We start from the raw sequence: 144,179 nt of genomic DNA, 5'->3' as shown, positions 1-144,179 counted from the left end.
AAAGACCACGGAGGCGGTCTGTAGGACTTGTAATAACACTGTAGTGATGATGAGGGCCTGGTCCGAGTCCATTCATTAGCACACTGTATTCATGTGCATATATTTCTCTTGGCGGAGATAAAGGAGGAAACCTGTTCTTGTTTTACAGACAACTTGATTTGTCTTTCAACCACATTCGGACAATTGAAGGTTTGGAGGGTCTCACAAGAGTGACGAAACTGTTTCTGGTGCAGAACAAGATACAGACGGTTGAGAACATCGAGCATCTGGTCAATGTGGAGATGCTGGAACTAGGTGCTAACAGAATCAGGGTAGGTGATAACAGAATCAGGGTAGGTGCTAACAGAATCAGGGTAGGTGATAACAGATTCAGGGTAGGTGATAACAGAATCAGGGTAGGTGATAACAGAATCAGGGTAGGTGCTAACAGAATCAGGGTAGGTGATAACACAATCAGGGTAGGTGATAACAGAATCAGGGTAGGTGATAACAGAATCAGAGTAGGTGATAACAGAATCAGGGTAGGTGATAACAGAATCAGGGTAGGTGATAACTGAATCAGGGTAGGTGATAACAGAATCAGGGTAGGTGATAACAGAATCAGGGTAGGTGATAACACAATCAGGGTAGGCGCTAACACAATCAGGGTAGGTGCTACCACAATCAGGGTAGGTGCTACCACAATCAGGGTACTTTATAACAGAATCAAGGTAGGTGCTAACAGAATCAGGGTAGTTGATAACAAAAACAAGGTAGGTGCTAACAGAATCAGGGTAGTTGATAACAAAAACAAGGTAGGTGCTCAGAGAATCAGGGTAGTTGATAGCAAAAACAAGGTAGGTGCTAACAGAATCAGGGTAGTTGATAACAAAAACTAGGTAGGTGCTAAAGAATCAGGGTAGGAGCTGCTGATGTTAGCTGAGTCACAAACCTGGAAAATAGCGTGAGCATGCTGGTTATGGAAAGCACAACAGAAGGTGTAATTGAGAAAAGATAGGGATAGATTGTTTTATGATTTTGTTCTTTCAATTTGTTTACAGAAAATACAGGGTATTGACAAGCTGACCAGACTGAGCAGCCTGTTCCTTGGGAAGAATAAAATCACAACATTGTCCGGGCTTGACACCCTGGTCAACCTCACTTGTCTCAGTATACAGGTAAAAACATTATTGTGTAATTTCTTTAAAAAATTGAAGTGGGAGACATTTTTTGTGAAACAATTTGTCCATCTATTGATGGATGTGCTTCACATGAAGCATAATTGTTTTGTATGTCCGTTGATTACCTTGTCGCCTCACTTGTTGACTGACTTGTCACCTCTCTTGTAGACTGACCCATTTACCTGCCTTGTTGACTGACTTGTTGACTGACTTGTGTGACTGACTTCATTGATTGTCTCATTGCCTGTCTTGTTTGCTGACCCATTATCTGCCTTGTGGACTGACCCATTGCCTGCCTTGTTGACTGACCAATTAATATGCCTTGTTGACTGACCCATTGCCTACCTTGTTGACTGACCCATTGACTGACTTGTTGACAGACTCGTTGATTGACTACCTACCTTGTTGACTGCTTTGTTGACAGGCTCATTGCCTGTCTTGTTGATGGGCTCATTTCCTACCTTGTTGACTGACCCATTGTGTACCTTGTTGACAGACCCATTGTGTACCTTGTTGACAGACCCATTGTGTACCTTGTTGACTGACCCATACCCTACCGTGTTGACTGACCCATTGCCTACCCTGTTGACTGACCCATTGCCTACCCTGTTGACTGACCCATTGCCAACCTTGTAGACTGACTTGTTGACTGACCCATTGCCTACCATGTTGACTGACTTGTGGCCTGCCTTGTTGACTGACCCATTGCCTGCCTGTCCCCCAGGACAACCGCCTAGTGACGATACAGGGGCTGGAGTGTCTAGTCAACCTCGAGGAGCTGTACATGAGCCACAATGGCATTGAGAAGATCCAGGGACTTGACAAGAATGTGAGTACAGGGCTATACCGCACTAAAATTGTTGCCACCTGTACACGTTCAACTTGGAGTGGACGCAAACTATTTACATAATGAGTCCTTTGGGATGCACAAAAGTATGACTGATTGAATAAATAAATTTAGGAAAACTCTAGATTGCATGTTTCATATTACACTCTCTCTGTTCACTGTCAATGTTCACTCTCAGTGTTCACCCTCCTTGTTCACTCTCAGTGTTCACTATCAGTGTTCACTCTGTGTTCAATGTCAATGTTCATTCTCAGCGTTCACTGTCAATGTTCACGCTCCTTGTTCACCCTCCTTGTTCACTCTCAGTGTTCACTCTCTGTGTTCACTCTCAATGTTCACTCTCCATGTTCACTCTCAGTGTTCACTCTCCATGTTCACTCTCCATGTTCACTCTCTGTGTTCACTCTCCGTGTTCACCCTCAGTGTTCACTCTCAATGTTCACTCTCCATGTTCACTCCATGTTCACTCTCAGTGTTCACTCTCCATGTTCACTCTGTGTTCACCCTAAATGTTCACTCTCCATGTTCACTCTCCATGTTCACTCCATGTTCACCCTCAATGTTCACCCTCAATGTTCACTCTCAATGTTCACTCCATGTTCACTCTCCATGTTCACTCTCAATGTTCGCTCTCAGTGTTCACTCTGTGTTCACCCTCAATGTTCACTCTCAATGTTCACTCTCAGTGTTCACTCTCAGTGTTCACTCTCCATGTTCACTCTCAGTGTTCACTCTCTGTGTTCACACTCAATGTTCACACTCAATGTTCACTCCATGTTCACTCTCCATGTTCACTCTCAATGTTCACTCCATGTTCACTTTCCATGTTCACTTTCAATGTTCACTCTCCATGTTCACTCTCAGTGTTCACTCTCCATGTTCACTCTCAGTGTTCACTCTCCATGTTCACTCTCCATGTTCACTCTCAGTGTTCACTCTCTGTGTTCACTCTCAATGTTCACTCTCAGTGTTCACTCTCCATGTTCACTCTCAGTGTTCACTCCATGTTCACTCAGTGTTCACTCTCAATTTTCACTCTGTGTTCACTCTCCATGTTCACTCTCAGTGTTCACTCTCTGTGTTCACTCTCAGTGTTCACTCTCCATGTTCACTCTCAGTGTTCACTCTCCATGTTCACTCTCAGTGTTCACTCTCCATGTTCACTCTCAGTGTTCACTCTCAGTGTTCACTCTCCATGTTCACTTTCCATGTTCACTCTCAGTGTTCACTCTCAGTGTTCACTCTCTGTGTTCACTCTCAGTGTTCACTCTCCATGTTCACTCTCAGTGTTCACTCTCCATGTTCACTCTCAGTGTTCACTCTTAGTGTTCACTCTCCATGTTCACTCTCAGTGTTCACTCTCCATGTTCACTCTCCATGTTCACTCTCAGTGTTCACTCTCCATGTTCACTCTCAGTGTTCACTGTCAATGGTCACTCTCCATGTTCAGGGTTGATTGTCTTGAAATTCACGTCTATAATAGGCTAAAGGCTTCAGAGCATGTACAATGATATCATATGAGTGAAATCTTTGGGAAAAAAAGCGAAATGTCCCACATGTCGTCACCCTGAGACTGTTGTGGTCATGCTATGGATGCAAGCTATTTAGTTGGTAGAGTTCTGGAGTGGAAGTCAGATAGACCCATGTAAGTCTCTGAGTAGCACACAACCACATATTGCACTTGACATATTTGTTGCAGATTAATGATTTCTGTGTGTATGTGTTTCAGTTGAGGTTGACAACTCTGGATCTTGCAGAAAATAAAATTAAGAAGATTGAAAATATTGCACATCTCACAGAACTTCAAGAATTTTGGGTAATATTTCCGATGTTTTACTGCTGATAAACACTGCTCATCAAAGGGATAAGACACCACTATGTATAACAACTTGTACTTCTCAACACATTAATGATCAAAAATTGGATGTGTAAATAACATGTGTATATCCTGAGGTACCCTATTTTCGAACAGTTAAGAGGGTATTGCTGATATTTCCAAGGATGAGTGATTCAAAACTCAAATTCTGCTTTATATCAGTGGGTGATGTCTTCAACTATAGAATTCAGTTACATTCCGAAAAAAAAAACTCCTCGATATAAGGAGTGACCTTCATTGCCTTGTCTGTAAACTTCCACTGCACTCGAGTGACGTCACCCATTGTCGAACACCTGATTGGTTGCGTACTTTAAATGAAGAGACAGGCTTTGGTGCACAGTTCTCAATATAATTCTCACAGGTCGACATTAAAACTAAAAAAGTAATTGATAGTTTGAATCCTATTCACAAAATATGAATATTTGTCACATTATTGTGTTCACACTATTTTACTCTTCCTTTTCATCATGACACAGGCACCAAAACTCTGAATGACGACGTAATTTTCTGACAGATGTTCAGTTCTTCACAACTCAATGTTGACAGGCCAAACACATGCATTCTCAAGTCGGCAGCTTTGAAGACGTCACACCTCTCCCTATTATGTGTGTGCCTCCGTGGTCTTGTGGTAGAGCGTCCGCCCGGAGAGCGGAAGGTCCAGGGTTCGATCCCTGGCCACGTCATACATAAAGACGTTAAAAGATTGTACTTGTTGTTACCCTGTCTGGCGCTCGGCATTAAGGGGCTAAAACAAGGACTGGTCGGCTCGGAGTCAGTATACTGTGTCTGAGTGGGGTATTCATGTTAAACTGCGGCATGGTATCTCAGTGAGCTAGCACTATAAATCGGCATCAGTCCGGACTAGTACAAGCAGCCACACACACACATACACGTGCATGCACGTCGCTATATAAGTGCAATAATCTTGGACGCGACGTTAAACCCATTTTCACCTCACCTCACCCTATTATGTGACAAATCAGTATCAAACAAGGCTGTTCGAAAATACTTGGCGATATATATTTCAGTTCAATAACACTACATACAAATGTGTATTTCAATTATGAAAGTGCGAACAAATGTGACGATAACTATGTATTTTAGTTAAGTGGCAGTGTCGAGTGTATTTCAGTTAAGTGACAGTGTCATCTGTATTCCAGTTCAATGACAACCAGGTGTCTACCTGGGACAATGTGGATGCTCTCATCCCCCTCAAGAACCTGGAGACAGTCTACCTGGAGAGGAACCCTCTCTGGTACGATCCGTCCGACAACAAGAAGGTGGACGTCAACTACCGAAGAAAGATCAAACTGGCGTTGCCCTGGATTAAGCAGATAGACGCAACTCTTTCTCGATGATGATCTGTAGTAGTTAGCGAATTCTCTGTCCAGTTCATCAAGAGTGCTTGGAGTTTGTAATTAAGTAAAATTGACAAAATACAACACTTTTTAAAAATGTGTTATATTACACAAATATCTTTGTTAATGCTATGAAATCCCATACTTTGTATTAATGAATTCATGTGCTTTTTCAACGTATTAAGTGCTGAGGTAGATACTAGAACCTACTTCTTTAACTAGCCTAAGCTTATGACTATGTCTTTACAGTATGAAAATAATAACTTATGGTATAAAGGAAATCTCTATCTTATAGGACAGGTTTTCATGATATTCAGGAGGAGCGTCTTATAGATAGGCACTTGACAGATCACATAGAGAATATCTACGTGTGTAACTTTGATATCTTTTTATGTTACTATTATAGGGTGTATATGTGGAGCTCTGTCCAACATGTTGTCCTGAGCTTCTCTGTAGTAGATCTCTGTCCAACATGTTGTCCTGAGGTTCTCTGTAGTAGATCTCTGTCCAACATGTTGTCCTGAGGTTCTCTGTAGTAGATCCAGGGGTATATGTGGAGCTTTGTCCAACATGTTGTCCTGAGGTTCTCTGTAGTAGATCTCTGTCCAACATGTTGTCCTGAGGTTCTGTAGTAGATCCAGGGGTATATGTGGAGCTGTGTCCAACATGTTGTCCTGAGGTTCTCTGTAGTAGATCCAGGGGTATATGTGGAGCTGTGTCCAACATGTTGTCCTGAGGTTCTCTGTAGTAGATCCAGGGGTATATGTGGAGCTGTGTCCAACATGTTGTCCTGAGCTTCTCTGTAGTAGATCCAGGGGTATATGTAGACTCTGTCCAACATGTTGTCCTGAGGTTCTCTGTAGTAGATCCAGGGGTATATGTAGACTCTGTCCAACATGTTGTCCTGAGGTTCTCTGTAGTAGATCCAGGGGTATATGTAGACTCTGTCCAACATGTTGTCCTGAGCTTCTCTGTAGTAGATCCAGGGGTATATGTGGAGCTGTGTCCAACATGTTGTCCTGAGGTTCTCTGTAGTAGATCCAGGGGTATATGTAGACTCTGTCCAACATGTTGTCCTGAGCTTCTCTGTAGTAGATCCAGGGGTATATGTAGACTCTGTCCAACATGTTGTCCTGAGCTTCTCTGTAGTAGATCTCTGTCCAACATGTTGTCCTGAGGTTCTCTGTAGTAGATCCAGGGGTATATGTGGAGCTGTGTCCAACATGTTGTCCTGAGGTTCTCTGTAGTAGATCCAGGGGTATATGTAGACTCTGTCCAACATGTTGTCCTGAGCTTCTCTGTAGTAGATCCAGGGGTATATGTAGACTCTGTCCAACATGTTGTCCTGAGCTTCTCTGTAGTAGATCTCTGTCCAACATGTTGTCCTGAGGTTCTCTGTAGTAGATCCAGGGGTATATGTGGAGCTTTGTCCAACATGTTGTCCTGAGGTTCTCTGTAGTAGATCTCTGTCCAACATGTTGTCCTGAGGTTCTGTAGTAGATCCAGGGGTATATGTGGAGCTGTGTCCAACATGTCCATATCCTTTGATAGTGAAAAGCGTTATTTGTACCTATACTGATTCATGTCGACACCATTCCACTGCAGGAAAACATGGCTAGATCTCCTAGGGACAGTTAATAATTGTTTGTTATGTTTTTAGTTTGTTAGTAACTAAACCTTGTCTGACATTTTGTTTTCGCCCTACTCAGCCTATGAAATATTGAAGGATAAAAAGCAACAGAGCTGATAGATTACTGTAGCTTTGTGTAGACTTTGGAATATCAAATACTGAAGCAATGTCATTTTTACTAAAGCCTTTTATCAACTACAGTTGTTGTTGGTTTGTTAAATTACCAAAGTTTACAACTGGATGTCTTACATTTGCAACAATAACTTGTGACAATGTTAAAGCACCTGATCGGGTGTGCACTGATTCACTGCTATTTGTAATTGCCACAACTGAGGTCAACTGTACTGCATATCATCTTCCTGAGGCAAGGGAATTAATTGACTATAAAAGTCCGGTTTCCAACCTTGCCGAACTAGGCTGGTTTATAGAGTTATACTTTGGCTGGACTAACAAGGCTATGCGTAGTCCAATCAAATTAACTGAACAAAATCGACATCCGGTTCGTAAACTGCAATGCAGATTTCGGTCGAATGCAGGATTTGCAAAGCATGTATACCACCAACAGATATTTTCCAAATCTTTTCATGTTTTTAATCAAGTTGCTCACATGATTTGATGCACTTCATGAAGTAAGACCCATCTTATCATAATATAGATTTTAATTATCGATCAGATCGCTTGAGTGGGCACCGCGATTTTGTTTGAAGCGAATGCTAGTGATATTAGAGGTGGAATCTGACTGGTCAATAGGAGGGACATAGCCGGGACATAACTCATAATAGCCACTGGTGGCACTTCGATTAAGCTCAGGAATTCCCGCCAAGTTCAGCAAGGGTGTTAACTGGACTTTCACAGTCAAATAACTCCCTTGCCTCAGGAAGATGACTGTACATACAATAATGACATACAAGTTGTTGGATTCACAGCTGTTCATGGCTCACCACATGCAAGTTTACATGTCCAGTTTGTAGATCAAAAGCAAATATTGCTCTTAATTCACTCTTGGGAGAAATGTAGGTTTTCTACAGTCGTGTCAATTTGTTGAAGATTTTTTTATTTACGTGATGATATGCAGATCTTTGTGTTTGCCATTTTCTGTGTTTCATCACACCATGTACAGCTTGACATTATTTTGTATTTGTTTACAATATCACTATTATTTATTATAGATCCCTGAACATGTTGAAAATAAACATGAACTGTACTCACCAGGAATGTGTTGGCGACTTTGGTTTCATGTAAGGCCGCAGTCAAAAACTACTCAATACTTTCAATACGAGCCCTTAGGCCTCAGACTTTTAAAAAAAATTTACAGCCCCGCCACCCCTACTGAAAGCAGCCGATCTAATAAATAAATTAAACATAAATTATATTATTTTTTTTAGGTCCCGCTAGTTATATAGACCCTCTCCAATACAAACTGTTATATGTAAATTATGGGTCTATATTACTATCAGTGATTCAAGAAGCAACCAATGCTTGCCGTAAAAGGCGACTATGCTTGTCGTAAGAGGCGACTGACGAGATCGGGTGGTCAGGCTCGCTGATTTGGTTGATGCATGTCATCGATCCCAATTGCATGGATCGATGCTCATGATGTCAATCACTGGATTGTCTGGTCCAGGCTTGATTATTTACAGACACGCCGTCATATAGATGGAATATTGCTGAGCATGGCGTTACACAACAAACCTCGCAGAGAACATAATTTATGTTCTCACGCTCTGACTGAAAAATTGTTCTCCCCCCAAGACTATAAAATGGTCACTCCCTTGCCCATTGGAATCCTGCACCATACATCATCTTACTATGAAGGTCGTGTTGAGTAAACTGGCAGATATTGAACACGAGGTCAAGTAATTCGGATACCCTGGAATACTGTAATCATTTGTCATTAAACACGATGCAACATCATGCATGGTATTACGTTTTGTCATTAAGCTAAGTCTTTAGACAATGACTACTTATGCTTAAGGGGCAGTGGGGTAGCCTAGTAGCTAGAGTTCATTTGTCATGCCGAAAGCCCAGGTTTGATCCCCCACATGGGTACAATGTGTGAAACCCATATCTATGTTCTACAAGGTCTAAAATTCAATTGGTTTAATGATTCAGACAGACACAAGTGTTTGCGTTCACAGATAATGTTGCGTAGTATATACAAGCCCTGAATTATAGACAGTAGTGCCTCGAAGATGGACCTTGACGACCATCAGTCGGTGGATGTATTGACAGAAGTACCTCAAGATGGACCTTGACGACCATCAGTTGATGGAAGTATTGACAGAAGTGCCTTAAGATGGACCTTGACGACCATCAGTCGGTGGATGTATTGACAGAAGTGCCTCAAGATGGACCTTGACGACCATCAGTCGGTGGATGTATTGACAGAAGTGCCTCAAGATGGACCTTGACGACCATCAGTCGGTGGATGTATTGACAGAAGTGCCTCAAGATGGACCTTGACGACCATCAGTTGATGGAAGTATTGACAGTAGTGCCTCAAGATGGACCCTGACGACCATCAGTTGATGGAAGTATTGACAGTGGAGCCTCAGAAGATGGACCTTGACGACCAATCAGTTGATGGAAGTATTGAGAGTGGAGCCTCAGAAGATGGACCTTGACGACCAATCGGTCGATGGAAGTATTGACAGTAGTGCCTCGAAGATGGACCTTGACGACCAATCAGTCGATGGAAGTATTGACAGTAGTGCCTCAGAAGATGGACCCTGACGACCATCAGTTGATGGAAGTATTGACAGAAGATGTACCTTGACGACCAATCAGTTGATGGAAGTATTGACAGTAGTGCCTTGGAAGATGTACCTTGACGACCAATCAGCATGGAAGTATTGACAAAAGACAAATTGTTGAAATATCACCGCTGCATTTATTTCAGTTCAGTCACAAATAACTCCCTCACGGTTCCTTTTCCCATGACAAGCTTGAAAGGACAAACAACCCAAGAGATGATGTATACTACTCAAAAGAAGTTAAAGAGCACCTGATTTGTTCATACTGCCATAGTTAATCTGTCATAGCTGGTGGATATTGCAACACACAGCTATCCAGATTCCAACTGGGGGTGTTCTTTTACATGTTTTTAGTAGTGGATATAGTTAAAAGGTACACTTCATTCCCAATACAAAAATATTTTATATACATACTTACAGCATGGCAGTCAACTACTTGGTTCATGACCTAGGGATCTATTGGAGTGAGTGAGTATGGTTTTATGCCGCTTTTAGCAATATTCCAGCAATATCACGGCCGGGGGGACACCAATAATGGGCTTCACACATTGTACCCATGTCGGGAATCGAACCTGGGTCTTCGGCGTGACAAGCGAACGCTTTGACCACTAGGCTACCCGACCGACCCGGGATCTACTGGAAATAAGGGTTTGAAGTGGCAGAGGTTTAGGAACAGATACATGCCTCCTCATCCGTCTTTCCCATTTCCAACGTGAACATTGACAGACAAAAGAATGAAATATAGAGAGGCCAAAAAGTTAAACACATCTTTATTTTCATATACCCCAAACTTCCATGTATCTTTCAGAAACATCACATGACATGCATCTCAGTTTAATAAAAAAAAACGCTGAAACATTGCTGCACGAGGACTGTTTCTTCAGTCATATATCAGATCAGGCAAAAAAGCACTTACAGGAGTAGTTCAAGAAATTAGAACTGGGCAAGATTTTTAGAAAAGCCTACTTCACATGGAAATATACAAGACAAACCGTGCTTATCCTTTATCCAGCTCTATATAGAGAATTCCTAATTTTCTTCAGCAACCAGTGTGAGTTGGGTTTAACGCCGCTTTCAACAGTATTCCAGTTATATCACGGCGTGTCGGCTTAATGTTGGTTAGGTTGGTTAGGTTGGTTTGTTGTTTTACGCCGCACTCAGCAATATTCCAGCTATATGACAGCAGTCTGTAAATAATCGAGTCTGGACCAGACAATCCATTCATTGATATCATGAGCATCAATCCACACAATTGGGATCGATGACATGCTTCAACCAAGTCAGCAAGCCTGACCACCCGATCCCGTTAGTCGCCTCTTACGAAAAGCAAAGTCGCCTTTTACAGCAAGTATGGGTTGCTGAGAACCTATTCTACCCCGGATCTTAGAAACATGTAGAGAAGTATGTACGTTAAGAAGAGATGTTTCCAATGTGAACCAATTAATGACAAAACAAACAACCAGTCAAGGGGTACCACAGTATATCTTTGTTCTTATCACGATATGCTGCACGTGATTTCAAAACTTACACCAGTTTATTGTTATTTTCTTTTGTTACCCTTTTGTTCGTTAGTCTAGAAAATTCTGGACTGGGAACAATGTTGCCAATCCGATAGTCTGTCTTACAGACCCTGATACAAATATATATCAAATACAGCCCATGCAAGTCTATAATGTTTGGCAAGTCTAGATCACTGCTCCTTTTTATTATATTTTTATTAAGATAACTGAACAACTGTTTTTTTTATGTACGATATGTTCATTTCAGAGACTAGATTTTAGTCTACCAATCCGATCGTCTGACTGAAATTTTGGGGAATTTCATACACGGACTACACATGCTCAAACTGTGCCCAAAGATCAGTTGAGTCATCAAGCCTGAACATCATTATCTTGGCATTATCTTCAGCAGATCTTAGTGTTATTATATGACTTTTATTAGCCTACTAGACCAGACAGACTTTTACTAGACTTGGGCTTCGGACTAAAGCCACATACTGCATGCTGGGCATGAGAATCAAACACCAGCTGTGCTCCAAGACAGATATATCAAGCGTATCAAGATCAAGTTGCGAGAACAGTTAGTGAATTAAAGACAAACCCCATGTGTTCCTGTCAACTACACAACTACTACTGTTCTGTTACATTCTCTGGTGAATCTTGATAATCCTGTTAATTAAATGATTCCCATTCCTCTCCTTCAATGACAATGTTCTCTTAACAGCTTGGCGTGATTGGCAATACTCCCATTGCTTCATAAAGAAATTACTATTTTCAAATGGACCATGGTGCCATTGTATGAAGCGATCTTAGCGCTAAGGTGGTCGTCACTCCCATACCTTACCACAGACATACGACAGTCGTAGCGCTAAGGTGGTCGTCACTCCCATACCTTACCATAGACTTACGACAGTCGTAGCACTAAGGTGGTCGTCACTCCCATACCTTACCATAGACTTACGACAGTCGTAGCACTAAGGTGGTCGTCACTCCCATACCTTACCATAGACTTACGACAGTCGTAGCGCTAAGGTGGTCGTCACTCCCACACCTTACCATAGACTTACGACAGTCGTAGCGCTAAGGTGGTCGTCACTCCCACACCTTACCATAGACTTACGACAGTCGTAGCGCTAAGGTGGTTGTCACTCCCACACCTTACCATAGACTTACGACAGTCGTAGCGCTAAGGTGGTCGTCACTCCCACACCTTACCATAGACTTACGACAGTCGTAGCGCTAAGGTGGTTGTCACTCCCATACCTTACCATAGACTTACGACAGTCGTAGCGCTAAGGTGGTTGTCACTCCCACACCTTACCAAAGACTTACGACAGTCGTAGCGCTAAGGTGGTCCTCACTCCCATACCTTACCATAGACTTACGACAGTCGTAGCGCTAAGGTGGTCGTCACTACCACACCTTACCATAGACTTACGACAGTCGTAGCGCTAAGGTGGTCGTCACTCCCACACCTTACCATAGACATATGACAGTCGTAGCGCTAAGGTGGTCGTCACTCCCACACCTTACCATAGACTTACGACAGTCGTAGCGCTAAGGTGGTCGTCACTCCCATACCTTACCACAGACTTACGACAGTCGTAGCGCTAAAGTGGTCGTCACTCCCATACCTTACCACAGACTTACGACAGTCGTAGCGCTAAGGTGGTCGTCACTCCCATACCTTACCACAGACTTACGACAGTCGTAGCGCTAAGGTGGTCGTCACTCCCATACCTAACCATAGAATTACAACAGTAGTAGCGCTAAGGTTGTTTTGTACAATGGCACCCCTCAATGCTATATACATGATATACAGGATGATGTCAAAATAAATCTCTTTATTTACAAATATTCACAGAAAATAACCATTCAGCATGAACACGAGATTATTATTCAGTACTTTCATCAGTTTGCAAAATGGAATCAGTAAATGAAATGTCAAGATTACAGACTTGGAGTTTCAAGGTCATGCAAGGTCAGCCATAAACTCCTCCCCCATCAGCAGACATGATGGACTGAAACACCCTCATTACAAACCCTTCTCCTTGGCAAAATACGGTTGACACCATAACATAACGTGACTCTAGTCTGATATTACTTTGCACAAGAGCAGTATTTCATGATCAGACTGTGTGCTTACAGGAATAGGCAACTTATTTTTAAAATATCCAAATTTTAAAAAAATATTAATTTACTGATTAATTTCACATTTTAGCATTAAAATGTCATGGCTGTGTCAGCCAGCGCTGGTTATAAACATTATATAAAACCATGTTCCTTAGCTCCTGGACAATCATATATATATATACACACAGCACTAGACCGTTGGGCAGGAACACCTTTCTTCGTATTTCCTGGTGAACAGACATAAACGCCAATATGAAAATAATGACAATCTTTGAAAATATTTTAACAGTTAAAGGAGAAATAAAAAAGAGTGAGCGAGTGAGTGAGTTTGGTTTTACGCCGCTTTTAGCAATATTCCAGCAATATCACGGCAGGGGACACCAGAAATGGGCTTCACACATTGTACCCATGTCGGGAATCGAACCCGGATCTTCGGCGTGACGAGCGAACGCTTTAACCACTAGGCTACCCGACCGCCCCAAATAAAAAAGAAAAAAGGAATTTGTTTTTTGGAAACATGATTATAATATCACTAATAATGCTGTCATCAACTTACACAAAAGTCCTTGTATTGGTGAAATTGGTAACATGAAACAATTAAATCAGTAAACCAAGTTGTTAAGTTAAGAGCAATAACAAAAATTTCAGTATCCCACACGTTGATACAAAAAGTCTAGTGTGTGACAATCTTATCAGAAAGGTGTTTCAAGATTTTACAAACTAGACATACATGCATATATCTGCATTAAGTAAATATTTAGTCAGGAAAATGTAAACACCTCTTTATAAGGTTTTTAAAAAAATAAAAATTGGTTCTCAAGCAATGACTTTTGAAAAAATAGTATGGGCGGGCAGTGTCATTTTTTTTTATGCTTGTTCAAACAAGTATGTACCCAAATAAACAGTTGTGTACCATCAACCTGGGAAAGGGCCTCCCTACATAAACAAGCATGTCCTCATTAACATAACACGAGATGTGCAGTTAAGTAACTGCATGCTATATTGGATTGCATTGTTTTTAAGTATTAGGATTTTAATATATTTCTGAAAATAGAAATAAAATATTTAAAAAAAGAAACATGCGACCGACTTTATGATGCTGCGCCTGAGAACGAAGATTTATTTTTTTTAGCCTCACATGAATAAAATTCTCAATACAGTCATGTTTCTGTAACATTTTTAATATGTTGTCTTGTTTTTGACCCTCGGAAGGAAGGTAATTCCGTGCAATCAGAATTACTTCCCTTTATTGCTGTAACAAAGCATATATGACTCACAGACTGTGATAAATCTTGCGTTAGTTACAATATGTTGCCTTGATGGATTACTTTCTACCATATTACTTTGTGGGTTTCTACAAGACTGCAGATGGCAAACAGTGGAAGTCGGATTCCATAATGGCTCAACAATGCAACAATGAAACAAGTGCTTCCTGACCCTCAATTGTTCAATAAAAGAAGGTAACAAGATGTGGTGAAAGGGAGACAACTCTCCACCCTAACAACAGTATTCATCATAAATACATTTATCCATAAAAAAGCATCCTTTGTGACATTTTTCTAATTTGTGTCTGCCGACACATTTCAAAATGTCAGCCGATGAAATACTGAAAATAGGCACACAGTCTGTCAATCATTCGTCTAAACATGCCTTCACACAGGCATAGTGAGTGAGTGAGTGAGTTGGGTTTAACGCCGCTTTTAACAGTATTCCAGTCATATCACGGCATGTCAGCTTAATGTGGGAGGAAAGCCCGAAGTGATGCAGGTCTCAGATGTTACCACTTCGGTGAAACCCACGAGCACGGATATGGTGCTGACAAACCTAGAAACAATCTCATCGAACCGGGATTCGAACCCACAATCATAGGTTTCTGGCATGCCCAAGGGATGCAACTCTGTACAGCAAATCACGGCGCCTTAGCTGACTGGGCCACCCATGCCCCCGGGTATTGTAAGAACACTAAATGCTGAGTGGGGACAAAAGGGACCAAGGTTTCCAATGTGTTCACCAGTTTGCTGAGAGTTATCTCCCCTCAGTTTGCCGAGAGTTATCTCCCTTCAGTTTGCCGAGAGTTATCTCCCTTCAGGAAATACCTTGACTGCTGCATCAGTTCTCCTGATCAGCAAACACAAACTTGTAGACGTTTGATGCTGGTTAACTATAAACCCTAGTACCATAATCCCAAAGTCTGTTGTCTAGTTTAATAAAACATGATAATACAGACAGCAAGTCCACAATAAATAATGCCGACATCAGCTGATCACTCCCATTCTGTGGTCCCCGGGGGTTTGGGCGTCAGGTCGTACATGACGCGGGAGATCCCGGGCACTGTGAGTATAGACGTCACCATGTCCTCCACAACCTGCCGGAGAAGAAACATGAAGGTCAGCTAATCAGTTACATCGGAACAGGAAATCATGTGACCCACACACAAGCTGAATTTGAGTGAGTGAGTGAGTGAGTGAGGTTGGGTTTAACGCTTTTAACGTCATTCCAGTGAGTGAGTGAGTGAGTGTGTGAGTGAGGTTGGTTTTAACGCTTTTAACATTATTCCAGTGAGTGAATGAGGTCGGGTTTAATGCTTTTAACATTATTCCAGTGAGTGAATGAGGTCGGGTTTAGCGCTTTTAACATTATTCCAGTGAGTGAGTGAGTGAGCGAGCAAGCGAGCGAGTGGAGTTTAACGCTTTTAACATTATTCCAGTCATATCACGGCTTGTCAGCTTCACGTAGGAGGAAAGACCACGTGATGCAAGTCTAAGATGTTTACCACTTTGATGAATCCCTCGATCACAGGTGTGGCGCTTAAAAACCTAGAAACATAATCAGGGCAGACTGGGATTCAACCCCCCAGATTCGGGTTCTGGTGTGCCCAAGGGGAGCAACTCTGCACAGTGAATTGTGGCACCTTCGACAACTGGGCCACCCACAGCCCACAGTTTGAAACAGAATCTAAGTTAACGAAGGGGTAGTGCTTTTGTGCATTATTCACAGCAGCAGAGTTCATGTATTAGTCGCGAGGGACAAAAATCTGCACAGCATATTCAAGCACCAATGAACTAACTCCCCATGACATCCATACCCTCAACATGGCATAGCTAGTCCGTTTCACTTTACTTGGAAGCAAGCAGACAAGAAGGCTTGAAATATTCAGTGTTCCTGTTTACCCGTAATTACAAGTTGTTTACCGGCAAAATTAGGCTTGGACCGGTAATTCATGTGACCGTCAGTCCCTGTGGACCGGCAAATAAAGTACCTTATAAATGTTTCTTGTTGAACAAAACATTGGCGATAATCTGTAAAGTAGTCTTGAACCAAAGTGAAATATCCCAGGGAAAAAGAGAAAATTGTGATAGAACTTTGTGTGAATCACGTGTAAATCTCACTCAGTTACTTCAGAGATAGCATCATTGATTTTGTCAGCCATGAACGTACTCAGCACTGAAGATGTTGAAAGAATTGAAACAAGGTACAAGGTGGGACTGAGTGAGTGACTTGGTTTAACGCCACTTTTAACATTATTCCTGTTATATCACGGCGTGTCAGCTTAATGTGGGAGGAAAGCCTGAAGTGATGCAGGTCTTGGACGTTTACCACTTCGGTGAAACCCACGAGCACGGGTATGGTGCTGACAAACCTAGAAACATAATCGGGGCAAACCGGGATTCAAACCCACAATTATAGGTTTCTGGCGTGTCCAAGGGACGCAACTCTGCACAGCAAATCGCAGCGCCTTAGACGACTGGGCCACCCGTGCCCCCAAAAGGTGGGACTGACAAAATTTAGGGAGGGGCTGGTAATTTTTCAAGTGAGTGAGTATGGTTATCATATTAGTCACCCAAACAAGAAGACCCTCACCTTTGTTGTCAGCTGTTTTCCAGGTGTGGCTGGGACCCCTGTCATGAAATCATTTGTAACAAATGTCCGTATGACAACAGATCGCTGACACGAGGGGTGGTGTGAGGTGGGGTCCCTGTCGAAGTGCAGGGGGGTGATTATAACTGGCATCTGGCTGATCGTCCCCGTTTCCCCCGCGTCGTGAAGGGTCTTGGTTGCTAGGTGATCTACTTGTCGTAATGTACTCAAAACACCCTCGGATAAAAATGTCGGGGTGACATCTTCAATTGGGTGTTTGACGGATTCTCCAAAGGTATATACAACTCTGGAATTTAAGAAGTCATCTTAGTATTCAAGGCATTGATTAATCTCATACAGTTGTAGCGTGAGGTGAGATGAAATAGGAAATTCAAGATGCATGAGTGTGTGTCTCTGCTTGGAACAGTCCGAACTAATCCCAGTTTGATAGTACTAGCCAACTATACCATGCCTCAGTTTTAACATGGATACACCACTTAGACTTTGTAGACTCAAAGCCAACCTTCCCTTGTTTTATCCCCTGTTCAGCTGTCAGCTTATATCATCTTAGCAAGGATCAGCTATTAATACTGTGGCAGATTCGTGGTATTATCTTAGTAAGGAACACCTCTTAATACTGTTGCAGATTCGTGGTACCATCTTAGCAAGGCTCACCTATCAATACTGTTGCAGATTCGTTGTATCATCTTAGCAAGGCTCACCTATTAATACTGTGGCAGATTCGTGGTATCATCTTAGCAAGGCTCACCTATTAATACTGTGGCAGATTCGTGGTACCATCTTAGCAAGGCTCACCTATTAATACTGTGGCAGATTCGTGGTACCATCTTAGCAAGGCTCACCTATTAATACTGTGGCAGATTCGTGGTATCATCTTAGCAAGGCTCACCTATTAATACTGTGGCAGATTCGTGGTATCATCTTAGCAAGGCTCATCAAGTCCCCCCAATCCGGCCGCGTGTCCGAGGAAATGGCTGCCACGTAACTGTACGTCCGACTGTCTCCCTGCAGGAAATGTATTCATGAACATGAAAAGACAGATATCTCGATGAACGAAATTCATTCATAAATAGACGGCTATTCATGATAATCACACTAATGTGTTCATTAATATTTAAATGTCCCACTGTAAATGTTCATTAAAAGTCAAACTCACTATTAACGAATGTATTAATTGGAAGTATTCTGGTCCTGAAGATAATTCCCGACTCATAAGTACCCGACTGCGCATAAGAAGTGAGCGGGTCACGTGAGACTAGTTTCTTGTTTTATACCAGTCATCAATATTGCAGTCAGATGACAGCAGTCTGCAGGTCATACAGACTTGGGCGGACAAACCTGGGAACAGGTGAGGTGCGTGTGCGTGTGCGTGTGCGTGCGCCTGCTTGTACTAGTCCGGACTGATGTCGATTTATAGTTCTAGCTCACTGAGATACCATGCTGCAGTTTAACATGAATACCCCACTCAGACACAGTATACTGACTCCGAGCCGACCAGTCCTTGTTTTAGCCCCTTAATGCCGAGCGCCAGACATGGTAACAACAAGTACCATCTTTTAACGTCTTTTGGTATGGCGCGGTCGGGGATCAAACCCCGGACCTTCCGCTCTACCCAGGGAACAGGGACAAGCCAACAATGTCACTAAGCCTGACCACCTGATTGAAAGTAGTCGCCTCTGATGGCAAACAATAGAGAGACCTATTCCATTGTCAGTACTTCATAACTTGCCCACACCATGTTCCTCCATCCTCCATGAATGCTAAGTCAAATGAGACCTATTCCTGGCGTGAACTTTACGCAAACCCTACTGTTGCCTGATCCGACGCATTTTGAAGGAGAAATATTGACGATACAATCTGAACACTCATTGATCAGGGCATATGCTGATTTCAATAGCTGATTCGTTGGTTAAAAATGGTGACAACATATCTTATCTTATACTTGGGTGATCATGGAGGGACGTAGTGTTACAAACCTGTAGAGTATTGACAATGGACCTATTCTAACCCTGGTCCCACCGAGGTGAGGTGAGGTGAGGTGAGGTGAGGTGAGGTGATGTGATGTGTTACCTGTACTCCGACAGTCTTGATGGGCAAGAGAGTGGCTGTCAGCTGGGCTTTGGCCGTGATGACCTCGAGGCGGTCCTGCTCATGCTGAACCATGCAGTTCTTCACCTTGTTCAGGAGGGAGTGGGGCTGCACACACAACAACATTTGTATTATTATCATATTGGTACTTGTTTGTTTGTTTCTTTGTTAAACACTGCACTTAGCAGCTTTCTGGCCCTAAGGCCGTGGCCTGTGAGAGAGAGAGTGAGTGAGTGAGTGAGTGAGTGGTTGAGTGAGTGAGTGGTTGAGTGAGTGAGTGGTTGAGTGGTTGAGTGAGTGGTTGACTGAGTGGTTGACTGAGTGGTTGAGTGGTTGAGTGAGTGAGTGGTTGAGTGAGTGGTTGAGTGAGTGAGTGGTTGAGTGAGTGACTGAGTGGTTGAGTGAGTGACTGAGTGAGTGGTTGACTGAGTGAGTGAGTGAGTGAGTGGTTGACTGAGTGGTTGACTGAGTGAGTGAGTGGTTGAGTGAGTGAGTGGTTGAGTGAGTGGTTGAGAGCTTGAGTGAGCGATCGAGTGAGCGAGTGTGCGAGCATGGTCTTACACCACTTTTAGCAATATTCCAGGAATATCATGTCAGGGGACACCAGAAATAGGCTTCACACATTGTGCCCATGTAGAGAACCAGTGTGACAAGCAAAAGTTTTAACCATGAGACTACCCCGCCCCTCAACAGTGGGATGTCACACCAGTACAGCATCAGTCTCACGTAGCGATATTTCAGTCATAATACAACATGTCTTGTTTGTTTGTTTCTTTGTTAAACACTGCACTTAGCAACTTTCTGGCCCTAAGGCCGTGGCCTGTGAGTGGTTGAGTGAGTTAGTGGTTGAGTGAGTGAGTGGTTGAGTGAGTGAGTGGTTGAGTGAGTGAGTGATTGAGTGAGTGACTGAGTGGTTGACTGAGTGAGTGACTGAGTGGTTGACTGAGTGAGGGAGTGGTTGACTGAGTGAGTGGTTGACTGAGTGAGTGAGTGGTTGACTGAGTGAGTGAGTGGTTGACTGAGTGGTTGACTGAGTGACTGAGTGAGTGAGTGACTGAGTGAGTGAGTGGTTGATTGAGTGAGTGCTTGAGTGAGTGAGTGGTTGAGTGAGTGGTTGAGAGCTTGAGTGAGCGATCGAGTGAGCGAGTGTGCGAGCATGGTCTTACACCACTTTTAGCAATATTCCAGGAATATCATGTCAGGGGACACCAGAAATAGGCTTCACACATTGTGCCCATGTAGGGAACCAGTGTGACAAGCAAAAGTTTTAACCATGAGACTACCCTGCCCCTCAACATAGGGATGTCACACCAGTACAGCATCAGTCTCACGTAGCGATATTTCAGTCATAATACAACATGTCTTGTTTGTTTGTTGTTTAATGCCTCACTCAGCAATAGGCCTATTCCAGCTATTTAACAACGGCCTGTAAATAATCAGACCAGGTGATCCAGAGACAGATATTGTGAGAAACAATCCCTGTGTTCGGGGAATGATGACTCCCTATCAACCACCGAGCCTCACCACCCACGCTATCAAATCTCCTCTTACGACCAGCATATAACCCCAAATCCCCAGGGGTGAGACATGATAAGTGTAACGATACTTAATATGTGATCTTGATATGCAGAGTAAGAAATTGGCCCCAATGGAAGTGTTAAATCAATAAAGTAAGAAGAAAATGAAAATAACTTGTAAAATGACAGGGATTGATAATTAGCAGTGAGTTTGCAAAAGACAAATGGCATTGGGGCGTTGTCGAGGGTTACTCTGATCACACTATTACCAAATTTGTAAAAGACGTTTGGGACGAAAATCAGGTCAATGTCCAAGAACCCATCTGTAACATCATCCACACTAAAGTGTCATTTATGGTTCATTGTAGCCAGTGGTAGAAACTAACAGTTTCAGTCCATTAGTCCTTATAATGATAACATATAGCGAAAACCCTAAAAATGGCAAATTTCTACTAGTCCTTATGATACCTTCACTATTGGGCAGTTTTCAAGGACTACAGGACCAGTGCCAAATTCTAACGCTATTGTAACATCATGCTGCCTTATTGAATTGATGCAATCTTCACTCACTGTCTTCAGTGCAGTGGCAAAGTCCACGATGATCTTCAGCAGGATGTTGGTTTCAGCGAAGTCCTTCTCCATGTAGGGCTCGTCGGCACATATAACTCGGATGGCTAGCCCTGGTCCTGGAACATCACAAAAGTATTAGTGAGGATGTTTTCACACAGTGGTTAGCAAGATTGAAGTAAGATTCCAGCAAGTGCATGCCAGAAATGTACTTCACTCGTTTCATCTCCGCAAAGGGTAGTAAAACAACAAGATAGATAGTTTGTTTGTTTGTTTGTTGTTTACGCCGCACTCAGCAACCTTCCAGCTATATGACAGTGGTCTGTAAATAATCGAGTCTGGACCAGACAATCCAGTGATTGACATCATGAGCATTGATTCACGCAATTGGGATACGATGACATGTATCAACCAAGTCAGCGAGCCCGACCAGGTGGATCCTGCAACAATATAGTATTCATTACTTCAATCTCATTAAAATCAGATCCTAGTTCTCGCTATCGCTAAACAGAGATCTGAGGACATCCCATTAGGGTCACGTCAGAACGACCTTTCTTCCAACCAATCAGGGCGTCGCTTACCAGATCATGAAAGTGACAGTCGGAATGTGTTTCCTAATCATGAAACCTCAAAAACATCAACACAGGGTATTCCGAACGACAGTTACGACCCGTACGACTCATTCGTCAAAATTATCGTCTATCTCTTGCTTCGGTGGGATTAACATTTGAACGGAGGAGGCATTAAACAGTATGTGGGAAGCACTGCTTTACAATCCCAGCCATATATTAGGCATTCCGGAATGTTCGTTTGTTCAGTTTTCAAAATTTTAATCGAGAACTGTGTCAACATATTTTTCAAACGTAATCTGAAATGGAAGTCGCCAGGATGAAACAACGGGTGTTAAGTTTGTTAAAATGCATGCAGCAGTGATCACATGACAGCCTGACTCACCGGGAAACGGATGTCTGTTGACGAGTTCATCTGGCAATCCAAGGTCTCGACCAATATTTCGCACCTCGTCTTTGTGAAAATCTTTTAAAGGCTCCACTACTCTACCCTGAAATACAACACAAGACACTCACTGATCATGGAGCCATTGTCACACAGCAGACAGCAGTATGGGTGTGGGTGGGGCAGGAGTGGAGGGAGTGGGGGTGGGGTGGGGGTTACACCAAGCATACAAACAGGATATCAAGCACAGTCTTCAGCATGACTCAGTCAATCATGGATGGTGGACACTGTACCTTTTTGGCATGACGATCAATCACATATAAACAGTGGGCTTACCTACGCTACTCAGTCTTAGACCTAGGATACAGATCGGTTCCGTTGAGGAGATATACATCAAAAGAAATCACCTGCATCACTTATTGGCTTGTTGTTTAATGCTTAACACCACATCCAGCAGTATTCCAGCTATATGATAGTGGCCTGTAAACAAGCCTGGACCAGACAATCCAGCGATTGATCACACTGACATCAAGAGCAATCTCCCAAGTCACGTACAACATCATGTAGTCAACAAGTCTCAAGGTCTGATCAACCCAAACCATTTTTGTCTCCTCTGTAGACTCGCATCAGTTGTTGGGGACCTATTCTCTCCCATTGGCAGCGAGGCCCTAGGCATCATTCATGTACAAAGACGATAATAGGTACCTGTTTCCGGAGTTGGCGGACTAGATCAGTATCATTGTGGTGTGTCTTGATAGCATCAGCTTTTCCACTTGCCAGCTCGGAGGCACTCTCAATCAGGTCTGGACGTAAGGTGCCTGAACAAACGACCAGGGGTTAAATAGGATTCCAAACTTGGTGCCCTTGGTAGGTAAATTGACATGAAAAAAAGGAATTATTTCAATTCTTATTTTCTGGACCTGTTTATCAACGAGATACAAGTCACCTCTGCAATGCCAAACGTTAGTTCACATTATAATTAAATAACTTGGAAACTTTTACAGACATATGCTGCAGTCTTACAGCCAGAAAATGGCTTCTGAACAGGATTTCATAATTCCCTGAAACACATACCTTACAATGCCATTAGCATGTTCACGTTTTGGAGTGAGTGAGTGAGTTGGGTTTAACGCCGCTTTTAACAGTATTACAGTTATATCGTGGTGTGTCAGCTTAATGTGGGAGGAAAGCCCGAATTGATGCAGGTCTCAGATGTTTACCACTCCGGTGAAACCCACGAGAACGGGTATGGTGCTGACAAACCTAGAAACATAATCGGGGTGAACCGAGATTCGAACCAACAATCATAGGTTTCTGGCGCGCCCAAGGGACGCAACTCTGCACAGCAAATCGCTGCGCTTTAGACGACTGGGCCACCTGTGCCCCCGTTTAGGTGTGGAGTGAGTGAGTGAGTGAGTGCGTATGGTTTTACGCCGCTTTTAGCAATATTCCAGCAATATCACGGCGGGGGACACCAGAAATGGGCTTCACACATTGTACCCATGTCGGGAATCGAACCCAGGTCTTCGCCGTGACGAGCGAACGCTTTAACCACTAGGCTACCCGACCGCCCCCGTTCAGGTGTGGACGATCAGTTAGGAGCTCTCCCAGCAGTAAACACAATGTGGGCACTTGTTTAGAAAACAGATAAAACACCAAAGAGAAGAATCAATTCTGTGCAAACAAGGACACTGTTAGTAACCTATATATGTGATGTTATTGGACACAGCTAAACAATCTTCCTAAAAAATCACAAAAACAGTTTACCTTGTCCCAAAAACACTTCTTCCGGTTTTAGTTTTAGCTCCTCTATCACCTCGTTAGCTACCTGAAGAATAAAAGGTAAGATTGTTTGTATGTTTGTTGTTTAACACCATACTCAGCAATAGTCCAGCTATATGACGGCGGTCTCTAAATAATCGAGTCTGGACCAGACAATCCAGTGATTAATATCATGAGCATCGATCCACGCAATTGGGATCGATGACATGCATCAAACAAATCAGGGAGCCTGACCACCCGATCCCGTTAGTCGCCTTTTACGACAAGCATAGTCGCCTTTTACGGCAATAGTCCAGCTATATGACGGCGGTCTCTAAATAATCGAGTCTGGGCCAGACAATCCAGTGATTGACATCGTGAGCATCGATCCAAACAATTGGGATAAGATGACATGCATCAGCCAAGTCAGCGAGCCTGACCACCAGATCCCGTTAGTCCCCTCTTTTGACAAGCTAATCGTATATTACGGCAAGCATTTGGAACAGGTCACCCAAACGCAACCAACATTTATGAACGTGGTAACTGATCCCCAAAACAGGGCACCCACACACAACTAACATCTACAAACGTTAGGACTGTTACGATTCACTCGCGCATTCGGTGAATCAAACTGTATCCATTCATGAATTGAATTTATTTATTCGTGGCCACTAGAATGGAATATTTATGAACATGCAATCATGTGCATTTACATAGATTTCTTCAAAAGACAACACTCTAATACTATTTAATTAGACAGTATTGTGGTCACTGGTCATTGTCGCATTTGAGTAGATGCTAGCACCTGGATAAGTGCAGTATAGTAATTTATAATCTATTAATAATTAACAAACCATGTCAAATATTTTGTATTTATCATATAATGGGTAGGTTTCTCGGCAGGATAAAGCCGATGGATAAAACCGATATCCGTTCAGGTCATATGCGGATAGAGATGCAAATATCAAAGGTAAAGTAGGGACTACTTTCAGTGTTTATAAACAAAAATGGCGTCGCCCTTGTCATTCGCCAATCGAGTCAGAATTAACCATCGGGAATCTAGGTAAACTACAGAGATAATTGCTATCATTATCAAAAGAACTGTCTAATGTACTTAAAATCAGTGTCTAACTGTGACGTCGCTAAGGCATCAACTGCTGACTTGTTATTGTATTCTTGAATTAATATTCGTATTCGTTTCCCAATATTCGTGATACAAATTGTATTTGCCTCAAAGCTTATTCGTTGCAGCCCTAATGAACGTGGTAACTGATCTACCTGGAACAGGCCACCACACACAACCAACCTTCATAAAGGTATCTCCAATGATTTTTCGCTTCTCTTCGGGGTTGGTGGTGGTGTTTAGGGTGTTTGTCCGGCGCTTCCGGGAGTTGCAGTTATATTTGTCGATCGGCACTGAGGTAGTTCCATTATAAAATGTGTGTGCAGAGTGAACCACTGACGAAAAGCAAACATGCAGAGAATAACGTATTAGGCTGAAAATATAAAACAATAACTTCTCAAGTACATTAGCATCACATTTTGTTTGTTTGTTTCTTGTTTAACGCCGCACTCAGCAATATTTCAGCTATATGACAGCAGTCTGCAAATGATAAGAATCTGGTACAGACAATCCAGTGATTGACATCATGAGCATCGATCCACTCAATTGGGATGAGATGACATGCATCAACCAAGTCAGCAAGCCTGACCACCCGATCCTGTTAGTCGCCTCTTACGACAAGCATGGGTTGCTGAAGGCCTATTCTACCCCCAGATCTTCACGCGTCCATTAGCATAACAGTGTGGGCAGGCAGTGATGGTTTCATCACTCCAGTTATGCCTCCCTTGACTATCTCTAAAGTTCGAAATGAACAGTGAATATTTTGCAGAAAAATCACTAAATAATAGCTTAAAACACAATCACAAAAGTGAACACACGTTGCATGAAGAAAACCTTAACCAAAAATTTGAAAATTTCAAATTTACAAAAATCACTAAAACCTTATTAAACATGTTAAATGTTAAATGCTAAAAACTGCTAAACAATACAAAAGATATGATCTTCAGCTGATCATGTTGTGTAGGACCAAAAACCAAATGAACCATGCATCATTTACAGATGCAGAAAAAAATGATACATGATGTTTGATTTGGACAAAATAGCTTCAGTAACCATGGTAACTGTCACATGGTAACTGTCACATTGATTCTCCAGCATCAATACAAGCCAACTTTGGAAAACTAAAACATTACCAAGGTATAATAATAACCTGATTTGAGAAATATCTATTCCACATATGGACATGTTTACAAAATTTTGAAGTCAGCCTGAATTGTATATCGGCCAGTAAGTCCCGATAAATCTCAGCAGTTTGTTTCAGAATCTCATATACATTGCACCTCACAGTAACCCCTCTTACCTCGAACTTTGAGGCCCATGCCACTCAGAGACTCTTCGACTTGACGACTTTCGTGTTTGCGCATGAATCCGTTGTCGATGTGTACAGCGATGACCTGGTCGTCCTTCAGGGCCTTGTGGAGCAGGGCGGCACACACGGTGGAGTCCACTCCCCCGCTCAGCAGCATCTACACATGGCAGGGGTGCAGCTTTAAACAGTGCTTCAATTATCAAGTCTTTGATAGGCAATTAGAAGTTGGGAGAACATGAATACATGACACGTTTTTATGGAAAGCAACTTCTTTTATTCATTGTATGACGTTTCAGAGCAACCTCTTGCTCCTTCATCAGGTGATCGCCTAGTGAGTGCATAGAGTACTACATATATATAATAGCAACCTCTTTTAGTCTTTGTATGAAGTTTCAGAGTTACTCACATATAAAGTACTCCAAAATTGAGTGAGTATGGTTTTACGGCGCTTTTAGCAATATTCCAGCAATATTACAACGGGGGACACCAGAAATGGAATGAAATGACAGACTCCCATAACTGCTCTTGATGCCCTGTAGGCACAATAAATATCATTGTGCTTCCCAAGGGATGCTTGGGGCACAGGTGGCCCAGTCGTCTAAGGTGCCGCAATTCGCTGTGCAGAGTTGCGTCCCTTGGGCACGCCAGAAAACTATGATTGTGGGTTCGAATCCCGGTTCGCCCCAATTATGTTTCTAGGTTTGTCAGCACCATACTTGGCTTGTGGGTTTCACTGAAGTGGTAAATGTCTGAGACTTTAATCACTTCGGACTTTCCTCCCACATTAAACTAACACGCCGTGATATAACTGGAATACTGTTAAAAGCAATGTTAAACCCAACTAACTCATTCACTCCGGAGGGATGCATTTTATTATACTTTTGTGCGTTTTATTCTAGGTTTGTGCATATGGGATGCACATTTGTTCCGTAGCATAGAGAACTGCAGCATCTTAGACAGGGCCGTCTGTACCACCACACAGGGAACAACATACAATACAGAATGGACGCAAACAATATCCCTTGCAGGCAAAGGTTGGTTGTTTGTTGTTTAACCCCGAACACCGCAATATTCCAGCTTTATGACAACGGTCTGTAAATAATCAAGTCTGGACCAGACAATCCTGTGATTGAAAACATGAGCATCGATCCACGCAAATGGGATACGATGACATGCATCCACCATGTCAGCGAGCCTGACCACATGGTCCCTTTAGTCGATTCTTACAACAAGCATAGTCACCTTTTACAGCAAGCAGGGCTGCTGAAGACCTATTCTAACCCAGATCTTCACGGGTCACAAGCAAAAGTGTATGGATGGTATTGAAATCTTGAACTTATTAACTGAAGCATATACATTACATTCATGTAACATTTCTGTTCTGGTAAGAAATACAATCAATGCACATCACGTCAGATCTTTTTTATATGTACCAGGGTAAGCAATTCCACTACATCTAAATTCCAGGATAAATTCTTGGTCCCTCTTATTTATGAAGCCATTCAACCAACATTAATTTGTTTTACCAAGAGTGTCATCATCTAAAGGACATTTTATGAAATATATATTCTTTGCGGGCAATGATAAGATTGTTTTGGTCCCTCGGACATTTTACTCACCAGGACTTTGTGTTCTCCCACTGTTTCCTTGATGTAGTCGACACAGGCCTTCTCCCGGCACTTCATGGTGAAGGCTCCGTGGCACTCCACCACATTAAACAGGAAGTTACGCAACATCTGTCGGCCATTTTCTGTCAGGTCAACTTCAGGATGGAACTGGACTCCATACAGCTTCATTTTCTCGTTGGCGATACCTTCAAGAGTGAGTGGGTGAGTTTGGTTTATTGCTACTTTGAACAGTTTTTCAGTTATATTTCGGGGTAGATTTAACAACAAATTTGTATGTATCCAGCAGTGCTTGCTCCTTTTAAAAGATATTGGCCCTTCTACAAACTGGCCTACAACAAAACTTCTCACCCATAAAAGTTTGTTTTTTTCGTGCACTCCTCCATTTGCCTCATTTCATGGTGATTAACGAGTAAATAAAGAAGTTGTTGTACACAACATTACAAAATGGTGGCTGGTTGTCATTTTACCGAGATGAACATACACAGAGAACAGGTAAAATGTTGACTTTCCACTTTACGTTTCGGCAAGCCCTTTGTAATTTTAACTGGCCACGGGCCAATCAACCCCTGAGTCTCCTGTGGTATTTGCATCCAGGAACCCACTAAATTTCAAAATGTTATTGTTTTTACACACGTAATTCAAACACTGAAGTGTAACCTGACTCACCGGCAATGACGCTGCCAGACCGGGCAATAACTTGAAAGCCTTCCGCTGTCTCAGTGAGGCTGTCTCCGTGGGTCAGAAGCACTGACTGCTGCTTCTCCAGGCCCCTGCAAACACATGGACATCAACGACATGAACACCAGCCACATGGATGTCAACAACATCATCCACATGGACATCGACATGAACATCAGGCACATGGACGTCAACAACATGAACACCAGCAACATCAACCACGTCGACATCGACAACATGACTGAGTGAGTGAGTGAGTGAGTTTGGTTTTACATCGCTTTTAGCAATATTCCAGCAATATCACAGCAGGGGACACCAGAAATGGGCTTCACACATTGTACCCATGTCGGGAATCAACCCGGGTCTTCGGCGTGACGAGCGAACGCTTTAACCACTAGGCTACCCGACCGCCCCTCGACAACATGAACACCAGCAACATCAGCTACATGGACATCAACAACATAACACCAGGAACACCAGTCAACAACATAACACAAGGAACATCAGCTACATGGATGTCAACAACACCAGCCACATGAACGTCATCCACATGAACGTCAACAACATCGGCTTCATGGACATCAACAACATGGACATCAAAATCATCAACATGGACATCAACACAGCTACATGAACGTCAACAACATCAGCTACATGGACATCAACAATACCAGCCACATGGACGTCAAAATCATCAACATGGACATCAACAACGTCATCCACATGAATGTCAACATCATCCACATGAACGTCAACAACATCAGCTACATGGACATCAACATCATCCACATGTACATCAACGTCATCCACATCAACCGTTAACGTCATCCACATGAACGTCAACAACATCATCAACATGGACATCAACAATATCATCCACATGTACATCAACGTCATCCACATCAACCGGTAACGTCATGCACATGAACGTCAACAACATCATCAACATGGACATCAACAATATCATCCACATGGACATAAACAAAGTCATCCACAAGAAGGTAACAACATCATCCACATGAACGTCAACAATGTCATTCACATGAACGTCAACAACATCATCAACATCAACAACGTCATCCACAAGAACGTCAACAATGTCATCCACATGAACGTCAACAACATCAGCTACATGGACATCAACAACGTCATCCACGGACACCCTGGACCCACCCTCAGAGCCATGGTTTCAACACTTACTTGAACAAAGGGCACTTTGTTTCAACTGTGATATCAAACTGTCCATCCTCACGAAGATCTGTTTTGGTAACCTTTCCCTTGAATTCCTTATTCAGCATCTGAAACAATTCATCACATTATAATCCAGCTAAACAGGCACATAGTTGGTTCACCTGTGCGAGGAGTAAATACAGTCCATGTTAACACTTTACAGGGTAACTATCAGCTGTATGTACAGTGACTGCGAGGAGTAAATACAGTCCATGTTAACACTTTACAGGGTAACTATCAGCTGTATGTACAGTGACTGCGAGGAGTAAATACAGTCCATGTTAACACTTTACAGGGTAACTATCAGCTGTATGTACAGTGACTGCGAGGAGTAAATACAGTCCATGTTAACACTTTACAGGGTAACTATCAGCTGTATGTACAGTGACTGCGAGGAGTAAATACAGTCCATGTTAACACTTTACAGGGTAACTATCAGCTGTATGTACAGTGACTGCGAGGAGTAATTACAGTCCATGTTAACACTTTACAGGGTAACTATCAGCTGTATGTACAGTGACTGCGAGGAGTAAATACAGTCCATGTTAACACTTTACAGGGTAACTATCAGCTGTATGTACAGTAACTGCGAGGAGTAAATACAGTCCATGTTAACGCTTTACAGGGTAACTATCAGCTGTATGTACAGTAACTGCGAGGAGTAAATACAGTCCATGTTAACGCTTTACAGGGTAACTATCAGCTGTATGTACAGTGACTGCGAGGAGTAAATACAGTCCATGTTAACGCTTTACAGGGTAACTATCAGCTGTATGTACAGTGACTGCGAGGAGTAAATACAGTCCATGTTAACACTTTACAGGGTAACTATCAGCTGTATGTACTTTTGACTGCGAGGAGTAAATACAGTCCATGTTAACACTTTACAGGGTAACTATCAGCTGTATGTACAGTGACTGCGAGGAGTAAATACAGTCCATGTTAACACTTTACAGGGTAACTATCAGCTGTATGTACAGTAACTGCGAGGAGTAAATACAGTCCATGTTAACACTTTACAGGGTAACTATCAGCTGTATGTACAGTGACTGCGAGGAGTAAATACAGTCCATGTTAACGCTTTACAGGGTAACTATCAGCTGTATGTACAGTGACTGCGAGGAGTAAATACAGTCCATGTTAACACTTTACAGGGTAACTATCAGCTGTATGTACAGTGACTGCGAGGAGTAAATACAGTCCATGTTAATGCTTTACAGGGTAACTATCAGCTGTATGTACAGTGACTGCGAGGAGTAAATACAGTCCATGTTAACGCTTTACAGGGTAACTATCAGCTGTATGTACAGTGACTGCGAGGAGTAAATACAGTCCATGTTAACACTTTACAGGGTAACTATCAGCTGTATGTACAGTGACTGCGAGGAGTAAATACAGTCCATGTTAACGCTTTACAGGGTAACTATCAGCTGTATGTACAGTGACTGCGAGGAGTAAATACAGTCCATGTTAACGCTTTACAGGGTAACTATCAGCTGTATGTACAGTGACTGCGAGGAGTAAATACAGTCCATGTTAACGCTTTACAGGGTAACTATCAGCTGTATGTACAGTAACTGCGAGGAGTAAATACAGTCCATGTTAACACTTTACAGGGTAACTATCAGCTGTATGTACAGTAACTGCGAGGAGTAAATACAGTCCATGTTAACACTTTACAGGGTAACTATCAGCTGTATGTACAGTGACTGCGAGGAGTAAATACAGTCCATGTTAACACTTTACAGGGTAACTATCAGCTGTATGTACAGTGACTGCGAGGAGTAAATACAGTCCATGTTAACACTTTACAGGGTAACTATCAGCTGTATGTACAGTGACTGCGAGGAGTAAATACAGTCCATGTTAACACTTTACAGGGTAACTATCAGCTGTATGTACAGTAACTGTATCAAAGTATCGTCACCTGTAGGCCATAGCAGATGCCCAGCACTGGCAGACCAGCATGGAAGATGTCAGGATCGTACCGAGGGGCGTCGTCATCATTCACAGAATTCGGTCCACCAGATATTATGATGGCTCTGAAAAACAACAATCAGGATGCATCAGAAGTTGAAGAATCAGCACAAACCAAGAACTTGCAGGGTCTTGCCAAAAAACTCCCAAACTCCACAATTGACAAATATATAACATTGGTTATAAATATAACTACATGAATTGGGAAATTTAGAATTCCAAATTGGGAATTTGTACTGCAATTGGCACCAGACCTGGGGCTGAATATCAGCCTCTGAGCAGGCATAAATAAATCCCTGATAGATGACCTGTTAGTGATAGTTTTAATGGCGTTTTTTGCAATATTCTCGCCACATCACTGCAAGGAACAAAAGTAGGTTCTACACATGGTAACCATGTGGGGAAGTGAACCCAGGTTTTTGGTGTGACGAGGGAACACTCAAACACTTGGGTACCCTGCAACCAGTGTTATTTGGGGGCCCCAAGTTTATTACTAAGAATAAAAACATCTCATGTTTATATTTGACATAGTCTGCATTGAAATATTTCATAAATAATATTTATCCATTTTTGTCATGTTTGTCAGGGTTCCATAATATTTATAAAGACTCCCAGACAATGTAAGTACACCTTGTATATCATCACCAGAACAACTTCTACTCACTTGTAGCCCTTTTCTTTAATGGAGAATGCTGGAGTATCCAGGGGAAGAATGTCAGATTCTACGTTCAACTCCCGAACTTTTCTGTCGATCACCTGGAACAAAGGTTTGATCTTCATGAAATTTATTTTTTTATGATGCAATTTTCAAGCTACAGTAAACTTTGGTTAAAACGAACTAAACATGCCAAAGGAAACACTGATTTTAGTTCGCAATAACAGGGTTTCAGATGGCCGTCGTTCACCGGTCATAGACCGATAAAATTTCTATTTGACCGATGGTTTGTTTAAGTTGTTGGACTTTTGACCGATAGAAATGCTAAGCAAGCCGTCACACGTGTCATAATTTCATGATTAAATAGTAGGGATTATTCCACTCAGGGTATCGATTTTAATGCCCGATGAAATGCTCTCATAAAGTTTAGTGCCAATCGAGAGAATGTACAGTACACATATTGTCCTGTTTTCGATCCGAGCTTTCAGCATCATATACAGTGAGTGTTCTCTCGCTATTGCGCCCGTCAAACATAGCGCTTACTCGGTTATAGCGGGCGGTAAAGCATGGTCCCAAAATTTACTTATGTTTATAATAAACTCAAGTTTTCCAATGACACGTTGTTTTCCCCCCATCTCAAAAAAACATAATCAACTGATCACCGCGATCACGTAACACCGGAAATACCAGTCAACAAATCCGAACTGAAGTACGCAATTTAATCCTATTATTATAATATCTGGTTATAAAAAGGTGTTCATTGTTTATCTGGACTTATGTTTGCAATATATCTTATAGATTTTATTAAAAAATTTATTCAATAATTATAATAATTTTGGCGAAATCGTATGCGAAGTGATCGGTAGATCGCACAACTCACCGTTATTTACAGCAACAACGGTCAGATTACCGCTATTGACGCCTTGAAACGAACTTTATTTGCAAGAGAATGGATACACATATCATAAATGCCATACCTTGACTCATTTAAAGTCATATTTGAGGCAATTTGACTATTAAATGTCAACATAACACTTTCGCAATTGAAATACATGTAGCGCGGGAAGTCCCTTCGGTGACTGGTCAATTTGTTTAATACGTAAATAATTAGATCTAACAATGTGAAATCTCCGCAAAAACGCTGAAAATCGCGTTTTTTAAAACAGTGGTCCTCGAAAAGAGTCATCTTCCTCGTAAAAATATAATCAAAGATTAAAAAAAATACTCCGAAAATATCGTGTTTCCGGAGAACCGTCGCGGATTGTCCTGTTTTCGATCAGAACTTTCAGCATCAATTATGCCTTTATTATTATTCATGACACAATACTATTATCGTCGGATCATAGGTTTTCGGACATCATACGTTTTCAATCACGAATACTTGCACCATAACGGTAGGTGTCACACAGAAATTATAAATACTCAGATGATGGCTTGATTCTAAGATAAAGTTGTCCTTTATGAATAAGTGAATGAGAAGTTTTACACTTACAGTTGTTCATGTGATCAGCGAGAAAACTATGACTGTTTCTTCAGTGTCCGAAAAACCCATAACCCTGGATATGTGTTGAAATAATGTCATGTTTGCAATGTTTTTTTCAACAAAAGGTAAGTAAGTACAAGGCTATTTAAAAAAAATATATATTTCAACATGGGGAAAGGTCAGACATTGCACGCTTGTGACAGTTGTCCTTGTGTCTGGGGGATGGGGGATGAAGTTGATGGCAGTATTGCTCCCAGACCCGACGGGTAGCCGGGTGTGCGGAAGCTATGCCCGATTTTTTAAAAGTACTGATTTAACTTCGAAATTTTACTGCATCCGGAATCTTTGTTTAAGTGATTTGTTGACTTTTGCCACTGACTTATAACATTTCTTGGGTCCAAGTCATTGACCTGTATACAGCTTTTTGTGTCAAAATCACTGAATAATCGTAGTTCGTTATATCCAGGATTCCATACAAAGTGTCCTTGGACGGCAATTTGGGAAACAATCCTTATTTTGCTCAAATTGGTCAGTGAAATACAGGTCACTTCTATAAAGCCATTACATTAGTTATTCCTACAGAACATTAACTGGTAAATTTGTAATTACAATCTGGGAGTTTTACCGACATTTGCAAACAAGGGGCCATATACCAGCCTCTGAGCAAGTTGGTTGGTTGGTTGGTTGGTTGTTTAACGCCGCACTCAGCAATATTCCAGCTATATGACGGCGGTCTGTAAATAATCGACTCTGGACCAGACAATCCAGTGATTAATATCATGAGCATTGATCCACGCAATTGGGATCCTGACCACCCGATCCCGTTAGTCGCCTTTTACGACAAGCATAGTCACCTTTTACGGCAAATATGGGTTGCTTAAGACCTATTCTACCCCGGAATCTTCACAGGTCCTCTGAGCAAGTCTAGATAAATGCCTGGTAATGTTGTCTCTTATGACTAGCATAGGTTGCTTATGATCTGGAATCACCACAGGACCCTTATGAAATAATTAAATGGGTGAGGATCATGCTATAATATTACACTGTCCAGCCATAGTGGAGTGGTTTGCACTGCTTGCACCAATTGTTGTAACCTGTTATCAACTATGTCCAGATCTTGGACACACTGGACACTTTAATACAAAATGTCTGTCAAACAGTCTCACTTTCCCATACTGTGCTCCTGCATCCAGAATGGCAATCTTCTCCGAAAGATGCACGTCTCCGTTCACATGATTTGCAGTGGACCCATTCATTGTGATGTCTGAAAATACAGCAGATACTTTTAATAGAGTTGAACTAATATTTTAGTCCAGCAGCGTAAGACATTGTCACTGGGCCTCTGGACCAAGACTGGAAGGACCACTTATTTTCTCCCAAAACAAAGTTATGATAACCCCTTGCCCCAAATGAGGGTGCTGAACAAAACAGTCCTGTTCATAATTAGAGAAATCGGTCATTTAAACTGGTTGTTTTCAAAACAGCCACAAAAATGGGAAAACGGACATAAACCCATTGCCAAACCAGCCACAAAAAAGTCATAATGGCCACTGTTAAAAAGTCAAAATAATAAATGAATTTAACAATAAATGACAGCGTTAGAAATTGGCACTCGTCCTGTAGTCCTTGCCTAAATGCTCAATAGTGAAGGTATCATAACGACTCGAAGAAATTTTCCATTTTAAAGGGTTTTGTTAGATGTTATCATAATAAGAACTAGTGGACTAAAACTGTTAGTTTCTACCACCGAACGAAATATCCAATGTGAGCAGGATGTGTACAGAGCACATGTTAGATATTATCACAATGTAATCTCTTCCAGTAGAGTTGATGTGTTGTTTTAAAGGGCCTTGTTCACAAAATGAACATATTTTTCTTGTACTTCTAAAACATGAAAAGTATTCACCAAGTAGATCTAGTTTTATAGCCAAAACAAAAATATTTTCACAAATAAATTCTCTGCGTGGACGCTGACCTTGTTGACACATGGCTGATACATACATTTAATTAAGGAAATTGTGACAGACGATCAGAAAATGTTGCAGTAAAGTATGGTGACTCTCGTACCACAAAAATAGGTTATTAGTCTAAAAATACCACGAAAACAGGTGACCTTCGGAACACTTCATTGCCGATATCAGGTAATTTTTTCGTTTTCATTAATTAAGCAAAAGAAGCTATCAAATGCTTCCTTCATCTGAAATGTTCATGTTAAGAAAGTAGTAAATGCTTGCGAAGGCGATGTGAGAGCGCTGTCATCAATCATCTTGTTGACACTTAATCTGTTTAGATTTGTCGCACGTTGTTTATTTTACAAGTTCGCAAATCGGTCCTGACAGTTACGGAAACGGATAACTGCCCGATCAGCAAGATACATTTACCCAAGGCGTACGTGCAAACGTCGACGTACGACTTGGATCTTCGACTGTGGTCAAGCAATCCACAAAATCAAAACTCACCTGTGATTTCGCCCTCTCTTTCCTTCGAGGACATGCAAGTGAAAATTTCGCGGAAAAGACACATGAAGCCTATTGCGCATGTCCGCCGGGTCGGGGAATTCCGCAAGGTTCCGGTTATTGTTATATGCTACTTTCCTCAGACAGATTAGACATAACAGTTTCCTAGGATAAAAATGGAAACGCCTTTTGATGCCTTTTCAAACAAATGCAGTGCAAGGTATTTTGAAAGTAGTTTCTGTCACTTTTGAAATTATTGTTATTTATTAGTGAGGCTTATTTTACACATATGACACGGAGAGCCGAAAATCTGAACAATATTGGGTGAGTTAGGTTTAACGTACGCTCCTCTGAAAAGCTGAATGTGGGAGGAAAGCCCGAAGTGATGCAGGTATCAGACGTTTACCACGGGAACGTTGCTGACAAACGTACAAATATAATCGGGGAGAAGCGGGACTCGAACTTTCAATCATAGGTTTCTGGCGTGCCCAAGGGACGCAACTCTGCACAGCTAATTGCGGTGCCTTAGACGACTGGGCCACCCGTTCCTCAATAATGGACAGTATTTTGATAAACAATGACATCTTTTATAAGCTTTTATGTTTTTCAAGTGCTAAAAAAATATATATTTACCAAGACCGTTAAGTAAAAACTGTTCCCGGCAAACCACTGGTCGATATGTGAAGTCCGGTGATCCACAATCAGTCGTCACAGTTAACGGAGAGACTGTGGTCGCCCAACAGTGCAATAAACCAGTCTCACTTAGGTTCTGAAGACGACCAATACCCCTAAAGATCCGGGGTAGAATAGATCTTCACCAACCCATGCTTGCTGTAAAAGGCGACTATGTTTGTCATAAGAGGCGGCTAACGGGATCAGGTGGTGAGGCTCGCTGACTTGGTTGATGCATGTCATCGTATCCCAATTGTGTGGACCGATGCTCATGATGTCAATCACTGGATTGTCTGGTCCCGACTCGATTATTTACCGACTAGCGTCCTATAGCTGGAACATTGCTGGGTGGCGTTAAACGACAAATTTAAGGCGACCAGACAAGCCCAACTCGTCGTCCCAGCAATATGTGGGTTTAAGTCATTCTGGTCGCGGGCAAACTAATGTTTTGTCTGTCAAACTAAGAAATAACGATTTCCCTAACTATACGCAGAAAATGTGTGTTTTCCATTTCTAATTAAAATGTCTCGCCTGAAAGGCACACATGTAACAAATGTTATTTTGGGGATAATTAGTTTCTTGGTAAAGTCTGTTTGTTTGTTTATTGGCAACATTCCAGCTATATGACAGTGGTCTTTATATAATTAGATCTGGACCAGACAATCCAGTGATTGATATCATGAGCATCGATCTTCGCAATTGGGATATGATGACATGCATTAACCAAGTCAGTAGCCTAATCACCCGATCCCGTTAGTCGCCTCTTACGACAAGCATAATCGCCTTTTACGGCAAGCATGGGTTGCTGAAGATCTATTCTACCCCTATCTTCGCAGGTCTCTTGGTAAAGTACAAATTCTTGTACTTTTTCACACAGTTACTTTAAAAAAATGTGTGTGACTAGGTCAGGAGAACATACTGTTTAACTGTAACTGAGATTAATGTATAGTCAGTCCCCCAAGAAAGTTATAGTCATAAGACTCAGAGCTCCAGATAAGCTTTTGGTGTTGTGGGTATTTTACCCATGCATTTTTAAATCACTGCGTATCAGCTATTCTATCTGGGTATTCAAATTTCTGTTACCCACTAGTTTTTACACATGTGGGTATTTAAGTTAAATATTTAAAAACACTATTCATCTAGTCCCTGCAAACTGGTGTTGTGTGGGTTCGAGAGCTTTATAGGACTCAAAAATACCACGATACTTCCACAAGAAAGTGTGATGGCAAATGATCATGATGTAACTGTCATCGTGGAGTTTGGCAAGGTTGACGGAATGCCCGTTTATAATTTCAAAATAAGTTGCTGATTTGCCAATCGAATACGCAGGGTTACTTCACAATATTATATATATATAGAATGGAGATATAACACACTAGAAAATCAAAGATCAGGCTAAAATGGCACCAATATTGCCTGGCCAAAATCGTCAAAAAAGAAGTACATAAAATCATGCAATACTTACCTCACATTTCGAAACTTTATTATAGCAGACGCACAACATACAAAATACCATTTGGTCAGGTCCTGGTTCCGTTTCGTCAGGCAGCATCTCTTTAAACGAATTTTGTGCTTTTTGTATGGGTGGATTCCGTGGAGTGCTAATGCTGGAATATTGTTGGCATTGCTAACTCAATCTCGTCAACAGACGGTATATATTTTGATAGATATGTAAGGATATAATAGTTGTAAGGATATCATGATTTTGAGAATTTTGTAACCGAATTCCTCCCAAAATCAAATATTAATACACCTAGACATAATTAAGTACTTTCCTTATACTATATATATCATATGTTACAATGATAATTGAAAAACAAATTTGTTGCTATGGTCTTCGTATGACGGCTGTAGCAACGGTCGCCATCTTGGTTGTCACTTTTCCATTTCCTGTTCTGCAAATGTTGACAGAAGCAAAGGAGAAGATAATCTGAATTAAGCCTGGTCTCATATCTTCTGACAGTGGAACTGACAGGTGGGTCATTAATAAGATAGACATGACATGTGTAAGTGTTCGATCTCGGCAACCGTTAATTCGGATTTCGTTGGAAACGGGCACCTGCTAAACGTTAAACAATGTTGCTAGCGGATCTTTAAGTATTTTACGTTTAAGAAAGGATCCTTTATCCTCTTGTGCGATCTAAGCTTCAAGAATCTATTAGCTAAGTTTTAAAAATGTGTTCTGTTCGGCTGACACATAAGCTAAGAGAATAATATGACATGAGAGTGTAAAATTTATAAATTCACAAACTCGTTATTACCAATTAAAATACCGTTACGTCAATGAAATAAGGAATAAGTTATCAAAAATGTCTTTAAGGCCTCCAATTTTTTATTTTTCGTGTCACAGGCCCACCGAACCAACTTAAAAGCAGCCAGTCACGAAATAAATTAAACAAAATAATATTTATTTTTATTATGTCTCCCATGGTACTGTATATCCCCATATACTCTTATACAATGAAACATGTTATATATAAATTCCATGTCTTCATCACTATCAGTGATTCAAGGAGCAAGATGGCAGTTTTAACTCCACTGCAGAATGGCTTTCATATAAATGAATAAATGATTGACATAGCTATTTGTTTTTATTCATTTCGACAGACCTTGGGTGGAAAAGCTGGAATAAATTAAACATAATAATATTTATTTTTATTATGTCTCCCATGGTACTGTATATCCCCTTATACTCTTGTACAATATAACATGTTATATATAAATTCCATCTCTTCATCACTATTAGACTAAAATCTAGTCTCTGAAATGAACATATCGTACATAAAAAAAACAGTTGTTCAGTTATCTTAATAAAAACATAATAAAAAAGAGCCCAGTGACTCTCTTCATTTTCCTGACACTGCAGTGATCTAGACTTGCCAAACATTATAGACTTGCATGGGCTGTATTTGATATATATTTGTATCAGGGTCTGTAAGACAGACTACATCACTATCAGTGATTCAAGAAGCCAGGTAGCAGTTTTAACTCCACTGCAAAGTGGCTTTCATATAAATGAATAAATGATTGACATAGCTTTTGTTTTATTCATTTCGACCGACCTTGGGTGGAAAAACTGGAATAAATCCTTAAAACATAAAATTAAAAAGGCGTGGCCTAAAAGAAAAATGTTAGAATGAGACTAAGCAGGTAATACAGAAAATCCACCCAAAATTAGTTATGTTTTTATTCATAATCGGTTGCAAATTTCTTGCAAGAAAAACATTCTGTCATGAATTAGAAAATGATTGTTTGATGTAATTGATAAAAAAAAGCTTTCATGATAGAAAACAGATGAGTCATCAAAATAAATAAAATATAAAATGAAAGTTGACCAACCAACTCATTTTTTTATATTAACCTAATTGATTACATGTGGCTGAAGCACTTAAGTTGAGGTTGGTTGGTTGGTTTGTTGTTTAACGCCGCACTCAGCAATATTCCAGCTATATGACGGCGGTCTGTAAATAATCTAGTCTGGACCAGACAATCCAGTGATTAATGTCATGAGCATCGATCCACGCAATTGGGATATGATGACATGCATCAACCAAGTCAGCGAGCCTGACCACCCGATCCCGTTAGTCGCCTTTTACGACAAGCATAGTCGCCTTTTACGGCAAGCATGGGTTGCTGAAGACCTATTCTACCCCGAAATCTTCAAGGGTCCTTAAGTTGAGGAATCAGTTTCCATGAAAGAAATATGGGTCATGCCTACAAAGAAGTTCATGAATGTTTCATGTTTCATGGACGAGGATGAATAACTGCCTTGAAATCCTGCAAAAGTTATATAAATTTCAGTGAACAAGGTTTTTGTAGACATAGAGATAGATTTGAGGAGACATTAATTGCAACCACACAATCTAATACCGTATTTGACGTAATAAGCGCCCAGGTCGCTCTCAAAATTAGAAATAGGGAGCTTTTAGTAAAATATTATTTTGGTGAAAAAAACAGAGTTGAAAGATAAATTTCATGGTTTATGCTGACAGCCTGAAATGTTAATGTACGACATATATTTCTTCCAGAATTTAATTGCCAATAATAAAGGGTGCATATATCACTAGAGTGCGTATTATACGAAAATAGGGGAAGGAAGCGATGCGTATTATATGCAAATGGGGGTCGGAAGGGGTGCTAATTGGGATTTTTCACTAGCCAATATATCAGCAAATCTTGCCGTAGGCGCTTATTACGTCGAATACAGTACATATTATTTCACCTGTAAGAAATGTAAATTACAGGAAATATCATTTTAATTTTGGTAACTCATTAACACAATTGCATTAGTAAGAGCGTATTAAAGGTTTTCTACCATTTTTCAGAATTATTTAAGTACATGTAGTATTCTCTCTCCCCACCCACCCACATTTGAAAATAATTTAATAAAATTATGAGCCGCAATCATCCCCAAAATATGTTTTTTATACATTTTGTTTTTATTACATACTGTATGTAGGGTCGACCACTTATCGTAGTGTTTACTTCATGCTAAGCATTCAATGTTAACCCCAAGGCACTCCCCCCTACTCACACACAGTTAACCCCAAGGCACTCCCCCTACTCACACACAGTTAACCCCAAGGCACTCCCCCCTACTCACACACAGTTAACCCCAAGGCACTCCCCCCTACTCACACACAGTTAACCCCAAGGCACTCCCCCCTACTCACACACAGTTAACCCCAAGGCACTCCCCCCTACTCACACACAGTTAACCCCAAGGCACTCCCCGCTACTCACACACAGTTAACCCCAAGGCACTCCCCGCTACTCACACACAGTTAACCCCAAGGCACTCCCCCCTACTCACACACAGACACCTGTATTTAATCGTGGCCTCCTCTGAACAGTGACATGAACAACCATCAACCAGTCAATCATCTGTCAGCTTTATTGTGTTTGTTGTTTAACACACTCTCAGCGACATTCCAGCTATATGACTGTGGTCTGTATATAATTAGATCTGGACCAGACAATCCAGTGATTGACATCATGAGCATCGATCTTCGCAATTGGGATATGAGGACATGCATCAACCAAGTCAGCGAGCCTGACCACCCGATCCTGTTAGTCGCCTTTAGGGCAAGCATGGGTTGCTGATGACCTATTCTAGATAACCCGGGTCTTCTCGGGGATGTTCAATTGTAGTGTGTTTGGAGTATCAAGGATGATTATTTTGGTGCTTTGTCTCACAGATACATCAACATGGCCGACTTGGGAACTGACATGATTACTAAACGTCCTCGGACTGCGCGGGACCAGTACACAGTCCTGACAGAAACACAGATCAAAAATATAAAACAGGTAAGTAAAATATCACTTCATTATAGCATAGTGAGTGAGTTGGGTTTAACGCCACTTTTAACAGTATTCCAGTTACATCACGGCGTGTCAGCGTAATGTGGGAGGAAAGCCCGAAATGATGCAGGTCTCAGAAGTTTACCACTTCGGTGAAACCCATGAGCACGTGTATGGTGCTGACAAATCTAGAAACATAATCGGGGCAAACCAGGATTTGGACCCACATTCATAGGTTTCTGGCGTGCCCAAGGCACATAACTCTGCACAGCGAATCATGGAGCCTTAGTCTACTGGGCCACCCGTACTATTATATCATAGTAATTTTACTTCACATTTTCATTTAGTGCCATGGTTTCAGGTTAAAGTGACAGGAAAGATGAGCAGTAGAAGAACTCAAACATGACATGTACTAAAAGATTTGTGTACAGGACTGTTCATTCAACAATGTATGTCCCTCTCTCACACATTTAATGAGAGGGAACAGTCAGTTAGAAAAACTTGTCCCCCAATCCTGTTCACTTCTTGTGAATATATATGCATTAACAACTGTGTAGTTTATGGGTGCAAGTTAAAATTTGCAATGTTTTGACTTATAAAATAACATTTTCAGAACCCAACAGCATTTTTCCACACTAACAAAGCATCGGATCAACACACCCGAAACTGGGACCCCAACAAGCGGTATGTGATTGACAGGACGGCCACCAGCACCAACCAGCATCTGTACCGGGGGATGAGCCTGTCCCACCCCGTGTGTTGGATCGGGGAGAAGTACAACCGCTTCCCCCCTGCAGACCACAACACCGCACGTCTGGGGGCGTCACTACGGTGGGGGCCGGAGAAAACGGGTAAATATTACTAGCACAAACAGGAGAGATGAGAATGGCCTGGACTTTTTTGAAAACAGGAAATTTAGTTTGATTAAAACAGACCGACGTTTCTACCGTGAAGATCTCCTGCCTGGAGTACAGCATTCAACCAGTCACATGACTTGAACCCGTTGATCTGGTTCACCTTTCATTTAGAAAATGTTTTTTTTAAAAACATTTTTGACCTGAATGGCTGCAGAATTATGGCGTTTGAATTGAAATTTTCAATATAATATTGTGAAATGTTTAGTTATCATTGGAGGTGTGCTGTGTTACTGACCCAAGTCAAGTATTTGTGTTTGCCCTGGATCTTTGCCCTGGTTTGATTCCTCACGTGAAATCGGCATAAAACCAAACTATAAAACAAGTTAGAGAGTCTGCATTACTTGACATCGCCGCATCACTTTGGGATTTCCTCAAACATCTAGCTGACAAGCCGCAATGTTATTGTAATACTGTTCAATGCAACGTTAAACCCTACTCACTCACTCACTCACTCACTCACTCACTCAACCACTCAACCACTCAACCACTCAACCACTCACTCAACCACTCACTCAACCACTCTCACTCACTCACTCAACCACTCACTCGCTCGCTCGCGCGACTTCATGCTTTCTGCTCCCCATCAAGTTGACATGCTGTGATATACTGTAAATCTTGAAAAAACATGAGCGTGAATGTCTCCAAAATGACTATCAACAATAAGACGGCCTCACTGCACACTTTGGATAGCGGAAATACCAACTTGAATATATACACAAACAATGTCAATTAAAGAATAGGAATTATACAATAGGCATCCGGTGAGTTATCACTGCTGGGGCCAAGAGTTCTTCCCACTCGTGTCAAAGTAGGCATCATTGACCACTCCAGTCAGTGAACTGTTGTTGGTTCAATTATTTTATTGCCTTTGAACTTCCTTAATGCCTGTCAGCAGAATAAACATATAAACTGTGTGTTGTTTTTAGGGAAACACTGTTTATTGTTATTACGGAAGTGCTTTACACAGTGCTAATAAGCAGTGCTATTTGTGTTTGATTGGATTAAGGTAAGGATATGTATCATTCCACTGGGGATGGGGTGGGGGAGTCGAGTTGATTTTGAGTCACATTTTTGGCCTGGGGTCAACAGTCGTATTAATTTCGAGACGCATTAATTTCCACGTTAAACGTTAAATTCAACACAATTTTTAGACAGCTATGTGTGCATGGATGCAATATAATATATCTGCATGGCCATAACAGCTGCTGTGACAACATTAGTCAGGCCAGGCCAGGTGGTAATATAATAAATGTACAACATGTATGGCCAATAATGTTACACACTTTAACTGAAGTGTACAAAATTGAGGGATAAAAGTCACATTGTTCTTCATGGTTTAGAATTTTATTCAAGTTAAGATAGTTCATTTTGTCGTATTATATTACTCCTAATTCATGTTGGTTTGTAGGAGGATACATTTTTAGTATTATATGAGAAATTGTTGCTAGAGTAGAAAATACAGATTCATATTATCCTTACTGCTTTTCAGTATTTTACTTTTCCCCAGTTGCTAGACTCATCATAAGAGTATTCAGTTGTTTGTTTGTTTGTTTGTTTGTTGTTTAACGCCGCACTCAGCAATATTCCAGCTATATGACGGCCGTCTGTAAATAATCGAGTCTGGACCAGACAATCCAGTGATTGACATTATGAGCATCGATCCGCGCAATTGGGATCGATGACATGCATTAACCAAGTCAGCGAGCCTGACCACCCGATGCCGTTAGTCGCCTTTTACGGCAAGCATAGTCGCCTTTTACGGCAAGCAGGGGTTGCTGAAGACCTATTCTACCCCGGAATCTTCACGGATAGCATTTTAAGTAAAAGTGCTTTTTCTTTCTTTCTTTTTGTTCTTTTTTCTCTCATCCTTTTACAAGCTAGGTGGTTTAGTTGTGGTCATCTTCCTGAGGCAAGTGAGTTAACTGACTTTAAAAGTCCAGTTTCCACCCTTGCCGAACTAGGCTGGAATTCCTGGGCTCGATCGTAGCGCCACCAGTGGCTATTATGAGTTATGTCCTTTCTATGCCTCTCCTATTGACCAATCAGATTCAACCTCTCGTATCACTTGCATTTGCTTCAAACAAAACGGTGGCGCCAGTCAAGACGACTTGATCGATAATCAAGATCTATATTGTGATAAAACGAGTCTTACATCGCGAAGTGCATCAAATTACGTGAGCACCTTGATTAAAAACATGAAAAGATTTAGAAAATATCTTTTGACAACGAGTTAGCGGTGCACATGCTTTGCAAATCCTGCAGTCGACCGAAATCTGCATGACACTTTCTGAACCGGATTGTGATTTCGGTGCGCGATTTTGATTGGACTATGCATAGACTCGTTAGTCCAGCCATAATGTAACTCCATAATACCAGCCTAGTTCGGCAAGGGTGGAAACTGGACTTTTATAGTCAGTTAACTCACCTGCAATCGTACAACTGTATGGGAAACATGGTTGTTTATTTTTTCATGGCTATCATTTCAGTAAACCTACACAAACCCCTGGATCCATTCCCGTCGTTCTCTCGATCTCAAATTATCTGCCCTTGACCTTCATGATCAAATATGATCCGCTGCTACTCAGTCTAACGGACCAATCTGAATGCGAGTTGCGAACCAGCCCAAAGTTTGGTTGACGATATCAAGAACATGGCGGCCAGTTCCAGTGACAATGAGACCCATGAAGATCCGGGGTAGAATAGGTCTTCAGCAACCCATGTTTGACGTAAAAGTTCTAACCCAGAATCCCCAGACACAGTTATTTACAGGCTGATGTCATTTAATTATGTTGAAACCATCATGTTAAAATTATGTTCAGCTGATTACATGTCCAGGTAATTATTCAAATATATTTCCAGGGTCAAGGACGTTTTCACATTTTGATGGTGAGAACTCGCAGCGCTTTGTGAAGATAGATATGTACAAGCGTCCCCCAACAAACCAGCCAGGCCAAGTCATCATGAGTCACGGGCGACCGGGGGATGGGTACTACTCACAACGAAACCCAAGTAAGAGCATCAGGGTGAAAAATACTGAACAATTAGTGTGAGGGATTCTTAATATATTGAGGGATATTTACTAAAATTGTATCTCAGTCTTTGAATAATAAATAAATCCCCCCAAATATTTTTTATCACTGATAGGGGGCACGGGTGGTCCAGTCATCTAAGGCGCCACGATTTGCTGTGCAGAGTTGCGTCCCTTGGGCACGCCAGAAACCTATGATTGTGGGTTCGAATCCTGGTTAGCCACAATTATGTTTCTAGGTTTGTCAGCACCATACCCGTGCTCGTGGGTTTCACCGAAGTGGTAAACGTCTGAGACCTGCATCACTTCGGGCTTTCCTCCCTGATAACTGGAATACTCTTAAAAGCGGCGTTAAACCAAACTCACTCACTCACTATTATCCCTAATCTTTTTGTTAAACATATAGAGAATCTCACCATCAAGTGTTTTGATATAAAATATATCAACATGAGTCAATAAAAGTTTAAAAGTTAGAGCTTGACGAGGAGTTTTAGACTTGTGTCAACCAGTGTTGACATATGTGATGTCCAAAGACATGAGATGAGGTGAGATTCTATTTTTCATCCAAATTATTGTTCCAACTTTTTCGTTTTTAAACAGTTAAAGCCATGTCTTGACTGTAAAAACTACAGCTGACCAGCTTCAGTGGCTTCTGTCGTCATGGTAACATCATATAGCACCATCACAGGGGTCTGTAAAGCATTGTGATGCACATTGATTGTAGTGATATCTCCTAGGAGAATCTCCTGTGGAAGCTAGCTTGGGATGATAATAATTTAATTCTTTTAAACCAATGTTTGAAACTATTAAAATGGAAAGTGGAAATCCTAGTTTTTCAGTTGTTTACCTGCATTCAAAAACTGAAGTGGGTGAGTGTTGTTTTACGCCGCTTTTAGCAATATTCCAGCAATATCACAGCGGGGGACACCAGAAATGGGCTTCACACATTGTACCCATGTCGGGAATCGAACCCGGGTCTTAGGCGTGACAAGCAAACGCTTTAACCACTAGACTACCAGACCACCCTAAAGACTGAAGACTTATTTGGCATGTACAATAACTGCATGATACTTTAGACTTCACGTGACCTCTGCCACCTTCCCACTACTCTTGTGTACGTCACATGCACGGCCGGATGGGGGATGGGGGGGTGTAACCCCCTTATTGAAGCACACTAAAAACTGATGCTTGTTAAAATTTGATAGGTGACACTAGTCTATACTTAAAGAGGGGCGGTCAGGTAGCCTAGTGGTTCAAGCGTTAGCTAGTCAAGCCGAAGATCCGGGTTCGATTCCCGACATGGGTTCAATGTGTGAAGCCCATTTCTGGTGTCCCCCGCCGTGATATTGCTGGAAAATTGCTAAAAGCGGCATAAAACCATAGTCACTCACTATACTTAAATAATGCATAACAACACAATAACTGATTTGATGATATATTTTCAACAAAATTACACAATTACTGAATACAAATTGCCAAATTTTAAAATGCAGCACTCCTTCCTTGTACGATGATGGTAAACTTTGTGTTGCAGACATGACCACATGGTTTGGAGCCAGTTTTCCGTTGAACCACAACGTCATTCTTGAGGACATTCAGCCGAAAACATACGCGGACTACGAGATGATTCGCCAGCACAAACAGGCTCACATTTCTCGCAGGATAAACCAGTGGCCGGACTTCTCCGAATACACAGACAAATTTGCCCTGTCAACGAAAACAGAACCAAAGATCACCTCGTAAGATTTTATTTCCTGTTTGCCTGGTCGGAACGAGTAATTAGGTCAGCTGTTTCCTTCCTAAAGTCTGTATTTAACCACATGGTGGAGGTGACAGGAAGGGTGCTAGTGTTGTATCCATGTTGGGATTTGAACACAAACTTAGGCCAGATGAGCCAGCACTTGAACCATCATGCTACCCCCACCAATCTATTGGAGGCTTTTCCCTTCTATGTTGCACAACCAGACACCAAAGGGTGAATTTTTTTGTTTGTTTGATGTTTAACACCGCACTCAGATTACTAATGATTGATGTAGATAAATATATTTATATTTGATAATCTAATGTGTCACACATTATTACTTGGCAATGAAAAGTTGCCTGAAGCTCCAAACTAGCAGAAGATGAATGTAGGTCAGTGAGGTGTCTGACTGAATATCTTGTTTTGCCATGGTCAGCAGTATTACAGCTGTATCTTGGCAGCCGGTTATGATTAAGTCAGGCTTAACACATCAGTGGTTGACAGAGGGAGCAGGACTCACTGTCAGCCAAGTCACGTATTGTAACCATCTAATCGGCATGCGTCACCACTTGTCCCTTTGGTAACCTGCAAAAAGACTCGACTGCGAAAATTCGACAAACCAATCTGAATGCTTATATGACTTCAAGTTCCTCGGTTAAAGAATCCCTTAGGAATAATGTTAATTTTACATATGTCTTGCATCTTAAAATATACCCAAGATACATTTAAATGTGTTCAATCATACCGTATAATACTTACTAAGTCCCTATGTGTTTCAATAGCATCTGGAATATAAATGACATATGGGGGAAATATATGAGAATTATTACGCAATGAGATGACAATTGTTCAAGCTATGCCTGTTAGCGCTTAGACAGAACCCAGTCGCAAAAATGGCCATGAGAGGGGCACGAGTCGCTATTCGGCTTGTCCCGGAATAACACGAGTTGGTCACGAATGGAGCCACTGGTTTTTGAGATTTGATATGGGGAAAGATATTTGGTGTAAGTTATTTAAATTATGTGTAATTCATTTTTCAGATTGGAGCAAAGAAAGAGATATGTTTTACAAGCATGAGAGGGTAGTTCAACATTAACAGAGACCAAAGCTGTCCACTAGCATTACGGAACCACCGTCTAGATGTGGCAGATTGTGTAGGCCCCGAGATATTACCCATACACCAGTGTCTTCATTCTTGGTAGAGTAGAGTGAAAATATGACTGCAAAGGCCTTCTGGGCCCACTTGTACAAAGCGATCTTAGCGCTACGACTATCGTAAGCCTATGTTAAAGTATGGGAGTTACGATCATCTTAGCGCTACGATCGTTTTGTGCAAGTGGGCCCAGCTGATCTTGTGTGGCTAGAACATTTTACTGCCTCAATGTCTCAATCTATTTGTATGACCGTTTCCGGTAACTGTAGCTGGTTTAGATTTTGGAGGTCAAAGCTGTTTGTATTACTAAGCTGTTTAAGGTTCTTAAGGCCTCATGCTTGACTTCTTGAATTATCAGATTTCCATCCAAACCCACCTGATGATATTCTGAAGGTTGGGCATATTTTTTGAAATATTGACGACAGTCAAGACTGATTTCTATGACTTGATAAAGGCCAATGGCGCCAACAATGAAATATTGTTTGGTGGGAATTTTTCAGATCGAATCTATCCAAGGATTGCTTTTTCCTAGTCAGGGCTTGTATTCAAGAACTGGAACATTTACTTGTAGGCTTAGTAGAATATTTTTTGGACAAGTTTTTGTATCCTAAATGTAACTTAAATCTGTTTGAGTTGAAATGATTTAAGACTGTCGAAACAAATCAGCTTTAACATATTTTCTGTCTCAATGTGATGATATTTTTGAATATTTTTAAGCTCCCAGTATTTATTGCACCAAAGCCAAAAGTATGGTATTGTGATCATGTGTCAAAGAGTCTCAGTATTTTAGATGTGTTTAATCATAAGATACTATATTTGCAAGTATATGGCATGTAAGAGAGGAGACGTCCTTGTACATACAGCATGGAATCATGTGGAACCAAACCGGTATCTTATGGAACCAGCTGCCGGAACTAACATGGAATTGTACGGAACCAAAATGGAATCATACAGAACTGACATGGAATCTTATGGAACCATGACAGAAATGTAGGGAACCACCATGTAAAGTATATGGAACCAAAATGGAATCATACAGAACTGACATGGAATCTTATGGAACCATGACAGGAAATGTATGGAACCAACATGGGATCATACAGAACTGACATGGAATCTTATGGAACCAGCACAGAAATGTATGGAACCAAAATGGAACCATGCAGAACTGACATGGAATCTTATGGAACCAGCACAGGAATGTATGGAACCAACATGGGATCATTCAGAACTAACACAGAACCATGGAGCCAATCTTTTCTCAGTGCACTGGCAAGATTACCCTGGTTTCGTGATCCGTAATGTTGTCGATTTTGGATTTACACCGTGTGAATGCTGCTACATTTATTGCAGAACAGAAGAGATATGTTCAACAAGTATATTATAGTTGTATATAATGTATATTGTACATAGGTTCAAGGATCAACTGAATGGAAATGATGTATATTTTGTTTATTTGAAATAAATCATAGAAACAATCGTGTAGTTTGGTCCAAGTATTTGAAGCATGGATATTGTCAGGAAAAGTTCTCAAGCAGATAGTTCAGCAATTCCTTTAAATATGGTTTATGTGAACCAGGAAGATTATTGCCAATCTCATTTAAATCAGATCTTCTTTCTATCGCTAAACAAAGATCTGAGGACATCCCATTACGGGTCACATCAGAACGACCTTTCATCAGGCCAATCAAAGGGTCCCTTACCAGATCATGAAAGTGACAGTCGGAATGTGTTTTTCTAATCATGCAACTTCAAAAACGTTAACACGGGGTATTCCGAACAACAGTTACGGCCCGTACAACTGATTCGGTCAAAATTATCGTCTGTCTCTTGCTTCCGAGGGATAAACATTTGAACGGAGGAGGCGTTGCACAGTACTTTGGGAGCACTGCCATACAATCGCAACCATATATTAGACATTCCGGAATGTTCGTTTGTTCAGTTTCCAAACTTAAATCAAGAACAATGTCCACATATTTTTCAAAATAGTCTGAAATGGAAGTTGCCAGGTTGAAATGAGTGCCGTAAAGTTCGAGAAAGCTGTTTTCTAATTGGCTGATGTCGACTTCTTGTTAGTCGTTTCAGTGGTCGGTCAAAGTTCACGAAAGGTAATTCTGACGTGACCCATAATGGGATGTCCTCAGATCTTTAACGACAGCGAGAACTTAGATGTGATTGGATTATTGCCCATTTATAATGAGATAGCGATGTAGCGATATGTGTGTTTGTGTGTGTGTGCACGTGTGTTGGTACTTGTACCAGTTTGGAAAAATGCTGTTTTTAAAGTGCTAGCCCACTGAGATACCATGCCGCGGTTTAACATGAATACCCCACTGAGACACAACATACTGACTCCGAGCCGACCAGTCCTTGTTTTCACCTCTTAATGCTGAGCGCCAGGCAGGGTAACAACAACTACCATCTTTCAACACCTTTTGGTATGATGCACCTGGTGATTGAACCACCAACCATCGACTCTTTGGTCAGACACTCTATCCAATACACCACAGAGGTGGTAGGAAGAGTGAGTGAGATGGGTTTGATGAGGAAAGTCCACAAGCAAACACACAAAGGATTCTGGAACTGCACAGTGACTCAACACTACACAGTGAATTGGACTCCTTAGATTGGGCCACCTATCCCCATGTGATCTATGATTTGGTCGGTTGGTTGGTTTGTTGTTTAACGCTGCACTCAGCAATATTCCAGCTATATGATGGCGGTCTGAAAATCATTGAGTCTGGACCAGACAATCCAGTGATTGATATCATGAGCATCGATCCATGCAATTGGGATCGATGACATGCATCAACCAAGTCAGCGAGTCTGACCACCCGATCCCGTTAGTCGCCTTTTACGACAAGCATAGTCGCCTTTTACGGCAAGCATGATGTGATCTATGAAGGTGACAAGTCATCACTGAATCATAGTGAGAAGTAGAGTCAATATTTCTGACCAATCAGAATGCAGGATTTCCAAACACATCACGGTGTATGGATTCTAAAACACACTGCTGCGATGCATAAAACACACAAGACTTGATGTTCAATTATCAACATGTTTATACAGAGATATTTACAAATGTACAATGATTAACATTAAAATGAGAAACTGTACAATTAAAACAACCTTAGAGACACATGACAGATCAAAATAAGGATCATGAACACAGAGAGTCCTCATGACATGTCCATCCTGGACTTCGGGGTAATGGATGGACTATCTCGTCCTCGTTAACACTGCCGAACCTCTTCCACTCTTGTAAAACCTCTCACTTCAAACAGTTAAAAGTTCTTGAGTTCTTGAAAGAGTATGTGACACTTTTATTATGGATAGCCACTTCTTTTCTTTGTCACAACGTCTCCAAGCCACTCCTTGTTCTTCATCAGATGAATGCTTATACGTTGTGATAAGGAATAAAAGAAGTGGCTAGCCATAAAAAAGTGTCATGTATTCATTCTCCCCAACTTCTAAATGCATATCAAAGACTTCTTGAAAGAGGCCACACTGTCTGAGACAGATACACATGCGTTCTGAAATAAACCTCAAAATGTCTATCTGTCGGTTATTGGTCTGTCGGTCTTGATTGTCCACACCATCGTGTGACATCCCACGTTACACACCCCTGGAGCGGGGAGGCTGCGGTACATCTCTGTCGTGTTTGTGTCAAGGTAAGATTGTATCGGATTCACTCATGCTGGGATGTTTACTGAATCTACATGGCACCTTGTAACAAGTCTGGAACAATGATTAAACAATAAAATTGACTTTGCTGCACCGGAGTAACAGAAGGTGAAGGGGTTTCATGTCGTGTCCAACATGGGATGAACTGTTGACAGATACTGACAGCTACAAGAGCACCATCCATCAGTTTCCAAGGTCCTAGCACATTCACAGACATTTATCTTCAAATTGGTGATCATTCAGCAACACCGAGACAGAAAAAATAACAAAGTTAAAATTACAGATTAAAAAACACTAGGAAGAAAAGAGGTCAACATTGAAAACATGTTTCAACTTTGGTTAAAAAAACAAAAAACAAAACTTAGATCCATCCCAGTGGGAATAGATTGAGGGTCTGTTACTTCCTGGTACCTGCAACATAGCATTGTTAGAGAAATAACGTAAATCTCTATCGGATGAAGTCGGTGTTCTGCCTTGGAATAAATGAACCCATGAGACCAGATCCCCCTCATTGGGCTCATAACAGTTGACGAGTCCCCCCCCCCCCAAACCTCCAGAATATCCCGTAGCTTATGATCAACAGCCATTCCAAACATTTAAGTTTTTAAAAAAATGTTACACCACCAGTCATACAGCATGTGCAGTGTCCTGACATACTGACTTGGACAAGCCTTAAAACAATAACAAATCTGGGTCCGACGTCTGCAAAGAGCAACTGATATTTTATGTAAATGGTAAGAGTTGTATTACTAAAACACTTGATGCAGATAATATGGAGATTGCTGCCCTGGTTTAGTACAAGTGAACTATTTCAAATGCACATTTGCCCTTTTTGTTAAAAGAAAACTTTTTCAAATAAGTGAAACAAATGATGAAGCACCACACATCCATGTCCAACATTTGCGCCAAAACCAACATCTGTCAGGGGCCCAAAGGGAGATAACCCAGATTTCAAAACACATTGAGAGACCGGAGTTATCCCCCCTCAGTTGAACCAAACCCTTTCCTAGTCTCAGCTCATTTGTATGCCATTTTTCTCTGTCACTAATACAACTATCTTCAATAACCAAGAGTATTATCTTCTCAAAAACAAAAACAATGAGCATCTTACAGAAAAATATTAAAGCAACTTTCAATTTTAAGTTTAATCACTTTCATTAGAAGCATTTGACAACAATAGCTGGTGATTGAGTTGAAAGTCATCTTAAGAAGTATTTCATTGTCATGCTTAATGTCGCAGGAAGGCCCAAGTGACACTGATCAAAGACTTTTACAAATCGGTGAGGCCGAAAAAGGATCAGTATGGGACTGAGACTGAGCCAACAATCACCGGATCCTGGCTTGATGAAGCAGTGGGACCGAGACTGAGCCAACAATCACCGGATCCTGGCTTGATGAAGCAGTGGGACTGAGACTGAGCCAACAATCACCGGATCCTGGCTTGATGAAGCAGTGGGACTGAGACTGAGCCAACAATCACCGGATCCTGGCTTGATGAAGCAGTGGGACTGAGACTGAGCCAACAATCACCGGATCCTGGCTTGAAGAAGCAGTGGGACTGAGACTGAGCCAACAATCACTGGATCCTGGCTTGAAGAAGCAGTGGGACTGAGACTGAGCCAACAATCACCGGATCCTGGCTTGAAGAAGCAGTGGGACTGGGACTGAGCCAACAATCACCGGATCCTGGCTTGATGAAGCAGTGGGACTGAGACTGAGCCAACAATCACTGGATCCTGGCTTGATGAAGCAGTGGGACCGAGACTGAGCCAACAATCACCGGATCCTGGCTTGATGAAGCAGTGAACTCCGCATAGACAGTTGTAGTGCCACGGCCAAGTGGGCCAACCGTCCTCCACAAACATACTGCTACAATGCAACTGTCCACATGCAACACACACCACATCCCAAATAAATGATGTTTGTAACCCTGCCCACTTGGAGTTTTATAACTGGAATACTATCCTAAAATCTAATGAGAATCAGTCTCTACATATCAAGGTGACGCAACACAAACACTGCCAGGAACCAGTCGACAGATTTGTTTGTTATCCTCACAGCAGGGGAAGAGATGTCCCTGTGGAGAGATAGGGCAAAATATGTGCATAATAAAAATCAAACACTATACAGTCATCAGTCAGCAACAATTGTATGTGTCTCAGAACATGAAAATATCAACATATGACAAACATTTGATCTGTGATCTGCTGCCGTTTCACTTTTAGACTACGTAACTGCACTCATCTTATGAGCTGTGAAAGTGTCTTAAATAGATAAGTTAGATAACTCACTGATGTTCTAGCACTAGATACAACTGAGTTTGGAGTGTATATGGGAGGATACAGAGACAAATAAATAATGTAGTTCTCGCTACCGCTAAACAAAGATCTGAGGACATCCCATTACAGGTCACGTCAGACCGACCTTGCGCGAACTCTAACCGACCAATGGAATGACCAATACGAAGGCAGCTTTCTCATGCTTTACGGCACTAATTTCAAATTGGCGACTGTGCTTCGAAACATATTTTGACAAATTCTCGATTACAAATTTGAAACCTGAATAAAAGAACATTCTGGAATGACTAATAGATGGTCTAGATTGTATGGATTCAGTTGTTACCGTAACTATTGTTCAGAATATCCCATGTTAATGTTTTCGAGGTTGTATGATTAGAAATCACATTCCGACTGTTACTTTCATGATCTGGTAAGTGACGCTCTGATTGGTCGGATGAAAGGTCGTTCTGACATGACCCCTAATGGGATGTCTTCAGATCTTTGTTTAGCGGTAGCGAGAACTAAGGTCTGATTATAAAGAGATTGTGCACCACTGTCCTCAGCGTGACAGCATGAGTAGTGAGACACTGGAATAAAACAGGACTAGTCGTGCCAGGCTGTCTCAAGAAACCTGTATCTTGGGCTGGCTAAAAAGGTTGATAATCTGAATTATCATTGATGGGAATAACTATTAACGATTATCGATATGAAATTGTTGTCATCGATAATAACTTACATAAACTCTTGTGATGAAATAAAGTTTAGATTTACTTAAACAGACTTGTTATTGTGAATAATGTCCATTGTCGAAGATGGAAAGCAACAGTTTTTGTTATATCACAAATGTCCACAAAACAATCTATGTGTAAATTTGTCACCTCTCACCAGTGGTGCGAGATATGTTGATTTCTTTTGGGTCTTTCTGCATACCTGCTTAAAGTTACTTCTCGGATATTTAACTTAAAAAAAGAACTGGTGATATTCATATAAGTACATTTTTAGATCAAAATCAGCTTGTCTGTTACCATCAGGGTTTCCCCTTGTCTATTTCTACGTTAAATATCCATTTGTAGCGACCTCGTCTGGAAATATTAAAAAAAGAGAGAAAATTGTGACTGAAGTTTGTGTGAATGACGTATAGATCTAACTAAGTTACTTCAGAGATGACATCTTTGCACTGAACATGATGTTGAATGAATTAAAACCAAATAATTTTCATACATTTTTTATATTTGTTGAAAGTTGGGACTGGCAAAAATTAGGGCGGACTGGTAATTTTTAGAGTTTCCAGTCCACAAGGACTGGTAGTTTCAAAAGCCAGTGGAAACACTGCAGGTGGGTATTAAGAGAATTAACATTATTCTAACTTAAAATAATTTCAGTACGCCAACTTTCAGTACAGTGTAAAAAGCAAACTGTTGCTTCCTTGTGTAGTTAGAAATAAAAAAACTTTGCATGAACACAAATGAAATGAACACATACACCATGGTGCAGGTAAAACAGTGGAAAAGAACCTCTTATGTATGTACAAGGTACTGGCTAAAAATGTTAAAACATTAACAACATTTTGAAAATTGCTCAGTCGTCAGTATGTAAATTCAACATGAAATATTAACATGAAAACTTCAACTAAAGCCATGTGCCTGGCCATTAGGCTGGAACATCCTGGTAACCATGACGCTCCCACAAACAAACAGCACTCATACAACAATCCACCTCTGTGCTGACAATAGGCAGCAAGCAGGAGTCCTGTATCCATGACAACAGTGACCTTGCACTCCCTGGAATTGACAGAAGGAAAGACGGCCAAATGGGGTCATTATTGCTTAGTTTTATGTGATAACATCAAATGTTTTTCCTGACAAGAAAAGTATATTGATTTGATGTTTGGATGACATATTTGATATTGTGTCGCCTAAGAACCATAATGTCCCATCTCCACTTTTACAAGTTTTGAGAAAAGGATATTTTAAAATTTGTTTTTAAAAGTGTTGTATATTAACTTAAAAAAACAATATGCATTTATTTCACATGAAACAAACAAATAAATACATATCAATTGATAGTTTTTAAAGCAAAAGTAACAATCCATCCATTTACAGATCAATGTTATTTTTATGTAAGAATACGAAGCAAGTTCGGACTTTTAGTTTCACATCCATACTGTTCTATCTCCATTTTTAATTCATTTAGCATCTTCTGATTATTCCTGACCAAAGTTTTCACAAAGAGGAGAGACCACATACTGGAGACAGCTTATTGTACAAAGTCATCAACTTTGTATTCTGTATCAGATCACTACATTCACTCCCAATGTTCACATTCTACAGTTGATAAATGATAACCAAATAGTTCTCTCTCCAAATGATTTGGAAGTATGTGGTCAGCGTTAGAAATTGGTACTAGTCCTGTAGCCCTTACCAAACTGCCCAATGGTAAAGGTATCCCAAGGACTAGTAGAAATGGGCCCATTTTAAGGGTTTTGCTATATGTTATCATTATAAGGACTAGTGGACAAAAACTGTTAGTTTCTAACCCTGATGTGGTTCCATCTCCTTGTCACATGATCTGTCACATGATCAGTGTCAAGGATTTGATTGGACTCATGGACACTGACATGGACATAGAACAGTCTGGTTCTAAGTAACGTGTGAGTTTTTGTACATAAAATCACTGAAAACTACTTTCCAGCAAGAGGGGATTCATGGAATTTACAACAATGTTAGGAGTGAGTGAGTGAGGTTTTACGCAGCTTTTAGCAATATTCCAGCAATATCACGGCAGGGGACACCAGAAATGGGCTTCACACATTGTACCCGTGTTGGGAATCGAACCCGGGTTTTTGGCTTGACGTGCGAACGCTTTAACCACTAGGCTACCCGACCGCCCAAAACAATGTTAGGAAAGCACCCACATGGAAAGAAAATGCAAAAACATCATTATTGGTCAAATGCGAACATAGGACCCTCTGGTTCTCAGGCGACGATTGATCTACAGGAACCATGTCCTGACTGCCAAAGTAAACTGATGACACAATACCGACAGTGCACCATCTTAGCAGCCAGAGCAAAAAGAACTGAATATGCTCAATCAACAACTTCCTTTGTTTTGACCAGAAACAATATTCATTGTTTTGGAACTGTATTAAACAACAGCTTGTTTAAAATTCCGCCATCTCAGCATCTGTCAAAACCGATACCGGCAATCCTACCATGGAATCTCTACAACTGTCTTGCGTATATTAAACTCTGGGAGTTGAACCAGGCACAGTGTGATGGCGCCTGGCCACCCAATAGCACTAGCAGCAGATGAAAACATAATTACACTTGTTCACAGAAACCCACCATAACTATTAATACTAACTAATATGTTAAAATAATAATAATAGGCCATTTATAGTGCGCATATTTCCACACCACTCAGAGGCATGCTCAAAGCGCTGTTATTACTCCGGTTACTGAATAAGTGTTCACTCAAGAATCATTCTCAGCTCCCTGGGGAGGATACAGCCCAAGCTGGTAGAAGGGTAACAACCACATTGCAATCTCATCCTACTGGGTACCCATTCACTGCTGGGTGAACAGAGGCACATTTCGTACAAAGTCACTTGCCCAAGGAGATGCCACGTGTGTTACATGTGCTTCAGTGTGGACTGACTGGCGTAACTTCACCTGATTTGTGACCTGTGCGCTATGCACAGGACGTGCCACCAAGTGGAGGTTCCAAATATTCCTGGTTTGTTCTAAGTTTCTGCATTCTTGGAGACATCCGCAGACCGTCATCTTCCCGAGGCAAGTGAGTTAACTGACTATAAAAGTCCAGTTTCCACCCTTGCCGAACTAGGCTGGTATTATGGAGTTACATTTTGGCTGGACTAATGAGTTTATGCATAGTCCAATCAAAATCGCGCACCGAAATCGCAATCCGGTTCGTAAAGTGTCATGCAGATTTCGGTCGACTGCAGAATTTGCAAAGCATGTGCACCGCTAGCTCGTTGTCAACAGATATTTTCTAAATCTTGTCATGTTTTTAATCAAGGTGCTCATGTGATTTGATGCATTTCGCGATGTAAGACTCGTTTTATCACAATATAGATCTTGATTATCGATCAGATCGTCTTGACTGGGCGCCACCGTTTTGTTTGAAACAAATGCAAGTGATACGAGAGGTGGAATCTAATTGGTCCATAGGAGAGGCATAGAAGGAACATAACTCGTAATAGCCACTTGTGGTGCTACGATCGAGCCCAGGAATATCAGCCTAGTTCGGCAAGGGTGGAAACTGGACTTTTAAAGTCAGTTAACACCCTTGCCTCAGGAAGATGGTACACCGTAGAACATTGACAACCTTCAATTGTTTAGAATGGGTAGTTGTGTACACGATGCGAAAATCCATGTAGAAAATGTGTACAGGTTAATAATGTATTAGGAAAGAATGAACATGCTGCAACCCTAAATGAACCCCACACTAAATAGTGTTCTTCTGTCACTCATTCATCCATTGAAAGTACAAAAATAGATTGGACTGAATAATGATATAATAGTGTGATACATCTTTCCACCTCTAGCTAGACCGTCGTTTGGTCTCTTGACGTCGTATCAACATAGACTGGCTCCAAATTGAACGCAGGCAAGAAAAAATCATTTCAAAACCTACTAAGGAGAATAGCAGGCACTGACAAACTCCCCAGAAGCAAACTACAGACATCGTCCTGCGGGTGAGTAGGTATTTGTTATGTTCCACATTTTGCATAATTAGAACCACTTGATATAATGCTGAGAAGAATGAGTTATCCCCCCTTACCACCTCTGCGTAGTGTCAGCGTGAAGTCAAAATGAAGAGGCAAAATAGGATAATTCAGTTAAATTTTCCTGATTAACTAACCAATCACGAACTAATATGAGCATGATCACGATGATACAGGAAAAGATTCGGTGAATATGTTAAATAACTGAATGGAATGTTTGAGTTACGATGAACAGCATGTGTCCTAGCATCAATATTACCACTGATTGTCACTATGTAATTATTACACTACAATGCAAGGCAAACAAGACTAGAAAATGCATCACTTCAACTGCAGCACAGCAAGGCTTGGGGCATCCATCCATCACATATGCTTTTCTCACATTGCCATGGAAACTCAAAATGCCCCACAGAATCAAACTATCCATGCATTCATATCACTTCAATTCATTTCTTTCATTAAATCAAACGTCAATCAGTGAAATAAAAGATCCCCTTGAACCTGAAGCAAATAAAAAGAATAAATCGTGTTTTCTTTCATCTAAAATCTGTCCCCTTGTTCTGATTCTCCACTGCCCTATAACCTGGGTGAGACCAGGTTCGTGGAGTGGTTGAACAACTTGGCACACTGGTCAGCAGAGGGTTGCTTGCTCTCTCCGTAATATGAAACATTAAAATCTGTGACTTAAGTAAAACAATGAAATGAACCAATGCTGTTTTCATGTGGACGAAGATCAGTGATCATTTCTTCTTTCTTTCTTCTTGACAACGGGGGCAATACCACTTCCCCTTCGGCTTGGTGGTCAGTCCAACACAGGCAAAGTGGAACCACTCAATGGGGCACTGCAACAGAATAGACTCGGTTTTACAATGAAGCAACTTTAACAAGTGGAACCACTCAATGGGGCACTGCAACAGAATTGACTCGGTTTTACAAGGATCAGCAACCTAAACAAGTGGAACCACTCAATGGGGCACTGCAACTCATTCCGACTGTCACTTTCATGATCTGGTAAGTGACGCTCTGATTGGTTGGTTGAAAGGTTGTTCTGACGTGACCCTTCATGGGATGTCCTCAGATCTTTGTTTAGCGATAGCGAGAATTAAGATCAGATTTTTATGAGATTGGATTGGGCAGTCAAAGTGCGCTCATGGTCCTCCTGACATGACCTTCAAGGAATGGCTTGTCAGACCTTCCTGGACAGAGGTATCGACAGTGAGTAGGCGAGTGAGTTTGGTTTAACGCCACTTTTAACATTATTCCAGTTATATCACGGCATGTCAGCTTATTGTGGGAGGAAAGCCCGAAGTGATGCAGGTCTCAGATGTTTACCACCTCAGTGAAACCCACAAGCACGGGTATGGTGCTGACAAACCTACAAACATAATTAGGGCGAACCGGGATTCGAACCCAGAATCATAGGTTTCTGGCGTGCCCAAGGGACGCAGTGAATTGCAGCGCCTTAAACGACTGGGCCACCTGGGTATCGACAGTAAACATCTGATTTTAAAGACATATTCAAACACATGCTGTTAATATGACAATCTACTCCACCCCTAAAGTAAACAGAGTATTTGGGACGGATTCTGCCTCAGAACTCTCAGGCCACAAAAGTGAGTGAGTGAGTGAGTTTGGTTTAACACCGATTTTAACAGTATTCCAGTTATATCGCGGCGTGTCAGCTTAATGTGGGAGGAAAGCCTGAAGTGATGCAGGTCTCAGACGTTTATCACTTAGGTGAAACCCACGAGCTCGGGGAAGGTGCTGACAAACCTAGAAACATAATCGGGGCGAACCGGGATTCGAACCCAGAATCATAGGTTTCTGGCGTGCCCAAGGGACGCAACTCTGCACAGCGAATCGCGGTGCATTAGACGACTGGGCCACCCGTGCCCCCCAGGCCACAATAACCCACCGGCATCAGTCCCTACAAAACACACAGTGGTCTACTCACATCAGCGTTGTCACATCCAATCATCTCTCCGTACGACACCTGGTGACACAGGCAGTACGTGGGCTCGTTGGGGTCGACAGGCATGTCCAGGACGTCGGACGGGTGGGTGATCGATGGGAACGGAGGGAGTGGAGGATCTGCTTCAACTGGCCTGAAATCAAAACAAATCACACACCATAAATATAGTTCCTTGTCTTGTCAATGTTTGTTACAACTATCAAAATGATGGTCTTTAGGTTATAGCACTAAATAGTTCTAAATATGAATCCCAGAGCAACATCCTTTTATTAAACTTGAAAATAAATTCCACGACACTTCTCCCATGTGTCAAAGGTTGCCTCCCCTTAGCATGACCATTTTTCTGAATGTATATGTTAATGTATCATACATGTTTTTCTCTCAAACAAATGATCTTACAATAACTGTCCCTTCTTCTTTTTCTTCTTAGGAATTTCATCCTCAAACTCTTCCTTCTTCTTCCTCTTCTTTTCTTTGTCCTTGTCTGAAAACAATATCTTTATATAAAAAGTTGCTCTCTTCAACATGATCATCAACAAGAAATACCATATTCGACATAATAAGCACTCAGGGCGCTCTCAAAATTAGAAATAGGGGGCTCTTATTAGAATATTATTTTGGTGAAAAAAACAGAGTTTCGTGGTTTATGCTGACAGCCTGAAATGTTTATATACGTCAGATATATGTTTCCAGAATTTATTCGCCTATAATTAAGGGTGCATATAACACACAAGTGCATATTATACGCGAATAAATAAGTCTTGTGTACATTGATCAATTGGAGTGAGTGAGTGAGTGAGTTGGGTTTAACGCCGCTTTTAACAATATTCCAGTTATATCGCGGCGTGTCAGCTTAATGTGGGAGGAAAGCCCGAAGTGATGCAGGTCTCAGACGTTTACCACTTCGGTGAAACCCACGAGCACGGGTATGGTGCTGACAAACCTAGAAACATAATTGGGGCGAACCGGGATTCGAACCCACAATCATAGGTTTCTGGCGTGCCCGAGGGACGCAACTCTGCACAGGGAATCGCGGCGCCTTAGACGACTGGGCCACCCGTGCCCCCTTGATCAATTGGAAGGGGTGCTAATATAGCCAATATATTAGCAAATATCGCCGTGGGCGCTTATTACATCAAATACGGTAATGACAAACCTTACAGAAACTGGACTACAGGCCTCAAAGTTTTTCCATGTAGCTTGTATATGACTACAAGTATTTTTTTTCAGGAAGCCACTGGTAAAATCCAGAAGTCAAGCCAAAAGTGTATGAAGCCAAAAACATTTGTAATTATATTATTATATTAAATAACTAAATATAATATGTACAAGTCATAGCAATGGTCTTGGAATTGTATATTAGTGGAACTGTACTTGATTTTTGTTATTTGTAACTCGAGCAATGGTGCAATTTGTCACTACATTATATAGGTACATCCTTGCTTATCCAATGAGCTTTGTCAACTGAATATAAAATACTAATTACATTAATATTTATATATTTCTGGAGGAATTATTCGCAAGTACAATTATTAGGAGACAATGTTTTCCACAATCAGCTGTTATTTAATTTTGTGTCCACATACCAGTATGTGAAGCAATAGAATATATTCGACACAAGACATTTTTCAAGGTAGTCATTTGGCGACCTCTGAATTTTAGACAGTAGACAAACTGAAATTTAGGTCACATTGGCGACCGTTTTAGTCGCAGCTTTGAGTGAGTGAGTGAGTGAGTGAGTGAGTGAGTGAGTGGAGAACTGAACCAGGGTCTTCGGCGTGACGAGCGAATGCTTTAACCACTAGGCTACCCGACCGCCCCTGAGCATGTTGAGGCCTGAACTAAGCTATTTACTGACATCTACAGACCTCCCACTTACTTCTACTGATAATTGACAGCACAGCAATACATGAACAACAATCTACACTGTCACGTCATCCACAAGATACACACTAAGCCCCGGTATACACTATAACCAAATTGCTATGAAATTTTACTGACGTCAAACACCAGCATCATGGGATTAGCATCGGCCTACTTTTCTTGCCCATGTCATGATCATGGCCTCGTGAGCTGGATGATGTCTTGTCCTTCAGATCTGCTTCGAATCTGGCCAGGTCAGCGTCCAGCTTCCTGATGTGCTTGTCCACCTACAAGACAGTCAGATGTCACAGGTAACAATCCTGAGTATTCAGCCACAAGCATACTTCAGGTCAAACAAAGAAAAGCATCTGTTAAACTGCCATGTGCTATGCTATGAACAACAATCACAAGGACAACAGTGTTCGCGTTAACGAAGAAACCTGCGTTTTTCACACATTAAAGTCATATAAACACACACAAAATATTTTGCATGCATGTTTGGCACGCACAGATTGTGATATACTTCATTTTGTATTAATACCATAAAATAAAAAACTATTCAAAGCTGATAGCCTGCTTACGATGTTCAGACAAAATAAATCAAAACCTGGAAATTCCCATTGCTAAAAATAAACTGTGGCCAGATGGCGCTTTTAATCGCTTATATTTCCATATATGGTCTTTGGGCAACGGAATAACTAATCTCAGACACAGGACATAATTCGTTACTATCGATGGAATTCCCCGTAAGTCGTTCGTTTCATCCAATCAGAGCCCAGCTTACAAGTAATAGTCGGTAATACAAACGATCATAAACAGAGCGACAGAAGAAAACTTCCACACCTGGGCATGTGCTAACAACAGTCATATTTATTTTATTAATGATGGAACATTCATTATATCAAAACTGGACCATAAGTTAAAGCTTGGTCATAATTATTAGCTGTACTAGTACAGATTTTATTGAAATAAAAACTTCACACGCGAAATATTTGAATTGAAAATTTATTATTTTATTTCTGCATGCACTGTACAAAAACCTACCGGGACCACTGGGACAAGCAACCCCTCACCCACTTTTTGTCCATCATAAAATATGTAAGAGTCACATTCAGAGGTAGTCCCCATACAAACCCTGAGAAAATACATCAGATCCTATCTACAGTACTTTCTACATTTCCATAAAATTAAGATCTGCTGCTCCTTTCTAATTTCTATTTGACAGAGCTTCCAATAACTTTTTAAGCAACTGAGTTTTTACTCTAGGTTTTCATTTTAATTGGGTTATTACATTTTTCATTGGGTAACCAATATTTTTTCACTCATCTATTCATCACTCTTTTGGGTTTTTCCTAAAATTAGTGAACATTTTAGGATTTAAAAAAATGAAATAATGTTTTTGATGTATATAACTGTTCTAAATATATAGGCTTTACTAAATTAGCTTGTACTATTGTTTCAGAAAATAGCTCCTTTGTACGCATGCTGGAAAAGCTTCATTGGGTATTTACGAGTGTTGTTTTTATACATTTGAGTTTTTCATTGCATGCGTTTTTGCACGCAAGTTAATTGAAAGTAATAGGGTTTTGAATATTTGGGGGGGGGGGGGGGGGGGGGGGTATTTTACGCAAATACGCTGCTTATCTGTAGCTCTGACTTAAAAGCAATTCTTTCATTTCGGAGACTAAATGAAAGTCTACTTCAGACAAGATTCAGACAGTGACCAGGGTTAGAACTTGACACTAGCCCACTAGCCCAGGGCTAGTACAAATTCTTGTGGGTGAGTAAACATTTTCACATTTCCCGGGAGTGTTTTAACATTACAAGGGCATTTATCTTCCCCCGGGCTAGTATTAGTAAAGCTTTTGAGTTTAGTTCTAACCCTGCAGTGACATAATACCATTTCATAGGTCTGCATGGCCAGCTGGACCTTGTCGTCCCCGAACTCCTTGCTCTTGGAGAACAGCTTGGTGATGCTGTCCAGATGGTCCGTCCTCCTCTCAGGCACCATCCCCCGAACATTGTCCAGGTACTCTTCCGCCAGCTGGTCAATCTGCTTCAGTAGCTCTGTAACCATGGCAACAAGAAGTCCAATGTATGAAAACTGAAAGCACATTGGCAACCCAAGTCACTTTGTCTAATAAGTAATGTACCTCGGATTCAAACTGAAATCCCCATGGCAGACAAATTGGGGAAAAAATAAGAATTTTTTAAGGATTGATATTTTCTTGAAATTCCTTATTTTCTTAACATGTTTAAATTTAGGGGTATTTAATCAGGCTAATATTCCAGTCAATGCCAAAAAAAAGAGAGTCAAACTGCACATTATACGATCTTCTTGTGTACTGGTCCTCTGAAAGCCATGTCTTTAGTTATTAAGTAAGTAAGTAAGTGAGTATGGTTTTACGCCGCTTTTAGCAATATTCCAGCAATATGACGGTGGGGGACACCAGAAATGTGCTTCACACATTGTACCCATGTCGGGAATCGAACCTGGGTCTTCGGCGTGACGAGCGAACGCTTTAACCACTAGGCTACCCGACCGCCCCGGGTTCAAATTCCCACATGGGCACAATGTGGGAAGCCCATCTCTGGTGTCCCCAGACGTGATATTGCTGGAATATAGCTAAATAAACCCCAAAACTCACACTCTCACTCACTACAAAAATGCGACTTGTTAAATCCATAATTCTATTATTTTTTTAAATTGTTCCTGATATTTGCTTTAGACTTCAGCCAACTATCACCCTCTGGGTAATTCTAGATAAATCCCTGCTAATGTTAATGGTATCCTGGTCAGTGTTTGACAATATGCAAATGATGATAGAGACAACATACAAGGATACCATTAAACATTTTCAACATCAGACAAGTGACGAGGGCTAGCGGTCTATTGCTAAGCTGTAACCATGGAAAGCCTGAAGAATTTTGTTAGCACTGGCAGAGTGAGCCTCCTCCGCGGGCAAATAAACATGTTGACTCATCATATTGATTTTCTAATGCAGTGTACACAGTCGTTTTGTTGTTGGGATCCTGAGTCACGTCACTATCAGCCCCCCTGGATTCATGGAGGCTTCAGAACTAAGCGCCCTGACAGGCATGTTGAGAAAAAATGGTTATTTTATTTTGGGGGTTAAAGGTAATATTTTCCTAAATTCAATGGCATTTTAACATCATTTTTGAAAATTGAATTCAAAGTTATAATGTAAAACTTAGCATTTACAGCGATAGAAACTAACAGTTTTAGTCCACTAGTCCTCATAATGATAACAGAGCGAAACACTTAAAAAGGGAAAAAGTTCTACTAGTCCTTATGATACCTTAACTATTGGGCAGTTTGGCAAGGCCCATAGGACTCGTGCCAATTTCTAAAGCTGATTTAAACTTCTTCCTCTTAATTGGTCCTGAACATGTCACCTCTACAAAGCCATATTATATATCATAACTTTACTAATGGTATCAACATGATTAACTTGAAGACTTGGGGTCCAATATGCCCCGCAGAATCAGTCTAGATAGTCCCTGGTACCACCGCCTCTGATATACTCAGTGTATGACAACAAGAGTCACCCTGCAGTCTCTGTCCGTGACTTTATCCACTAGTCAGAAGAATCAGTCTAGATAGTCCCTGGTACCACCACCTCTGATATACTCAGTGTATGACAACAAGAGTCACCCTTCAGTCTCTGTCTGTGACTTTATCCACTAGTCAGAAGAATCAGTCTAGATAGTCCCTGGTACCACCACCTCTGATATACTCAGTGTATGACAACAAGAGTCACCTTGCAGTCTCTGTCTGTGACTTTATCCACTAGTCAGAAGAATCAGTCTAGATAGTCCCTGGTACCACCACCTCTGATATACTCAGTGTATGACAACAAGAGTCACCCTGCAGTCTCTGTCTGTGACTTTATCCATGAGTCAGAAGAATCAGTGTGTGAGTGAGTTGGGTTTAACGCCGCTTTTAACAGTATTCCAGTTATATCACGGCATGTCAGCTAAATGTGGGAGGAAAGCCCGAAGTGATGCAGGTCTCAGACGTTTACCACTTCGGTGAAACCCACGAGCACGGGTATGCTGCTGACAAACCTAGAAACATAATCGGGGCGAACAGGGATATTCGAACCCACAATCATAGGTTTCTGGCATGCCCAAGGGATGCAACTCTGCACAGCGAATCACGGCGCCTTAGACGACTGGGCCACCCGTGCCCCCTTACACCTAATTAGCAAAATTTGGTTCAGGGTTAGAAATTTCTTGACTAAAAAGCCAACGACAAATGGCAAAATACTTAATGTAGGGAATAATCTAAGGCTTCAAACTAAGGGACCTTGGCAAGCAAATTAGGAATATATTATTATCTTGTCCCAAATTTGGAAGGTTTTTTTTTAAAGTCTTATTTTCTTAAACTCAAGAGTGTCTATAAAAAAAACATTTACCATTGCTGGGCCTGTTATCAGTGAAATACAAGTCACATACTTTCTTGTGTCCAACAGGACTCGCAGTTTAAATTATTTTCGTCCATTCACAATTTGTACCGGTATGTGTAGAGGATTCAACCTTTTGCTGCTGCTATAAAGCCCTCAGGGCATGCTGAGGGCACACTTAAAAAACACATTCGTTTCATAAAAATATATTTTGACAATTGTTATTGTGTGAAGTCAGTGATAAGTATTTTTTCACATAAATACTAGGGCTGCAACGAATACACTATGCATGCTATGAGGCGGACACGATTAGTATCATGAATATAGGGTAATGAATACCAATATTAATTCACGAAATACAATAACAAGTCAGCAGTTGATGTATTATTTGTTATATTCAGTGAGGCAATAACAACATAAATTGTTTGACATGGTATCTGCTCAAATGTGACAATGACCAGTGACCACAATACTGTCAAATTAAATAGTATAAGAGTGTTGTCTTTTGAAGAAATCTATGCATAAAATATGTAATACGGGTATTTTTTATGTAAATGCACATGCTTGCATGTGGACACGAATAACGAATTCAATTCATGAACATGATGAATGGATATGGTTTGATTCACCGAATACGCGAGTGAATCGTAACAGCCCTAATAAATACACTACAACCTATTCGGGCTGGGACGATACACCAACTGTGCAATCCGATACGTATCATGATACCTTACTCACGATTCTATGTGTATCACGATACTTGCATGTGCTCTTATCTGTTGTGAATAAGCCATCTTTTTCATAGACAGGATGGCCAAATACCTGGCACACTGATGATTTACAGTTGGCAGTGTCAGGTTACTGATATGGCGCAACAACTGAAAATATGTATGTTTTCGCTATTAACTAGCACTAGTAATTAGTGTTTAGTGGAACAGTTATTAAAGCAAACATTTGAGGTCAGAATCAATCATTTTTACATAGTGCGTGACTGTGATCGATTGCAATCCACAGATGCATCAGGTTATCGTCCCACCATGACAACATGTGTACAACCCATGGAAAATGATGAATATATGACAGTGTTCTGTTGAGGCAGCGGTCTTGCAGTATTCTCGCAGTATTTCATTGACTGGCACATGATATTTATGGTCATGGGAACATCGGGTGCATTCATGTAGTTTGGGTTTCTATTATTTGATGTAAATGTCATCATTTCCTTTACCTTAAGCATCTCAATTTACTATCAGCGCCTTTCATTGGCTGAACATCACAAATGATCCAATCAGAATAGAGTTTACACATTTTTGCATATGCAGTAGTCCTAGTCCTGATGCAGCCAAAGATGTTACTGCTTCAAATGAGCCCAGAATCGCAGAATCACTGAACACACGTTATGTCAGCCATACACAGAATGACAGTGACAGACGGAGGAACGGCAGAAAACCTGGGAAAGGTAGACATTTTCAGCGAACCTGGCTTCTTAACTACACATGGTTGCAGCGTAACTCAGAAAAAATATGTCATGTCAGCTTTGGATAAATCATGGGAACTCTAATGCAAGGGGGGCAGTCGGGTAGCCTAGTGGTTAAAGCGTTTGCTCGTCACGCCAAAGACCCGGTTCGCTTCCCAACATGGGTACAATGTGTGAAGCCCATTTCTGGTGTCCCCTGCCGTGATATTGTTGGAATATTGCTAAAAGCAGCATAAAACCATACTCACTCACTCTAATTCAAGGACAAAGTGTCATTCCGATTCCCGACAGTTAAGGTATCAATCAAAGGACTAGTTTAAGGGTTTTGCTAATTATGTTATCATTATGAGGACTAGAGGAGTAAAGTAAATATGTTAGTTTTGTTAGTTTCCTAATCTAGCACTGTATCCCTGGGGTTTATCATGTTTATACACAGTTATCAGGTGACAATTCTGTTCAGTCAATGCACCATTCAATATTTGCTTTATCATGTTTGCTTAGTGTCTTCATGAGTCAGTGTTGCATATTGTCTAACCCTGGATAGTGGACATACCACAATAGCAAACTCTGAACCCAAACAGGAGGTGAGGTGGGGTGAGGTGAAATGGGGTTTAACGTTGCGTCCAAGATTATTGCACTTATATAGCAACGTGCATGCACGTGTATATGTGTGGCTGCTTGTACTCGTCTGGACTGATGCCGATTTATAGTGCTAGCTCTCTGAGAGACCATGCCGCAGTTTAACATGAATACCCCACTCAGACACAGTATACTGACTCTGAGCCGACCAGTCCTTGTTTTAGCCCCTTAATGTCGAGCGCCAGACAGGGTAACAACAAGTACCATCTTTTAACTTCTTTTGGTATGACGCGGCTGGGGATCGAACCCCGGACCTCCCGCTCTCTGGGCGGACGCTCTACCATTTGACCACGGAGGCGGTTGAACCCAAAAAGGAAAAGCAGGTTCCTAACATTCAAAAGGAGAAGTGTTTGGCCAGCCTATATTACATACAATTACCTTGCAGCAGAATTGACTCAAATCTGCATTGGATTAAGAAACTGGAGTAACTTGTCAAAACTTGATTATCAAAACAATCTGAAGCTCTCCTTACCTTGTGACCTCTGGTCCAGATCTCGCATAAGGTTGAAATTTCTCTGGAGCTCTGATGGTAAGGACTCCAGACCTGAAAGATGAAGAAACTGTTTGTAAAAATCTCTTTTTGGTTGACGCATTGAACCTCTTAGTACTTCAGACTGATCACGACAATAAAAAGAAGTAACATTTTGAGTCCAGTTTTAATGACCAAAGTATTGAAGAGACATTCAGAGCTCCAGATAAGCTGCGTATCTGCGTAAAATACGCATCAGAAATGCAGAAATACGCAGTGAAATAAAATTCAAGCGTATCAAATATGCAACGAACATTACAGATACACTACAAAAATTAAACTAGTGCGTATCATCAAAATATTGTGAAGTAACCCTGCGTATTCGATTAGCAAATCAGCAACTTATTTTGAAATTATATACGGAGATTCCGTCAACCTTGCCAAACTCCACGATGACAGTTACATCATGATCATTTGCCACCACACTTTCTTGTGGAAGTATTGTGGTATTTTTGAGTCCTATACAGCTCTCGAACCCCCACGACAACTGTTTGCAGGAACTAGATGAATAGTGTTTTAAAATATTTAACTTAAATACCCACAGGTGAAAAAACTAGTGGGTAACAGAAATTTGAATACCCAGATAGAATTACTGATACCCAATGATTTTAAAATGCATGGGTAAAATACCCACAACACCAAAAGCTTATCTGGAGCTCTGGACATTGTTTGATGTGATATTATTTGACAGGGATTGATGGCATAGTACCTTGGAGTACTGGTTTAAAATATCACAGTTACTTACTACCTTACAAATATACTACTCAAAAGAAGTTCAAGACAACCCAATTCTTTTATATTACAGGATATATTAACTATATTATAATATTACTTCTTTTGAGTGGTATGTCTGGCAACAAATATTTTATTTAACAGGACCCTCATATTTCCTGAAAGAACCCTTGAAATTAATAAATGGAGGTCCCCAGTTTTGTAGGTCAAGGTAAAACCCTGGAACAGTGTTTCAGTACTGACAATATTAAACTGACCTTACCAAATATTGATATTGCATTTTGTCAAATTATCCACCAGTTTTTTTATTTGTAAGTGCAAAATAACCGACTCTCAAGTTTTGTAACCTGTGCTCCAATGGCAATTCATACAAAATTTCATATGAAAATCATTTTGTATTTGCATGACATGACATCTGACCATCCCATTGAAAATCTTCTACATTAAAAATCATGCATCTAAAGGTTTCCAGAGTGTGTGAGTTCTATTAAGGACTAGTTTATTATGAGTTACTTATCCAGAGCAAGAAATGTCCAGCTGTCTTACATGCTTACGATATTTCCCATCAGCTTTGTGGGAACTGCATCAGGTTTTAGCCAAACTCCAAATAAACACTATACAACAGTAACAGTGATACAACGATTTTACTACTTTTCTCCATTACCATGATTACGTTTGTTTAGACTATATTCATAAGGGGGTTTAACATATCTCAAACTCAGCCCAGAATATGAACACGTGAAGTCTTTTATCACTGTTCTGTCTGTAGGGTTTCACTCGCCTTACATTGTTTACACAGTTTACGACGACGACCGAGTTCCGACGTATTTGGCAGGTTTCCAAAAAGTCATAAAATAACAGTAAATGTCATTCAATTCGGATGCAGTTGTGTAATATTTCTATATGCATTTCATGAGACGGAGAGTCAGGCCACCTAATTCTCAAATTGAAATGTTTTGTCTTTGATTTGATCTTTAATCTCGGACGATGAAAAAAGTGACATATTGCGCCAAATTTTAAGACCGACGCGGGTCCATTTAAAAAGTTTTGACACTGCTTTCCTGACAAAGACAATAGGTTTTTAGTGCACGTGGGACTAAAATGACATATAAATTGTGTTATCATATGTTGTGTCACCATTATGCAAAATCCGAGTTAGAAATAACCGATGACAGGTGAATACTTACTGTCCAAATAATGCTCCAAATACATTGCAGTCGCCATTTTTCTGGAGCAAGTGTCAAGGTCGAGTGAAGTTTGTGATAATGTATTCCTGACGTCAACCGTTATACGGGATACCGTTATACGACCTGCTGCTGACAATATAGTGTACAGTCAAACCCACACAAACGACGCCTTTCGTGTTTGCCCCGGATTTGTTTTATCGAATGATGTATTCACACTGGATATGCAATAGGAGAAAGGTGAATCGTTTCCAGATACATTCCATCTGGGAGTCATAAGATTATCTCATTATATAACATTATATTGACCCCCAGCACTGTCATCTTCTAACAACGGTGATAGGTCCACATCGTTGATGAAGCATGTCCCTAGAGCAAACCATCTCGGCTATAAGTATGTGAGAAAAATGCTGACCTGTAAGCTTTAAATATATAGTTTGGTTGCATAATATATGGATGGTTGCATATTAATATGGATATAATGTCTTTGGCGACTTTTTGAGAGAGAAAAAAACTCATTGAAAACACGATATCCAGGCGTTAAACATCAGTTCAGAAACAAATTCAAAATAAAAATGCTATATATTGCATGTACTTTGTAAAACCAGATTGATTGTAAATATATATGTCAGATGTAGTTCAGGCTTATATGTGAGAATGTGTTGGGGAGGAAAGAAGGTATGTGCTTTTTAAAGTATCGTTTTTGTTGTTTTCCTCTGTGGAACAGATGTACAGTGAGATTGTGTATTGGATGGTAATATATACGATGTAAGCGTTTATGTAAACAAGCTGAGACAAGTGTTTGGTGAATGTAAACTGAACGAGCCTTCCTTTCCCTGGATTCCCTGATGTATCTTATTATATATGGTGTCGCTTTCGCCGATTTGGTGAAGTTTCGACACGCTGCAATAAATATTATTTTATTAAACATTTATGTACCACAGGTATCCGGGTACTAGTATCTACTCAAATGCGGTTTTATTTGTTCCCCGACCAGTGGATCCGTTTGCATTCCAGTAATGATTCTCAACTCCCTTGGGAGTATACAACCCAAACTGCCTTCGGGCGCTGGAGGTTTCTCAACATCCACCTCAGACATCGGGAACCTGTTCCCTACTTGGTGAACAGAGGCACATTAATTGTGAACTAAGTCACTTGTCCAGGGTGACACCACACGTTTTGACAAACTCAATAGTATCATGTTTTAAGGACCTGACGCGTCTTCAGAAGAGTGTTTGTTTGTTTGTTTGTTGTTGAACGCCGCACTCAGCAATATTCCAGCTTTATGACACCGGTCTTCAAATAATCGAGTCTGGACCAGACAATCCAGTGATTAATATCATGAGCATCGATCTACCCAATTGGGATACGATGACATGCATCAACCAAGTCAGCAAGCCTGACCACCCGATCCCGTTAGTCGCCTCTCACGACAAGCATAGTCGCCTCTTGCAACAAGCATGGGTTACTGAAGACCTATTCTAACCCGGATCTTCCCGGTCCTCCAGAGGAGTGAGTGTGTGAGTGAGTGAGTCAGGTTTAATGCTGCTTTGAAAAATATTCCAGTTATATCTCGGGTTCTTCAGAGGAAGGACAATGAGTGGATGAGTTCGGCTGACGTCTCATGGAACAAAGTTAGAGTAATATCACAGCGTCCAACTTAACGTTGCGAGGGGAGTTTGCAGTAACAAAGATCGTGCACATTGTCACATTGGCCCAGCCCGCCTTAATATCATGTTGGTGTTACAACGCACTGGCGTGGGGCTGACAACAACTCACGGTTATCGGATCCTTGCACAAAAGGTGAATTATGTGTGGGCTGAATGCTGCTATACTTGGACCACATTCTCAATGAGTACGGTTTTACGCCGCGTTTAGCCATGTTCCAGCAATATCACCACAGGGACACCAGAAATGAGCCTCGCACATTTTACCCTTGTAGGGAATCGAACCCGAGCTTTTCGCGTGACCAGCGAACGCTTTAACCACTACACTAGCTCCACAGTATATAGTGATGTTCAAAGATATTGTCTGGGTGGTGTTTGAACAAGTGAAGTATATGATGTCACCATGGCCGAGTTCCGAGTTCCAAATACGCAAATAAATCATCTTAACCAAATAGATTTGAGCTGCTTCCGTACAAATAAGAATTAAAAATATATAATAAACAATAGTGTGACGACGCTCTCCGTAATTACCCAATGTAGCCTTTCCAGATTGAATATAACAGCATGTGTTAGCAGATCTTTTCTTTACTGGTCGAATGCAGACGTTGAGTATATATAAACTCTATTGAATAACGACATACAATAAATAAAACAAAACAAGATAATAATAACAATAATTTTTTAAAATGATAATTGTGGAATACCTGTGATGTAGATTATAAATCTACATGTGTATGTTGTCGGACCTCTGTTGACATAAAGCCGTGCATACAATGTTAGTGGTTAGGCGAACACTATACATATTTTTGCACCCTCAAAGCAAACTATGTGGATTGCAAAATTGACATATTGTATCTAATAGACACTACTTGTTAAGAGTACACAGTTATAATTGTTTATAATAGCGTTTGATATTGGAAAGAAATTGATGTATGATAAAATAAACGCATTAAGACATTTTGTTTAATAGCTTTGCTGGTTCATCGCTATTCCACCACAATGGCGGCGATGGCAGTGTTCCACAGCAGAACAGGGACACTTGTCACACTGAGCAATGGCAATCGTACCGCCCAGAGAAACCATCCCACTCAGGAATTTAACAACGGAGTTGTACTAAGCGCAGATGCGTTGCGGGATAACCAGATTTTTGAAGTCAAAATTGATAAAAAGGTTAATGCTTTCTGCATAGTGGTTGCCAAGTTTCAGTCTTGACTTTGACATTTTCACAGTCTGGATTTCTTTCTTGTTTACAATACAAGTAGAGAACTTGGTCCAGCCCTTGTCACGAATATCCTCTGTGTAGCAATATGTTCGCTTTACTTGTTGTATTGAATGTGGTTCTGGTATGGTTTGATATGTCAGAATACTGCACAATACACTGTGTGCACTCTGTTTTTTGACAATGAAAATGATAGGTTACACCAGAGACCATATAATAGAGGGACGGCACTCTTGCCTATGTGCGAAACCATCAGTGCTACGGCTTGTTCTGCGCAGCCTGTCCGGAGGCGAGCAGAAACGCGTTCACTGCAGTCATCGTTGTCGCCTAGTTTTCCCATGCAAAAGAAATATTTTACAACACATATTTACACTCATGTAATTCTTAACGTTGTCAACATTACAGTCTTGTTGATGCCCTGAAGCAGGTCAATGTTATTGTATTTGATGACTGTGATCACGCTTCGTCTTTGTCCGAGAGAGAAAAATGACGTACATGTGAAACCGGCAAAAGTGCAAATTGTGATTTTCAAGAACGGCCACTAATTCGCAATGAAAGTCCTTGGTTACCGAGGTGTATAAAAAGGAGATATGTTAAAAATTAGTGTAGTGCCATTGAAAAATCTGGGGCGGTTGCGAAATGTCAAATTTTGTCTCCAGAAATGCGACTAAATCTGAATTTTTCCGAAATAATTGCACCACAACTCTCAATTTTCAGATGCTTTCAGACGAATATGTTCCGATTATCAGTGCTAATATAAACAATTTTACATTCATCACGATTTCCCCTTTTGCGTGGTACCAAAGATATTTAGGTATGATCAGTAGTTATTTTTGTGAGGTTTGGCGCAAACCCATATTTTAGTCATACATTTTAAGTTGAATTGCCATATATAGCAGACGACATAACATGCATTTTGTCTGTGATTATCGTCTGCATATATCTTTTAAAACATCCTATAAAGAGTCTTATTTTTATTTATATTAGAATACTTTTGTAAGATCCATATTTTTTTTGCCATTGTTTTCGCTATTTCTTCGTAAGTTTAACATATCTATATTAACTTTGTTTCAGTTAGGCTTCTATCACGTATCGCGCTGAAGAAAACTTCATATTTTGACGATGATTTATGTTTGTTATCATATGTAGATTTTATCTTTATTAATCATGACTACATTTAATCTATTTGTTTATTTTATGCCATGTAAATATTAATTATGAACTATATGATCTAGGCCTAAACACAATCATAATAATGTAAATATGATGAAGGTACTAGTTACTTTGTGTATTTACACAACAATCAAAACATCAAATAAAATCAAATGTCTGTTATATGAAATATTTGTGTTATGAAATTATAATAATGCCAGAGAAGTTTGAGGCAACACGGGTGAAGGTGTCATTCAGCAAAATAAGTAGATGGTCTATTGTCCTTTTCTATGATAAATACATCTACATATGTCAGAGTTGTGATCTTTTGTTTTGTTTTAATAGTAATAGTTGCATGCCTTGTTCCAGGTTAGATTTTAAAGTTTGTTTTTGATGGATCAGGTATGAATAGAAAACCATGATGAAACAATTTAGAAAACTACAAACGTAACTACAGGTTACGTATACTAGTATATATCTGGTACCATGCTTGTTGATGCTATGCTGTTATACCTGAAATACCTTATAATTTGTATGCTGATATATCAAACTGATCGGGTAATATTAAATAACGATTGTAAAATTACAATCATCCTCTTTGCTTTGGAATTTAACAGTAGCCTCCCTTTGAAAAAAACATCTCGCTCTGGCAAACCCCATTATCACTGATCATGTGCTAATGAGAGATATGATAAAAAATCTTTGTGATCCGCTAAGAGATGTCCTTTTATTGGATTGTTGCTGGTCGTAGTCGGTGAAATCTCGGCTAAGGGAATTAACTCTAGCCCCGGATATTATGTAATATTGTTTACGTGGCTACCAGAATGGTCAGTTTTGAATGTCTGCGCATCTATTGCGCATCTGCAGCGGTACAGGGAGGTTAACAGCAGGGTGTCGGGGTGTATCAGTTACATGCCGGACCGTAGCACTGATGGTTAGTGATAAACTGTTGGGGAGGGCCGTCCCTCTATTATATGGTCTCTGGTTACACTGAGTAACTAACTTTCTTGGTGCCAGATTTTGCAGGCCCATGCACATCCTGTGTTCATTTTATCAGTGCTTAGACAGTGCCTCACTTTTGAAAATAAATGGGTAACCATTTTTTTGTTAATGGTACAACACCTCTAGGTACAGTCTGTGAAGTCCTTCTGATCCAAGGCTGAGTCTAGTAAAATTTTGTTTCTGTCAAGTAATCGTGACTAATAAAGGTCCACATTATGACAGACCGCCTCCGTGGTCTAAGGGTAGAGCGTCCACCCGAAGAGCGGAAGGTCCGGGGTTCGATCCCCGGCCGCGTCATACCAAAAGACGCTTAAAGATGGTACTTGTTGTTACCCTGTCTGGCACTCGGCATTAAGGGGGTAAAACAAGGACTGGTCGGCTCGGAGTCAGTATACTTTGTCTGAGTGGGGTATTCATGTTAAACTGCGGCATGGTATCTCAGTGGGCTAGCACTATAAATCGGCATCAGTCCAGACTAGTACAAGCAGCCACACAAACACACACACGTGCATGCACGTCGCTATATAAGTGCAATATCATAATCTTGGACGCGACGTTAAACCCAATTTCACCTCACCTCACCACATTATGAAACAAATTCTACTGGAAATGATGCAAAATTTGGGTTGGTAGTTTCAATAGTTTAGGGCGCAGCCTGCAGATGTCTTGTCAATAACTTCAAATATTGTGGTGATTTTTGGACAGAATAGCTTCCACAATTTCCCAGGTTGTTGCAAGAGCTGACTGCAATAGGGATTGTGTCATGATGACACAAGACCTGGCTGTTTGTGTTGGGTGGACAGTTGGTCGTGCTATCAACAACCCCAACGACAAAGTTTCAGATCCTTCTGTTTTCTAGGACGTTGACTGATTGTCATCCTGAATGTCCTAAGGGGGGCACGGGTGGCCCAGTCGTCTAAGGCGCCGCAATTCGCTGTGCAGAGTTGCGTCCCTTAGGCACGCCATACCTGTGATCTTGGGTTCACCGAAGTGGTTAACGTCTGAGACCTGCATCACTTCGGGCTTTCCTCCCACATTAAGCTGACATGCCGTGATATGACTGAAATACTGTTAAAAGCGGCGTTAAACCAGACTCACTTACTCACTCACTCACTCACTGAATGTCCTAAGAGTTATTTTCAAATTTGGTAGCTCTAATTATATGCATATTGAAGAATATCCTATCAAAGTTCTATAATATCCTGCAAATGTCCTGATGCCATTTGTCCTTGCAAAATCTCTGTGCTGTATTTTGTGGGTCAAGACATGTTTAATTACATGCTATTGTTCTCCAGGTGTAAGTTGAAATATTGCTGACTGCAATTAAACAACATTCACTCTCTCATATTGTTTGGTCGTACCATTTTGTGATGCAATATTTTCTTGGATGAAATTCCTGAAATTCCTGTTCATTGTAATATGCACTGATATCAAACTTGAGCTTGATCTTACCAAAAAATACAAGTGCACAGTTATGATACTGAATGATTTTGATCCATTTTCCATTCATACAAACATTGATAATGAAATAAATTAAATTTGATGAAAAAAGAGGTTAAAAATTGTGTTTTGTATGACATGTACAACCCGTTTCTTTCCTGTTTAAACTGACATGTTGACAATTTGTCGTATTTGGCTTGTAAGCATAATAAAATATTATATGAACAAATACACAACTGCATATGCAGAACTTGATATTAAATACTGCATGCTCCATTTTCCTGCATTAAATATTTACCTGAAATTCTATATGATATATTCAATGTCTCAAACAACCATTTTCGTAATCACCAAATTTGTGACATGGAAATTTAGTCAATATCTTGCCGTCCTACTGAGCCTGCTGAAGCCAACTTAACTTGGTGCAATGGAATTAAACACCTTTCCATCAATAAGAACCACTGCAGTACTGCGAAATATTCTTGGTAACCATGGTAACATCAATGAATATTTATGAAATCTCATATTAATTAACAAAGACATAATCAGCATAACTAAGGCTCAGTTTCTTTTGGCAAATAGGATGAAAAGATGAATATACCACCACTTTAATGAGATGCTGATCCTCACTCATTCTTCATTTCAATATGGACCTGTGAAGATTCCGGGGTAGAATAGGTCTTCGGCAACCCAAGCTTGCCGTAAAAGGTCACTGCTTGTCGTAAAAGGCGACTGACGGGATCGGGTGGTCAGGCTCGCTGACTTGGTTGATGCATGTCCTTCGATCCCAATTGCTTGGATCGATGATCATGATATTAATCACTGGATTGTCTGGTCGAGACTCGATTATTTACAGACTGCCGTCATGTAGCTGGAATATTGCTGAATGCGGCGTTAAACAACAAACCAACCAATTCATTGAGTCCTTGTAACAGTTTGTTGAGAATCAAATGAAACTCTGTTATAATGGTTATGTTTTTCTAGACTATGACAATTTGCTTTATTTCAAAAAAATATGTATACTGTTTTGTGATAAACGAAATAAATATATGATCATGTCATAGCTTGTTGGGGGCTGTCAGAAAGCCTAGTGGTTAAAGCGTTCGCACGTCACGCCGAAGACCCGGGTTCGATTCCTGACATGGGTACAATGTGTGAGGCCCATTTCTGGTGTCCCCCGTCGTGATATTGCTGGAATATTGCTAAAAGCGGTGTAAAACCAAACACACACACTCACTCACTCACTCACTAACTCACTCAAAGCTTGTTGATTGGAAGGTACAAACTTTCAACTTTAATTCATGACCCTCAACAATGTTGACCATTCTTTTCCCAGGTTAATTCTTGGAGTGGTTCTATTGAAATTGGAGTGACGACATGTGACCCCAACAACCTCAGCTTCCCCATCAGTGCCACTGGATTTCGTGAAGGCACATGGGTCATGTCAGGAAGCTCCATCCTCAAGGATGGACACTCAATGATCGAGGAATATGGGCGGGACTTGGACCAACTATCCGAGGGAGATCGTGTCGGGGTCATGAGATCGTCCCAGGGTGTTTTACACTTCTATGTGAATGGAATGGACCAAGGTCCCGCTGCTACTGGTATTCCTTCTCGAGTGTATGCCGTTGTTGATATGTATGGGAAATGTGCACAGGTGTCAATAGTGGACTCAAATAGCAGGGATGCAGGTAAGAGCAATCAAGTTGTAGTCTTAGAATGGCCCATTGACAAACATCCAGTTGCCATGTGTATGAAGTCTCCATCTTGTGATGAATGGCTTTGACCCAGTCAGTGTTTGAAATTAATTTTGAAACCCAACAAGACAGTCGGGCAGGTAACCCATAATTGTTGCCTGCCCATCTTCAAAGTTACCTGCCTGCATTCAGACATCAGAAATATTGAAAAGTCGCGAAAACCAAAAGACAAATTGCATCTTGATTCAGTGGAAATAATGCAAACAATAACTTGAGAAAAGTTGCTAGCCGTGGGTCGGCGGGCAGGCAGTTATTTCGGACACTGGAGCCAGTCACAACCAAAGCTCCATGTGTTGTCTGTTTCAATTCTAACTAAACAAAACTATAGTAGACGTTCAATGAAATGACACTGTTCAGTCACATCAATGACACCAGTCTTCAACTCGACTTTGGGTGCTGTCTCATAAACAAAAGATTTGTCCTCAGGAAAACATCTTTTCCAGCTTAGTTCATTTATGACATACTTCTGAGTTTCTTATTTTATGTATATCAAGGGCTTATTCAGTCAATGTTGATCTATGCCAGACTCGCATTTGGAGGAAGCATTTTTATTCTGTGATGATTCCATGCTTAAGGACAATAAAAATTAAACAAAAGCTGTTAGCCTGTCGCTCAGCCTTAAGGGGATAAAACATGGCGGGATGGCTTGGAGTCTGTGTACTGTCTGAGTGGGGTATCCATGTAAAACTGTGGCATGGTATCTCAGCGGGCTAGCACTGTGAAACCAGGCTAATGTGAGCAGCCACGTACACACACGTGCATGCATGTCCCTATATAAGCGCAATAATCATAAATGTAACATCAAGCCCCATTTCACCTCCTCTCTGACAGATTGGACCTGTGAAGATTCCGGGGTAGAATAGGTCTTCAGCAACCAATGCTTGCCGTAAAAGGTGACTATGCTTGTCGTAAAAGGCAACTAACGGATCGGGTGGTCAGGCTCGCTGACTTGGTTGATGCATGTCATTGATCCCAATTGCGTGGATCGATGCTCATGATATTAATCACTGGATTGTCTGGTCCAGAGTCGATTATTTACAGACCGTCGTCATATAGCTGGAATATTGCTGAGTGCGGCGTTAAACAACAATCCAATCCGACAGATTGACTTCTACTCTTGACAGCATGTACTTATCCCTTCTCCTTGCTCTTTTAGCCTGTGCTGTGAATGCCGCCAGAATAACCAATGACATTGCCAATGAGCTTGCAAACGAGTTCCTCGCGGAGTTATCCAATCAGATTGCCAATGACCTGGCTGCCAGTCGGGATTTCGGGGCTGGAGTGGATGATGAACGGCATCATTCTAATGACCGGCTTACATTTCATGAACGCTGTGGAACGCTTGTCAAGCTGAGCAACAGCCGCCGTACAGCTGAACGCCGACGACCTATGGATGAGTTCAATAATGGAGTTGTCATGACCAACCGGCCTTTGAGAGATGAGGAGGTGTTTGAGGTATGTTTCATACGGATGTTTCTGTTTGATCATGTTGATGACTTACCAGTGTCATTGATGAGTTGAATGAAAACATTTTTGTATGACAATTAATTTTTCACATCCAGATCTTTTGAATGAACTATTGATTTGTGATTAAGCTTTAAGCATGTTGACATTAAAATTTGAACCAGATATTAGCCTTGCTGCATACATGGCATAGTTTCATAAAAAAGTTTTGAAAAACAGAAAAGATGCTTTGATGTTTTGTCACAAAAAGTTATTATTAATTGATTCAGTAAACCTTGGAAACATGGCTTTTCGACACGTCAGGTGCTCATAAACTCTCAATCATGTAAAAAACTGCAGATATTAATATGTCAACAACTTTGCACATTCACAAGAAGCCATTTGTTTTTGAACACACAGTGCCATTTAGAATGTGGTCAAGTGTAACAAATGTTATATTTGGGATAAAACTTTCTCAGTAAAGTATCAGATTCTAGTACTCTTTTTGGTTGAGTTCTATCCGGGATTCGAACCCACACTGCCAAAGTGTGTACCCCTCTGACAAGTGTAAATTGGCACGGCTCCCATGGCCAACAGCTATGAACACAGAATAGCTTTCAGCCATGGGAACCATGCCAGTTTACCATTGTCAGAGGGATACACAAAGTATGTGATTTTGACTACCAGTTGTCAGACTTTCATATTTGTGGTGGCCTTGGAGGCTGAGTGGGTTAGATCGCTGACTCTGTGTGCTGGCGATTAGGTGCACACTCGGGCAGTGTCGGTTCGAATCCCTGATGGGACTCAACCCCCAAAGTACTAGAATACTTGAATGAGAAAGTGTTATCCCAAATATAAAACTTACATATGTTTTATTGCCGCTATTTCTTCCATGATGGTTGATGCATGTGATGGTATCCCAATTGTGTGGATTGATGCTCATTATATCAATCACTGGATTGTCTGGTCCAGATTCGATTATTTATAGACTGCCGTCATATAGCTGGTATATTGCTGAGTGCGGCGTTAAACAACAAACAAACAAAAAAATTCCATAACCTTGTGAGTGAGTGGGTGAGGTAAAGTTTAACGTCACATTGCCAATATTTCAGTCATATCATGACGATCCATGACCCTGTCATCCTCAGGATGCATCGAGGAGGTTGTTAGGCACCTAAGTATCACAACTGTCTGTCATTTTCCACCCTGAATGCATCATTCCATTTCTTGCATCTCCATCATGTCGCATGTTTTTCCATATATTCATACATGAAGTGGGCAGTTCTTTCCAAATTCCCTCGCATGAGGTGGACTTACATGACCACCGAATCATAAGACAGCCTCCGTGGTCTAGTGGTAGAGCGTCCGCCCGGAAAGCGGAAGGTCCGGGGTTCGATCCCCGACCCCGGCATGGTATCTCAGTGAGCTAGCTCTATAAATTGGCATCAGTCCGGACAAGTACAAGCAGCCACACAAACACACACACACACGTGCATGCACGTCGCTATATAAGTGCAATAATCTTGGACGCGACGTTAAACCCAATTTCACCTCACCTCACCGAATCCTAACTTATGGTCTTTGTCCATCAAGGACACAAAGAGGTAGTGTTATTGATCAACATGATTAATATTGCTAAAAACAAGAAATGAGAACAAGGAGACCGGTTTGGCTTAACTTCAAGTCCGCAACAACTGATCCAGCATTCTTAGAAGGGAGGGGTCCAAAAATCAAAATCCTCCCTCAATGGGAGGGGGGATAGTCTACAACATGCTACATTTTTTTTTCAAAAGTAGGGGGTCCCCCCTCTTTGGATCCGCCTATGGTCTGAACCCCAAAACATCACCTGTGAACATACCCCACCATGTGTACTTTGTGTTTTTAATGTAGTGGATGGTATTAAGTGTTTTGACATCCACATGATGATGACTGCCAACAGTAGCCATGCTAGAATGTTCCAGTGATGTCATTAGCAATTCCTGAGACGTCCAGTAGTGCTGGATCAAATAACCGGTCATTCGATTAGTCTTGAACGTCAAAATTGATTATCTGTCTGCGGAAAGGCATAATTGATATGGAATGTCGGGTAAATATAGGGCACAACTTGAACGGCCCACAAGAATTCATAATTATGAAAAAATATAAATACAGTGATTCCTCGCTATTGTGCTCTTCGATAAAGCGCTACCTCGGTTACTACGCGTGGTAAGGCATGGCTCCCAAAATGATTGTATTGTTGTTCGTTGTTCATTTGCTCATAACGCTTCTCATTGCACAATCAACCGTTTATCGCTGAATGGAGTTCTAATAATCTGTTTTGAAAACATCCGAGGCAAGTCCCGGAAATATGATTGTTCTACTAGTTAACTTTTCACGGGGACACGGGTGGCCCAGTCGTCAAGGCGCCGCTATTCGCTGTGCAGAGTTGCGTCCCTTAGGCATGCCAGAAACCTATGATTGTGGGTTCAAACCCGGTTCGACCCGATTATGTTTCTAGGTTTGTCAGCACCATACCCGTGCTCGTGGGTTTCACCGAAGTGGTAAACGTCTGAGACCTGCATCACTTCGGGCTTTCCTCCCACATTAAGCTGACACGCCGTGATATAACTGGAATACTGTTAAAAGCGGCGTTAAACCCAACTCACTCACTAACTTTTCACACTATACATCCTTTGATCTTAGAAGCGCATGCATGCAATAAAAGAGAACCACAAGCAAAGTTTATATTCTTAATTAGTGGGCAATCCAATTTGAGGCGACACTGTCAACTCACATGTAATTGTTGTCACAACACGGCGATCATTCCTTTTGATTCAGATCAAATAACCGTATCAAACCAAGTAATCTGGCTTGAATGTGTATCTATATTTTTATGAATGTGTATGAATGCTCATTGTGCTGGTCAAAACTCTCGTTTTCCGTATTTTAAGCAACATGACCAATCAATGCCACTGAAACACTCTGTACTTGTCTAATGAATTGTGATTGGCTCTTCACTCATAGTGTCTGTTACTACCATTATCGATCGATATTTTCATGTAAGTAGACTACATTCACATTGAATGTGACAGTTAAGGCTTGTAAATAATAACATACGGCAAAAACATAATGGATATATATTTTTACACTATGAACGGTAAACAACTTGTATCATTGCAATGTGCAAGACAAGGCGAAGATCGTGAGATTGGCAGAGCGCGCTCCCCCGCTCATCATCTATAACGCCCACCAATTATTTGGACCCCATTGGTAGCGTTGTAACGAGGGACCACTGTACCAATTAATAACTAGGAAAAAATATATTGTGTTCCTTTCATAATTGTATCATTTATACCTGAGTGACATGGGTCATCAATAGATTGCAGTGAAAAGAATCCATCTGGTTTCATGTCAGGAAGTGATACTTGGTAGTTTACACCCATGTCAAGCTGGACTTCATTGCAGCTGCTTTATATATAAAAATCGGGGACACGGGTGGCCCAGTGATCTAAGGCGCCGTGATTCGCTGTGCAGAGTTGCGTCCCTTGGGCACGCCAGAAACCTATGATTGTGGGTTCGAATCCCGGTAAGCCCCGATTATGTTTCAAGGTTTGTCAGCACCATACCCGTGCTCGTGGGTTTCACCGAAGTGGTAAACGTCTGAGACCTGCATCACTTCGGGCTTTCCTCCCACATTAAGCTGACACGCCGTGATATAACTGTAATACTGTTAAAAGCAGCGTTAAACCCAACTCACTCTTTATATATGAAATGTATTTTGCTAAATACTGTACAAACATTTCCGCTTACTTCTCATGAACAGTACATGCAGTGGTCAGCTGATGGTGATTCTTGCCACAGGCATTTGTCTGAATTGTTTAATTTCATTTTATGGAGTGTAAATGTGGGGGATGTGATGGTACTGGATTGTTAGCCACACAAGACAATTATGTTGGTGTGGTGGTGTTGTAGATTCGGCTAGACCGCCTCGTGGACAAGTGGTCGGGGTCTATAGAGGTGGGCATCACGACACACAACCCCAACAACCTGGAGTTCCCTGCCACCATGACCAACATGAGGTCAGGCAGCACTGCTGGTGAGGCCCGTCGCAATACTGCACCTGGTATAATTGTCAATCATTACTCCAAACATAGAGCACCTGTATAACTGTCAATCATTACTCCACACATAGAGCACCTGTATAACTGTCAATCATTACTCCACACATAGAGCACCTGTATAACTGTCAATCATTACTCCACCGATACTGCATCTGTATAACTGTCAATCATTACTCCACACCTACTGCACCTGGTATAATTGTTAATCATTACTCCACACATAGAGCACCTGTATAACTGTCAATCATTACTCCACACATAGAGCATCTGTATAACTGTCAATCATTACTCCACACAAAGAGCACCTGTATAACTGTCAATCATTGCTCCACACATAGAGCATCTGTATAACTGTCAATCATTACTCCACACATAGAGCACCTGTATAACTGTCAATCATTACTCCACACATAGAGCACCTGTATAACTGTCAATCATTACACCACACATAGAGTATCTGTATAATTGTCAATCATTACTCCACACATAGAGCATCTGTATAACTGTCAATCATTACTCCAAACATAGAGCACCTGTATAACTGTCAATCATTACTCCACACATAGAGCACCTGTATAACTGTCAATCATTACTCCACAGATACTGCACCTGTATAACTGTCAATCATTACTCCACACATAGAGCACCTGTATAACTGTCAATCATTACTCCACCGATACTGCATCTGTATAACTGTCAATCATTACTCCACCGATACTGCACCTGTATAACTGTCAATCATTACTCCACACATAGAGCACCTGTATAACTGTCAATCATTACTCCACACATAGAGCACCTGTATAACTGTCAATCATTGCTCCACCGATACTGCACCTGTATAACTGTCAATCATTACTCCACACATAGAGCATCTGTATAACTGTCAATCATTACTCCACACATAGAGCATCTGTATAACTGTCAATCATTACTCCACAGATACTGCACCTGTATAACTGTCAATCATTACTCCACACATAGAGCACCTGTTTAACTGTCAATAATTACTCCACACAGAGAGCATCTGTATAACTGTCAATCAGTACTCCACACATAGAGCACCTGTATAACTGTCAATCAGTACTCCACACATAGAGCACCTGTATAACTGTCAATCATTACTCCACCGATACTGCACCTGTATAACTGTCAATCATTACTCCACACATAGAGCACCTGTATAACTGTCAATCATTACTCCACACATAGAGCACCTGTATAACTGTCAATCATTGCTCCACACATAGAGCACCTGTATAACTGTCAATCATTACTCCACACATAGAGCATCTGTATAACTGTCAATAATTACTCCACACATAGTGCACCTGTATAACTGTCAATCATTACTCCACACATAGAGCACCTGTATAACTGTCAATCATTACTCCACACATAGAGCATCTGTATAACTGTCAATCATTACTCCACAGATACTGCACCTGTATAACTGTCAATCATTACTCCACACATAGAGCATCTTTATAACTGTCAATCATTACTCCACACATAATGCACCTGTATAACTGTCAATCATTACTCCACACATAGAGCACCTGTATAACTGTCAATCATTACTCCACACATAATGCTCCTGTATAACTGTCAATCATTGCTCCACACATAGTGCACCTGTATAACTGTCAATCATTACTCCACACATAGAGCACCTGTATAATTGTCAATCATTACTCCACACATACTGCACCTGTATAACTGTCAATCATTGCTCCACACATAGTGCACCTGTATAACTGTCAATCATTACTCCACACATAGAGCACCTGTATAACTGTCAATCATTACTCCACACATAGAGCACCTGTATAACTGTCAATCATTACTCCACAGATACTGCACCTGTATAACTGTCAATCATTACTCCACACAGAGAGCATCTGTATAACTGTCAATCATTACTCCACACATAGAGCACCTGTATAACTGTCAATCATTACTCCACAGATACTGCACCTGTATAACTGTCAATCATTACTCCACACATACTGCACCTGTCTAACTGTCAATCATTACTCCACACATAATGCTCCTGTATAACTGTCAATCATTACTCCACACTTAGAGCACCTGTATAACTGGCAATCATTACTCCACACAGAGAGCATCTGTATAACTGTCAATCATTACTCCACAGATAGAGCATCTGTATAACTGTCAATCATTACTCCACAGATAGAGCATCTGTATAACTGTCAATCATTACTCCACTCATAATGCTCCTGTATAACTGTCAATCATTACTCCACAGATACTGCACCTGTATAACTGTCAATCATTACTCCACAGATACTGCACCTGTATAACTGTCAATCATTACTCCACAGATACTGCACCTGTATAACTGTCAATCATTACTCCACACATAATGCTCCTGTATAACTGTCAATCATTGCTCCACACATAGTGCACCTGTATAACTGTCAATCATTACTCCACACATAGAGCACCTGTATAACTGTCAATCATTACTCCACACATAGAGCACCTGTATAACTGTCAATCATTACTCCACAGATACTGCACCTGTATAACTGTCAATCATTACTCCACACATACTGCACCTGTCTAACTGTCAATCATTACTCCACACATAGAGCATCTGTATAACTGTCAGTCATTACTCCACACATACTGTACCTGTATAACTGTCAATTATTACTCCACACACAGCACCTGTATAACTGTCAATTATTACTCCACACATAGAGCACCTGTATAACTGTCAATCATTACTCCACACATACTGCCTCACTCCCTACTTTTGTCAAATGGCCCACTTCACTAAATATTTGAGCCCTATACATTGATACATAATCAACAGTAATAACATTGTAAATAAATAATTATGTGTAACATTTCATTTGCGATGCAGACATGATGTCATGTTTCTTGTCATCCTTTTGATTATGTAAGTTATTTATAAGATTTCCATTGTGTTGATCATTGCGATAAAATTATGACTCACTCACTCCATTGTGTTGAACCTGTTTTCTACAGTTTAGACAGTAATGATGAGAATCAGTGTAGGTCTCCGTGTTCCAGGGACAATAATGATGAGTGGGTGTGGCATTCTGACCAATGGCAAGGGAACAAGGAGGGAGTACGGCCAGTACAACCTGGATGAACTCACGGTAAGTGATAGTAATAGTAATAGTATTAAACTCTATCATACAAATTAGCCTTAATAGTATTAAACACTATCATACTATACAAATTAGCCTTAATAGTATTAAACACTATCATACTTTACAAATTTGCCTTAATAGTATTAAACACTATCATACTTTACAAATTTGCCTTAATAGTATTAAACACTATCATACTTTACAAATTTGTCTTATTGGATGGTCAGACTCGGTGACTTGGTTCATTGCATTGTATCCCAATTGCATGAATCAATGCTCATGATGTCAGTCACTGGATTGTCTGGTTCAGATTTGATTATTTACATATATTAGCTGAAATATTGCCGAGTGCAGCGTTAGGCAACAAACATATATATTATGCTTCGGTATGCATAAACATGTTTCCACAAATTTATTTAAATTATTTATTTTGTTTATTTGTACATGAAATGTTCTCCATGGTTGTTTATCTGACCCTGCAGGAAGGAGATATTATTGGTCTGGTCAGGAAGAATTGTGGCGCCCTTCATTATTTCATCAACGGCGTGGATCAGGGCATCGCCGCGCCAAGCACACCCAGACCGGCATGGGGCGTGGTGGACCTGTACGGAATGGCTGTGAAAGTGACAATGCTGGACCGAGCGGACCCAGCGTACCCCAACAACCCCCCGGTCCCAGAGCGGCGGGCAAACAGCATCTTCCGTCAGTACCCCGATATGTATGATGAAGAACCATTGGAAGGTAGTGCTGTGCAGTGATGGTACCCTCAGCTCATGAAGGATGCCAGCGTCTTTTGTTACTTAAAGGCTTAGGAAATACACTTGGGATGTTTGGTTAAGCTAGAGTTGTGTCCCCTTCTATGCATGACAAGAGTTGTGTCCCCTTCTATGCATGACAAGAGTTGTGTCCCCTTCTATGCATGACAACATGGGCAGGACATAGGAATCCAATCCTCTGTGTCACATGACTTGACATTGCTCAAATATTGCTACAACTTATAAAAAAAGATCAAGGGCCCTCCAGTCAAACACCCAGCATGAAAGTGTTTATTTGTATGGCTTGTTATAGATTTGAAATGGAAACTTTCGAGGCTTGTTGTCAAGGTCATTCACTGGTTATGCTTGCAGCAATAGAAATCGGCACTAGTCCTATAGTCCTTGCAGAACTGCCCAGTACTTAGGTTTCACAAGGATTAGTGAAAATTTGCCTTTTTAAATGATATTGCCACATATCAATATAAGGCTTTATAGTGGACTAAAGGTATTTGTTTCTATCGCGGGGCTTGGACCAGTTGTATGATGTTTGACCCTCGGTCGCCTTTTATGGTATTTATTAAGAATTGAGTAATATTTCTTGTGTTTATGACGACTTTGAGAAGAGTTAAGATCATGTATTCACATCTCTCCTGAAGGTGGCAGTTGTTGTAAAAGGTGACTGCTTGTCGTAAGAGGTGACTTAAGGGATCGGGTGGTCAGGCTCGCTGACTTTGTTGATGCATGTCACCGTATCCCACCAATTTCATAGATTGATGCTCATGTTGTCAATCACTGGATTGTCTGGTCCAGACCCAATTATTTAGAGACCGCCATCATAAAGCTGGAATATTGCCAAGTGCGGCAAAAAACAAACAAACAAATAAAACCCCTGGTGTAAGCCCTGGAGTACCCCGTCTTTCTCAGTGTTTCATGTTTTCATATCTCACCTTCTGGTCCACAGAGGAGGATGGGGAGAAGCTGCTGTTCAACCCACACTGTGGAGCTCACGCTGCCGTCATCAACAGCCACCGAACTGCCCACAGGCCAAAGTAAGTCCACACTAGTGTTCTGGTGGCTTATAGCCTGTGTTATTAAACAGTTGTAGGTAATATTGTGATGCCCAAATATGTTTGACAAATTTGTATTTTAATTTATAGCTAAAATGGATAGAATTATTATCATTAAACTGCCCACCTGTTATCAAATATGAGCAGGCCACTGTAACTTGATAATGCCCTCATATTGCTTGACAACGGGCCATTATCACACCCGTTGTTGGGTGACGTCATAGGATAGGAATAGGTGAAGTCACGTTCAGTAGTGACGTCATCATGTTTGTTCTATGATGTTTCCATATTTGTAAAAGTGGGTCAGTGAGATTTGTATTGATTGCAGTAAATGTTTCAAAACCGATATCATTGTTTCTTTTTATTTGATAACAAATTCCATCTATTTTAGATATAATAACGTTTTTTTCAGGGCATTATCATTTTGCCTCCTTCGTCGGGCAGTTAATTGAAAACCTCTGGCTTCTGCAAATGATAATGCCCTGAAAAATAGCGTAACCCTTACAATAACTTTGTATACATGATGCAATTGTGTATATATCAACTCATTCTCATTGCTATATGACTGAAATAATGCCGATGCGACGGTCAATTTTAACCCACTCACTCACTCTTAGTTAGGAGTTCTGCAATCAGGATGATGCAAAATTCCATCAATGAGTTGATGAAGTGACAGGAGAATGGAATTGAGATAATTGACTGCTATGCCCCCTTAATTGAGGATGATGCCTCGGGCAGCAAATATCTCGTCAGGTGTAGAACCGTGTCTTAATTGCTGATGCAGCCTTATGCAATAATTACTCACTCTCCACTGTATCACTGTCATCTGTCCCGGGGCGGTCAGGTAGCCTAGTTGTCAAAGCGTTCACTCGTCACGCCGAAGATTCGTGTTCGACTCCCGACACGGGTACAATGTGTGAAGCTCATTTCTGGTGTCCCCTCCTGTGATATTGCTGGAATATTGCTAAAAGCGGCGTAAAACCTCACTCACTCACTCGCTCACTCACTCACTCACTCACTCACTCACTCACTCACTCACTCACTCACACACTCACTCACTCACTCACTCACTCACTCACTCACTCACTCACTCACTCACTCACTCACCCCAACAAAGTTAGCGGTGATGTAGAAACGCACACTGTCAAGAGTCTTTGTTGTGTTACGATTTAAAAATCATTTCCTTATTTCAAAAAGTGGCACACCAGTAGACACTGCAACAAACAAAGCTGTAAAAGGATTTATTGTAGATGTATTAGAAACTCACCAGAATTTAAGGGTCAGCATGCTCACAACTTTTGTATCTCATCTGTACTGGGTACTTTCGTCTTAATGAATGAACTGTGCAGTGCTCAAGGATACAAAATATGCTCAGCCTTCACATACTGGAAGATGATTAAAACTTTGGTTATCAAACAGTCTTACTAAAACTGACAAGTTTTTGGGAGATGTTGTACGTTTGTTTGTTGTTTAACACCCCACTCAGCAATATTCCAGCTATATGACGGCGGTCTGTAAATAATCGAGTCTGGACCAGACAGTCCTGTGATTGACATCATGAGCATTAATCCTTGCAATTGAGTTAAGATGACATGCATCAACCAACTCGGTGAGCCCGACCACCCGATCCTGTTAGTCGCTTCTTGCGACAAGCATAGTTGCTTTTTACAGCAAGCATGGGTTGCCGAAGACCTATTCTACCCCGGATCTTCAGGGAGATGTTTGGCAGTAGCTCTTGTATTCAACCTCTTCCTCAAGCAGGTGGACAAACTGATAATTTACAATGTCACATTTTATTGCATATATCATTGTCTTTGACAGTGGGCAGGGATATAGATAATTCGTCTTCTTTTTTCAGTGCTCTTGATGACTTCAACAATGGTGTTGTGCTTACAAATCGATGTTTGCGTGCTAATGAAGTTTTCGAAGTTCGACTCGAGAGAATGGTTGACAAGTGGGCGGGGTCTATTGAGATCGGGGTGACGTTACACTCCCCTGAGGAGCTGGACTATCCCTCCACGATGACCAACATTCGCTCCGGCACCTGGATGATGACAGGGAATGGCGTCATGCACAACGGAACCACCATTATTGATGAATATGGTCAAAACTTGGATCGCTTAAAGGTAGATGTATGTTATTTTTATTGCTTTTTGAAAATATTTCACATCTCAAACTTTTAAGATAATTTTGTAATAGAATAATAATGGATTACTTATTTTTACATAATGTCAACATGATTGATTAGATAAGTTGGATAGCATGTTCAGCGTCATTTTATAGGATTTCGTTATTTTCACCCGGTCTGCAAGAAAAATATGTTTCTTATTGCAAGGAATTTACCTCCTCAATTTTGGATGTGAGTTGTTTGCAATCGGATCATTTTTATGGCCAATATGTCTACAAGCTGTCTGCCAAGCCTTGTAATAAACATTTCTACTCCTGGTACGGAATATGTATGGCACATTTATTCTTAAATGTATTCAAAAACAGAAGAAATATCTATTCATTGCTGTTGGTCCACGTGTGCAAGTTTTACTGGTTCGTACATCTTCCCGAGACAAGGGATTTAACTGACTTTAAAAGTCCAGTTTCCACACCTGCCGAATTAGGCTGAAATTATGGAGTTTTTGGCTGGACTAACGAGTCTATGCAAAGTCCAATCAAGTGAGTGAGTGAGTATGGTTTTACGCCGCTTTAAGCAATATTCCAGCAATATCACGGCGGGGGACACCAGAAATGGGCTTCACACATTGTACCCATGTCGGGATTCGAACCCGGGTCTTCGGCGTGACGAGCAAACACTTTAACCACTAGGCTACCCGACCCCCCCAATCGACATCTAGTTCATAAACAACATGGCAACTGCGATACCGATTTCGTTCGATTGCAGGATTTGCAGAGCATATGCACCGCCAACTGGGTTTTGACAGATACTTACCAAATCATTTCATGTTTTTTATGAAAGTTCTTAAGTGATTTAATGCCACTATAGTTTTATGACAATATAGATTTTGATTATCGATCAGATGGTCTTGACTGGGCACCGTCATTTTTTAAAGCACATGCAAGTGATATGAGGGGTTGGAATCTGATTGATCAGTAAGATGGACATAGAAGGGACATAAATCGTAATAGTCACTGGTGGTGCTACGATTGAGCCCATAAATTCCAGCCGAGTTTGGCAAGGGTGGAAACTAAACTTTTAGAGTCTGTTATCTCCCTTGTGTCGGGTAGATGTGTAGAGTCTGTTATCTCCCTTGTGTCGGGTAGATGTGTAGAGTCTGTTATCTCCCTTGTGTCGGGTAGATGTGTAGAGTCTGTTATCTCCCTTGTGTCGGGTAGATGTGTAGAGTCGGTTATCTCCCTTGTGTCGGGTAGATGTGGTCCGATGTGTATGTTGATCTTCAAGTTCACTCAGTATCATGTAAGAACATCTCCTCCGTCGTGTACCACACGTACATAATACATGGATGCTGTTTCTGCAGGTGGGAGACAGAGTGGGCGTGGTACGCAAACCAGACGGGACTCTGCACTTCTTCGTCAATGGTGTTGACCAGGGTCCAGCTGCATCCAGTGTTCCCGAGATGGTGTACGGGGTCATTGACCTGTATGGCCAGGCAGCACAGGCTACAATAGTTGACCAGTCAGGTGGGCAGTAAAACATTAGCATGACTCCAACTCCTTATTTCTAGTGCAGAAGCCGACATGTTGCTTTTAGGGTAGACATGTATATTGCCAGTCCCTGCCCTTGGTGATTAGGAGATAAACATACTGTGTTTTCAGTGTATACGTAGAGCTAGGTTACCTGTAGATATAACCCGTGAAGATCCGGGGTAGAATTGATCTTCAGCAACCCAAGCTTGTCGTAAAAGGCGACTAACGGGATCGGGTGGTCAGGCTCATTGACTTGTTGGTGCATGTCATCGATCCCAATTGCATGCATTGATGCTCATGACATCAATCACAGGATTGTCTGATCCAGACTCAACTGCAGAAACAACAAACAAACAAACATATTACGATCATAAAACTTTACTTTGCACTTAACAAGTTACCCTAGCGACTATGAAGTCAATCACTCTTGGTGCAGCCATCTTGAATGAAGACTGGCTCTTGCAAGATCTTGTCAGGCTTAAAAATAAAAAAGAATTGGTTCTCGGGCAATGACTTTTGAAACTATAGTGCTGTGGGTGGTGGTGTTTTTTTGTTGTGCTTGTTCAAACTAGTAATTAAGTATGCAACCAGATAAACGGTTGTGTACCATCAACCTGGGAAAGGGCCTTACTGCATAAACAAGCATACATTGCAACCATCACCATAACACGAGATGCGCAGTAAAGCAATGCACATGTAAAGGGAGGTAACAGCGTGCTATATTGGATCGCATTGATTTTGTATTAGGATTTTGTTTTAAATTTAAAATGGAATCAAAAACAAAATATGCAGCAGACTTTATGATGATGCAAGCGTTGCCTGAGAACCAAGACTATTATTTTTTTAGCCTTTTGTATTTACAAACGAACTTTAACAGTTAACATTTGGATTACTTTTTCTACATGTGTGTCTGTTGGGCAAGTGATGGGGAAAGTGTTTTGTTGCCTTTACTGATGACCCGTGTTGTTCTGGGTGTTGTAGAAGTGCTGAGTTCTCCTGACCTGGAGTCCAGTGTCTTCACCGATGTTGACGATGTGCGGTTCCACCACCTGCACGGTCACAATGCCACCGTCCTCAACAACGGCAAGACTGCCGCCAGACCAAACGCTACGGGAGAGTTCAATGATGCAATCGTGATGAGCAGTCGTCCGTTGAGAGACAACGAACTGTTCGAGGTGGTCATTGAGAGGATGGTTGACCGGTGGTCAGGGTCGATCGAAGCAGGTGAGTGACCGTTGACTGTAGCTGTCTGTCTGGCTTGTGTGGTCAAGCTAAGCTGTGTACTCTTCAGAGGAATAAACAACATGACTGTTGAGAGCTTCACTTAGTTTGGTACGGTATATAAGGTCTACAGTAACAGAAGTTGATCGAAAACATGTGTTTTAAAGAATTTCTCAAAGTGGCTTCTCCAATAACCACTGTTTCAGGGGAGTCCCAAGTATCCAAGATGTATTTCAGTTTTATCAGTGGGAGTCAGGGAACTCTGGGTGTTGAAAAGGTCCAGGACATATTTCTTGACAATTAAGAAAAACTTACTGTGTCTCTCATCCACTGTGACATTGCCGCATGGGAACAGCAAGCATAGGTTGCACACATAGGGCCATGTGAAAATCAAACTGGGTCTTTGGCTTCAACTATTAGGCTACCTCTGCTTAGTGATTAAGCTGAAGCTGCATGTGTTTCCAGGGATTTGTCTAGACCTCAGAGGTCTAAATCTACAGCAAACGTCATTTAACATTTCCAAATTGGATTTAAAGTTCTCCACTTTTGAACGGGATATTTTCATCTTTCAGTGACACACAGAAATGATTCTCATAATATTTTCAAGTGTATATTTAGATAGATACACATATCTGATACCAGGATCAATAAAGGAAGAGGCTTTTATGCAGTTTCACACTAATGCATTGACTGCAATCTTCAAATACTAGGTTAAAATACTTCTGGGTTTAATGAAAACAAGAACTTGATTTCCTTTGCCAATTTGCCTGCCATGGTTAAGAATCCAAGATTAATCCCTTCTTTACATACATTCACTGTCACTGCAGCAGAGGATTCAGGGGAAATATGACCCAGAGATCCCCACAACCTAAGCTTCATATGTGGCGATAGAGAATTAGTAATATCAGTAATATTCCATCACTGTGTAGACCCTGTGGGGAGTCCTCATCTAAACGTGTTACTCCTAGGAGCAAACGTAGGAAGTAACTTTGTGTGGCAATATTTATCTTTATCCATGTTTCCTCTGTGAGTTCTCATCTGTCTTCAGTTTTACATCTTTTGATTTCTATATTGTGTCAGTAGCTCCTAGAATGGCCATTTGCACATGTTAGAATGGACACTACCATCCCTTGAGTACATGCGCACCTGAGTAGTACATCCCACTCTGGTCACAAGACTAACTGAGGGAATGGTCACAATGGTTGTTCACGTTTTTTGTTAAATGCCGCACTCCGCAATGTTTCAGCTACATGGCAGTCTGTAAATAATCAAGTCTGGGCCAAGGACCTTTTACTTTAGTGAAACGACCATCTCCATCACCCTGCCTCACACTATCACATTTGTGTGAAATTTGATCGGTGTCATGTCATTTGACTCCAAGTCAACAGGTTAGCCAATGGGTTGTTGGTACTTGTCCTAATAGAATGGGGATATGATATACTGGATAACTGAGCTCTACTTGATGAAGATCCACTGTCACATTATCAACCACAAGTTCACTGTCGTCAGACCAAGTTTAACCTTTTCCCTCTTTTGCCGAGTCCTAACATCCCCGTGATATTGCTGCAATATTGCTAAAAGTGGCGTCAAACCATATTCACTAACCCTCCACGGTCGGGTAGCCTAGTGGTTAAAGTGTTCACTCGTCACGCCAAAGACCTGGGTTCAATTCCCGACATGCGTACAATGTGTGAAGCCCATTTTTTGTGTTCCCTGCCGTGATATTGCTGGAATATTGCTAAAACCATACTCACTCACAATATTGATCACCTGTTTGTCAGGTCCAGACTCCACTGTTTACAGACTTCTGTCACATAGTTGGAACATTCCTGAGTGACATTAAGCAAAAAACAAACTGAACATCAAAGGGTACAGCAGCAAGCCTGAAGGGCCCAGGATGCCCTTTGTTTTGAACACGAGATCTATGTGACTATAACGTGTGTCATGGTAAACTGCAGTGTTCCTCAACACTCACTCACTCACCCACCCACACCTTGTACTCCAGTGGCATTGTTGACACAGTGTGTGTTGTGTGACAGGGCTCTGTCACCCCCTATGTCAGCACACATGCCTCATCACTGGATTGTCTGGTCCAGCTATCATATAGCTGCAATATTGCTGACTGGCATCAACCCCCATGTCAGCACACATGCCTCATCACTGGATTGTCTGGTCCAGCCATCATATAGCTGCAATATTGCTGACTGGCATCATCCCCCATGTCAGCACACATGCCTCATCACTGGATTGTCTGGTCCAGCCATCATTTAGCTGCAATATTGCTGACTGGCATCACCCTCCATGTCAGCACACATGCCTCATCACAGGATTGTCTGGTCCAGCCATCATATAGCTGCAATATTGCTGACTGGCATCACCCTCCATGTTAGCACACATGCCTCATCACTGGATTGTCTGGTCCAGCCATCATATAGCTGCAATATTGCTGACTGGCATCACCCCCCATGTCAGCACACATGCCTCATCACTGGATTGTCTGGTCCAGCCATCATGTAGCTGCGATATTGCTGACTGGCATCACCCTCCATGTCAGCACACATGCCTCATCACTGGATTGTCTGGTCCAGCACACATGCCTCATCACTGGATTGTCTGGTCCAGCCATCATATAGCTGCAATATTGCTGACTGGCATCACCCTCCATGTTAGCACACATGCCTCATCACTGGATTGTCTGGTCCAGCACACATGCCTCATCACTGGATTGTCTGGTCCAACCATCATATAGCTGCAATATTGCTGACTGGTATCACCCCCCATGTCAGCACACATGCCTCATCACTGGATTGTCTGGTCCAGCCATCATATAGCTGCAATATTGCTGACTGGCATCACCCCCCATGTCAGCACACATGCCTCATCACTGGATTGTCTGGTCCAGCACACATGCCTCAATCTGTTACCTAGCATTTCATCAGTAGTCCATATGGGGATTCAGGGTTAAAATGGGTCCTCCAATCTTGTCGTAAGAGGCGACATAATGAATTGAGTGGTCTGACTCAGTGACTTGGTTGACAATGACACCTAGAGTGTGGATTGTTGCTCATAATATCAACCCCTGGCATCCCTGGCTTAGTCTTGTTAACTTACAGGCTGATCTCATATCAATAGAATATTGCTGAGTGCGGCATTAAACAACAAACAAAACAAAGCAGTTTTAAGAAGTTTTCTGTTGATAATTTACACCGTGAAGATCCAGGTGAGAATAGGCCTTCAGCAACCATGCTTGTCGTAACAGGCGACTATGCTTGTCGTACGAGGTGACTAACAGGATCAAGTGGTCAGGCTTGCTGACTTTGTTGATGCATGTCATCTTATCCCTTATTGCGTTCATTGATGCTCATGATATCAATCACTGGATTGTCTGGTCCAGACTCGATTATTTACAGACCGCTGTCATATGGCTGGAATAGTGCTGAGTGCAGCTTTAAACAAGAAACGAGCAAGCACAAGTTGATAATTTCCATGCCACAATACTGCTGTATTCATATATGTGCTGGGTTTGACTGTGGTTTACCGTGTGTCTCTAGGTGTCAATGGGTGCACACCTACCTGGCCAGATCATGTCACGTCCCTGAAACAACACGGGGTGAAACTTGGTATGTTGCATCTGCTTAGATACTAGTCATGTTTGCACGTTTGGCCTTCACCTTCATATTTAAGGTTTGAAATTGCGCCCCCAAGTCTGCTTACTCCAGATTGAGGCCAGTGAGGTTTGGACCTTGAATAGAATGCCCTTCCTGTATAGTGCATGCAATTTTTCTGCTTTTTATTGAGTTTCCTGTGTTTGGATGTTTTCTTTTTTCTGGCTTCAAATTTTAATTTTAATTGGTGAATGTTTTGTCTTGTCTTTAAAAAAAGCCATTAAGTACATTATTATTAAGTTTGATTAGGCTGGGCTTCAAGGAACTGCCTGTCTCTCTGTGTAGATCTCATCCTGCTGAACTTGCAAGGTGTCCACCACTGCTTATAGGGTTAAGTCCTGTAATTGTTGCAAATGACTACGTGGCAAAAATCTACAACTTATTTCATGTTTCTGCAAGGAATGTTGCCTGTTACATGCATGTGTTTTCTGCAAGAAGTAATGTTTTGAAGAATAAGTTTTGTTACAAAACAAATGCATGATTCAGTCCGTGAGGCTGGAGTTTATAAGTGGTACAAAGAGAGTTAACAGGTTACCATGGTGACAGGCATGCTTTATCTTAAGATTGTGTGTAACAAACTTGCATTTCAGTGTAAAACTGGGCACAGTTTCAGTAACGGTAGCCATTATTTTTATTATTGAGTCATGTTTATTTTGGTTTTTCTATTAACGTTCACTACTTTTGTCCAAATCCATCCATGTGACCACTGAACCGTATTTGTCATAAGAAGCACCCACCCCAAGAAACACCCCTGATCCACTTCAAAACAAATCTCAAAGTAATCTTCATACTCAAACTAAGATTTACATGACACCTGACCTGATTTCCTTGTGAATACAACAGGACCTTTTACATAGGATTGCCATGGCGTTCCCATGGCAAAGTGTCAGCAAAAATATTTTATTTTCATCAATATTTGAACTAAGTGTGTTCAAAACAAATTTGACTTTTGTCAATATACAAAGCACCAAGGGCTGTTATTATGGTGAATACAGTATGTAACATTGGATATGATTGTCAATATACAAGGCACCAAGGGCTGTTATTATGGTGAATACAGTATGTAACATCGGATATGATTGTCAATATACAAAGCACCAAGGGCTGTTATTATGGTGAATACAGAATGTGACAATTGATATGATTTAGTTTCATCAAGTTCTGAAACTAACCAGAAACTTCTGTCATCTTTTACTCGTGTTTATGTTGAACAAGGCAGTGCTGGACACCCCGCTTGTTTGCTTTTAACCAATAACCCAAGAACCTTTGTTTTACTAATACCTACATACCTCTATATATAGAGCTATATATAAGCTGGGCTATTTGACGCGAACCTTTGTTTTACTAATACCCACATACACCTCTATATAGAGAGCTATATATAAGCTGGGCTATTTGACACGAACCTTTGTTTTACTAATACCTACATACCTCTATATATAGAGCTATATATAAGCTGGGCTATTTGACACCAGGATGCTGCACCACTGAGCCTCGTTGGGCTGGGATGAGTCCAAATTTACTACCCGGTACCCGACCCCCTATTACCCAACCCCCTATTACCCAACCCCACCCAGATACCTGCTGTAGGCCTCAAGAGTTGCCAACAAAATGTCCACTTGAGAATTGTTTCACATGAGCCCTGGATAAAACTTCTTAAATACATGCATAACATGATCTGATCATGCATACACTGATGTTGACTCAAGCTTTATCTTTACTCAAACATGTAAAATTCAGAAGGAAATTTGTGCATAGTCAGAAAGAAATGTGACCATGTAGTGTCTTGTAGTGTAACCATGGAGTTTGATTGTTATTGTCATTAAACAGAATATCACATGACTAACCACGGTTCCTGTCATCCTGTGGGTACCCGGGGCCTACTCTGGAACCACCAAACCCGAATACCTGAGTTACCCATCCCAGCCCTAGAATCCAGGCCGCCCACTGTGTTCTGTGATGCAGTGCTGTCTTGCAAGAACTAGCTATCCATATTACTAATTTCATTTTGCTGATTTTTTTAATAATTATTGTGTAATATTTTTACAATATGAAAATAAGCACATAAATAACATATTTTCAAATTTCAGAAGATTTCAATGTAACATAAATATTTTGTCTACCAGAGTAGATGGTAACTTTGCAGTCATTTCCGATTGGCGTAACTTTCCAATTTAAATATCTGCCTGTAATCGCTGAATATGGGTGTATTTGAGCGAGAAGAGAAATGTTGAAGTCCCCAGCCACACTGTAAACCTGGGCCGTGTTCCTCAAACAGCCTTAAAATGTGATTATCCAAAGTCGATGGAACTTGGCCAATTTGAACAAAGTGATCTTAGCGTTACAACTATTGTAAGCCTATGTTACAGAATGGGAGTTACGATCATCTCAGTGCTAAGATCGCCTTATGCACATAGATCCAGGGCCCATTTGCACAAAGTGATCTTAGTGCTACGACTATTGTAAACCTACGTTACAGAATGGGAGTTATAATCATCTCAGTGCTAAGATCGCCTTATGCACATAGATCCAGGGCCCACTTGCACAAAGTGATCTTAGCGCCACGACTATCGTAAGCCTATGTTACAGAATGGGACTTGCGGTCATGAAAGTGCTAAGATCGCCTTATGCACATAGATCCAGGGCCCACTTGCACAAAGTGATCTTAGCGCCACGACTATCGTAAGCCTATGTTACAGAATGGGACTTGCGGTCATGAAAGTGTTAAGATCGCCTTATGCACATAGATCCAGGACTATAGTGGAGCTATGTCTGTACATAGTGTTGGCTTCTGCAACAGCTGGGAAGTAGATTTCTGGTGGAACCAAATCAAATATTTATGACTTATAAAATATATATATACCAAATTAGGCAGCATTGTTGTTTTCTTGGTATAAGATGAGTCATGTGAAGCTCAACTCCCTGCTGTATTTATTCATGAAGATCTGGAAGATAGGTCTTCAGCAACCAATGCTTGTCGTAAGAAGCGACTAATGGGATCGGATGGTCAGGCTCGCTGACTTGGCTGATGCATGTCATCGTATCCCAATTATGTGTATCTTGCTCATGTTGTCAATCACTGGAATGTCTGGTCCAGACTTGATTGTTTACAGACCTCCGTCATATAGCTGGAATATTGCTGGGTGCGTTGTTAAACAACAAGAAACAAACACAAAGAAAGAAACAAGTTTATCAATGATATACCGAGTATGGATTCCAGGGCAGAATAGGCCGCTGTAAGAGCTGACTTAAACGTACCGATACACTAAGACTGACTTAAACGTACCGATACACAAAGACTGACTTAAACGTACCAATACACTAAGGCTGACTTAAACGTACCGATACACTAAGGCTGACTTAAACGTACCGATTACACTAAGACTGACTTAAACGTACCGGTACACTAAGAGCTGACTTAAACGTACCGATACACTAAGACCGACTTAAACGTACCGATACACTGAGACTGACTTAAACGTACCAATACACTAAGACTGACTTAAACGTACCGATAACACTAAGGCTGACTTAAACGTACCGATAGACTAAGACTGACTTAAACGTACCGATACACTAAGACTGACTTAAACGTACCGATACATTAAGGCTGACTTAAACGTACCGATACATTAAGACTGACTTAAACGTACCGGTACACTAAGGCTGACTTAAACGTCCCGATACACTAAGACTACACTTGTTTTACTCTGTGTTTGTGTGCCATCTCCATGACTGTCCCGAGAGCGGCGTAAAACAACATACACTTACTCAATAAAAAGAAACACAGTCTTTGGTTCAGTTTCTTGTGTCAGAGCAATGTATGTTGTTTGTCAGCGTGTCATGTTGCTTCCTCTATCAACCTATGCTGCTTTTCATGGACTTTGCCATTTATTTTGCTGATGCGGCGTAAAACAATATTTATTCCTCCTTGCCTTTACTCTGCGACCGTGGGCCTGGTATATCTTGTCCTTCCCTTGGTACAATGTAGCTGTTGTGAATCTGTGTAGCTGATTGCCTGGCCTCCCTCCAAATCCAGTGTATTATGTCACCAGTATATTATGCCCCACCACCAAGTGGAAGGGGGGGGATATAGCAATGGGTGCTGGCCGTCCGTCACGCTTTGTTTCCGGAGCAGAACTAAAAAACCATGAAATATATCTTAACCAAACTTGGCACATAGATAGGTCTAGTGGTAAGCTGCTGCCTTTTGATTGTTTGGGATTTTTGAAAAAATTATTTTCGAGTTTCCATGGTTACGACTTTGATGTAGCCTGAAAATGGCATTAGTGCCACTTTCCAGAGCAGATCTTGAAAACCATACGATACATCTTCACCAAACTTGGCACATAGATAGGTCTTACGGTAACGTGGTGCCATTTGATAGTGGTAGTAGTGATCTTTTCTGGAGGGCTATTGCCTTAAACACAACCGGACATGTCATATTGCTTGTTTTGATAAAAACGATTCACATAGTCTCCACTGTGGCTTGATTTAGGAATTGATGAGAAGAAATTGCCAGAAACCTATGATAGTGGGTTTGATTATGGTTCTAGGTTTGTCAGCACCATACCCATGCTCGTGGGTTTCACCAAAGTGGTAAATGTCTGAGACCTGCATCACTTTGGGCTTTCCTCCAACATCTAGCTGACAATATAGCTGACATAACTGAAATACTGTTAAAGCGGCATTAAACCCAACTCACTCACTCACTCACTCACTCACTCACTCACTCACTCAATAATACATGTTTTACCCCTTGAAGTGCATCAAATTACCTTAGCACCTAGATATAAAAACATGACAGAATTTGCAAAATGTCTGTAGACACCCAGCTAGCGGTACACATGCTTTGCAAATCCAGTCCTGCAGTTGACCGAAATCTGCACATTGAAATGCATGTTGTTTACGAACCGGGTGTCTAGTTTGTTTTGCGATTTTGATAGGTCTGTGCATAGACTCATTAGTCCAGCCAAAATGTAACTCCATAATTCCAGGCTAGTTCGCCAAGGGTGGAAACTGGACTTATACAGACCGTTAACTCCCTTGCCTTGGGAGGATGTATACTGCCAGCCAGTTGTAGGGGAGATGGTACGCCAAGGGTGGAAACTGAACTTATATGGACAGTTAACTCCCTTGCCTTGGGAGGATGTATACTGCCAGCCAGTTGTAGGGGAGATGGCACGCCAAAAAATACATGTGATATTGCTGATTGTTTCAGTCAGGGATGAATGGTGTAATTTGATTGTATAGCCAGTGTTTACATCGTGTCAGTGGTGACTACAGCGTACATTAAAGAACAGACAATAGATTGCCACAGGATGATCTGACTGAAAGGCCTTACAACAGCCTGTAGTCAGAAATATGTCCTCGCAGAGCAATATAATGTCAGTGGAACAAAAATAATTTGACACTTCTTGGGCCTTGCCAGGATCTGCTGATCAGTTAGGATCCCAGATTAGCTCCGATTATGACCCTAGACCTGTCAGCCATCTGTGTGTTACCTCCCTTTGTTGTACCAGGATCCATTCATTCTGTGTTCTAATCCCCTGGTTTGTCAGCCCTGTCTGTTGTTCATGGGTTTCAGTGGTAAACATGTCTTCCTCCCTCAGTAAGCACACAGGCCGTATACTAGCTTGCCCTTCATCCAAACAAGGATCAGTGCTCACACTAAGCTTTGGGGCTGCCATGACATACTAATATTACTGACAACAGCATGAAACTATTATGTGACACTCAAAAACAGTGGGACGACTGGTGCAGGTTCCTTTAGAATTGTAGGACTAACTGAGCTTGTAAACCACTCCACAAAGTGATGTAGCACTACGACTGTCATAAGTCCCATACTCTAACACAGACTTGTGATCGTTGTCATGCTGAGACTGGGACCTGTGAAGATCTGGGGTAGAATAGGTCTTCAGCAACAGACGCTTGCCATAAAAGGCGACTATGCTTGTGGCAAGAAACGACTAACGGGATCGGGTGGTCAGGCTGCCGCTCGCTGACTTGGTTGATGCCTGTCATCGATCCCAATTGCGTGGATCGATGCTCATAATGTCAATTACTGGATTGTTTGGTCTGGACTCGATTATTGAAAGACCGCTGTCATATAGCTGGAATAATGCTGAGTGCGGTGTTAAACAACCAACCAAACCAACTGAGACTGGAGTCGTCTTAAATCAAGCCTCCTGCTTCACCATCTTTGGCTTCTTGTCCCTTTAGATATATTGAAGCTTTACCAAATATTTAGACAGTCCCTCAATATTGGCGAAATAGGTCCGGAATTGCAAGTGACTGGTTTCCGGACATAGTTCTACATATTTTAGCCATTTTTAGATATTTCACATGGAAACAGTGTATGCACTTTTGATCAGTTAATATAGGTTTGGATATGTACACACTATATTTTTATTTTGCATGTAATTTTAATAATTGTAAATCTATGTACATTGTATCAAGAATATCTGAAATGTGCCTACAGTTTGCATGAATTGTCAGTCCTGTTTATCTCTGAAGATTGCGTTTATGTTGATGTGTTCTTGTCATTTCGATGTTCATCCATAGAATAAGTTTCTCCTTCATGACGTGTACACTTGTACCAACCCTGAATGTGATAGACTGCCCTATTTCAACAACCACTATAATTACCTGGCACTGGTTTCAGGTGTGACTCTCATTAAGCCCGAGGACTTGGACTTCCCCAACACCATGACCGACATCGAGTACGACACGTGGATGCTCAGGTAGGCGTTAGTCATTTGTTTGCCTCACCCAGCAATATTCCAGGGAGACCAGCATTGGTTTCTGGGGACCAATTCTTACCCAGAATCCCCACAGGGAGACCAGCATTGGTTTCTGGGGACCAATTCTTTCCCAGAATCCCCACAGGGAGACCAGCATTGGTTTCTGGGGACCAATTCTTACCCAGAAGCCCCACAGGGAGTCTTGTCTCAAAGTTCAGTTAAAGGTACTATAAGGTTACCATGGTTACTTTGAATGAGGTAGCTTCCTTAAGGCTGCAGTGGAAATTCAAACACCATTATTACTGTTGACTTTAATCATTATTGCATATTGTTCTTAGAACTCACCGAGGCGGTCGGGTAGTCTAGTGGTTAAAGCGTTTGCTTGTCACGCCGAAGACCCGGGTTCAAATCCCGACATGGGTACAATGTGTGAAGCCCATTTCTGGTGTCCCCTGCCGTGATATTGCTGGAATATTGCTAAAAGCGGCTGAAACCAAACTCACTCACTCACTCACTTAGAACTCACCAACATTTACTTTATTTCATTGATAACTTAGTTAGTCAACAATATATTTTCTTCAAGCGACTGTGCGACAGGTGCATTCTGCTATGGATGTGATAATTTATGACTAATGTTGTTGCCATGGTGACTTGACTTTGCGAAGGCTGCTGTTGTTATTGACAAAGGGTTATGGCATTGTTTACTTGATTGCCCAGAGTTGCTCCCATTACCTTCTGTTTGTCTTCCACAGTGGGTCCGCGATCATGCAGGATGGTTCGACAATCAGAAACGGGTACCCACTTGATCTGGATGCCATCGTGGTGGGGTCACGCATCGGGATGATGAGATGCTCTGATGGCAGCCTACACTTCTTCCTGAATGGAGAGGACCAGGGCGTGGCATGTCAGGACATAGCCCCAGGTAGACACAGCACACGAGGGGGACACATTGTCCCAGGTAGACACAGCACACAAGGGGGACACATTGTCCCAGGTATAGACAAAGTGTCCCAGGTAGACACAGCACACAAGGTGGACACAATGTCCCAGGTAGACACAGCACACCAGGTGGACACAATGGCCCCAGGTATAGACAAAGTGTCCCAGGTAGACACAGCACACAAGGTGGACACAATGGCCCCAGGTAGACACAATGGCCCCAGGTAGACACAGGTAGACCACTCCAATGGCCCTAGGTAGACACAGCACACAAGGGGAACACATTGTCCCAGGTAGACACAGCACACATGGTGGACACATTGTCCCAGGTAGACACAATGGCCCCAGGTAGACACAGCACACAAGGGGGACACAATGTCCCAGGTAGACACAGCACACAAGGTGGACACATTGTCCCAGGTAGACACAATGTCCCAGGTAGACACAACACACAAGGTGGACAAAATGTCCCAGGTAGACACAGCACACAAGGGGAACACATTGTCCCAGGTAGACACAGCACACAAGGTGGACACATTGTCCCAGGTAGACACAATGTCCCAGGTAGACACAACACACAAGGTGGACACAATGTCCCAGGGAGACACAGCACACAAGGTGGACACATTGTCCCAGGTATAGACAAAGTGTCCCAGGTAGACACAGCACACAAGATGGACACAATGTCCCAGGTATAGACAAAGTGTCCCAGGTAGACACAGCACACAAGATGGACACAATGTCCCAGGTATAGACAAAGTGTCCCAGGTAGACACAGCACACAAGGTGGACACAATGTCCCAGGTATAGACAAAGTGTCCCAGGTAGACACAGCACACCAGGTGGAAACAATGTCCCAGGTAGACACAACACACAAGGTGGACACATTGTCCCAGGTAGGCACAACACACAAGGTGGACACATTGTCCCAGGTATAGACAAAGTGTTCCAGGTAGACACAATGGCCACAGGTAGACACAACGACCTCAGGTAGATATAATGTCACAGGTAGATACAATGTCACAGGTAGACACAATGTCACAGGTAGACACAAAAGCCTCAGATAGATACAGTGCCCCAGGTAGACACAATGGCCTTGGGTAGATCCTGCTGCAGTGATGCAGACCTACCTGAGTCATCCCATGATGTAGATCCCCTGTCTTGTGTTCCAGGTGTGTATGCCGTGGTGGACCTGTACGGGCAGTGTGCCCAGGTGAGCATCACCAGCGGCTCAGGTGTGTTGCCCACCGACAACCATATCGTCATCGCGGACATAGAACAGAGTCTCTCATCTGCTCTTAATTCAGGTCAGTACGACGTTGTGGAGACAAATGGCATTAGAGAATTTTCATTGTTTTATAGCATAGGACATTCCTTTGTCATTACAGAATTTGAAAATATCTTTTTGACAGTTTGAATGATGATCAATGTCCTAGAAAAAGAACATAATGTTATTTTGATAGTATCCTTCAGTGCGTCATCTCTTCCCATATAATTCCAGAAATAACGCACAGATTTAGTAACTGCTGTGGAAAGAATATTGTGATAAAGAACAATGGCTGCACTGCGAACCGAGTGAGGAACTTCAACCACGGGGTGGTGTTCAGCTCCGAGCCACTTAAGTATGATGAGCTGTTTGAGGTGAGTATGGGGAAGTTTCATTCTGGTATGGTACTGCTGCTGGGTAGGGGGTAGTGTAGTCGAGGATGTCAAGGACGGGCTTCAATTCCCAGTTCTCGTTTGAAGCCCATTCTTGTTGCCACCCCAGGTGTTTTGTGAAACAGTGAAAAATCACTATCTTCATTTCCCTTGCTGTCCTGTGAAGATCTGAATTAGAAGTGGTCTTCAGCAATCCATGCTTGTCATAAGGTGTGACTAACGGGATCAGGTGGTCAGGCTCACTGACTTGTTTGATGCATGTCATTGTATCCAAATTGCATAAGACCCATGCTCATGATGTCAATCACCAGATTGTCTGGTGCAAACTCGATTATCTACAGACAGCCGTCTTATTCCACTTCAATCATCATAATGCTGGGACTTGAGCCTGCGCCCATTTCACTCACATATCTCGGCTTTTGGGTTAGAGTGAGTGAGTGAGTTTGGTTTTAGGCTGCTTTTAGCAATATTCCAGCAATATCATGGCGGGGGACACCAGAAATGGGATTCACACATTGTACCCATGTCGGGATTCGAACCCGAGTCTTCGGAGTGACAAGCGAACGCTTTAACCACTAGGCTACCTGACCGCCCCTTTTCGTTTAGATCAAGGATGATCCTCTCAATTCGGTCAACTTACTATTGGAGGATTCATGAATGGATCCAGTATACAAATATTAACTGTTTCAAGTCACAGGATAATAAATAGTTAACGTTGAAAGTAATGAATTACTGATCTTGAAATTGTAATTGAAATTTTGGGTTGTAATCCAAAAGGTATTTGGTAACCATGGTAACCCTTCTGATAAAAAAGTACTTGGTAACCATCGTAACTTTTCTGATAAAAAAGTAATCGGTAACCATGGTAACCCTTCTGATAAAAATAAGTAATTGGTAACCATGGTAACCCTTCTTTCCCGCAGATGAAGGTAGAGGAGGTGTCCAACCAGTGGTCTGGCTCGATACACATCGGCCTGACAACCATGGCCATCTCGGACTCCACCCCGCTCTCACAGATCCCGGCCAGTGCCGAGGACATCACCTCCAAGGTCACATGGATTGTGTCGGGGTCGGAGGTCAAGAAGTCGGGCAAAACTATCAAAGAAAACTATGCCCCTTCCCTGGAGAGATTAGAGGTACACACAGGGGTGTTTGATGGTGGTGGTGTTGTGGAGCTTAGTGTGGAAGTACAGGATGAGGCTACAAGATGTTGTGTTTCTGTTGTCCTCGGCTGAGAGAAAATGTCTTGGTGATTAAAGGGGGGCTGTGCTTCATGATGTTGTGCTGGGTTCCAGCCGCAGCCTTGACGTTGCAATAACTATTGAGCTGAGACAATGTGTGTGTCTTGGTGACTAACGGGCGACTGTGCTTCATGATGTTGTGCTGGGTTCCAGCCGCAGCCTTGACACTGCAATAACTATTGAACTGAGACAATGTGTGTGTCTTGGTGATTAAAGGGGCACTGTGCTTCATGATGTTGTGCTGGGTTCCAGCCGCAGCCTTGACACTGCAATAACTATTGAACTGAGACAATGTGTGTGTCTTGGTGATTAAAGGGGCACTGTGCTTCATGATGTTGTGCTGGGTTCCAGCCGCAGCCTTGACACTGCAATAACTATTGAACTGAGACAATGTGTGTGTCTTGGTGATTAAAGGGGCACTGTGCTTCATGATGTTGTGCTGGGTTCCAGCCGCAGCCTTGACACTGCAATAACTATTGAACTGAGACAATGTGTGTGTCTTGGTGATTAAAGGGGCACTGTGCTTCATGATGTTGTGCTGGGTTCCAGCCGCAGCCTTGATGCTGCAATAACTATTGAACTGAGACAATGCGTGTGTCTTGGTGATTAAAGGGGGGCTGTGCTTGATGATGTTGTGCTGGGTTCCAGCCGTAGCCGTGACGCTGCAATAAGTATTGAACTGAGACAATGTGTGTGTCTTGGTGATTAAAGGGGGGCTGTGCTTCATGATGTTGTGCTGGGTTCCAGCCGCAACCTTGACATTGCAATAAGTATTGAACTGAGACAATGTGTGTGTCTTGGTGATTAAAGGGGGGCTGTGCTTCATGATGTTGTGCTTGGTCCCAGCCTTGACGTTGCAATAACCAATGAACTGAGATTGATTGCTGGAACATTTCAGTCGTCAGACTAACCAAGTGTTTTTGTCTTGACTTGAATGTAACTTTCTGCGATTGCCAGTTGACCTGGAACTAGTCTTCCTTTGACTTGAAATCCACATCGCTTAGAATAATGAGTGAGTGAGTGAATATGGTTTTATGCCACTCTTAGCAATATTCCAGCAATATCAGGCACTAGGACACCAGAAATGGGCTTCACACATTGTACCCATGTCAGGAATCGACCCCAGGTCACAACATCTGTACTGTTAAACCCAGCTCCCTCTCTCTCACTGATGTTTCTCTGTGTCAGGTGGGAAACAGAATCGGTATCCGCAGGTGTTCTGATGGCACTCTTCATATCTACCTGAATGGGGAGGACCTTGGAATAGCTGCTTCCAACATTCCAAAGGTAAATAAGTCTTTCAGCATATCTTTACATCACAGGTCACACGATTTCCGCCTAACACAATCCATTGTTTTCACTGTTTCTCTTTGCCATGGTGGCCACAGTGGCTGCCCAACAACAGTGGCGATATTTTACCCCCACCGACCAGGGCCTCCTTCAACACAGCAGGGGTATGGGTGGCCCAGTTGTCTGAGCGCCCCGCCAGTGCTCATGGGTTTCGGCAAAGTGGTAAATGTCTGAGACAGGGATCAAAGTGATGTAACTGAAATACTGTTCAAAGCAGTTTTAAGCTGAATCTCCCCACAAAGATTTTAGCACTACAATTGTCGTAGGTCTTTCCCTTTGAATGTATGATCATTCTATGTGTATGTGGAAGCACAGGGGACCCCTCAATGCTGAGAAAGACGGTCAGCATGGTCAGTGGAAAGTGACTCAGGGCTCATGGCATATTGATGTATTTTACCCTCAGTCACTATTTACTCATGTTTTGTTTATCTTACAGCTTACTTGACAGTAATTGTTACCTTGGCCTTTTGTAACTGTCTAATCATGTATTGTCCTTTGTGTGTGTGCAGAATGTGTTCGCTGTGATAGACCTGTATGGATCGGTGGAGTCAGTCAGTATTATCAGCAGTGCAATAGCTGAAACCCCAAGCACCCCCAAGTCTCCTCCCGTCATCCTGGACCAGGTAGATTCCCAGGTGAGAAACTGGCACTCGTCTAGCGCCTATCAGGCAGCTTGGGTTGTATACTCCCTAGGGAGCTGCACATACCCCTGAATGGTGTGGACATGTGCTCCCTCTACACGCAGCCCAGACAGCGAATGGGACTTCTTCTTATTATTAACCAATGGTAAACACGGTATGCATGACACTCGTCGTTTGACCAAGGAACTGCCTACTTGATATTTTGAGGGCAGGTGGCTGGGGTATTTTTTTAATATTATTTGTTGAAAGAAATACTGCTAAACAACATTTTACCTCAGGATTTGTAAACAAATAAATTGTTCACTGGTTTACAGAAATATAAAGTCTTGTGAAGAAATATAAGTGTGGCTTCTTCTTTCAGAGAATACAATTGTATGAAAAACTTATATGAAAAATTTACTGTCCCTAACAAAACTCCCAAGCCTCATCCCTAATAGTAAGTGCTCATTCCGGCACATTTGGAGGTGTTCTGTGTGTACGATGATCCGGACAACTATGAGTTGGACAAACACCCCATCAGCAGTTTATCTAGACCTGCTCAGAGGCAGATATTCTGCCACAAGTCTGCAGCCAATGTCAGTGCAAATGGCCGCGTCATACCAAAAGACATTAAAAGTTGGTACTGATTGTAACACTGTCTGGCACTGGGCACGAGGCACTGGGCACGAGGCACGAGGCACTGGACACGAGGCACTGGACACAAGGCACGAGGCACTGACGGGATAGAATAAGGACAGGTTGGCTCAGAATCAGTATGCTGTGTGTGATTGGGGTGTCCATGTTAAAACTGTGCCATGGCATCTCAGTGGGCTGGCACTATGAAGGTGGAATGTGTCCAGGCTAGTACAAGCAGTCACAACACGTGCACGTGCACGCACACGTACACGCCCATGCACACGTACACACACACGCACACGCAAACACATACATGCACATAGCCACATCAAATCCCAGGGTTTTACCTTGACTTACAACGTTAAAAGATGGTACTTGTTGTTACCCTGTCTGGCGCTCGGCATTAAGGGGCTAAAACAAGGACTGGTCGGCTCGGAGTCAGTATACTGTGTCTGAGTGGGATATTCATGTTAAACTGCGGCATGGTATCTCAGTGAGCTAGCACTATAAATCGGCATCAGTCCGGACTATAATCTTGGAAGCGATGTTAAACCCCATTTCACCTCACCTCACCTTGACCCCAATAATTAATTTGAAGGGTCCTTGTAGGCAATATGAGGGTCCTGTGAAGTAATAAAATGTTGTAGTGCACTGTACATCTTGATAATTACTTAAGATCCTGGAATGAATGCTGCTTGTGTGCAGGCTGATCGAGACCAGGACCACGACACCATGGCAGCAAGTATCACCAGTTTCCAAGGCAACCATGGGAAGAATATTCTGCTGAGCAACAACAACCTGACAGCTCGGCGGGTGGCCAGCTACAACCAGGGCATCGTGGTGTCCCACAAACCCCTCACACGCAAGAAGCTCTTTCAGGTAGGGTGGACATTGTGTGCATGTGAGACTAAGGGGGCGTGGTAGCCCAGTGGTTTAAGTGTTCACTCGTCACACCGAAGACCCTGGTTCGATTCCCCGCATGGGAACAATGTGTGAAGCCCATTTCTGGTGTCCCCCGCCGTAATATTCCTGGAATATTGCTGAAAGCGGCATATTGCTGGAATATTGCTGGAATATTGCTGAAAGCGGTGTAAAACCGTACTCACTAACTTAGACTGACGTTTGTTCCTGATAAGCTAGTACAAGAGACGTGAGCATTAGGCATGGCATGTGTCTTGACTGAAAGTGGTGGGCTATTGCAGTGGTTAAACCTTTGGCTTAATATGATGAAGACTAGGGTGTGTTCTGACATGGGTACATCGTGTGAACCTGACATGGGTACATCGTGTGAACCTGACATGGGTACATCGTGTGAACCTGACATGGGTACATCGTGTGAACCTGACATGGGTACATCGTGTGAACCCGACATGGGTACATGGTGTGAACCTGACACGGGTACATAGTGTGAACCTGACAGGTACATCATGTAAACCTGACATGGGTACATCGTGTGAACCTCACACGGGTACATCATGTGAACCTGACATGGGTACATCTTGTGAACCTCACATGGGCTCGTGTGAAACCCCACAGGGGCACGTTGTGTGAATGCTTGCATCAGAGGACAATAGTATGGCTGGAATAATGCTGAAAGCTGCAATTTACTCACAGATTTACACAAGTGACTTCAAACTGTTGGTAGGCAGATCTATGAACAACTGATGAAGTGACAAGCAAAGAAAAAAATATCCTTCAGTACTGAGTCATTGAAGTAACAAAACCTGTCACTTCTGACATTTCTGACACCCATGCCGACACCAGCACCGTGCTGTGAATGTTCAAATTCAAATCTGTCTCTGTTGGCCACAACTCAATATATTTCTAACTACAGGTGAGCCATGGAGTATGAAGTCAAGTTGTCATGTTGCAGGTTCGGATCGACAAGCTGAACCCCCGCTGGAGCGCCTCCATGATGCTGGGCGTCCTTGGCTTCTCCTGCGACCGCTACAACTTCCCCGTCTCAGCCATCAGTATTAAAAAGTCATCACTAGTCATACATGGAGACTCTGTCTTCTCCTGTGGGTGCAAGGTAGGCAACTGTGATGTACACGGGGACACCACTGTGTCTTAGTACACAGACCTCAGAATGGATCCCCAGCAACCTATGCTGGTCCTAAGAGGAGAATAAGTGGATCTGGTGGTCTGGATCAGTGACCTGGTTGATTGCGTATCTTCCTACCCTGTCGGTGTGGAGGATTGCTCACTATATCAATCACTGTCTTATCAGGGCACAAAGCAATCTTAGCGCTAAGATGATCGTACCTCCCATACTTTAACATAGGCTTACAATAGTCTTAGGGCTAAGATCGCTTTGTGCAAGATGGCACTGGTCCAGACCTGATTATTTACAGTCCGCCATCATATAGCTAGAGTATTGCTGAGTGTGAAGTCAATCAACAAACAGACACACACCATATGACAGATCTTCAGGACAGGCCTGTCTGGAGTTTCCTTATTGTGTGATTTCCAAGGCACTTTGGCCATGGGCAATAACCCACCAGGCAGGCTAGCTCCAGTTGATTGAATCCATGAACCAAACAAATAGCAGGTGTCACCTTACACACCATGGTGATATAGCTGTGATACTCGGCATTAGACAGCCTCCGTGGTCTAGTGGTAGAGCGTCCGCCCGGAGAGCGGAAGGTCCTGGGTTCGATCCCCGACCGCGTCATACCAAAAGACCTTAAAAAATGGTACTTGTTGTTACCCTGTCTGGCGCTCGGCATTAAGGGGCTAAAACAAGGACTGGTCGGCTCGGAGTCAGTATACTGTGTCTGAGTGGGGTATTCATGTTAAACTGCGGCATGCTATCTCAGTGAGCTAGCACTATAAATCGGCATCAGTCCGGACTAGTATAAGCTGCCACACAAACACTCACGTGCATGCACGACGCTATATAAGTGCAATAATCTTGGACGCGACGTTAAACCCCATTTCACCTCACCTCCGAGTAAAACACAGATCACCTCACCACTCAGCATTAGGAATTGGCACTAGTCCTGTAGTCCTTGCCAAACTGCCCAATAGTTAAGGTATCATAAAGACAAAGCCATTTTTGAGGGTCTTGCTATATGTTATCAATATAAGGATGAGTGGGCTGAAAGAGTTAGTTTCTATCACTGAATTACTGCTCATGCACTTCCCTGAAGCGTTACGATGTGTTTCTACAAAGCACAATCCTTTGAAGTGATCTATTTGTGACTTGAACCAGCTGAATGTGATGTGATTTGTTGTCAGGTGCGAGACCTGTTGTCCTGCAACTTGGACAGCGTCCAGGTGGGGCAGTATGTGGGGCTACTGGTGGATGACGAGAACTGCCTCCACCTCTACATCAACGGGGTCGACCAGGGAGTAGCAGTCAAAGACGTTCCCACGCCTTGTTTCGGAATGGTCGACTTGTACGGCCAGTGTGAACAGGTAACCAAGAACCAATTGTCAAAATTTGTATTATTAAACAGAAAACAACTTTTGGCCTTGATAATTAAAACACCTTCACTTGTGATGAATTGATGCAGGTAAGCTGGCTTAAGGTCTAGAATCTATTTTTAGACATAACTACCTGTATCTTGTGATTGTTTCACCTTCATTCGGCGTTCTACTTGAGGGGAGCTCAGGTGGCCCATCACCCAATGCACTACAATGCACTATGCACAGTTAAGTTCCTTAGGCGTGCCCGAAATCATGGTCGTGAGTTCAAATCTGGGATCACCAGATTATATTTGCCAGCGCCAAGTATATGCTTGTGGGTTTCCCCATAGTGGTAATGACCTGTATGCTGACATGACGACATGATGTCATGGAACTAATATCAGTCTGCAGCTTTAGTCACAAGTCAAAGGCCTGAGTCTAGTAAGATTCTGTTCGGTCTTGTAAGCTCAGTTATAATACACCATATGATTACTGTAAACTGAACATGATACTGAGAGGCATATTCGGGGGCACAGGTGGCCCAGTCGTCTAAGGCGCCACGATTTGCTGTGCAGAGTTGCGTCCCTTGGGCATGCTAGAAACTTGTAATAGTGGGTACGAATCCCGGTTCGCCCCGATTATGTTTCTAGGTTTGTCAGCACCATACCAGTGCTTGTGGGTTTCACCGAAGTGGTAAACGTCTGAGACCTGCATCACTTCGGGCTTTCCTCCTACATTAAGCTGACATGAAGCGATATAACTGGAATACTGTTAAATGCAGTGTTAAATCCAACTCACTCACTCAGTAGAGCCAATATTAAAGTAAAAGACTCTCAGATATACTGGTGTTAGTAGTGTCAAACCCATCATACTGACTCAAACCCTGGATATGTTTGTGTGGAGAAAGATGCAGCTTTGGTGATGTCAGAACAGTTTACATCCATGGAGAATACAGACGTTGGCATCTATGAAACCCAAAAAATCACCTTTCACTAGACCAAATTGATTTAATATTTGAACATTTTAAATACAGGGAAATGTCCGTTGATTTGCAGGCTCATGATGTGGAACAGAAGTGGCTGTTAAGTTGTTGTGATATTGTGGTGTCAGACTTTCCTGTTATCTCAGACCCTGTGTGGTGTTGCAGGTGACGATAGTCAGCGAGGAAGGGAACATGCCGCCCCTCAACGTGGGCGACGACCGAGAGAAGGCAGACATTGATGATGGTGAGTGGTCTTGCATCCCATGTTGACAGGGAGTTCAACCATTTGAGGTCTCTCTGTACCACCAGATAGTGTCAACCATATGAGGTCTTTCTGTACCACCAGATAGTGTCAACCATATGAGATCTGTCTGAACCATCAGATAGTGTCAACCATTTGAGGCTCGTCCATACCATCAGATAGTGTCAACCAATTGAGGTCTATCTCTCTTCTACTATACTTCTTGCTTAGTGCCACATTAAGCAACACAAAAAACAAAACAACATTCACTCTTGTGGCTTCATTTTCACCCTGGTCAAATAAATGAATGCTAAAACAGCAATCTAGTCAAAGTGCACTTTTGAGAGAGAAATTCTGTGCAACGTTATCAGTGGTTATTGGTAAGAGAAATTGAGGTTGTGATGTCACTTCCCGAAATCTTACTATGTTAACAAATGGCTGAAGGGTATTTATCAGAATAGAATTAACAGATGAGCATTATGTGTTTCCAATGTAGAGCTAAGTTTCCTCTATATCTGACCTCAATAAATTAAGCTTTGAACCAAATAAGCAGAGGTTGTTATTGTCATTTGAAACCTCTGACCAATCAGAATCAAGTATTATCCTAATTCATGGTAGAAACAGCGACTTCACTTCCTTAACAAAAAGCAGGTGGATCCAGGGCATTTATCCGAATGGAGATAAAGTACCCTGGATGATGGAGGATGGTGATTGTACCGAGTGTGACTGATCTGTTGCAGTGGTGAAGGAGAAGCAGGGAGGCAGGATGGTGTGTGACCTGTCGGTCATGAGGAACTGTGAATATCAGAATCTTTGCTCAAGACTACGCACATCACTGGGCTTGCCAGGTAAAACAAGTGTTGTACTCACTGAAAACTGCTAGTATTTTTGGGTGGGAACTGGAGAATGTATTCTGTATGTTTTAGTCACATGACATGATGGTAGTGCTCCTTTCCGGAGCAGATCCTGAAAACCGTACAATATTTCTTCACCAAACTTGGCACATAGATAGGTCTAGTGGTAAACTGGTGCCTTTTGAAAGTTTTGATTTAAAAAAAAAAAAAATTCAAGTTGACATAGCAATGACTTTGACTTAGACTGAAAATGGGTGGGAGTGCTCGTTTCTGGAGCAGATCTTGGAAACCTTACAATATTTCTTGCCTTGCACAGAACCAGACATGTCATATTGGCGGCATATGAGTATTTCATGCTTGTTATTGTTTCAGATGGGTATTTCGACATGCAGTACAACATGTGTTACTGTGAGACCTGTCATAAGATGAGGGGAGACGACTTCTACGTGCGGAGGGGGGACCCCCCAAGTGATTACGCTGTACCCTTCGGCTGGTGCAGATTTGTGCTCAGGTGAGCTGTCACTTTCTTGTCTTAATACTTTAAAACAGATTTACTCCAGGCGTCTGTGTAAGTGAGAAATTACTTTTCGAAATGAATAAGTCATTAATGTGTCTTCTTGTATACAAGGGGCGGTCGGGTAGTCTAGTGGTTGAAGCGTTCGCTCGTCACGCCGAAGACCCGGGTTCCATTCCCGACATGGGTACAATGTGTGAAGCCCATTTCTGGTGACCCCCGCCGTGATATTGCTGGAATATTGCTAAAAGCGGCGTAAAACCATACTCACTCACTCACTCCTGTATACAAAATAACTTGAGATCTGAATAATCAGTAGATACTAAAAAGATTTTTCGCAAACTCCTAATGACATTGGTGTTTCTGCCACGCAGAGCTCCCTGTAAAGCGCACTCACTGAATGTGTTTGAGAAGTGGCACGCGGCCTACCATGGGACCAGGGTGGAGGTGGTGAGACGGATACTGGACTACGGTGACCTCTTACTGCCAGGTACAGCAGCACTAACACATCTCTCTCCTCTCCAGTACTCAACACAGAGGGTTTCAGTCCAACGGGATTAACACTTACACTGTAAAGACTTCCTCCAGAGTAGTGATCTAGTATGCATGGTTCCCAGACTGGCACAGGTGTTATGGAGACTTCCTCCAGAGTAGTGATCTAGTATGCATGGTTTCCAGACTGGCACAAGTGTTATGGAGACTTCCTCCAGAGTAGTGATCTAGTATGCATGGTTCCCAGACTGGCACAGGTGTTATGGAGACTTCCTCCAGAGTAGTGATCTAGTATGCATGGTTTCCAGACTGGCACAGGTGTTATGGAGACTTCCTCCAGAGTAGTGATCTAGTATGCATGGTTTCCAGACTGGCACAGGTGTTATGGAGACTTCCTCCAGAGAAGTGATCTAGTATGCATGGTTTCCAGACTGGCACGGGTGTTATGGAGACTTCCTCCAGAGTAGTGATCTAGTATGCATGGTTTCCAGACTGGCACAGGTGTTATGGAGACTTCCTCCAGAGTAGTGATCTAGTATGCATGGTTTCCAGACTGGCACAGGTGTTATGGAGACTTCCTCCAGAGTAGTGATCTAGTATGCATGGTTCCCAGACTGGCACAGGTGTTATGGAGACTTCCTCCAGAGTAGTGATCTAGTATGCATGGTTCCCAGACTGGCACAGGTGTTATGGAGACTTCCTCCAGAGTAGTGATCTAGTATGCATGGTTCCCAGACTGGCACAGGTGTTATGGAGACTTCCTCCAGAGTAGTGATCTAGTATGCATGGTTTCCAGACTGGCACAGGTGTTATGGAGACTTCCTCCAGTGTAGTGATCTAGTATGCATGGTTTCCAGACTGGCACAGGTGTTATGGAGACTTCCTCCAGAGTAGTGATCTAGTATGCATGGTTCCCAGACTGGCACAAGTGTTATGGAGACTTCCTCCAGAGTAGTGATCTAGTATGCATGGTTCCCAGACTGGCACAGGTGTTATGGAGACTTCCTCCAGAGTAGTGATCTAGTATGCATGGTTCCCAGACTGGCACAGGTGTTATGGAGACTTCCTCCAGAGTAGTGATCTAGTATGCATGGTTTCCAGACTGGCACAAGTGTTATGGAGACTTCCTCCAGAGTAGTGATCTAGTATGCATGGTTCCCAGACTGGCACAGGTGTTATGGAGACTTCCTCCAGAGTAGTGATCTAGTATGCATGGTTTCCAGACTGGCACAGGTGTTATGGAGACTTCCTCCAGTGTAGTGATCTAGTATGCATGGTTTCCAGACTGGCACAGGTGTTATGGAGACTTCCTCCAGAGTAGTGATCTAGTATGCATGGTTCCCAGACTGGCACAGGTGTTATGGAGACTTCCTCCAGAGTAGTGATCTAGTATGCATGGTTCCCAGACTGGCACAGGTGTTATGGAGACTTCCTCCAGAGTAGTGATCTAGTATGCATGGTTTCCAGACTGGCACAGGTGTTATGGAGACTTCCTCCAGAGTAGTGATCTAGTATGCATGGTTTCCAGACTGGCACAGGTGTTATGGAGACTTCCTCCAGAGTAGTGATCTAGTATGCATGGTTTCCAGACTGGCACAAGTGTTATGGAGACTTCCTCCAGAGTAGTGATCTAGTATGCATGGTTCCCAGACTGGCACAGGTGTTATGGAGACTTCCTCCAGAGTAGTGATCTAGTATGCATGGTTTCCAGACTGGCACAGGTGTTATGGAGACTTCCTCCAGAGTAGTGATCTAGTATGCATGGTTCCCAGACTGGCACAGGTGTTATGGAGACTTCCTCCAGAGTAGTGATCTAGTATGCATGGTTCCCAGACTGGGTTGGCAGCACCTGTAGGGCACGGGTGCTCTGTCATCTGAGGTGCAGCAATTTGCTTTTCAGAGTTTCATCCCGTGCTTTCCAGCATTGTTGATTTTTGTTTCAAATCCCAGATTATAACTACTTACTCCAGACTTGCAAAGTTCTATAGATACTTACTGAAGACCTTGAGAGTGTTATGGATACTTACTCCAGACTGACAGAGTGTTATAGATACTTACTCAAGACTTACAGGGTGTTATGGAGACTTGCCCCAGACTTGCAGGGTGTTATGTAAACTTACTCCAAACTTACAGGGTGTTATGGAGACTTACTCCAGACTTACAGGGTGTTATGGAGACTTACTCCAGACATACAGGGTGTTATGGAGACTTACTCCAGACTTACAGGGTGTTATGGAGACTTGCCCCAGACTTACAGGGTGTTATGTAGACTTACTCCAAACTTACAGGGTGTTATGGAGACTTACTCCAGACTTACAGGGTGTTATGGAGACTTACTCCAGACATACAGGGTGTTATGGAGACTTACTCCAGACTTACAGGGTGTTATGGAGACTTGCCCCAGACTTGCAGGGTGTTATGTAGACTTACTCCAAACTTACAGGGTGTTATGGAGACTTACTCCAGACTTACAGGGTGTTATGGAGACTTACATGGTGTTATGGAGACTTACTCCAGACTTACAGGGTGTTATGGAGACTTACTCCAGACATACAGGGTGTTATGGAGACTTGCCCCAGACTTGCAGGGTGTTATGTAGACTTACTCCAAACTTACAGGGTGTTATGGAGACTTACTCCAGACTTACAGGGTGTTATGGAGACTTACTCCAGACATACAGGATGTTATGGAGATTTACTCCAGACAAACAGGGTGTTATGGAGACTTGCCCCAGACTTGCAGGGTGTTATGTAGACTTACTCCAAACTTACAGGGTGTTATGGACACTTACTCCAGACTTACAGGGTGTTATGGAGACTTACATGGTGTTATGGAGACTTACTCCAGACTTACAGGGTGTTATGGAGACTTACTCCAGACTTACAGGGTGTTATGGAGACTTACTCCAGACTTACAGGGTGTTATGTAGACTTACTCCAAACTTGCAGAGTGTTATGGAGACTGACTCCAGACTTGCAGGGTGTTATGTAGACTTACTCCAAACTTGCAGGGTGTTATGGAGACTGACTCCAGATTTACAAGGTGGATTGAGTGTCTCAGTGTACTCATGTGTATGCAGGGGTTTATCTGTACCCGCTCAGAGGCCAATATTTGTCTCCGAGACTGCGGCAAATTCATGCTTGTATGTAACCAATAACTAATTAATAATCTGTATTTCACTGATAACAGGGCCAGGAAATAGAAAGAGGCTTTCATACTTTGTAAGGATAAGATTTGTGGAAGAACAACTTCTTTATTACAGTTTCATACTTAGTGCTTTATCATTGCTTTGGATACAATCTAATAATACAATGTTAATATGCCTCTGTTTTTAAGCATTGTTAAGAAAATAAAAATGTTAAAATAGTCCCACTTTTGAATAAATGATGATTTTTTCCCAGTTTGTGTGCCAGGGTTGGTTTAGAATCCAGGATTAATCCCTGGCAGGTACAGTGACAGGTCTTTGCATGAAGTAACTGTAGCTTCCATCTCCAGGTGACCCAGTCGGGGGGAAGAGCATCCTCATTCCACAGCCACAGGTGTTCACAGAGAAAGCCAAGCCAGACAGCTTTGGGGGGCAGCAGATCTTCTTCTCCCCCACAATACGCTACGCAGGAGCCTCCGAGTTCGCCCCAAAACACAGGTAGGGATACCAGATCAGGGCTCTGTTATGTGGCTGCGATATTGCTGACTGACATCACCCTCCATGTCATCACACATGCCTCATCACTGGATTGTCTGGTCCAGCCATCATATAGCTGCAATATTGCTGACTGGCATCACCCTCCATGTCATCACACATGCCTCATCACTGGATTGTCTGGTCCAACCATCATATAGCTGCAATATTGCTGACTGGCATCACCCCCCATGTCAGCACACATGCCTCATCACTGGATTGTCTGGTCCAGCCATCATATAGCTGCAATATTGCTGACTGGCATCACCCCCCATGTCAGCACACATGCCTCATCACAGGATTGTCTGGTCCAGCCATCATATAGCTGCATAATTGCTGACTGTCATTACCCTATGACCGATATGGTTACAATGCATTCATAATCAGCATCATCATTGCCATAAGGAGTGGTCGGGTAGCCTTGTGGTTAAAGTGTTCGCTCGTCATGCCGAAGACCCAGGTTCGATTCCCGACATGGGTACAATGTGTGAAGACCATTTCTGGTGTCCCCCGCTGTGATATTGCTGGAATATTGCTAAAAGTGGCGTGAAACCATACTCACTCACTCACTCATTTCCATAAAGCATTGACTTTGTGGGGAGGAATGTGTATATTCTTTTTGAAATAACTAGCATCCCTTCAAACTATGGGGACCAATGCTGGTTGTAAGAGGTGACTCACTGGATGAGGAAGTCAGACTTGGTACCTTGGTCAATAACGATTCATACCCCAACGTCATGTATCATTCATTGTCACTATAACAATCACTGATTGGATTTTTTCAGACTCATTTATTTACAGGCTCTCGTCATTTAGCTGCACTATTGCTAAGCAGCCGTAAAAATTGCCACTACTCCTGTAGTCCTTGCCAATTTGCCCAGTAGTTATCATAAGGACTAGACATTTGCCCTTTTTAAGGGTTTTGCTATATTTTATCATTGCAAGGACTAGTTGACAAAAACTGTTAGTTTCTACCATTGCTCAGTGTTACTTTAAGCAACAAACAAACTTGAATAATGCATGTGACCATGTTCATGTTTCAGATTTACAGACCTGAAAACAAAGAAGCTGTACCAGGCTCGAGTCGCATTCCAGGTGTGGGTGAAGCCAGGGTCTTACAAGGTCGGCCCACAGACCATTGAGGCGAGTGACCCCATCGATCCCAAGTTTAACAACAGTGAGCTGGAGTGGTCCACGAAGGAGCGGGGCTCCACCATGTTGTATGCCTTGCTGTTGAGGGTGGAATGAACAAGGCGGTGTGTGTGTGTGTGAGAGAGACCTTGAATCAACTATGGACGTGTGTCCATCCATATGGCTGTGATCCAACTAGGAGACTTGGTTTACCTTACATCTACTTATCTGAACGTGTATACTGTTGAGGTGGATTGTCGGGCAGACAGCTGGAACACCTGCTTGATATTCTACTGAAGCCCATACCTCACATCCTCTGGGTCATGTTTCGAACAAAGTGGCAATCTGTGTGGCCAACAGAGTAGAGCCAGGGGATAATGATGTACTTCAGTCAATCCTCAGACTTATTCCTGAAGATCCTGAGGTCTTGATGCCAATTGTACTCCAGAGAAATATTAGTGAATCCATTCTTGGAGGATGTATGAAGGATATTCAGAGGACATTTAAGACATACAGGAGGTCCGGAGGAAATAGCCCAGGGCTTGGATTCCAAACATTGCCAACATTGTAAGGGGGATCTTTCAGGTAGTGATTTCACGGTCACGTTACGGAGGCAAAGCACGACAAGGCAAGCTTAGCACAAAGATGATCGTAACTCCCATACATTTAACATAGACTTGGAAGTCGGAGCGCTAAGATCGCTTTGTAGAACGGAGCCCTGGTACATCGGCCTGCCTGACTGACCCCCACAAGCTGAGAGCATCAATGAATCAGGAGGTTGGGGTTCTTGTAGTCAGAACCAAAGAACAGCGTAACTCAGGACCTTACAAAAACCTGCGACCATTCTGATATAGCCCTGAGATACCCCTGCAAACACCACCACACAAAGTGTCCTGGGCAAGGATCAGTATCAGTCAGAGAAGCTGTGTTCTGCAACTGATCTAGAGATGGCTGGAACTTGGTGTTACCATGGTTACTTACCCATCGTGAAACAAAGCCTTTGTTCTCTACATCAAGGATACAATGTCTCAAGCCTGTTTTTGACCTCCTGTCTCGTCTGTACATTGACCAATGCTGATACGATTACTGCAGCTGATCTTCCATCTTCAATATTGACCGGAATTTCTCCATCATTTCAACCAAAACTCAAGCAAATCAAATATTGGTGTTGTGTTCCTGGTATGGCTAGATGTACTTCACAGGCTTAATGTTGTAGTGTCACAGTGTGAGAAATGTACAGCCTCCATGAAAGGCCCTGCTTCGTCAGCGAGAGGACAACTACCAGCATCTCAGACTCGTCAATCTTGTGATACTCTGTTCTGAGGAACGCCATGTTGATCATTTCTGAACACTTTTAAAGCAAAGACCATTTTGTTTTCAGTATGTTCTTGAAGACTTTAAATTGTATGAATGTAAAAGAAACATGTTCTACTCCAGTGTTTTTTGTTCAAATGCTGGAATTCAACTTGTTGGATGCTGATACAATGTGGCTCCTTTAAAAGCATGCCTGTTGCATATATATATATATATTGTCTGTGAATTTTCTGTGGTGCATAGCCACCGGTGAAGTTGCATTGTTGATATATGCGAGATGTGTTTATTTATTTTGTGTGACTGTCTGTGGAATGAAAGGTTGCTGAACTCACGGAACTGTTGTCAATGAAACATGTAGAATTGTCAAAGACTATGGAACCAAATAGTATACTTGTGAACGTGAAAATGGGGCATCTTGGAGGACGAGACTTGATGTGATTCACAGAAGATGTTTTCCATGGACTGTTACAAGCTGGAACTGTTTTCCACAGTCTGTATTTGCTGTAATCTTCATAGTTCTCTTTACCTCAAGTCAAGAGCCCCAGAGATAGTCTCAACTGGTTCACTGAATCTTGCAAAAATAATGTGTATCTGTTTTCTGAAGATCATGGGAGCCACAAATGTCTGTGCAGAGTTGCTTCCCTTTGTCTTTGAAAGATCCATTCTCACTGTGTTCATATCCCACTTTCCCTCGATTCTGAACATTAGTTTGCCAGCACCGTACAGTGTTCAAGGGTTAAAGCTATGTGTCTAGGACCTGTGACACTTTATGGTTTTCTCCGAACTTGCAGACACGCCATCATGACAATAAGATCTTAGTTGTTGCTACCATGAAGCAAAGATCTGAGAACATCCCATTACAGGTCACGACAGAATGACCTTTCATCCGACCAACCAGAGCATATCTGACCAGAAACTGACAGTGGAAATGTGTTTTTTAATCATGCAACCTCGAAAAAGAGCTACAGGCTTTATGACTGAATCAATACAATTTAGGACAGCTCTTAGTCATTCCAGAATGGCCTTTTGTTCTTTTTTCAAATTTTTATCAAGAACTTGTCAAAATATGTTTCACAGCATAGTTGCCAATTTAAAACTAGTGCCTTAAGGTACTAGTTAAATAACTACCTTCTGATTGGCCAATGTTGACTTCTTTTCAGTCATTCCATTGGTTGGTCAAAGTTCGCCGAAGTTCAGTCTGATGTGACCGTAATGGGATGTCCTCAGATCTTTGTTTAGAGGTAACGAGAACTGAGATTTGAATGATATTGGCCATCATAAGGTCCTGTTGAACATAGCGGCTGTGAACCAAATCCCCCTTTCTTGGAACATGTTCTACCAGCTGTCCAGTGCAACTGTGTGATGTCAAGTAGAACAAGCATCTGTTCCGCGTTTGTTGTCATGCTGCATGATATGCCCTCAGGTAATGTGAGTCAGGAATCCCAGCCAGTGAATCTTTCATCCTATGTGTTGATGAAGGGAACACGTTCAGTTTCTATAAAAGATGTGTTCAGTAATCAAACTTAATCTTCAACATTCAATTTCTAGATGCCAACTATGAACCTTGGTGAAAGCACAGGAAAATAATTGTATACATTAGCAGATTGTGCAATGTTGATCTGTTGGCAGTACCCTGTGCAAAGAGAATGTATGTCAGCTGAGAAAGGGAGATAACTCCAAACCCCAGATTTGTGTTTTCCTCCGATGACCCTGACCTAAATTTGCCCCAAATCAATTCTGCAAACTTTTTCAATCTCCATTGTCAACCTGCTATTCTTGTCTTTCAAATCCTATAGTCACCGTCATGGCTGGATTACTTGAAAATAAGTAATTTCCAAATACTTAGATGAAAACCGTAATGTCTGAAGAAGTTTTTGAACCTGTAATAGTTTTTAAGCTCACCTTATTGAAAGTCAAGTGAGCTTACGTTGTGGCGTGTCGTCAGGTCATCCGTCCTTATCTTTTCATGTTCAGCCTCTCTTCTGAAACTATAAGGCCTATAAAGCTGAAACTTTGTGTGAATGACCCCAGCTATAGTGTCTCTAAGCAGCAATTAGAAAACTAATCATGGCATGAACATTCTTGTTAAGGGTTCCTGTGGTCCCTGTCAGCATGTTCATGAAGCGTGCAGGTGATTGTTAAACTCCTTGTTAGGACCCCACGACATTGTACAGAACCGTGTACCATGCATTGTAAAGATCAACTCGTGAAGGAGTTTGGCGCATATGCAACAGCACCAGATGACATATTTCTGCACGCATCACACAAAGGCGGCTCAAACACTACAAATACAGGCTGCATAGAGTTCTGGTTTATATTATTCTTATGTTGGGGGCACAGGTGGCCCAGTCGTCTAAGGCACCACGATTCGCTGTGGGCACACCAGAAACCTATGATTGTTGGTTCGAATCCCGGTTCGCCCTGTTTATGTTTCTAGGTTTGTCAGCACCATACCTGTGCTCGTGGGTTTCACCAAAGTGATAAACGTCTGAGACCTGCATCACTTTCCTCCCACATTAAGCAGACACGCTGTGATATTACTAGAATACTGTTAAAACAGCGTTAACCCTAACTCACTCACTCATTTGTGACAGACCACTTAAAGGCACATGACCTTAGGACCCCCAGTAACTCCAATGCTGACCTGTGCACTTTCACCATGCCCTGAAATACCATCTCTGATACTGCTTAATCAGAAATTTGGCATGCAGGTTCTTTCTTGTGAAGATATTTTGTGATTTGATTTGATTTAATTTGATTTTCTTAAGAACAACTGGTCCCAGGGCTTGGACTTTGTTTGAGTGTAATGACGACACAGTTTGTTCATTGCATCCTTAAGTTTACCTCAACAATGTCCTGAACAAGTTAGCAAAAATACTTTCGTTTTCCCACTAATTTTTCTGTTACATACTTTTAGATATTTGTACCAAGATATAGTTAAAGTGTAATAGAATTGTAATTTCATAAGCCAGGTGAGCTACAAAGCCTTGTGGCTAAAGTGTTGTATGTAAAAGTTGGAATTTGACTTTTCTATCCCACTGTTCGACTTCTTGAAATAGATTTATTTGTGATATTACATTTAGAACTAGACGTGTGAATATTTTGATACATAAGCCAATGCTTGCACAAATCTTTCACAATGCATTGCTCACAACCCAAGCCATCCATATTCCAAGTTCTGTACAAATTATTGATCCTATATTTCTGCATGAGCAATTTCAGTGTTAGCCAGTATGTAAAATGTCCATATTTGATATGGAGAGAAAATGCCACATGATACCAGTCACTGATCTGAGATGATACATCGTCTTTTGATCAAGTGCTGATGTATTTGATGTTGAAATAGTGTGTGTTCTGACGTAGTCCTGGATATATGGTAGCTGTGTCAATGTAATTTAATAAGTATCAAACCTGATGCCATGGTTTCTGTATTGTAAATTTGTGAGAATCTCCTACCGTGTATACTTGTGTGAGCTGTTTGTATATAATACTCCATTATCAGGAATTGTAAAATCTTGGTCACACGTGTGTTCCTTGATCTTGTATCTGTTGACAGTATTTGTTTGGCAGGAATTCACATTACCTGTGTAAGCCTGTGTGTAAGGCAGTCTTCTCTCGTGGTGGTCTGTTCATGTAGAACTGGTTTGTATCTGTGCCCCAATCTAATAACCAGGAAGATTGTTTTCCAATGTTTGGTGGTTATAGAATCATTCAGCCATGTCTTCGACTATATTCGTTATCATACTTATGACTCACACTTACTCTCTTGTAACTATTGACGTCCTACCTTCAAAACCTTTTCACGACATTCATGTTCAGGGCTATATATTTAGAAAGTATTGGCCTGATGCTGTATTATATATTCCACATGGGACACCCTATTTTCAGGATGTGAGAACCATGTTTAGCCAGTTGATCTGCACGAGTCGATGCTCTCTTACATTCAGTGATCTATTCCCATTTTCCAAAGTCAAGTTATATAAAAATATCAACCCTAATCATATGCTGTCAGTTTTCCATTCACCATTGATTTTTCTATGACAGTAATTTTGAAACAAATGGCATTTAGTTTGTTACATGATAATTTCATTTTATTAAGGGCCCTTACCATGTATGGTGAAATTGTTACCGTTATATTTGTATGTGTTTTGACCAACCCCAACACTTTATCACTGCCATGATTTTTTATACGTTTTTGAAAAGTGACTCTAGAGCTGTGGTAAGGTGATGAAGCCGGACAATAGGGATGAAGGGAGTGGAGTGGAGATCCCGTGTGATGTAGTCGCCAAAATTCATTATTGAGATGACCTTTGGTTGAAGACATTGTATCGATACTGATATGTATACTGAAAGCACAAACAGATCCCTGCAGAGTTGTCTCCCTTTACAGAATTATTCCCCTTGGCATGTTTATCCATTTGTCTGTGGATTCACATCAAGATGATAGGAGATGTTTTCTTGTATGGCCTGTGTAAGTCACCCCAAGAAGGATGCTGTTCTGAGTATTCCTGGTTTAGTACAGTCACTGTATTTGTCAACGTGTCCGCTTACGATCATCCTGTGATATTTAGTTTAGATACTGTATGTTTGAACTGGTGTGGTAGAGTGAATGGGTACAGATCATGGTTATTTGATTGTTACAATAAAGTTGTGTCATGACTTGAAACATGTGAGGAATATTTGTTCCAATCAGGTGGACATTTGCTGTGAAATGAGAGCTGTTTCTCTGTATTTGAGATCATCGGAACTTGGCACTTAATATTATACATGCTGTTCATCATACTAGAATACAACCCAAAATGTTAAGATTTTAATTTCCTTATATGGATATCTGCTGGTATATTTGTGTTCAGTAAATACGTGTATAACTTTTGGTGTCAAACATTTTTCAAAGAAAAGATCTCAAAGGGTACATTTCCCGTTGCCTAGAGTCCATTTCCTGGCTAGGCCTGTGTTAACTGCAGTTAGTATCAATTGTGGAACAGGGACATTGTATCTGTGTAATTAGGGCAATCATGAATCATGAACTTTTATTTTGATCACATCCTAAATTGAAATCGAACCCAGCGGGAGGTTTGAAGGACATCCCACCATGTGGAGGTTTGAAGGACATGCCACCATGTGGAGGTTTGAGGGACATCCCACCATGTGGAGGTTTGAAGGACATCCCACCATGTGGAGGTTTGAAGGACATCCCACCATGTGGAGGTTTGAAGGACATCCCACCATGTGAAGATTTGAAGGACATGCCACCATGTGGAGGTTTGAAGGACATCCCTCCATGTGGAGGTTTGAAGGACATCCCACCATGTGGCCCTGTAATGGAGCTCCTCAGTCCACAATGATGACTAACATAGTCGGACACAGGTGGCCCAGTTGTCTGACGCCCCACAATTCACTGTGCAGAGTTGCGTCCCTTGGTCACTCAGAAACCTATGTTTGAATCCCCAGTTTGACCTGATTATGTTTCTAGGTTTGTCAACACCATACCCATGCTCATGGGTTTCACCAAAGTGGTAACCGTCTGAGACCTGCTCTGCTCTGCTCTGCTCACATTAGGCTGACAAGTGTGATACAACTGGAATACTGTTAAAAGCAGTTAAACCAGTTCCCTCACTAACATGTTCATACCCTTTCCCCTTAAGTTGAAGAATTGGGGGATTGATGAGGGGCAGGTTACGTGTTTCCCAAGCAAGTTATGCATCTTGTGAAGTGTCTCTCAGAAGGCGTGTGCTAATAATCTTCAGTGGGATGTTTTACATCATTTTAGAAATCCTGTCATGTTTCCCAGTAATCCAATGTCTTTATCTTCTTGTCCTCAGTCAAAACGAGTTGAGGCCGAGGTGGGGCATTCGCTCGTCATGACTAAGGCACAGGTTTGATTCCCCACTTGGGTAAACTGTATGAAACCCATCTCTAATATCCCCTTGATATTGCTGGAATACTGCTAAAGGCTGTGGGAAGACTAACTCCTTAACTCCTTCACCCAAAGAGAGCTGCTGTGTGTGTCATGTGACATGGTTGCTATAACGGTGTTATGACGAGTGGCAGTTATTTAGTAAATAATATTTGTATGCGTCATCAAAGGGGCAATATGTGACAATCATAAACCAGTGTTAACAAATGAAATCCACAGTATTCCATTGTTCAGGAGAATGTTCTTGCAGTGTACACTTTGTTCCAGAGGCAGGAGCCGGTCAGAAAGTAGTACGCTCCAAGGTGTCCTATATTGTATTTAACTCTCATCTTCCTTGTGATTGGAAATAACAATCTTGAATATTTGTAAGAAATACCTTTTTTGTAGCTCAAATTAAGTTATGGTGTGTCATTAAATATTTCATGACATCATTGCACTTGTCTGTAAGTCCTTGGCATCAATCAAACTCCAGTGAACGTTTAGGAAGGAGTATGAGGCAACTTAAACATGTGCTGCGAATAGCTGCAAGATTGCTGAAGCGTTTTACAATATTCATGAATTCACTGGTGATTTGGTTGATTGTCATTGTACGACAGAGGGGTGGTTGGGTAGCCTAGTGGTTAAAGCATTCGATTGTCACACCGAAGACTCGGGTTCGATTCCTGACATGGGTACAATATGTGAAGCCCATTTCTGGTGTCGACCGCCGTGATATTGCTGTAACATTGCTAAAAGCGGCGTAAAACCATACTCACTCACTCACTCACTCACTCGTACAACAGTGGGGCACGTTGCTCACAACATCAAAGGCTTGTCTGGCCCAGAATCATTATTTACTGTCTTCTGTTGTATTGCTGGGTGTTAAACAACAAACAGTCCTACTGCAAGAGAGGACCTTTTAAGACGTACTCCTCAGAGGAAGGAGTGTAAGAGTGATTGACAATGATGTCATAAGACTTGACTTTGTATTAAGACACAGTGTTATGGCAGTGATGTGTATGAATGAAACTGTATTCTGTTCCGCTTCCTGAAGGAGTGCTAGTAGCCCAACATGTGTACAGATATTTGTTGAAATTATTTATGGAATAATATTGTCAGCAAAATAAAATGTCAGAAATTTGTTGCACTTTGTTTTTCTTTCCATGGGTTGGCTTGATGGTAATCCTGTTTGTGGATTTCTTGGTCAATATGACAAGATGTTGATGGCACAGAGAGACGGACAATAATAATCAAGATGACAAATCCAAATGTTACAACCACAGAAATGCGTACAGTCTATGACTAAAGTGAAACCCCCTGAAGACTGGGGCATTTTCTGTATGTCGAGTGTTCATACTTGGTTGGTTGTTGAACACTGCACTCTGCAATATTCCAGTTATATGGCGGCGGTCTGTAAATAATCAAATTCTGGACCACACAATCCAGTGATTAATATAATGAGCATCGATCCACACAATTGGTTGGTTGGTTTGTTGTTTTGTGCCACACTCAGCAATATTCCAGCTATATGACGGTGGTCTGTAAATAATCGAGTCTGGACCAGACACTCCAGTGATTGACATCATGAACATCGATCCACGCAATTGGGATCGATGACATGCATCAACCAAGTCAGCGAGCCAGACCACCCGATCCTCTTAGTCGCTTTTTATGGCAAGCATGGGTTGCTGAAGACCTATTCTACCCCGGATCTTCACGGGTCGATCCACACAATTGGGATCAATGATATGCATCAACCAAGTCACAGAGCCTGACCACCTGATCACGTTATTCGCCTCTTACGACAAGCATAGTCACCTTTTCTGGCAAGCATGGCTTGCTTAAGACCTCTTCTACCCCGGATGTTCAGTGTTCATACTAACTCTGTTGGGAACAAACATGACATAGACAATATATGGAGGCAATGGAGACCGAGAAGATATATTTGTTTTCAAACATAGCACGAGGAATTCAAGCATTTCCAGTCGTAGAAATTTCGTATTTTCCCCTTTTCTGAAACTCCGATAGCAAGATTACATAGCTCACCCCCTCTTAATTCTTTTTAAAATCCATCCAAGTTTAAATAAAAACACTCAACCAATTAACATTTCAGCATTACAAGACAAGATGTCATTTTGTCCGCCCTCTTGATGAAGGACATCCTGGCAGACAGCTGCAAGGGAGAAGGTCACGCGGGTGAGGATATATGACCTATATTACACAGCGACATCAGGTGCTGACTAGAAGGCCGAACACACTCTATATGATAGTCGGGAGTAACACCATGTGAAAACTCAAATTGCATCAGAGCAAGTAGGCTTTAGCTCACCTTCACATTGCTCTCACTGGATTGTCTGGTCCAGACTCCATCTTGTACAGACCACCGTTATTACTGTAAAATACCTGAGTTCTGCGTTAAACAAATACTTGCACATAGTTTGATTACACCCGGAGCTATAGAGTTGATCACAATATCTATCACTAGATTGTCTGGCCCGGGCTCAATAATTATCAGACCGCCATCATACAGCTGTCATATTGCTGCGTGCGGCGTTTAACAACAAATCAACAGTCAATACCATTGCCCGTGAAGGACCCACATTAATAACGAACATTAGCTTCTTCATATAGCACCTGTCGTCATGATCTTTATAAATCTTTACGCCAGTAACTATTTTATATTATCCGAAAATACATTTGAACGGACCCGGCTTTATTGATCAGCATTATAATTCGCATGTTTTTTTCTATTGACAATCTTGAACAAAATACCATGCTACTCCAAGACACCCTAGCACTCGTGTTAACTAAAACATTTCACACTGCATCTAAGAAATAAGTACTAGTAATTTAGAGTGAGTGAGTGAGTTTGGTTTAACGCCGCTTTTAACATTATTCCAGTTATATCACGACGTGTCAGCTTAATGTGGGAGGAAAGTCCGAAGTGATGCAGGTCTAAGACGTTTACCACTTCCGTGAAACCCACGAGCACGGGTATGGTGCTGACAAACCTAGAAACCTAATTGGGGCGAACCGGGATTCAAACCCACAATCATAGGTTTCTGGCGTGCCCAAGGGGCCCAACTCTGCACAGCGAATTGCGGCGCCTTAGACATCTGGGCCACCCGTGCCACAAAAGAAATCAGATAAAGAATTCCAGAAACGTCAACAAGAAGACCGATTGATTCTTGTAACTGTACTTTCAGTGTCCGCCTTACACAGCCGGAGAAAATGTCGCTTACAGTGATTTATGTTCGTCCAGTGCACAGTTTACAAGTGTCAAGAGACATGTCTTACTACATAAGGCATTACTTTCTGAATGGGTGCAGCAGCGCGCCTCCCTCTTGTGGAACAATGACATACATGTGCAGTATACTTATCTGTTTGGTACTTATTCTTTGTGCACGTGGTGCTGAAGCTGATGACAATGGAAATTATGGAAATGGTAAGTATCGGGGGACTTTGGCAGGACATGGGTGTCAAGAGGGAGTTTATATTTGTCGTATATACTCCCTGAGTTAAATATGTTAAATAATTATATCGATTTGTTCTATCTATATATTTACAGTGAAGTCTATACAAATCAGATAACAGCAGCTTGGCTATTATTACCGTTGCCAGCAGAACAGTCAGAGACCGCCTCCGTGGTGTAGTGGCAGAGCTTCCGCCCGGAGAGCGGAAGGTCCGAGGTTCGATCCCGCCGCCTCATACCCAAAGACGTTAAAATATGGTACTTGTTGTTACCCTGCGGATGCTGGGATGTTAGCTGCCTTTGCTCATTCCCAGTTGATCCATTCAAGAATTTATTTCTTGTTCCGCTGTCGGCTGAAAGTTAGCGCCCCGTTGTAAAGGCGGACTAACAGGGACCGACCAGTGTAAGTCGCTTAGCGCTGTACATCGGTTGCAAGTGATTTGCCCTTTGCAACGCACCCTAACAGTCTATCCGAATCACATGACGTCACAACCTCCAGTGTGACGTCATGTCAACCTCAAAACTGAGTTCACGTAGAGTTTGTTTTGTTTGTTTGTTGTTTACCGCCACACTCAGCAATATTCCAGCTATATGACGGCGGTCTGTAAATAATCGAGTCTGGACCAGACAATCCAGTGATTGACATTATGAGTATTCATCCAAGCAGTTGGGATACGACGACATGCATCAACCAAGTCAGCGAGCCTGACCACCCGATCCCGTTAGTCGCCTGTTACGACAAGCATAGTCGCCTTTTACTGTTAGCATGGGTTGCTGAAGACCTATTCCATCCCGGATTCTCATGGGTCAGTTCAAGTAGAGAGATTAATGATAACGGTTGTATTTTATGATGTCGATAGAAATCTGGGAGCACCTTTAGAATATAGTCTGTCTTACAGACCCTGATACAAATATATATCAAATACAGCCCATGCAAGTCTATAATGTTTGGCAAGTCTAGATCACTGCTCCTTTTTATTATATTTTTATAAAGATAACTGAACAACTGTTTTTTTTTATGTACGATATGTTCATTTCAGAGACTAGATTTTAGTCTACTTTAGAATACAGTACCACAACTTCTCGTGAGGACGGTCTCTGTCGTAGGTCACATGTCTCAAAGACAAGCAACCAGTTTTTGTGAGAATTACTTGAATTACGAGAAAAACGAACTAACAAAATAAAAAATAAATAAAAGTGCTTTCGTAAACTAGCGCTTGCTGTAAAATGCGCCGCCGCAGGCTATAGTCAGTAAACAAATATTCAAAACTCTCCATAGCGCTCTCCAATGACACTTCGTGTAGAGATGATAGATCACTGGGAGGAGCTTATGCACACTCGATGACCCCTGACGTCACAGGGCATTGTTTCGCCGGTGTGACTGGCAACAAAATACTACAAATTACGTCATAGGGTATTGTCACGTGTTTGAAAAGTTTGTGGTACTGTATTCTAAAGGTAGGCCGAAATCTGAACACACTTAAACGGTTATATCCTAAATGAAATGTTTTCGTGGCCTTGCAGGCATGGCGTCAGTGTGGACGCAGGGGAACACCTATGATGACCTAGCAAGACTGATCTCATATCTGACCCGTCACTCCTTCCGTCGACCCTTTTACGAGTGTGCATTGTGCTGTTTGATTCAGGATCCTGGCAAACGGCAGAGATGTATAGACATGTACTGCAGCAATACGAACGCCCCATGTAATAGATAAAAGAAACTGGTTTCGAGACACTGTATATTACGAACTAAAAGGGGCGGCTAAATTCCGTTAATATAACCGAAGTCCGTTATAAACATATAATGTAATTTGAAAACTGGACATATTAATCAATAAGGAATTCAAATGACTTTGCACGTGATCACATCAAGCAGTTTTAATTGCAGGTGTACAACTGTGAACATAATGGATTTGTATGTAACGTCAAAGAGCACGGAGCTTGACAAGCTTTCAACTTGTTTGTTGTTTAACGCCGCACTCAGCATTACTCCAGCTATATGATGGCGGTCTGTAAATAATCGAGTCTGGACCAGTGATTGCCATTATGAGCATCGATGCATAAACCAAGTCAGCGAGCCTGACCACCCGATCCCGTTAGTCGCCTCTTACGGCAAGCATGGGTTGCTGAAGACCCGTTCTAACCCGGATCTTCACAGGTCCTTACAAGGTGTGAATGAGTTTCATCAGTATTTCAGTGCAACATGTGCCGTCGGGGAAGGCCTGGCGTGACGCAGGTTATATGACATTGGCCTCATTGGGGGAACCCACGAGCAAAGGATTGGTTCTCATGGACTTAGGATCATCTGGCAGCTGGAGCCCAAGACTTATTGATCCTGGCAACTGACTACTATCAATTGAAGAAACTGTATATTCAATTAATGCACCATTAAAGTTGTATGTAATTTAATGTCTTTCTCCATTTTTAGCCAAATCACGGCGGGGGACACAAACATATCCTACACACATTCTGTTCACGAAGTGAATCGAACCCAGAATGTTTTCTGATTTATTACAGATCGCTGTCATATAGCTGGAATATTGGTGAGTTCGGCGTTAAACAACAAACAAACAAACAAACAAACAAACTAACTAACGTCTTCCTTGATATGTTATATGATTAGTCCACCCTTCCAAGAACCAATTTATTGATTAAGCTGCACGTTTGTGTAAATATCCCTGGCCATTTCAACATTCCAAAGAGCCATGAACGGAAAATAACCTGGGACATTGCAGCCGTTGCAAGTATGAACGTCTTTCTTTTTCTCTGGACATGCTTAGAGTGGCAACTAAAATAGTTCAATGTTTTTTGTTTCACCTGAAAGTAGCTTATTATTCCAAAGCACCGGAAGTGACGTAAGATTTTCACATACTTGAGACCTCGGTGACGTTGGAATTCTGCGCAGGCGAATAATTTGAATCCATGTACATGTACAGTTATATAAAGAATCAGATGCAGTTGCTATCGATTTACCCCACAGTTGGCATGTGGCATTGGCTAGCATGCAATGTGTTTCAACAGGAATAGTAAATTTCACTAATATTTTGATTCGAGATTAGGGACCGACTAATAGGTTTTTTTGCGGGGCTGCTGGGATTTTATGGAAAACAATAAATTGCTTATCAGAAAATACATTTGACCGGACCCGGCTTTATTGATCAGCATTATAATTTGCATATTTTTTGTATTGACAGTCTTTAACAAAATACCAAGCAAATTCACTTGCTGTAACAAGCTACTATGCTTGTTAGAGCTAGGCGACTAACGGGATCGGGTGGTCAAGCTCGCTGACTTGGTTGATGCATATCATCGTATCCCAAATGCGTAGATCGATGCTCATAATGTCAATCACTTGATTGACTGGTCGAGACTGGATTATTGACAGACCGCCGTCATATAACTGGAATATTGATGAGTGCGGCGTTTAACAACAATTATACCATGAAATTTGGATATTACTCGATTCTGATTGGTCAATCGGAGGCTACTAAATCACAATAACCCCCCTCTGATTGAAACAGCTGGTCTTAGATGCCGCTGAACAGCTTCAATAGGCCAGGTTGCTATGGGATACCTGACAGAAGGGGCAGGAAAATATAGCAAAAATAGCGTTCAAAGAAACCAGGGCCCACTTGCACAAAGCGATCTTAGCGCTAAGACTATTGTAAGCCTATGTTAAAGTATAAGAGTTACGATCATCTTCAAACCTGACGTTCAAAGAAACCAGGTTTGATGCTGTGGCTTCAAATCTGATCTCCACGAGGTGCAGCAAACAAATGATATTCACTGCGTCTGTTTCCGTTCACTCTAACCATGTCTTACTTCAATGTACATCTGTTTGAACAATTCTAAAAAGGTGGGCACATGAGGATCGAACTCGTGATCTCTGCAGTGTTAGCTTGACTCGCTACAACTGCACCACAGTGATTCCTGGTTATTTGTCTTAGTCTTACTTAAAAGAGTTTTGAAGGTTCGCGAAAGGAATCGGACATCCTGTGGCATTCGAGGGGGCGTGAATATCCAAAATTGTTTTGGGAGGAAGTTGCTGTCCCTTTTTTGGGTGGTGTCATTTTTCTTAATTTTTAACGGGAGCTAAGATTTTCTTTTATGGCACATTTCAAATTCAACCTATGCAAAGAATGTTCCAATTTTCTCACTGTTCACTAAACATATTAACTGTACTGATACAGGTGATTTTAAAACAGAGCCGTGAAAATTGCAGTATAATACAGCGTTTATATATATAAAAAGACAATACCTAAGAGTCAATAACATCATATGGCCTCTTGAAACGGAAGATTTGAAATGATTATTAATAAATAAGGGTTATAGGCATATTATCGCTCATGGTGACGTCTCTCTGTGAAAGATTATGGCTTGGCTCACGAAAAATTCAGTATTGATGAGGTTGGACCCATTCCGTTGAGACTCTTTATTGAGGCGGAGTTATTTTATTTCAAGCAGAAGGTGGCTATGAGCTGTGTTTGATTTGTTTTTAAAAATAACCCCGGCCGCAGTTCCTCACCCCCACCCCCCTACCCCCAACCGTCAAACCCCCCCAACCCACCCGCAACACCCCCACCCCTCATACCACCCCACCCATCACCCCCCACACGTCACACCACCCCCACCCGTCACCCCACCCCTCATACCACCCCACCCATCACACCCCCCACCCGTCACACCAACCCCACCCGTCACACAACCCCACCCCTCACACCACCCTCACCCCTCACAGACCCCCACCCCTCACCCCTCATACCACCCCCACCCGTCTTACCACCTACACCCCTCACACCACCCCCACCCGTCACACCATCCCAACCCGTCACACCACCCCCACCCGTCACACCACCCCACCCCACCCCACCCCCATCCGTCACCCCCCCCCCACCCGTCACACCACCCCCACCCGTCACACCACCCCCACCCCAACCCCTCACACCACCCCCACCCGTCACACCACCCCGACCCCATACCACCCCAACCCATCACACCACCTCCACCCGTCAGGCACCCCCAGACCCTCACACCACCCCCACCCGTCACACCACCCCCATCCCTCACACCACCCCCACCCGTCACACCATCCCCACCCGTCACACCACCCCCACCCGTCACACCACCCCAACCCCATACCACCCCCACCCGTCACACCACCTCCACCCGTCACACCACCTCCACCGGTCACACCACCTCCACCCGTCACACCACCCCCAGCCGTCACACCACCCCCATCCATCACACCACCTCCACCCCTCACACCACCCCCAACCCTAACACCACCCCCACCCCTCACACCACCATCCAGCAACACTCTGTGGATAAAGTATAACGGAGGACAAACGCTTTTATTTATCTGCACTGTGTATTTCTCTCCGGAGGGGTCTAGTCTACACTCCGAGGAGGATTTATTTGATATTTTGGAAAGCGATATTTTAAGCTTAAAATCAGACTTTCCAAACTGTGAGATAGTTATTCATGGTGATTTCAATGCTCGCACCGGTGATGGTACACGCCCAGATTTTATTGAAAACAATGATATTACCCACCTGCCCATCGATTATGAAATGGATTATATTCAAGACGATAACCTACCACGCAGATCTCAAGACAGTGTCAATAAACGTGGACTCTCATTGTTAAACTTCTGTCATTCAACAGGACTCCGGATTTGTAATGGTCGATTGTGCTCAGATAGCAGTGTTGGTAAAATAACTTGTTTTGCCAATGAAGGCCAGAGTGTTGTCGATTATGTGTTGTGCAACCCAAATCTTTTTCAGCTTATTACAAAGTTTGATGTGACAGATGAAGTTAAATGTACTCATTTACCTATAATCTACTCATTAGCTTTAAACAGTATGCCTGACTGTTACCGCGAAAATCTCACTGAGCGTCAGAGGTATGTTTGGTCTGATCGTTTTTACAGTGAATACGTAAATTCATGGAATAATCTCAAGGATTCTACTAAGAAGAATTTCAACAATCAAATCATTAACAATGATGTAGATAATGCTTTTAACTGTTTTCAGAACACTCTTGAAAATTGCTGTGTTAAATTTAGAAAACCGTGTAACGGAGCTAGAACTGGACAAAAACATTGTGACTGGTTCGATGAGGAATGTTTGCTGGCAAGATTGACAGCTCGTCAATTGCTGCGTGCATTTCATGCAAGCAACGAGGCATGCGACCGGCTGACCTACATTTCTGCACGTAAACACTACAAGGAACTCTGCTCGCGCAAGTCAGCTGTCTCGACACATGTGTTTGTAAACAAACTGGAACAATCACTCCAATCTAATAATGTGAAACTTTTTTGGTCGTTATTGAGACCGAAAACAAAATCACAATTAATAAACATTACACCACTTGTGTGGATTGAACATTTTAAAGAACTGTTTAGTGGAACAAACCATGATCCAAACTCACTTGATTTTTATGTTCATGTAAATGATTCCATTTCAGGTATAACTGACAATCTATTTTTTTAATTTTTTAAGAATGCTCCCATGCAGTGTCTAGATATGCTGAAAGAACTGTATAATATGATTTTGTCAACTGGTGTTTATCCTACTCAGTGGACAGTTGGTGTCATTATTCTTATCCATAAAAAAGGGTCGTGTAATAATCCAGGAAACTTCAGACCAATCACTTTACTCGAAGTCTCGGGTAAAATCTTTTCTAAAATTCTGTGCACTAGACTTTCTAAATGGGCTGAAAATCAAAATTTTATTATTCCTGAACAGTCAGGGTTTAGAAAAGGTTTTCAAACGGTAGATAATGTTTTTGTAATTGATACTATCATACAGAAATACTTATCATTATATAAAGGTAGACTTTATTGTGCTTTCATAGATTTGAAAGCAGCCTTCGACTCTGTTCATAGACCATCTTTATTTTATAAATTGTGGATTGGTAATGTAAAGGGGAAAATGTTTAGACTTTTGAATAATATGTATCAAAATGTGAAGTCATGTGTTTTGGTTAACAATAGATGTACTCCCTTCTTTGACTGTCCTTTTGGTGTACGACAAGGTTGCCAGTTGTCACCTTTCCTATTTTCATTTTTTGTAAATGATATAGTACAGTTTTTGAGTGTGGATAAGCAATACTGTGTTAATTTAGACTTGCTGGATCTCTTCATACTCTTATTTGCAGATGACATTATCCTATTTGATAGCACTGTTCTCGGGTTACAAAAACGTTTAGATAAGTTGGTGGATTATTGCAATAAGTGGCAATTAAGAGTTAATTCTACCAAGAGTAAAATCATTATTTTTCGTAAGGCAGGTAGGCTTAAAAGTTATGAAAAGTTTTTTCTTAATGGCTGCCCTCTTGAGATAGTCCCCAGTTATAAATATCTTGGAGTACATTTTTCTAGCTCGGGTTCCTGGTATAAAACTCAAAAGATATTATCCCAACAAGCTTGGAAGGTAATATTATTGTTACAATCACATATGTACAATTTTCACAAACTTCCCCTGAAAATGTTACTTCGTATTTTTGATGTTAAAGTGCTGCCCATATTATTATATGGCTCAGAGATAAGTGGATTTCATCCCTCTAAAGATATTGTAAATGTTCATGATAAATTCTGCAAGCTTATTTTGAAACTGAGAAGAACTGTTCCTAATATTGTAGCAAGAGCTGAACTTGGGAGATACTCGTTAAAAGTAAACCAACATCTGAAAATTATTAAGTACTGGCTGCGTTTATTAACTCAGAACGAAAACAGTATATTGTATCACCCGTATGTGTACCAGTATGACCGGGCAGAAAAGGGTCTAGATTGCTGGGCACTGAAAGTTAAAAATCTGTTATTTTCCTTTGGATATGGTGAAATTTGAAATAGACAATCAGTTTCTTGTATCCATTCATTTATATCCGCTTTTAGAACAAGATGTATTGATATTGATAACCAGTGTCTCTTTGAATCTTTTGACAAATTATCTTCATTATATTTGTATAAAACAATTAAGCTATCAAATGAATATGAAAATTATTTAAATGTTGTGAAAATTGCTGCATTTAGGATTATTCTCTCACAGTTTCGCACGTCGAGCAGTGATCTTATGGTATCACAGGGTAGAAAGTTAGGTATTCCAAAGTGTGAAAGACTTTGTCCATTTTGTATCATTCCAAGTGTAGAAACAGAATACCATGTTTGTTAAGTTTGTCCGTTTTATGACGATCTTAGAAGAAACTTTCTGCCAAGTTATTATTATACATCTCCATCAGAGCATAAATGTAAGGTTTTATTTACCACCAGTAATGCTTTCACAATCAATAATCTTGCCAAGTTTACATTCTTTGCTCTTAAAATGAGGAGCAAGCAGTTGGCCATTATATAAACTACTAATTCTACCACCATATGTATATGGTCTCAGATACCCTTGTACGGATTAGTATTGATATTACTACATGCACTTGTGGCGCAACATGTTTGAATGCTTGAATATATATATTGTAAAATGGGCCTGTGGCCTGATTTACTGAAATAAACCACTACTACTACTACATCACACCCCCCACCCGTCACACCAACCCCACCCGTCACACAACCCCACCCCTCACACCACCCTCACCCCTCACAGACCCCCACCCCTCACAGACCCCCACCCCTCACCCCTCATACCACCCCCACCCGTCTTACCACCTACACCCCTCATACCACCCCCACCCGTCACACCATCCCAACCTGTCACACCACCCCCACCCGTCACACCACCCCACCCCCATCCGTCACACCACCCCCACCCGTCACACCACCCCCACCCGTCACACCCCCCCACCCGTCACGCCACCCCG

The 144,179-nt window shown here is 41.8% G+C and overlaps 5 protein-coding genes across 24 annotated transcripts in view; 3 read left to right on the top strand and 2 right to left on the bottom strand.

The window, feature by feature from the left end:
* Positions 1–7,345, top strand: part of LOC124118104 (protein phosphatase 1 regulatory subunit 7-like) — a 12,320-nt gene extending 4,975 nt beyond the window's left edge. For 4 of the 17 annotated variants that reach the window (XM_048394442.1, XM_048394441.1, XM_046480184.2 and 1 more), the window contains exons 5-9: positions 149–311; positions 1,041–1,157; positions 1,885–1,989; positions 3,737–3,823; positions 5,044–7,345. In XM_048394442.1, coding sequence (XP_048250399.1) covers positions 149–311; positions 1,041–1,157; positions 1,885–1,989; positions 3,737–3,823; positions 5,044–5,241 — 670 coding nt within the window. In that variant the 3' untranslated portion in view covers positions 5,242–7,345. The remainder of the gene's footprint in view (positions 1–148; positions 312–1,040; positions 1,158–1,884; positions 1,990–3,736; positions 3,824–5,043) is intronic. The other 13 variants (XR_007220435.1, XR_007220434.1, XR_007220431.1 and 10 more) reach the window with 13 other exon arrangements.
* A 7,733-nt stretch (positions 7,346–15,078) lies between these two features.
* LOC124118113 (GMP synthase [glutamine-hydrolyzing]-like) lies at positions 15,079–36,702 on the bottom strand. The gene is made up of 17 exons (XM_046480198.2): positions 36,565–36,702; positions 35,272–35,369; positions 32,632–32,723; positions 31,918–32,032; positions 29,961–30,058; positions 28,749–28,852; positions 28,074–28,267; positions 26,446–26,611; positions 25,329–25,480; positions 24,029–24,089; positions 22,967–23,079; positions 22,262–22,367; positions 21,311–21,426; positions 19,206–19,331; positions 18,025–18,140; positions 17,118–17,421; positions 15,079–15,621 (listed from the first exon to the last, which is right to left on the bottom strand). The coding sequence occupies exons 1-17, from the start codon at positions 36,626–36,628 to the stop codon at positions 15,520–15,522; spliced, it is 2,127 nt and encodes a 708-aa protein (XP_046336154.1). The 5' UTR covers positions 36,629–36,702; the 3' UTR covers positions 15,079–15,519.
* A 2,372-nt stretch (positions 36,703–39,074) lies between these two features.
* LOC124118119 lies at positions 39,075–50,851 on the top strand. Its single transcript, XM_046480207.2, has 6 exons — positions 39,075–39,208; positions 42,432–42,540; positions 43,148–43,385; positions 46,311–46,460; positions 48,014–48,218; positions 49,261–50,851. The coding sequence occupies exons 2-6, from the start codon at positions 42,442–42,444 to the stop codon at positions 49,295–49,297; spliced, it is 729 nt and encodes a 242-aa protein (XP_046336163.2). The 5' UTR covers positions 39,075–39,208; positions 42,432–42,441; the 3' UTR covers positions 49,298–50,851.
* An 8,759-nt stretch (positions 50,852–59,610) lies between these two features.
* On the bottom strand, positions 59,611–72,989 carry LOC124118120 (inhibitor of growth protein 4-like). Its single transcript, XM_046480208.2, has 7 exons — positions 72,907–72,989; positions 70,931–71,002; positions 65,819–65,985; positions 64,094–64,205; positions 62,455–62,539; positions 62,038–62,188; positions 59,611–60,925 (listed from the first exon to the last, which is right to left on the bottom strand). Exons 1-7 carry the CDS (start codon positions 72,941–72,943, stop codon positions 60,824–60,826), a joined length of 726 nt encoding a protein of 241 aa, XP_046336164.1. The 5' UTR covers positions 72,944–72,989; the 3' UTR covers positions 59,611–60,823.
* Positions 72,990–75,569: 2,580 nt separating this feature from the next.
* Positions 75,570–128,461, top strand: LOC124118117 (neuralized-like protein 4). 4 transcript variants are annotated; one of them, XM_048394437.1, is made up of 27 exons: positions 75,570–75,740; positions 80,720–81,074; positions 82,297–82,595; positions 86,535–86,685; positions 89,750–89,838; positions 90,315–90,573; positions 91,549–91,636; positions 93,513–93,780; positions 95,143–95,305; positions 96,293–96,535; positions 100,084–100,152; positions 106,862–106,940; positions 107,693–107,862; positions 109,052–109,186; positions 109,381–109,520; positions 110,462–110,674; positions 111,968–112,066; positions 112,639–112,764; positions 114,091–114,264; positions 115,259–115,417; positions 116,626–116,805; positions 117,944–118,022; positions 118,760–118,867; positions 119,246–119,384; positions 119,762–119,877; positions 123,375–123,522; positions 124,602–128,461. In XM_048394437.1, the coding sequence occupies exons 1-27, from the start codon at positions 75,570–75,572 to the stop codon at positions 124,804–124,806; spliced, it is 4,425 nt and encodes a 1,474-aa protein (XP_048250394.1). In that variant the 3' UTR covers positions 124,807–128,461. The 4 variants fall into 4 exon arrangements, with proteins under 4 accessions (XP_048250394.1, XP_048250393.1, XP_048250396.1 ...); XM_048394436.1 differs by having other exon boundaries at positions 93,513–93,786; XM_048394439.1 differs by lacking the exon at positions 100,084–100,152.
* The last annotated feature ends 15,718 nt before the right edge of the window (positions 128,462–144,179 follow it).

Source organism: Haliotis rufescens, unplaced genomic scaffold, assembly GCF_023055435.1.
Source record: "Haliotis rufescens isolate VD_foot unplaced genomic scaffold, xgHalRufe1.0.p SCAF_13, whole genome shotgun sequence".
NCBI lineage: Eukaryota > Metazoa > Mollusca > Gastropoda > Lepetellida > Haliotidae > Haliotis > Haliotis rufescens.
This window is presented reverse-complemented; position numbering and strand designations above follow the sequence as displayed.

Coding starts and splice junctions, on each gene's coding strand:
- LOC124118113 (XM_046480198.2), bottom strand. CDS start 36,628: ATGTGTCTTTTCCGCGAAATTTTCACTTGCATGTCCTCGAAGGAAAGA. Junction 24,090..25,328: donor TTGGAGATACCTTTATGAAG/GTTGGTTGTGTG, acceptor TTTATTCTTCAG/GTAGCTAACGAGGTGATAGA. Junction 17,422..18,024: donor ATCTGCCACAGTATTAATAG/GTGAGCCTTGCT, acceptor CTTAAATTCCAG/AGTTGTATATACCTTTGGAG.
- LOC124118119 (XM_046480207.2), top strand. CDS start 42,442: ATGGCCGACTTGGGAACTGACATGATTACTAAACGTCCTCGGACTGCG. Junction 43,386..46,310: donor GTGGGGGCCGGAGAAAACGG/GTAAATATTACT, acceptor ATATATTTCCAG/GGTCAAGGACGTTTTCACAT. Junction 48,219..49,260: donor ACAGAACCAAAGATCACCTC/GTAAGATTTTAT, acceptor TTCATTTTTCAG/ATTGGAGCAAAGAAAGAGAT.
- LOC124118120 (XM_046480208.2), bottom strand. CDS start 72,943: ATGGCGACTGCAATGTATTTGGAGCATTATTTGGACA. Junction 71,003..72,906: donor TTTGGAGCATTATTTGGACA/GTAAGTATTCAC, acceptor TTCATCTTTCAG/GTCTGGAGTCCTTACCATCA. Junction 62,540..64,093: donor TCATGACATGGGCAAGAAAA/GTAGGCCGATGC, acceptor TATTGTTTTCAG/ACAAGGACAAAGAAAAGAAG.
- LOC124118117 (XM_048394436.1), top strand. CDS start 75,570: ATGGCGGCGATGGCAGTGTTCCACAGCAGAACAGGGACACTTGTCACA. Junction 91,637..93,512: donor CGAACTGCCCACAGGCCAAA/GTAAGTCCACAC, acceptor TTCTTTTTTCAG/TGCTCTTGATGACTTCAACA. Junction 95,306..96,292: donor TACAATAGTTGACCAGTCAG/GTGGGCAGTAAA, acceptor TGGGTGTTGTAG/AAGTGCTGAGTTCTCCTGAC.